General features: G+C 51.3%; 2 protein-coding genes and 2 long non-coding RNA genes across 4 annotated transcripts; 1 reads left to right on the forward strand and 3 right to left on the reverse strand.

Annotated features, from left to right (window-relative positions):
• The first annotated feature begins 6,657 nt into the window (after nt 1-6,657).
• Nucleotides 6,658-78,222, forward strand: LOC149995124 (myosin-14-like). The gene is made up of 39 exons (XM_090260512.1): nt 6,658-6,790; nt 9,927-10,337; nt 16,943-17,099; nt 18,989-19,016; nt 19,160-19,262; nt 19,929-19,952; nt 21,174-21,266; nt 21,577-21,640; nt 24,274-24,378; nt 25,268-25,408; nt 34,795-34,890; nt 35,702-35,820; nt 37,030-37,182; nt 37,469-37,642; nt 37,970-38,143; nt 39,726-39,840; nt 43,660-43,847; nt 46,716-46,837; nt 50,392-50,461; nt 50,597-50,757; nt 51,725-51,833; nt 52,707-52,823; nt 53,599-53,844; nt 55,778-55,915; nt 57,813-57,936; nt 58,498-58,669; nt 60,255-60,467; nt 60,996-61,140; nt 61,758-61,964; nt 63,989-64,093; nt 64,174-64,326; nt 65,553-65,801; nt 69,304-69,516; nt 71,207-71,419; nt 72,173-72,334; nt 74,077-74,205; nt 74,811-74,899; nt 74,987-75,110; nt 77,988-78,222. Exons 2-39 carry the CDS (start codon nt 9,930-9,932, stop codon nt 78,198-78,200), a joined length of 5,616 nt encoding a protein of 1,871 aa, XP_090116638.1. The 5' UTR covers nt 6,658-6,790; nt 9,927-9,929; the 3' UTR covers nt 78,201-78,222.
• A 2,834-nt stretch (nt 78,223-81,056) lies between these two features.
• LOC149995125 (myosin-11-like) lies at nt 81,057-83,180 on the reverse strand. Its single transcript, XM_090259127.1, has 4 exons — nt 83,115-83,180; nt 82,655-82,828; nt 82,154-82,327; nt 81,057-81,062 (listed from the first exon to the last, which is right to left on the reverse strand). Exons 2-4 carry the CDS (start codon nt 82,757-82,759, stop codon nt 81,057-81,059), a joined length of 285 nt encoding a protein of 94 aa, XP_090115253.1. The 5' UTR covers nt 82,760-82,828; nt 83,115-83,180.
• A 61-nt stretch (nt 83,181-83,241) lies between these two features.
• Nucleotides 83,242-85,496, reverse strand: LOC149995126 (uncharacterized). Its single transcript, XR_016507909.1, has 3 exons — nt 85,407-85,496; nt 84,477-84,595; nt 83,242-83,267 (listed from the first exon to the last, which is right to left on the reverse strand). It is a non-coding gene; the product is annotated as an uncharacterized LOC149995126 (long non-coding RNA).
• Nucleotides 85,497-126,342: 40,846 nt separating this feature from the next.
• LOC149995127 (uncharacterized) lies at nt 126,343-129,028 on the reverse strand. The gene is made up of 3 exons (XR_016507721.1): nt 128,712-129,028; nt 127,882-128,008; nt 126,343-127,160 (listed from the first exon to the last, which is right to left on the reverse strand). It is a non-coding gene; the product is annotated as an uncharacterized LOC149995127 (long non-coding RNA).
• Between the last annotated feature and the right edge of the window lie 12,552 nt (nt 129,029-141,580).

Consider the following 141,580-nt stretch of genomic DNA (forward strand, 5'->3'; position numbering starts at 1 on the left):
ATAACAAACACAGTAGCCCTGGCTGCTGTGGCTCAGTGGACTAAACGCCGGCCTGCAAACCAAAGGATTACTGGTTCGATTCCCAGCCAGGGTACATGCCTGGGTTGCAGGCCACCTTCCGGGTTAAGGGGGTTGGGGCGTGTGAGAGGCAACCACACATTGATGCTTCTCTCCCTCTCTTTCTCCCTCCCTTCCCCTCTCTCTAAAAACAAGTAAATAAAATCTTTAAAAAAAAAAATGAACACAGTAGATAAGTAGATGATGTTCCTCTCCCTCTTTCACCGCCCCCTTCCCTTCTCTCTAAAAATACATACAATTAAAAAAAATCTTTTTAAAAAAATAAGAAACACAGCAAATAAGTGAATGATATACTATGCTGGCAGATTAGAAGTGCTAGAGGAAACAGATACAGGAGAGTCGGTGTGGTCGGAGCAGAGTAATCAAGAGGAAGAGGTTTGGGAAGTGAGGGCAGACAGGGGACAAAGGGTGAGGACTTTCCTTTGACTCTGAGCAGGCCCGGATCCGGATCCGGGGGTGGACTTCCCTTAGGTGTGAATGGGTTCCTTCTGCTTGGTGTGAGGGCTGGTCTTGTCTTTGTTCCTTCCGCCTCCTCAGCCTTGGGAATGGATACACCTCCTGTTTGCGCAAAGTTTTATTGGAACACAACCACGCCCATTCGCTTACATAGTATCTATTGCTGCTTACCTGCTACAAAGGCAAACAGTAGTTAAGACAGAGACCATCTTATCTTGCCTTCTAAGCTGAGGTATAGACTGTCTGGCCTTTTACAGAAAATATTTGCTGACCCCTGGTCTAGAACAAAGCCTGGCATGTAGTGGGCACTCAATACATGTTCGTCATGGCAGAAAGGAGCCCATCACTCATCTGTGACCCACACGAGGTCACCAGCTTGCTCTTGTCTCAGAGCCAGTTCCAGCTCTGAGTCACACGCAGGAAAACATCAGCCCAGTGGCCAAAAATAAAATGCTGGAACCATTCGAATCTCTGCCACAGAGAAAATGCCCAGGCAGGATTATAGTCAGGACCCACAGCGACACTTAGCATGCTTCTTGTCCTTCTCTTTTTCTCTATTAAGACTCGAGCCCCCTTAACCCCCCCCAGGCGCAGAAGCTGCTCCCCCCAATCTTTTTCTTGTTCAAAAATCTCCCCAAACCCTCTTCCGCTGAGCAGCCCCTCCCTGGCTCTCCCATCTCCTCCTCTCTAAGCTTGAAAGTTTTATTCTTGTGCATGAACTTGGCTCTTCAGGGCTTTCCCCCCACACCTCTGCTGCCCATTACTCGGATTCTGCATAACAAGCAGTTATGACTTTAGAAAACAGGACCGTGCCAGCTGGCAGGAATCCCTCTCTTCCTCTGGGAACTCTGAATTCTCCCACATTCTCATTTCCTCCCTAGCCCTGCACACATCCATCCCAATCTTCCAGCCACCCCCACGTCTGAGTTTCAGAGCTTATGCTGTACCCTCGGGACCCACTGAGGACTCAGAGCTGGCCGCTGACAGCCAGGGGCTCACAGTTTCATGGGGGGGGCAGTCCCAGGGCCCAGGGAAGGACGTGGGTGCATCATCAAGGCACCCGCTCTCTGGGGCAGACTTAGATGGAGGACAGAGGGAAGGCTCTGAGTAGCCGAGGGCCTCCTTCTGACTCTGTTGCTTGGGTCTCAGCCTCTCTGGTGACTTCATATAGTGATCCACGACCCAAGCTCTGGTGGCAGACACCCAGGGTTCAAATTCAGACTCTGATGCTTTCTAGCTGTGCAGCCGTGGGCAGCTTTCCCTTGATGTACTCATCTGTAAATTGAATATTGACACTAGTGCCTACCACTTAGAGTTACTGGGAGGATTATGGGATTTGATACATATACAGGGCTTAGAATGGTGCCTGGTGCACACTAAGCAGTCAGTCACTAACAGCAACTATCAGAGCACTTAGCACAGGCATCCAGCTCATAGAATGCCCTCAGCTAAAGGAAGCTTAATATTAACATTCAGTGATGTCATAAATTACCCCAGAGACTGAGCAGCATTAATAATGTCTCCAGTGTAGACCCTTGGTGGGAATGATGACATCACTAGTTGCCAGGTAGATTTAACCCTAAATAGGGTTGATGACATCACCAGGTACCAGGCAGAATGGGGTTAGAGTGGGTGCCACAGTGTTCTCTCCTGTTGAAATGTTTCCTGGTGCCTTTGGGCACATGGAACTTTTATGGGTCTGAGGCTCATTCTTCTTTAAGTTAAATGGGGATAGTAAAAGTATCAATTTAAGAAGATTGTTGCAAAAATCCAATGAGTGAGTTAATACATACAAAGGACACAAAATCCATCACCCAGTCAGCACTCAATAAACAACAGCTCTGCCCTGGCCTGTGCATCTCAGGTGACGCATCATCCTGTACACTAAAAGGCTGGGGGTTCGATTCCTCGTCAGGGCGCATGCCTACGTTGGGGTTTGATCCCCGGTTGGGGTACATATGGGAGGCAACCAATAGGTGTTTCTCTTCTCTCACATTGATGTTTTTTTCTCTCTCTTTCTTTCTCTCGCTCTCTCCTTTCCTCTCTCTTTGAAATCAATAAACATTTTAAAATATATAAAAATAAATAAATAAACTGCAGCTCCTGTTATCCTCACAGCAGAAGACTTCCATAAAGGATCCTCTGCCAGGGTAACAGGTGCCCTCAGCTCAGTCTTGGTTAAGAGTACAGACTCAGGGGTCTGACTCACTGCAGTCTGAGCCCAGATCTGCCACCAGGAGCGGCCAGGAGAGCCTGGGCACATTGCTGGCCTATATAGTGGGGCAATGACAGTGCCATCCTCATAGGGCTGGCATGAGGGTGCACTGAGATGATGGCAGTCGTGTTCCCAGCACATAATCAGGCCTCATAAACACGAGCTGTGTTATCACTGAAGATGCCCTCAAGAAAGGTCCTCCACTCCCCAGAACTCAGTTTCCCCATTTGCAAAGAAGTGGGCAGGGCCATGGCAACGTCAATGCTTCTCGCCTCAAGGACTTGCCTTTTCCATTGCCAAGCAAATTAATTTGGAGTTGGGTGCTTGCACTCCTGCCTGCCCTCAACCCAATGCCAACGTCTCCTCCTGTTTCTTCATTCCTCATCTCTTACCTTCCAACCTTTTCCTTCCTCTGGCTCTTTCCCTTGTTCTGGACTTTCTCTCTTGTTTCTCTCCTGCATGCTGTCAGAACACTGTTTGTAGGGCAATGAACAACAATGGTAATAGTAATCATTATCTGTTTATTTTGCCTTTCCGCAATGCATCGACTCTTTGTATGCACTGACTTATTTAATTCACACAATGCAAAAACTTGTTGGCATTGATTCAAGAGCACCTGTTGAGTGCCTACTGTATGCAGGGCCCTGAAGATCCAGCACTCAACAAATGAAAGATCCTTGCCCTCATGGGACTTACAGTCTAGTGGGGAGACAGATGATAAACAGATAAACAAATCAACAAACTCTACCAGACTCATGAGCTAAAACAAAGCGTGGGGAGAGAGAGTGATGAGGAGACGTTTATACAGAATGGTCAGGAAAGGCCTCCTGAAGGAGGTTACATTAGAGCGGACCTGACAATGTCCGCCATTGGGATGCAGCCATACAAAACTTGGGGAAGAGCATTCCTGGTGGAAGGAAGGGCAAATGCAAAGTCCCTGAGGCAGGCCCATGCCTGGGGAGTGTTTGAGGAATTGAGGAAGGGCTAGAAGGCCAGTGTGGCTGGAGCCAAATGAAAGGGAGATGAGATCAGACAGGGCCCCTGGGGTGGGGGTAGGTGGGGACAGGGCACATTGTGCAGGGGTTTGTGGGCCCTGGTGTCGACACTGGCTTTTACTCTGAGATGGAGCCGTGAAAGGTTCTAAATAGAGGCGGGGAGCAGTCGGAATAAAGTTGAACAGGACCCCAGTGGCAGTAGAGTAGACAGCATGTGTGCTTGGAGGGTTGTCAGAGTGGAGGCAGAGAGGCCATCATCCTCGTTGTACAGATGCAGGAACAAATGGAACCTCAGAAAAAGCCAGCAACTGAACTGAGCCCACACAGCCGCTGGGCAGCAGAGCCTGGCTGGCAGGCTGGCTGGGGCTTGATTGACATGCAGCTCCCAGCTCCCACCCCAGCTGCTCGCTTCTCTTGGAGCCTCGGTGAACACCTGTAAAATGGGAACAAACAGCTCGGAGACCGGTGGTGCATGGCTCACCAGCAACCACATGGTCACCACCTCGGGGTTCAGCAGAGCCTTTTCTTGTGACTTTGGGAAGTCGCCTGTCTGTCCTGACCTTCAGTTTTTCCATTGTAAATTGGGAAGCATTAACCAACGTTTGGGTGTAGCATGGTGAATAAGAGCAGTTCTGGAGTCAGATTTAGCGGGATTCGAGTTCTTGCTCTGCCACTGGCCAGCTCTGTGACTTTCGGCAGTAAACACCTTCTTTCTAAGCTTCGGTTTACCTCATCTGGAAGATGAAGATCTTAATAACACCAATTCCAAACGGTAGTTGTAAGGATTAAATGAGACCATGTAGGTAAATCGCTTAGCACAGCTCCTGGCATACATCGGACACGCAATACTTGGTCATTCTTACTGACAGTGGCGCCCACAACTCCCCGGTGGGCGTGAGACTGGGGGAGTGCCTGGTACGAGGTCTGTGTTCGACAAAAGTGAATTCTCTCTCCCGTTTCTCCTGCCCGCCAGCTCCCGGGGGACCCAGGCATTTTGGCCTCCCTCCGGCCCCCCCCCCACGCGGGTCCTCACAAAGGTCCCCATTCATTCCTCGCGTACAAAGCGGCCCATTCACCCTGGTCTCTTGGGCCTCCCGCCCCAGGCCGCCCCCCGAGCCTCGCCGTTGGTCGAACCCACTGCCCGTCGGGCCTCGGGTCCCGCCCACAACCGCGCAGTCTTGCTCCGAGCTCCCGCGCGGTTCTTTTCCCACGGCTGGCACACTCCGATAACTTCTGATTGGCTTCTCCTGCCAGCAACTCGTCTTGATTGGTGGCACCTCCCCCCATGGGCGGGACCGTAGCTTGCCGCAGCGGGCGCCGATTGGTCTCTTGTGCGCTCGTGTGGGCGGAGCTTTCCTAAAAGACCCGCCCCTCTTTCTCCTCAGGCCGAAGCCTCGGGACGGCTCTGGAAGCCGGTGAGTGCACCGGGGCTCGCTGCCCGCCGGAGGTGGCGGAGCGGGACGGGGCCCTGGGAGGCTTGGGCCTCGGGGCTGCGAACGGGGCCCCGGGGCCTGCGCGAACGCAGGGGCAGGAGCGGTGACTGGGACAATCACCTTGGGCGTGCTGCGGAACAGCTACGGGGCGGCGGGGGGGGCGGGACGGAGCATCTATACTCCCCCCAACTCGAGTCCCTACTGTGTGCGAGGCCAGATCGGGGTCCTCGCTGGCGGCCCCTAGGCCTGTTCCGTAGGTGGGGAAACTGAGGCTCGCCTCGGGACCCTGCAAGCTTTAATACCTGAGTCATCGCCTTCAGTCCCCCGCCCCCAGAGAAGACAGCGTCTGTTTTCACTTGTAAAAAACTGCGGATCCGAGACAAGGGTCAGGCCCGGCGGAGGCAGAGGGGCGGGGAGCGACATGTTTCTGAGCACCGACACAGTACTTGGGCGCTTTTGTTTTTATAATTAAATAATGTCCTTTAATTACACGAGCTCGAAGTGGGCTCTGTTGTACCCGTTTTACAGGGAGGGGAAAGCCGAGGCGGGCAGAGTTGGCGCCTGCAGGGGGCGGAGCTGAGGCTCGCACTTGGGAGGCTGGCGCTGTGCGGGTCCCTGAACCGCTTTGATCCCGCAGTTGTCCACGGGGGAGACTGCGGTCCCTGCGGCTTAGACTGGGAAGCCGGCTCCAAGAGTTACCAAGTGAGAGGAGAAAGTTGACATCTTGGAGAACCTAATACAACACTTTCTCCCCCGAGCCCCCTCTGTACGATGGCAGAAAACCATCCGGGCTTGAGCCTAGCGCTCCCTCGTACCGACTGTGTGACCTTGAGCGCGTGACTTGGCCTCTCTGTGCCTCGATTTCCCATCGGAGAAATGGAGATGCTCATCGTCCCCATCTCATTTTTTTTAGGGGGGGGGTCATTTTATGAGCTAACACTCGGAGAGCTGTTCTCAGAGCAGAAAACACCAAGCACATAGTAGGTGCGCTTAGCACTATTTAGTCGTCATTTCACCCGTGAGGAGACTGAAGCTCCCGAGGCCGGAGTAGTGCTTTGCCGTCCTCTTTGGTGCTCCTAGTACCTTCTGTAGGTTGTACTGTCCCATTTCCAAGGGTGGGGACCCTGAGGCTCAGAGACAGTAAGTGAAATCGTGAGGCATTGCTTATTTAAGCCCCGCCCTGGGCTCTTTCTCCCACATTTTAAAATTTCTTTTACTGACCGAAATGCACAGAGGAAAGTTGAAGCCCAGAAAGCTTGAGCGGGATTCAAACCCCGGAGACCCCAGCCCTCTCCGCGGCGGGCGCCCGATCTTTACCCGCCAGAAGGAGGGGCTCCTGGCGCCGCCGCCGTCCCTGCCGCCCACCTGGCTGCCGGCTCATCCCCGCCTCCCCGCATCCTCCTGTCTTGAGCTCGCGGCTCCAGGGCCCGCCCCCTTCCCAAGCCGGGCAGGTGCTGGGTGACATCAGAGCCAGGCTCCCTCCTGGTGACGCGACGTGGCCCCGCCTCGCGCTGGACCGCGGAGGTAGCCGCACCTGAGAACTCTGAAGGGGACCGGGGATTCCTGTGCCCCCTCCCCAGCTTCCCGATTCCTGCGCCGCGCGGTGCGCCCAGGTAGTGCCGAGGATCTTCGGGAGAAGGGGGCGGCGACCCAAGCGCTTGGGTCTCGGGGGAATGTGGGTTGGGCGCTCGGATTCCTGGATCCGAGGAGGGGTTTGGGGGCCAGGAATCCCAGTCGGAGTAAGGACGGCGCTGGGAGCCGGAACTCCTAGGTCTGGAGGGAGAAAGGCACGCGGGCCAGGACTCGGTCTGGGGGCTGGACTCCTGGGTCTGTTGGAGGGGGCGGGGGTTGGAATCCTGGGGCTGGGGATCCGGAATCCTGGGGCTGCGGGTCCAGAATCCTGGGTTTGCGAGAGGAGCCTGGGGGCCTGGTTCCTGGGTCTGAGAAAGAGGAGCCTGGGGTTTTAGACTTCTGGGCCTGAGGGAGGAGGGGGCTGGGAGCGCACATTTCTGGGTCTGGGGATGGAGGGGACTCCTGAGTACTAGCACTCTGCTGAGGTCAGAGGGCTGGATTCCAAGGGCCCCAACCCTTGCCCCAGGGGCGGATCCCTGGCTCCTTTTCATTTTCTAGCCCAGCAGTCTCTGCCCCTCCCAGGGCAGGTGCTTTCACCTGCCCTGGTGACAGTAATGAGCCGAGGCAGAGGCGTTCCTGCTGGCTGAAGAGGGTGGGGCTGCCTGAGGGGCTGGCGGCTGAGGCCTGCAGTCTGCCTGGTCAGCGCTGTTGTCAGTCCTCAGAATCAGTCTCCAGGCATCCGCCCCTCTGGCCTGGCTGCAGTGAGGTGAGGGGGCCTGAGCTCAGGGGGCTAAGGGAGGAGGAAGGGGCTGAGGGTTCAGATTCCTTGGTCCTGGGGGCCTGGGCTCCTGAGTCTGGAGGAGGAGGGTGCTGGGGGCCTGGACTCCTGGCTCTAGGAAGGGGACGATATAGGACTGGGTGATTGCAAAAACTCCCAAACCCTTCCTGGTCAAAGGCCGAGGGCTGGAGAGGAAGTGGGTGGAGTAGGGAAGGGTGCAGCGGGGGTAAAGTCCTGGGGATGGGGCTGGGATCTGGGTGGATCGGGGCCACGCAGGAGGCCTTGGCAGTTAGTTTGTGGCCTGGGAGGTGGTGAAACACCATCCGCTGGGGGTAGGGTCCTGCCGTCTGAGGGCAGGGTTCAAGGCCCGAGAGCATCAGGAGCAAGCATCACTGTGGGCCAGGACTGCTGGCGCTGGGCTGTGAGGAGAGGGTCTAGGGGGCAGTGGGACGTGTGGCTTGGAGCCAGGTTTCCAGTGGGAAAGGCTTTGCAGGAAGGACAGGAGCCTGATGGGACCAGGTCTGAGGATGTCTCAAGAAGAGCTGGGTGTTTGGAGGGACTTCTCCAGGGGCATATTGGAGGTGCCGGGGGCCCCGAGGCCAGAGGCAGAAGCAGTAAGGTGGGGGAGACGGAAATGTTGGGGTGCTCCTGCACCGGTGTGGCCAGGCAGTGATGCGGGTGTCCGGGGCAGTGGAAAAGAATAGAGGAGCGGCCGTAAGGAGGGACAGGGAGAATGTCGTTCCTGATGGTGCTTAGGCTGTGGAGTTGCTGCGGTCTGTTCACTACTGGTCTGTGGCCCGCTGAGGGCGGGGAGGGGCTGAGTACCTTCTGGCTCGCCTGGTGCCTCCATTACAGCTCACAGCTCACACCGGGTTGTGACCATCTGAGAGCAGATCACTCCACACCTCCAGCTCCTCCAGGCGGGGCCCTGTCTGACTCATCTCAGGGCCCCCAGCCTCCACGGCCTCAGGGAAGGCTGACTGAATGGAGGAGTGAATGAATGTGGCCAGTCTCCCCATTATACAGAGAAGGAAGCCGGGTCACAGGGAAGGGAGGCACTGTTGACTGAGGCAGGAGATTTGAGTCTGTGCTGCAGGCATCGGGTAGACCTGGTGTAGTCTGGGTACCTGAGTGACACACATCAGATTGACGCCCTTTAGGGCTCCCATCTAAGGGGTCAACTTCCTCATCATGACCTACTCTGGCCCCCTTTGTCTCCAGTCTTACCTCGCCTGCCTCCTTCTCTCCTTCCATCACTAGAATCCAGCCTCCCTGGCCTCTCACAATGCCACAGACATACAGGAACACTCCTGCCTCAGTGCCTTTGCACTGGCTATTCTCCCAGCCTGAAATGCTTTTCCTCCCGATATTCCCATAGTTTGCTCCCTTAATTTCCCTCAGTTTTTTTTTTCAAATGCCACATCAGAGAGGCCTTTCCTGTCCACTCCAATTAAAACTGCAACACCACTCAATGCTAATATCCACTGTTCCCTGCCTTATTTTTCTCCTTGGCATTTCTCATCATTTAACATACTATATAATTATTTATCTTTTTATCTGTCTCCTGGGATTACAGCAGCACTAGGCAATAGAAACATAATGCAAGCCAAATGTATAATTTAAATTTTTCTAGTAGCCACATTAACATTTTTTAAAGTAAAAATTAATGTTAATGTTATATATTATTTAATTCAATATGTCCAGCATATTATTGCAATATGTCATCAAATAGAAATCTGGTGTGTATCTTAAACTTAGAACCCATCTTCATTTGAAGTCTTTATTTCAAGTGCCCAGTAGCTACATGAGGCTGTTTATATTTAAATTTAAAGTTGAATGCAATTAAAAATTTATTCCTTAGTCCTACTTGCCACATTTCTTTTTTTCTTTTTAATGTTCTTTTTATTGATTATAGAAAGAGAGCAAGGGAGGGAGAGAGAAAGGGAGAGAAACATCTTGCACGCACCCCAACCAAGACCGCACCCGCAACCTGGGCATGTGCCCTGACTGGGAATCAAACTCACGACCTTTCAGTTTTTGGAAGGATGCTCCAACCAACTCAGCCACACCGGTCAGGGCCCACTTGCCACGTTTCAAGTGCCCAGCAGCCACACGGTGCTGTGGCTTCGTATTGGACAGCGCAGGGGTCTTTTTCGGGCTTGTTCACGGCTGTATGACCAGAGCCTTGAACAGTGCCGGGCTCACAGCCTGGCTTACTACATACCTGTTGAATGAGTGGGTAGAGAGGCGAATGGATGAAATGAGAAAAGAGATCCCTGGACCCATTTTGCAGAACTATGAAAAGAGGTCTGGTGAAGAAAGACAAAGGGGACTGCCTGGGGGATTTGGGGTGGGAATGGAGCCCCGCTTGACCTCCATTCTCTTCTCTTCCCCTGCAGACCATGGCCGCAGTGACCATGACCATGCCCGGGAGGAAGGTGCCACCCAGGCCGGGCCCGGTGCCCGAGGCGGCCCAGCCGTTCCTGTTCGCACCGTTGGGGCCCGGCGCAGGTGCGGGGCCTGGGGGCTCCGGCACCTCCCCGCAGGTGGAGTGGACCGCTCGGCGCCTGGTGTGGGTGCCTTCGGAGCTGCACGGGTTCGAGGCGGCGGCGCTGCTAGATGAGGGCGAGGAGGAGGCGGAGGTGGAGCTGGCGGAGAGCGGGCGCCGGCTGCGCTTGCCCCGCGACCAGATCCAGCGCATGAACCCGCCCAAGTTCAGCAAGGCCGAGGACATGGCCGAGCTGACGTGCCTCAATGAGGCCTCGGTGCTGCACAACCTCCGTGAGCGCTACTACTCCGGCCTCATCTACGTGAGTGGCCTCCTGCCCGGGAGGGCATCGGCGATGGGGAGCGGGTGTCAGCATCCTGACTTGAAGGGGCTGTGTACTGTCTTTATCCCACCTCGTGTGACTATTCCCACACTTAGTCGCCAAGTTATATTTATTTATTTATTTTAATTGTATTTATTTATTTTTAGAGAGAAGGGAAGGGAGGGAGAAAGAGAGGGAGAGAGATCAATGTGTGGTTGCCTCTCCCATGCCCCCAACTGGGGGCCTGGCCCGCAACCCAGGCATGTGCCCTGACTGGGAATCGAACCGATGACCCTTTGGTTTGCAGGCCGGCGCTCAATCCACTGAGCCACACCAGCCAGGGCTGTTGCCAAATTATAAATTAATGGATTACCAGGACTACCTCAGACCCCATCGGGGGTGCCCCATAAAAGTACCTTATTATTTTCCTAAAGTATAAAAACATTCTGAATTCTTAACTATGATACATGGAGCATGTTTTGAGAAAGGGATCTGGGTCTGTAATAATAATTAGTGAGAACACTGAGTATGGAAAACCACAAGCTCTGGGATAAATGCCTTCCATGTATTAATTGATTTCCTCTTACCTTATACAAGTAGAGTCTATCATTATCCCCATTTTATCTAAAAGGAAACTGAGGCCCAGAGAGATTTAGTAACAATACAAACTAACATTTATTAAGCATATACTAGGCACTCTAAAATATATTGTCTCATGGGGGTGGGTGAAATAAAATGATTGTAGCAGATTATAATTAAGTAACACATTATTTCAAGGAGATAAAAAACGAATGAGAACACATCACTTACATAAAGACTATATATGGTCCTGGTACATCTGCACAATTATAAAGCATTTTATAGATAAAGAAACTGAGGCACAGAAAGGTCAAGTTCCTTGGCCAAGGTCACCCAGTTGGATGGGGCAGACCCTGGTCCAGCTCCGGGCTCTCCCATTTTGCTATGGTGCCTCTTAAGATTGAGATGGGATCGACGGTGGTGAGGTTGGCTGAGGTAGCCCGTCTCTTAAGCAGGCAGTATCTCTCACGTTACATAATCTTTACAGCAAACAGAAGAAATAGGATAGCGGTTCTAACCCCGCCTTCATGTTAGGATTATCTGGGGAGTTTTTTTAAAAATACCAACACCTGCGTTCCATGCCCGCACATATAAATCAGGCTCTCTGGGGTGTTACAGGGTATTTGTTTTGTTTTGTTTTGTTTTTTATCCTCACTGGAGGATAATTTTTTAAAGTGATTTGAGAGAGAGAGGAAGGGAGAGAGAGAAACATCGATGTTGGTGAGAAACATCGATCAGTTGCCATTTGTACAAGCCCCGACTGGGGATCGAACCCACGATCTTTTGGTGTATGGGACGGTGCTCCAACCAACTGAGCCACCCAGCCAGGGCGGGTATTTGGTATTTTTAATAAGCTTCCAGGGTGGTTCTAATGGGCAGCCAAAGCGTTATTAAGAGCAAACAGGATTAGAGATTGACAAGGAATGTCAGCAATAATAATGAAAAAATAATAACAGTGGGTGGCTGGCAAATATTTGTTGAGCACTTATGATGTTCCAAGTACTGTTCTAAGTGCTGCATGTGGGCTATCAGCTCACCTCCAGGCCAGGGACTGTTGTTATCACCTGATGTTCAGGAATGTTAAGTGACTTGGGTCCCAGGTCACAGGGACATGAAGGAGTCTGGCCAGGATTTGAATGCAGGCAGCTGGCCCCAGAGTTAGGCTCCAAACATCAGTTTGGAGCCTGGGGCCTCACTCATAAAAATACCTAACTAAAAGCCAAAAAAGCAAAGTTCTGGTTTTCTATTTAAAAAAACTACGAAACCTCAATGAGAGTAATAAAAACATTTCAATAAATGATGTGATATATAAAGAAATGAAAGTAAGTCAACTGGCCCCAATATTCAAATATTCAAATTTGTGACCCTGTTAAGGGTCACAAAGCACAAGATGTGAATATTTGTGTGAGTTCTGACCCCTGTTTGGGAAGGAGGAGGCAGGCTGTGAGAGGGCCAGTGGCCGGCTCAGGGCCCCTCGGCTAGTGGTGGCAGATGTGGGGTTTGACCCTGTCTGACCCTGGATGGGGTTGGCACCTCCTCCGGGCTACACAGGCCCCGTGGGTGTCTCAATCGCCTTTGTAAGTCCTGGGAAAGAGGCCATTCCTCTGGGCCTCACCAAAGGCAGGGAGATCGGAGGGACCCCTAAAACACTGAACTACTCTTTACCTTTTAACAAATACTCTGAACCCTCGCAGCAACCTTGCAAGGTGTCTGCCATTACCCCCATTCTTCAGGTGGGGAAGCTGAACCTCAGAGAGGGGCCAGGACTTGAGCAAGGCCCCAGAGCTAGGAACTGGCTAAGCTGGGATTTGAACCCAGATTATCTGATTCCAGACCCCACATCTTATCTCCTGCAATAGGAAGATAATTGGGAAAGTTCAGGGGAAAAAGTGGTGAGGCCTAAGCTAAGGCTGTGGCCCAGGAACCAGTGGCCTGACAAGTGGAAGTGAAATGGAAGATTCTGGAAACACAGATGGGAAGGGAATTGGCACTTAGTGAGGGCCTGATTTCTTATTGGGTTTCTTATTGGGTGCTGTTCTAAACTTCTTTCCAATGCGATCTTTTCTTTTTTTTTGTTTTTTAAAGATTTTATTTAGTTGTTTTTAGAGAGGGGAAGGGAGGGAGAAAGAGAGGGAGAGAAACATCAATGTGTGGTTGCCTCTTGCGCGCCCCCAACTAGGGGCCTGGCCCGCAACCCAGGCATGTGCCCTGACTGGGAATCGAACCTGCAACCCTCTGGTTTACAGGCCGGCGGCGCTCAATCCACTGACCCACACCAGCCAGGCCTCCAGTGTGATCATGTTGACCCACTTCTACATATGGCCGTGAGGTAGTTTGAGGAGGGGAAGTGTTGGTCCAGCATTAGTTAACAGCTAATGTATTATGTGCGCTTGGTGTTCCAGGGTCCATGCTGAGCCCTGTATGTGCAACATGAACTTGGGATAGCTTCTAGCATCTGCATGTGGGAGCACTGTTCCCATCCCCATTTGATGAGAAAACGAGACTCAGATAGGTTACAGTGCCTGCTGAAACCACCCAGCTAGATGTTATACGTGCGATTCAAGCTGTGCCCAGGGGCCCGTGATGGATACATATTTGTTTTGTTTTTGTTTTTTAAGATTTTATTTACTTATTTTTAGACAGAGGGGAAGGGAGGGAGAAAGAAAGGGAGAGAAACCTTGGTGTGTGAGAGATACATCAACTGGTTGCCTCTCACATGCCCCCAATGGGGGACCTGGCCTGCAACCCAGGTATACACTGTGACTGGGAATCAAACCGGCGACCTTTTGGTTCGCAGGCTGGCACTCAATCCACTGAGCCACACCAGGCATGGCCATATTTGTTGACTGATCACTGGTGATGGGAAGGCAGTGTTGTCCAGAGGCAAGTGGGGCTTCCAGGGCACCAGAAATCTGGTTTCTGCTATTTAATAAGCTATTAGGCCTTGAATCACTCTGAGTCACTGTCCTTCACTGAGAAGCTTGGGGCAGGGAGGAACCTGCTTTTATTTATTTATTTTTAAGATTTTATTTATCTGTTTTTAGAGAGGGGGAGGGAGAGAGAAAGAGGGAAAGAGAAACATCAGTGTGAGAGAGAAATGTTGATTGTTGCCTCTCGTACACCCCAACCCGGGATGGAACCCGAAACCCAGGCATGTACCCTGATTGGGAATCAAACCGGCGACCGTTTGCTTTGCAGGATGACGCCCAACCCACTGAGCCACTCCGGTCAGGGCAAGGCATCCAGTTGTTGAGCAGTTGTGATGCTCCCTGCTCTGGGGGACACGGGAGATGCACTGCGGGCCTTCACTTTTAGAATTCTTCTAGGGGATGATGTTAAAAGCCCCATTTTCCAGGGCTGGAGACTGAGGCTCAGACAGGACACATCCCTTGTGTGAAGTCACACAGCTAGAATCCCAGGCTGCCGTGGCTTTGAAGTCTGAGCAAGCTCTCAGCTCCCAGGTGGGATGGGTCCCTGGGAGTCTCAGGACCCATATTTAGAGCGCCTTTATGGGCCCCGCCTTGGGCTGGCTGGTTTTTATTCTTTATCTCCCTTAATCCCCACAGCTGCTGTAATGAAGTGGGGAGTGTCGTTCCCGGTTTCTCGAGGAGGAAACTGAGACTGGGGAGAGTCGCGGGGCTAAGTGGGGCCGCGTGGGTCTGCCTTTAGTGTCCCCAGTGCTGGAACAGCTACTCTGGACCCTTCCAACAGGTTTCCCCAGCTGTGCTCCGGGCACCCGGCTGTCCCCAACCCTCTCTGGGTGCACCAGCCTCTGCACGATGCCCCCTGGCCTTGGCAGCCAGCTCAGGTTCCTGCCGGGGTGTCGCCCAGGAGACGAGGTGTGGCTGGCAGGATGGGGCAGGGGCAGTGGGATCCTCCGCCCGCCCGCCGGGAGTGCGGGCCGGGGCGCCAGCAGCCATGAGATACCCTCCCAGGGAATGTGGTCCGGCTGCCCCGCCCTCTGAGAGCCGGGGGCGGAGCTCCCCGGAGCACCCAGCAAACCGGTTGCTCCGCTCCCTGCTGGCCACCCACCCTCCCACCGTTAAAAGGTTGGCACCTGGGAGCCCGGCAGCCCGTGGCGGTGGCCACACCCTGCTCTGCTCGGGAAGCACAAGCTGTCAGGGAGCCAAAAGCAGTCCTAACTGGTCACTGGCCGGGTGGCTAACCAGCTGAGTAGCTGGCTCGGTAGCTCACTGGTTTAATAGTTAACTCTCTAAGCCACTAAGCAGCTACCTCGCTGGCTAGTTGAGCCGGCTAACTGCAGCTAGTTAGCTCTCTGGGTTGGTTTAGCTAGGTAACCAGCTAGCAATCTAGTTGTCTAACTACCTCTGCCTGTCCTGAGTGTGTGTTGTCTGCCTGGTGCTCTGGATCAGCTGGAAGAGTTCTTAAATGGTCCCACCTTCCTGAAGCCAGGCCCAGCGGGTGTGTGGACAGATTCAGGAAGTCCATGAACTTGGACGCAAAGGCATATTACATCTTAAATTCCGCGTGCCTAGAACCTGCCATTGGGCATTTCCTCCAGGAAGAGCAGACCCCAACTGTGAGAACCAGTGGTATAATAGACCATCGACAATATGCCTGTTGTACGCAACAACATATTGAGATGTCATGTTTTTATATTCACATTCTAAATTTATATGTCATCAAAGATGGCACTTAGGGGCTTATGTGATCCAATTTGTCTCAGCAGTCCCTGCGAGTCTGCTATTAATAGACACCACGGAATATTCCTGTCGTGTTTCAGTTGCTGCTGGCACTGTGCGCGCTCTTCCCGGGATATTCCGTGGGCATCCGAGCGAGTATGTGGAAATATTCCTCTTCCGCCCCGTTCGATGCCAGCAGTTCTCGCCGGGTTTCCTGTCACTTGATAATGTTTTGGAGACCGTGCCCTACCCTTACACTGAGAGTGTCAGGAATCCACTTCAGGAACATGGGTTCGGTTCATTTCCAGTCCGTGCCCTTATAAAGAAAGCTGCAGCGATGAAGTGCTTCCCAGACAAGGTGAAGCTAAAGGAGTGCATCACCAAGCCCTTATTATATGAAATGTCAAAGGGGCTTGTTTAAGAAAAAAGATCAAAACTATGAACATTAAAATGACAACAAACTCACAACTATCAACAACTGAATCTAAAAAACAAAAACAAACTAAGCAAACAACCAGAATAGGAACAGAATCATAGGTATGGAGATCATTTGAAAGGCTATCAGCTGGGAGGGGAAAGGGGAGAAATGGGGAAATGGTGCAGGGTTGAGAAGCAGAAGTGGTGGGTACAAAATAGACAGGGGGATGTTAAGAATAGTATAGGAATTGAGCGCCGGTCTATGAACCAAATGGTTGCCGGTTCGATTCCCAGTCAGGGCACAGGCCTGAGTTGTGGGCCAGGTCCCCAGTTGGGGGCGCACAAGAGGCAACCACAGAACTGATGTTTCTCTCCCACTCTTCCTCCCTTCCTTACCCTTTTTCTAAAAATAAATAAATAAAATCATTTTAAAAAGGATAATTATCAATATAAAATAAAGAAAATAGTTTTTTTTAAAAGAAGAAGAATATAGGAAAGGAAGAAGTCAAAGAACTTATATGCATGACCCATGGGCATGAACTAAGGGGAGAATTGCTGGAGGGAAGGGGGGTACCAGGCGGAGGGGGGCAAAGGGAGGAAAGGGGGGAAAATGGGACAACTGTAATAGCATAATCAATAAAATAGACTTAAAAAAAAAAGAATCTGCAGTAGGTGTGTTGGCCCGTGGCCCTTCCGTGGTGAATGAGTCCAGGGCTGACAGGCTGTGACCCGAGTCTGCTGGTTCTCAGGGTGAACCCTGCCCCACACAGCACCTCTGAGCAGTTTGGAAGGATTCTTTCCTGCCATCAGCCTGAAAATGTTTGTAACGAATGTTGGAATCGACGTTGTCAGGCGTCCTCGGCAACCGTGGCGGACCTCCTCGTGCGGGGCACGAGCTGCCCAGCTGTGGACCCCCTCGGGCCGCAGGCCAGCGGGTGAGACCCTCCCCCTTCTTGTCCCCTGCAGACGTACTCGGGCCTTTTCTGTGTGGTCATCAACCCGTACAAGCAGCTCCCCATCTACACGGAGTCCATCGTGGAGATGTACCGGGGCAAGAAACGCCACGAAGTGCCTCCCCACGTGTATGCAGTGACGGAGGGCGCCTACCGAAGCATGCTCCAGGGTGAGTGCGGGGCGGGGGCTGCGGGGGGCGGCCCTTCGGGGGGCGGGGCTGGGGATCGGGGTCAGAGGACAGGTCCAGGATTTCAGACTCCAGGAGGCTTCTCTTGTGGGGCGGGAGGGAACGCAATGGCAGGCTCAGTGGATGAGGCTCCGGTCCTGCGTCAGGCCCCTTTCTATCTGCCTCTGTGTTCCCTCTTCTCTCAGCAAGGACCAGTTGGGAGCCAATGGGTGCCAGGCTTGTGCCAAAATTTCTCTTGAGACAGTGATTCTTAGAGTCTCCATTCATTCATTCAACATTTATGTTTTTGACACAATCTGCATTGTCATGGGGTGAATAGCAGCCCCTTGCGGGTGGGCAGATGGGGTTGCAGTGTCCAACTGGGCAGGTGGTGGCACTGTCTGTTAAAGGGGCCGCCATTCACGCCGTGACAACAGGAAGCAGTCCTGATGACGTTACTCACATGTAACATACATGATGCACTCGTTATATCTATTTTAATACATATTTTGTATATATTAAAATGTATGTTAAACAGCCCTGGCCGGGTGGCTCAGCTGGTTTGAGCATTGTCCCGTACACCAAAAGTTTGAGGCTCTGAACCTCGGTCAGGGCACACACCTAGGTTGTGGGTCCGATCACTGGTCTGGGCGTGCACAGGAGGCAACCGATTGACGTTTCTCTCTCACACCAGTGTTTCTCTCTCTGCCCTTCTCTCTGCCCCTCCCTCCCTCTCTCTCTCTCTCTCCCCCTCTCTCACTAAAATCAATAAATATATCTTCAGGTGAGGATTTTAAAAAATCAAATGTTTTAAAATGTACACCTTACTGTCATGTGACATAATAGTATGAGCAGTATATTTATATTGTACGTATTAAACTTATAGCATGTAATATATGCTACGTTTCTAAGGTATGCTATGATAATATATTTATATCGTATGATGGGGGGGCTCTCAGAGTGCGGCCCCCCAACCAGCAGCATTGGCGGCACCAGGGAACTTTCAGAAATTCACACTTGGGCCCCAGACCTGCTGAGCCAGAAACTCTGGGGGAGGCTCAGCAGTCGGTGGTCTCACAAGATCCCCTCCCCGCCCAGGTCCTTCTGTGAACCCTGATGCACACTTGCTGGTCTGATAGACAATCTATAACATATCTATTTTATGCAGCAGAACATATTTAGATGTCACATTTTTATATTCACATTATAAATTTATACTTAATCGTAGGTAACACTTATTTGGTTATATAATCTAGTTTGGGATACATTGATTTGTATAATTTTCAGTTGTTATTTATCCCAGTTATTATATCTTAAGAATAAAGGTACAATGAAGTAAGGGTGAGTGCCTACTCCACGCCAAGGGCTTTTTATGGATTACCATATTTAACCCTACAGCAACCCCATGAGGCAGGTGAGCTCATCTCCCTGGCTTCCAGATGGGGACACTGAGGCACGGAGCAGTGCAGGCAATACCCAAGGTCCCACTGGTGGGTGGGTGGCTGAAGTGGGATTTGAACCCAGAGTCCTTGACCGCTGCCTCCCTGCGGTCCAGGATCGTGCTCTCCTGTCTTTGGAGCTCATGCTCAGCACAGCGCAGTGGCTCCAACTGAAGCCTGATGAATGAATTTCATGCCATTTAGCTGAAGTTTATTGTTTTCTCAAGTGAGGAAACTGAGGCTCAGAGAGGGACAGCTGCTTTCCCAGGGTCACACAGCAAGCAGGAAGCCGAGTTGGGTTGGGTATTAGAATCCAGGAGGATCACGCATCAAAACCAAAGCTTTCCCTTAGCCCCTGGGGAATGATTTTGAAATGGGAGTAGCCAGCATAAGGAGCCAAGGTCCTTCAGAAGAGACCATCCCAGGTGACATGTTCCCTTCTGTCCCCTGCAGATCGTGAGGATCAGTCCATTCTCTGCACATGAGTAATCCTGAAGGGATTCCTGGTGGAGGTGGGGTCTGAGCTGGGTGTGGCTCTCCTTGGAATGGGCAGGGGTTTACCTGAAATCATTGCTAATCCCTCTTTGCTAACTCCTCTTACTTCCCCTTGTTCCCCCCCCATAGTGGGGAGTCTGGAGCCGGGAAAACAGAAAACACCAAGAAAGTCATCCAATACCTTGCCCATGTGGCATCATCACCGAAGGGCAGGAAGGAGCCGGGTGTACCGGTAAATGACCTGCCTTGCACATGCTCTAGACCCTGCCACCAGAAATGCCCCCTCCATCTCAGGCTCTGTATTCCCCATAACTCCCCGCCTCCCTCATGGGGGAACCTAGTTGTGGGTCTTCTCCTGGCTTCCCATGCTGCTTGTGCACCTATGTGCCTGATATAGTGCTAGAGGCAGTGATAGGTGGACAATAAATGCAAGGCCCAGTTCATGGCCTTGTTGCCCTTTGGAACAACACCAGGCACATAGTAGGTGCTTACATTCCTGAGCATCTACTATGTGTCAGGCCTGATTTAGGTACCTGCAATGCCCTGGTTGGCTTTATAAGTGGGCATTTATATAGTGCTTGCCCCTTTGCTCACATTGATTTAACACTCCAGTGAGGTGGGCATTGTTTTCCTATGTTAAAAAATAAACTGAAGGCACGGCTTGAGTGAGTTGATTTCAGATGTCATATGCCCAGCAAGGGGTAGAGTGGATTCAGACCCAGGCATTATGGTCCCCCCAGATCCCCCCACTCCACGTGCCTCGTCTCTCCTCGTCATCCCTACCCCTTCCCTGGCCACTACCCGAGACCACCAGTTCACCTGTGTGTCTGTCCATGTTTCATGTGCTGTGTCCTGGTCCATGTCCTGGTTCGTGTCTCGTGTCCCGTGATTTCCTCAGGCCTCCACCAGCGCCATGTCTTATGTGAGTAGCAGGGAATCACCCTAATGCCACCCAGATCACCCCAACTCATGGTCTTTCTGGCATACAGGGCCCAAGGCACTGGTGGGCACACCCGCCAGGGACCCACACTGACGCTTATGGTGGTCCTACTAAGTGTACACCAGACCCTGCACTGTCATTTAATGCAACCCTACTGTGTGTACACTGGGCTACCCACAGTTGTTTTTGGCAGCCCTGCTGCATACACACACCCAGGGTTTGTGCTGTCACTTAGTGTGGTCCTACTGTATGTATACAGATCCCAGTCTGCACTGCTACTTACATTAGCTTTACTGTGTGTGTGCAGACTGGCCATAGATACCAACATGAAATAACTCAGAGACCAAAAGTACCACTTATTGCTAATCTGCGAAATGTTTGTAGGTGGGGCCCATAGACCCCATGAATTCACACAACCCAGAGACCCACGCTGCCATTTACTTCAGGCCCTCAGCTCAGGCTAGTCTCTGAGGGCTTACAGAGAGATTTAAAAAATAGTCCATGCCTTAGAGAGCCTGGCTAGGAAGGAGGAAAAGAAAACTGCAATTTAGTGAGCACGTACTATGTTCCTGGCTCTGACACCAAGATGGCTGTGGGGAAGTTTAAAGTAAGATCCCTACCCATAGGGAAGGAAACTATCATTTCTTGAGTGCCTATAATGTGCCAGTTTGAAACACTTTATATAGGTGGTATAGATTTTTCCTTAATTCTGCAAGTAATGCATGAGTACATATTCACTGTAACAACAACAAAAATAATCAGATAAAGTGAAATTCCTTTCTCTCAGTGCTCCTTCATTGGAGTGCCTTATACTGTTGATATTTTGGTGTGTATCCTTGCAGAACTTCCTCTAAATGTTTACAAACACGTATAATATACCTATAGAAATGCACATCTTATTTGGTGGCGTTTTTTTCCTTGATGTATTTTTTTTGTCAATGGCATCACATTATAGGTATTATTCTGCAAAAAAAATTTTTGTTTGTTTTACTTTGTTTCCACTCAACATTTGAGCTTGGAGATGTTTCCTTGTTCCCTTCACAATAGACTGGCAGGCACCACCTGGATACAGGGAAGTAGGCACACACCCAGATAAACAAAGGTCCCTCGCACACACATTCAATCAGCTGTAACCAGACCCCAGCCTCCTGCCCATGTTCTCACTGAGGCGCCATCTCCTCCCCCCCAATCCCCCCCGCGCAGGGCGAATTGGAGCGGCAGCTTCTTCAAGCCAACCCCATCTTGGAGGCCTTCGGCAATGCCAAGACTGTGAAGAATGACAACTCCTCCCGATTTGTGAGTGCTGAGTGAGGGCAGAGCCCAGCTACATGGGGAGGGGGCAGGCAACATGCATGCGTCTACTGAGGGAGGAGGGGCCAGGGGGCTGGGGGCTTGGGTCCTGAGGAGAGAAGCCAAAGGGGCCTGGACCTTGGATTCCCCAGGGAGCCCCCTGCTGAGACCCCCGTGATTGGGGTGATGGGAAAGAGAAAGGCAAGAGGCAGTGCTGGCTCTGGGAGGGGTGAGTGGGGGAGTGAGTTGCTCTTCAAACCCTCTGGAGGAAGCGGACCCTCAGCTCAGCCCCCCACCCCACCCCCTTACCTCCCAGGGCAAATTCATCCGCATCAACTTTGACGTTGCTGGGTACATTGTGGGCGCCAACATCGAGACCTGTATCCTTCAGGGCCCTGACGCTGCCTGGGGGGACGAGGGGCAGCGGCCAAGGACGGAGGCTCTCGGGGGTCACGCTGCTTACAGGAAACAGGGGTCTGAACACACAGGGGACCCTGGCTCCTGCTGCTCAGGAACGGTGCCTCAGTTTCCCCTCCGTGGAAGGGGAAAGGTCACAGAACCTTGGGAAGAAAGGGACAGAGACAGCACCTGTACCTGGAAGGAAGAGGGCAGGGGCTTCTGCTACCTTTTTTTTTTTTTTTACAATTTTTAAAAAGATTTTAGTTATTTGTAGAGAGAGGGGAAGAGTGAGAGAAAGAGAGGGAGAGAAGCATCACTGTGTGGTTGCCTCTCACACGCCCCCAACTGGGGACCTGGCCCGCAACCCAGGCACGTGCCCTGACTGGGAATCGAACCAGCGACCCTTTGGTTCATAGGCTGGTGCTCAATCCACTGAGCCACACCAGCAGGGCTCCGCTACTTTTATCAGAAGGCCAGCACAGCCTTGCTAAGGGGCAGTGGGTCGGGGTTCCCTGGACCCTCCTCAGGTTCATTGATTCACTCAGAGGACTCACGGGCCTCACCTTATAGTCCTACTCACATCAGAATTCATCGCGTGAAAGGACACAGCACTGTCAGCAGAGGGGAGGCGCGTGGGCTCAAGTCCAGGGGAATCCAGCGCAGCGCCCAGAGCTCTCTCCCCGTGGAGTCACACGGGACACGCTAATGTTCCCGGCCAAGAGGTGTGACAACACATGGTGTGTTCCAGGGAAGCTCATCAGCGACTCGGCACCCAGGGTTTTTCCTGGGGGCTGGTCCCCAGTCAGCACCCCCTGCCTGGAACACACCAACACCCCAGGCTCCCCAAAGGAAAGCAGGTGTTCCGCAGAAGCCAGGTAATTTTGTACAGCGTAGGCTCAGGGAGCCCCTCCTGCAATGCAGGTCCCCAGAACTCAGCCCAGGGCAGGCTCAGGCCTGCTGCGCGCACACCGTTCTGCACAGGCGGCCTGCGAGCTCGGTAGGAACTTACAAGGGAGACGGCGGGAGCTCCCAGAGTGCAGAGCAGACAAATTGTGCAGACCTGGGCCCCAAGCCAGCTCAGCGCTTTGAGGCTGCTGGGACGATGGGCACGTGACGAGACCTCTCTGTGCCTCAGTCTCCTGCTCCGTGGAAGGGGAAGGACCACAGAACCCGCCCAAGAAGGAAGGGTTTAGAGGACAATGTGGGTCAAATTCTTAGCACGACCCGCACCACGTAGTACGCACTCAATAACAAGCTCTGGTTATTAAAAATTAATGATTGGACTGAATTAACCATGTCCTTACTGATGTTAATATTATTGATTAATAATTATTCGTCATAATGTTAACGATATTAATAAGAAACTATATCCCCATCCCTGAGGGTGTCTGGTAAACTCGCTGTGTTCTGAAGTCTGAGGAAGGTTGGGAGGCCCAGGGTCCCCTGCAGTCCCCACAGTCCCCGAGGCCCACGGCTTCGCTGCATCGTGGCTGCTGCGCACGTGGGTTCTGAGAGCTCAGCGCCCTTCCCACCCCACCTCCTCTTTTTATCTTCACACTTGTCTTCTCCACCTGCATGTGAACGTTTTCTCCCGTGCACGCCCCCTACACACCTCTATCTGCCCCCGCTGCGCACAGCTGTCTCTGCCTCCTGGCCTGGCACCCGGGGGTGGACGGGTGCTGCCCCCAGGCCAATCTGATAGGCCTCAGGCTCCACCAGAACACCCCCAGCACCCCACATGTCCTGAGGGTTTCCAGTGCACCTGGTGGGTCCTGGGACCGCTCAGCTCCTCCTCTGCGCCCACGAGGCAGGTGCCCTGGGTCGCACAGGTTGTGTGTGCTTTCCCCATCCCTCCCTGCCTGAGGGACCCTCTCCGCCTGCTCCGCATTTGCCCAGCAGGTTAGTGACCCCACGGCTTTAAGTCGATGGGCCTCAGTTTGCAGCCCATTGTGGGCCAGGCTCTGTGTTACGAGTGTCACGCAAAATTATGTCATGGAGGTGCAAAGGAGTTATTGGCCGTTTTGTTTACTCTGAAGTGTGTCGCCAATTTCAGCGCATGAACAAGTCATGTGACTTTCCTAGGAGGGAGGAGCCAATAGCCTCAATATCTATACAGGGAAACTGAGGCTGGGAGGGTAACTGACCGGTGGAGATATTGTTTTTTTTATTTTTATTTTAATATTTTATTTATTGATAGAGAGAGGGGAAGGGAGGGAGAAAGAGAGGGAGAGAAACATCCATCAGTTTCCTCTCGCACGTCCCCAACTGGGGACCTGGCGGGCAACCCAGGCATGTGCCCTAACTAGGAATTGAACCAGTGACCCCACTGAGCCACACCAGCCGGGGCAGGAGATATTCTTGCTATAGCTCACTTACCCCACAGCAACTCACTGATGGGTGTTGTGATCAGGCCCCTTGCACAGATGGGGAATCTGAGGCACAAGTGCTTAAGTGACATGCTCAAGGCCACTCCTCTGGTTAGTGGCAAGGTCACCGGGCTGGGCTGTGAAGGACTTCACTGCATTATGGGATAGCAGGGGGTCAGAATGAATCGAGGGGGTCAGGCGGGGTCCCGTCCCTCCCCTCTTCTGCACCTTGACTCACCTGCACCCAGACCTGCTGGAGAAGTCGCGGGCCATCCGCCAGGCCAAGGACGAGTGCAGCTTCCACATCTTCTACCAGCTGCTGGGCGGCGCCGGAGAGCAGCTCAAGGCTCAGTGTTGCTGCTGAGGGGCGCGGGGGGCACACGGACCTCTGGCTTCTCTGGGTCCCCAGGGGATGAAGTGGGAGGGGCTTGTATGTGTGAGGCTCCTGCTGGGTAGTGGATTCTGTAGCCTCCTGGATCCCGCTGCCCCTGGTTCCTGCCCCCTCACCACTTTTGCCAACAGGGAGTCTGGCCACCCACCCCGCCCCACCCCCGCTGCCCCCCGGCCTGTGCTGCTGGGTGGGTTCTGCTGCCCTCTGGTCCTGCTGCTGTCTCCTGGGTCTTGACCACACTGGCCATGTGGCCACGTGGCTCCTGTTCACGCTTCTGTCTCTTGTGCTCACTCCAGCGGGTGTGACTCCAGCGTCCGCTGCCTCGCGGGTCCCTGTGGTCCTGTCTGTGTGGCTTCGCGGCTCCCCTCCTGCCTGCTGGCTACGGACAGTGGCCCCGCTGCCCTGTGGCTCCCTCTCCTCTGGCTCCTGCCACCCTGTCACTTGGGCCTCCTCCTGGCCCCTCCTCACCCAGGGTCCTGCTCACGGTGGCTTCTGAGCCCGCGTGCCCTCTGCTGCTGGTCCCCGCTGTCCCACAGCTTCCGCTCACTCGGGCACCCTCGGGCCCGTGGCTTCTGCTGCAGCAGCTCCTGCCTGCTCTGGGCAATTCCAGGACTTGAGAATCTCTATGGAAGGAGGGAAGATCAAAGGCCTAATAAATGCTAATCACCCACTCCACGCCCAGCACTTCCACTGAGCCCATGAGGAAAGGATCCTCGCTCATTTAGCAGAGGAGGAGCCAGAGGTTCCCAGTGGGGATGTGACTCACCTGGGGTGGGCTCCGAGGAAGCCGGGATGTGAGTCTGACTCCACCGTTCACCCTTGACCATGGCCTCCGCCCTTTGCCCCTACAGCTGACCTCCTCCTGGAGCCGGGCTCCCACTACCGCTTCCTCACCAACGGGCCAGCGTCCTCCCCGGGCCAGGAGCGGGAGCTCTTCCAGGAGACCCTGGAGTCCCTGCGGGTCCTGGGATTCACCCACGAGGAGATCACCTGTGAGTGAGCCCTGCGCCCCGCGCAGCGTTGGGGTGGGCTCTGTGTGGGTAGGGCGGGGGACCAGGTCAGCTATACCCTACTTTATTTGCTCAGGCGTTTATTGGGCAAGTCCTGTGTGTGGACACGGGGGCCACAGCAGGAAATGACACCGGTAAGCGTCCCTGTCTGGGGGAGACTGACTAAATGAGCACCACGACCCAGATAGATAAGGAATTCTGTGGTCTGTGCAGAGGTGATGAATGTCGGGGAGAAAAATAGAATAAGGAATGGGGACGCGAAGGGTCAGCTTTAGGTAGGGAATCAGGAGGGGCCCACTGGGATGGTGATGTTTGAGCAAAGGCCTGGGGGAGCTCAGTGAGTGAGCACAGGTGATACAGGGGAAGGGCCTTTCAGGCAGGGGAACAGCCTGTGCAAAGGCCCTGAGGCAGGAAAGGCACAGCAGGTTTGAGGCATTGAACCTTTGGTCTAGTATGTGACAGAGGAGAGTGAGGGGTGAAGCTGCAGAGGCAGGCGGGGCCTCCAATTCCAGCCTGAGGGGCTGGGACTTTGTCCTGGGGGTGCTGGGAGCAGGGCAGGGGTGTGGCTCTGGGCCATGTGGAGGATGGACTGGCGGCCAGGAGGAGGCTGAGGTGAGGGTGCGGGGAGGAAGGTGTTGGTCTGGGCTGAGCGGCCCTGGTGTGAAATACCCAGATCCTCAGCCCGGGCTCTGTTGGTTTGCCTCTGACCTTGTCACCGCACAGGACGCTTTCACAATAGCCCTGGTGCAGAGCTCTGTTTGTTCGTTCACTAGGGCCAATGTCACAAGGCACCCCACGCCGAGCCCCTCGCATGGCAGGAAGTGACAATGGTCTCCCAGGTCTGGAGGCCCGCAGTCTGAGATCAGGGTGTGGGCAGGCGTGGCTGCTCCTGGGAGAATCTGTCCCCCTGCCTCTCCCCTGGCCTCTGGTGGTTTCCTGGCAACCCTCCCAGTTCCTGGCCGTGTAGACGCATCACCTGATCTCCACCTTCGTGTTCAGGTGGCGTTTGCACCGTGTGCACACCTGTGTGCCCAGTGTCCACCTGTGATAGTGACGCCCGTCATGCTTGGTTTGGGGCCACCAGTACAACCTCATCTTAACTAAAACGATTATGTCTGCCATGACCCACTGCCCACATAAGGTCACGTTTGGAGGGGTCCTGCGGTTAGGACTTCAACATATCTTTTTCTGGGGGAGGGGTGTGTGATTCAGCCTATAACAGGCGCACAGAGGTCGACCTCAGTCTGTTTTCTGGCGGCAGCCTGACGTTTTGTCGTTTGCGTGCACTGTGATTTTTCTCACTGGTCCCGTGGAGAAAGACCCGGATTTCCAGATCTGAGCAGGGCCAGGGCCGGTCTCGTTCTCTGGGCCCTGCCACTGCCAGAGGCCCTGGGAGCTGTTGCTGGTGGCTCCAGGGCCCACGTGGAAGGGCTGCAATCAGAGCGCCAGCTTGGCTGTCTACCCGGCCGCAAACTGGCGGCCTCCTTGGGCGTATTGACACAGGGTCCCAGGCCTCCCCTGCCGGGTTTCCCAACCACGGTTGCATAATCCCCACGCCTGCCTGTCGCAGCTCCGCTCCCTGGGCAGCTGGCAGACAAAGTCAGATGGTGAGGGGCTGGGCCTCGCAGCCTGGCCCCTCAGATTCCACCTGGCCTCCTGACACATGTCACCTTAAATAGCCCTCAGGCATAACGTATGACATGCAAACATGACCGAGGGTTGTCCTGGGAGAACCAAGTCTCCTAAAGCCCCACCCCCTCGAGCCCTAATTTCTCACTGTTAGGCTTCCTACATCACCTTTGAGAAATTTTAGACGAGATAGGAAAGATGCACATTATTATTGTTATTATTATTATTTTTTTTTATAAGGACAGGCATTTTCTAACTTCAGGGCTGATGCTTAGCTATCCTGGTGATTCAAATGTTAATATATTTCCTACTGATTTAAAATTCCCCGCACAGCAGCTGCTCCATGCAGGCTCTACCTCCTGACCTTCCTTCCAGCATCACCCACTCGCGAGTGAAGACCACCTGACACATCAGGCCCTGGGTTGGGTCCCAGGCGGCACTGCGGTTACTCAGCTCATCACCCAGTGCTCGAGAACTTTGTTCCCCACTTTCCCTACCAGACACTAGATTTTGGGCATCATTCTGTTTCAGTCTGTATAGATGAGCTTTAGTCTTTTTTGTGGCTGTGTGAGTTTTCATTGTTAGGTGAACTAGGAGTCTTGTTTCCAAACCCTGTTCCTTGCAGACAGACTCTTAGGGTGATTCCAGCCCCTTGCTATGGGAATGGCCAGAAAAATGCCTTGACTCTCCATGTACCCAGGTCTTTGTGCTCACGGGTGAACAGAACTGTGGGAGCAATTCTTAGAAAAGAAATGGTGGATCCAAAGAGAGGTGCAACTTCTGTATTTATCCAGCTTAAATTAACTGCCTTATTGAGATATAATTGAAACATCAAACCATTGACCTGTTTAAAGTGTACAAGTCAGTGGCTTTTAGCATATTTACAGAGTTGTGCATCCATCACCACCATCAATTTTATTTTATTTTTTTATATACAGTCTCTTTTTTTTAAAGAGATTTTATTTATTTATTTTTAGAGAGAGGGGAAGGGAGGGAGAAAGAGAGGGAGAGAAACATCAATGTGTGCTTGCCTCTCGTGCGCCCCCAACTGGAGACCTGGCTGGAGATGCGACCCACAACCCAGGCATGTGCCCTGACTGGGAATTGAACTGGCGAACCCTTTGGTTTGCAGGCCAGCGTTCAATCCACTGAGCCACACCAGCCAGGGCACCGCCATCAATTTGAGAACGCTATCAGTGGCCCAAGGAGAGAACGTGCACCCTTAGCTGTCACCCGTGGGTTTGCCCCGCCAGCCCCTGGCAGCCATTCATGGGCTTCTTGTCTCTATGGATTTGCCCATCTTGGACCTTCCCTATAAATGGAATCATATGAGAGGAAGGCCTTCGTGGCTGGCTTCTTTCACTCAGCCTGGTGTTTCATGCTTCATCCATGAGGTAGCATGTATCAGAGCTTCATTCCTTTTTATTGCTGAATCATTTTGATTTTTATCTTTTTATTACTGGAAACTTCAAACACATACGAAAGTAGAGAGTAGAGGGTAATGACCCCCTGGACACCTGATCCAACAATTAATTACCCACTCGTGGCTTTCTGGGTTTCACCTCTAATCCCACCCTCTACTCGCCCAAGCAAGCCCCACCCCCCTTGTGAATTTTAATTGTAGACGATCTACCTCGTCACCGTCCAGAAGGTGGCGCTAGTTTCCCGTCCCCTGAGCCTCTCTGTTTCCTCCACCTGCGCCTTCTTGGGAGCTTTTTGGCTTTTGCTGGTGTGATAGGTGGATCAAGTCATTATGGTTGATTTTGTGTTTCACTTTCAAGGAGTGGCGCCAGGAGGTCACCTTTTCATAGACTTTCCTTTTGACAAAAGGAGATGGAGGTTCAGGGAGGTGGGCACCTGCCGGGGACTCACCCCGACTGATCAGCAGGTACTGACTCCAAGGCTAGTCCTGGATTCTTCCCAGACAGGCAGGTGGGCACCTCTGGGTCACCCCTGGAAGCCAGGGCGGCAGGGCAGAGAGCGTTGGGGGCCAGCCCAGGCAGGACCTCCATTGTCCATCTGCCTGCATGGCGCCATAAATGCTACGTCAGAGGCTGAGCCGGAGCCTGACCTCCAGGGAAGCAGGTTTCCCCTCACCTGAGGCAGGAGCAGCTTTGCCAGCTCCAGGCCTCCACAGGCCGGGGCTTGCTTACCATCGGCTGGTCTGAAGTCAGCAGCGAGAGCCAACTGCCAACTCCTCAGGCATCAGGTTCATCTCGGTGCTTGGCACCAGCGCAGGCTCCTAAGCCAACTGTAAAAAGCTATTTTAAAGGCCACGGAGTGGGGGTGGTGAAGACAGGAGCTATGATGTCAGTGGAGATGGAGAGGAAAAATTAATATTTGTTTGCACACCCAGCTTGCCCTGCAAACTATACCAACTTTTTTTTTTAGATAGAATTTACATACCATAGAATTTGCTGTTTGTAAAGTGTACAGTTTAGTTTGTAGTATAGTTATAAGGTTGTGCACTACAGTCTCTCTAATTCCAGGAACTGTGTCCTGTTTTAACAGTGATTTTTTTTTTCTGTACTAGGCCTTACATTTCAAAAGGTATGAAACTGAAAAAGACGAAAAGGTGTATAATCATTCAAGTGTCCCCAGCTCCCAGGAGGCCACATCTGTTATCGGTTTCTTGTGTGTCCTTCAGAGCAAGGCCTGTCCAAGCCCTCAGGCCAGTGACATCCCCTTTTGTTTTCAGGGTATTTTTTAAAAAACTTTTTTATTTTGAATAATTTCAGGTTTACAGAAAAGAATGCAGGAACACACACTCTTCTCCCAGATTCCCCAGTTGCCACATGTGCTTTATCCTCTTTTCTTTCTAATTACTGAGCCGTGTGAAAATAGGGGCGTAGATGAGGTGCCCTTTTGCCTTTTGTATTAGCTTCCTAAAGCGGCTGCCACAAAGGACCATAAACTCAGTGGCTTGAAACAACACACGTTTATTCTCTTAGAGTTCTGAAGTTGAAATTCCAAAATCAGTCTTAGTAGACAAAAATCAGGGTTTTTTCTGGAGGGTCTGGTGAGAGTCCATTTTCTTGCCTTTTCCAGCTTCCAGAGGCTGCGCGAATTCCTTGGCATGTGGCGCCTTCCTCTGTCTTCAGAGAGAATCGCTAACCTCTGCTCACATGGCTTCTCCCTTTAAAAAAAAAAAAAAGATTTTATTTATTTTTAGAGGGGAAGGGAAGGAGAAAGAGAGGGGGAGAAACATCAATGTATGGTTGCCTCTCGCACGCCCCCAGCTGGGGACCCGGCCTGCAACCCGGGCATGTGCCCTGACCCAGAATCAAACTGGCGCGACCTTTTGCTCTGCCAGACAACACCTAACCCAATGAGCTACACCGGTCAGGGCGGCTCCTCGCTTTTGTAATGACCTTTATGATTACATTCAGCGCCCACCTCGATAATCTAGGCTAGTCTCCCACCTCACAATCCTTAATTTGGTTATGCCAGACAGTCCATTTTGCTCTGCAAGGTGACCCTCACAGGTTCCAGGAATTCAGATGTGGGCATCTTAGCATTATTCAGCTACCACCCCCCGAATCTGTCCGTGTGTATTTCCTAAGAACATTGGTACAGTCACAGCACAGTATTCTCATCAGGAAGTTAACATTGCCACGATTAGTACTATTTTCTAATCCCAAAACCACATTATCCCAATAATGTCTTTTATACAAAAAAAAAGTTTTTCACAGACCATATGCCAATATGGCATATATGCTTTCTAGCAAAGAAAAAACGTTTTTTTAAGTTATGTGTGTGCTCGCGCGTGCACACACACGCACGCACACACACATACACTTCCCCAGTCCGGGATCACAGGTTGAGTTTAGTCATCACATTTCCGTCTCTATCCGTCTGGCCCCGTTCCTGAGTCTGCCTTTATCGTTCATGACCTTGACACTTTTGAAGATTACAGACCAGTTGTTTTGTCTCAAACTTGGGTGTGTTTCCTCATGATTAGATTCGGTTACACATTTTTGGCAGGAGTATCCCGGGAGGGTACACCCCCCTCACCTCTGCGCCACCCTCTTTCTCTAAGTAAACTGCGTAGCAGGGTAGCGCAGGCACCAAAAATTGCGCCATAGACTCTAAGCGTCTAGCTCAGGACCTCGGCCAGGGAACGCCGGGTATAACCGGCCCCTTCCCATCACCGGCACCCCCTGAATGTAACCATTATTCTGGGGTCTGACAACATGGAGTTGTGTCGCCCGTTCTTGAATTTGGTACAGACAGACCCATACCGTATGCACACTGGTGTCTGGCTTCTTCCACGCAACCCTGTGATTGTGAAATTCATCCGAGTTCAGTGAGTGGCCAGCAGGGGGCGGCGAGGCGCTGGCTCCGAGCTGCCCTCGCTTTGTCAAGACTCCCTGAGCAGGAAGTGTTGGTTTGTGCGCTTCTGTGTGTGTGTGCTCTGTGTAGGTGTTTACATTAGAATTCTATGTTAAAGGGACGAGGCAAAGGGAACCACAGTCGTTAAGAATATAGACCCCAGAGTCAGGCTGCCCGGGTTCGAATCTCAGGCCTGCCGCTTATGAGCTCGAAGATCCTAGGCAAGTTCATGACCCCATGTGCCTTGGTTTCCCCATCTGTCAAGTGGGGGTTTTACTCAGTTTTCCATCTGTAAAATGCTATTGTAGGACTTGCCTCATTGAGTTCTTATGAAGCTTAAATCAGTTCTTTTGTGTTTGGAACAAGACCTGGCATGGAGAACGTAAAAAAGAAAAAAAAAGAAAAAAATCAGTGTCCGTTTCAATCCGTAAATCGTGAAGACTGCCCTAGAACTGGCGGCTGATGAGGCGCCTGGGTGCTTGCCCCATCTGTAGCACCCCCGTGAAAGCAGCGGACGCAAGCCCAGCCTGGTGTAGGCGTGTTACGCGGTCGACTCACGTGCCGCGCGCGGCTTGGCGGTGGGAAGCGAGAGGGTTCTGAAATGCTGACCGCATCTGAAGAAAATTCTGAACAAAACCAACACCAGTTTTTCCTCGGATTGCACAGTGGCTCCCGTCCTGGAAAATTCACTGTGTGTAAAAACCAAATCCTTTTGTGTTTACACGTAAAACAGTTGGGATTCGTGTCTGAGCATTAGAGACCATTATTTCACGATGTGACTGTGCAATGGGACGTTTAGGAGTCACACGGGATGTGGACAGTTCTTTGCGGTCCCGAGGAACGTCTGCTTCCTGTCCTCACTCCCGATGACATCCAGGAACACCCCACACGTTGCCTCAGTGACCCCCATCTTTATGTCAACCAAACGCTACACGTTTCTGAGACGTACACTAGGGGGCAGCATTGCCCCCTTCTGACACGCTTTCTAGAAGCTCTGCACAGACAAGGAAATACAGACAGATACTCTTAGACGCATGGATGTGCTGCTCACCTCCTGATGAGCCCACAGTAAGGTGAAAATGTCCTAAGTCGAAAATGCACTTAACACAGTGTGAACGTCATAGCGTAGCCTAGCCAACCTGAAAGGTGCTCAGGGCACCTGCATTAGCCTACAGTTGGGCCCAACCATCTAACACAAAGGCTATTTTGTAATCAAGTCTCGAACACTTCGTGTGATTTATGTAATTGTGGCTTGTTGCCTTCCTGCTGGACAGTGATCTTGAGTTTCATCTCAAGGGTAATTGCTTTCTCACCAGAAGCAGGAGATACAGGCAGGTGTTTGTAGACATGATGGGACAGGAAACCACAAAACACAGTACCCCCAAAATGCAGGCAACACAGCACCCTTAGACTATGGGCTGTTTACCCTTGTGATCAGGTGGCTCACTGGGAGCTGGTTCTTAGGAAAAAAAAAAATCAAAATTCAAAATTCGGAGTATGGTCTCTGCTGGAGGTGTATCTCTTTGGCACCATTGTAATTTTTTGTTTTTTAGATTTTATTTATTTATTTTTAGAGAGAGGGGAAGGGAAGGAGAAAGAGGGGGAGAGAAACAACAATGTGTGGTTGCCTCGCGCATGCCCCCAACTGGGGACCCGGCTCGCAACCCAGGCATGTGCCCTGACTGGGAATCGAACTGATGACCCTTTGGTTCACAGGTTGGCGCTCAATCCACTGAGCCACACCAGCTGGGGCACCATGATTGTAAATTTGAAAGATTTTAATTTGAACCATCATACGTTGGGGGACATCTGTACATCCTCATTCATGGTTTCTGTTCTTGGGAATTACCCCCCACCCACATTTATTTGTAACCCCAATACTCCTGCATTTGTGGTCATTGAGGTCATTCACAGAGCAGGGGGTGGGGGGTGGGGGGGGAGCTTGAGTTGCCCAGTGCACACTCACAGGGGTTGCCCAGCCGTCTAGTTTCAGCTCTCGTATTGTACACCAGTGTCCTTTGTGTGGTCGGTGGAGTTTTTCACGTTTTTGTGCTTTTTTTCATTGTGATGGTGAATTCTCTGTCTATAATGCCTTCCAAGCATAGCGCCGAAGTGCAGGGTAGCACTCCTAAGCACAGGGCGGCTGGACTGTGCCTTACGGAGAAAATACGCATGTTAGATGAGCTTCCTTCAGGCGGGCGTTACAGTGCTGCTGGCTATGAGTTCAATGTGAATGAAGCAACAGTGTACCCCCGGGGAGGGGCAGAAGCAGGTGTACAGCTGTGAGTACGCGCAACACGGACTTTATTCTTGTATTGTTTATTAATTATATTATTTTCCATATAAATAACTGTAAACATAATTTTGTCCCGCTCTGTCTATCAATGAGGTGTCTTTAAATGGAAACACACATTGCTCTGGCTGGTGTGGCTCAGTGAATTGAGCCCCGGCCTGCTAACTGAAAGGTTGCCGGTTCAATTCCTGGTCAGGGCACCTGCCTGGGTTGCCGGTCAGGTCCTCAGCTGGGGTCGTGGGAGAGACAGCCAGCTGATGTTTCTCTCCCTCTCTATCTCCCTCCCTTTTCCTCTCTCCAAAGTAAATAAACAAAATATTTTTAAAAAAATAAGAAGAAACACACGTAAAACAAAGTGATGTATTGATCAGTCGATGAAAACGTTGTGGCCAGAGGCTCACAGGAACCAAACCCTGTATGTCCCCTTAGGAGCACTCATTCGCAGTCACTACGTCAGTGTTCTTGGTGACTTTGTGGAACATTTCTGCAGATGACGAGAATCAACTGTCCTTCCTGTTTTCTGCCTTTTGTACACAGAGTACGCCATGAACACCCTTCTGCACCTCGCACCTTTCACTTGATAGTTTAGAAATCCTTCCATATCGCTCATCCATTCTCAAAGTTCTTCTAAGTCTTATCGGCATCATTTCATGAAACAGACAGTATGAGCAGACACTGAATGGTCATACCGTGAACCTCGAACACAAAATACAGGATTCACTTATCTGTTCATGTGTTTTAAGTCCTGCCCAGTGTCACATGTGAATTTTAAGCTCAGGATGGTGCTGTAAACTGACATAGGATTTTTTCTTTTCAATCCTCACCCGAGGATTGAGGGTATGTGTATTGATTTTAGGGAGAGAGAGAAGAGAGAGACATCGGTCAGTGGCCTCCCGTACATGCCCCGACCGGGGACCAAACCTAGGCACGGGCCCTGACCGGGAATCGAACCCGCAGCCTTCTGGTGTACAGGACAATGCTCCCACCAACTGCACACCCCAGCCAGGGCTGACATGGGATTTTTAAGCTAGATTTCTGAAGGGACAGTGAAGACCACACACAGTGTCTGGAGCCGTAGTGATCTCTCCACCCCCCCCCCCCTGCCGCCCCTTAGCCATGCTGCGGATGGTCTCTGCGGTCCTTCAGTTCGGCAACATCATCCTGAAGAGAGAACGAAACACCGACCAAGCCTCCATGCCAGACAACACAGGTGACACCCCCTGGCCTGCTGCCCAGCCCCGTGACCCTGCATCCCTTGCCCCACAGACAGAGCACCCCCTCCCGGCTGGGCCGCTCTGACTCCCTGCCCTTCGCTGAGTCTTCAGCATTTTCTCACCCTTCTTCTGTTATAAAAATATGTGATCCCTGCTGAAAGTCTGAACAACACCAGCCTGCCAAACAGGGGACAACAGGGTCCCCGGTCGTCCCAGCGCCTTGGAGAGACCTGCCATCAGTGCTGGGCACATCTCCTCCTGGCCTCTGTGCTTGCATATGTGTATATTTTTTCCTTTTCAAAAGCAGGATTATAGTTGATATTCTTTTTTTTTTAATCAAAATGGAAATAGTTCTGCTTCCTAATTATTATAAAATAATATGAGCTGGATGGGGAAAAATCTGACAGACAGAACAGTATAAAGACAGTCCGTTCTTTGATTCAAAGTGAAATACACGTATCATGAAATGCACGCCTCAGTTTAACATGTCATGAGTTTCCAACGTAATGAGGGTGGAACAGCCATTCAAATGGATGAACTCTGCTCCTCTAACCAATCCCCAAGTGCTGGACGTTCAGGTTATTTCCTGGTCATGTCCACTGTAAACAATGTGGTGATGAACATCCCCGTAGTCCAGTCTTGGCTCACCCGGGATTATTTTCGCCCACTGGGGGTCCCAGAGGAAACTTGCGGGCCAGAGGATGCGCACACTGGTAGGACCTGTGCAGCCTCTGGGGGGAAAGGCCGGGCAGCCGCGTCCTGGGACAGAACGCTGACCCCACCCACCTCGATGCCTGTCTTCCTCAGCCGCCCAGAAGCTCTGCCGCCTGCTGGGACTCGGGGTGACGGATTTCTCCCGCGCCCTGCTCACCCCCCGCATCAAAGTTGGCCGGGACTACGTGCAGAAAGCGCAGACCAAAGAGCAGGTGGGCGGTGTGGCGGGGGGTGGGGGGCAGGTATCGGGCTCCCGCCGCCCTCCAACTCCAGCGTCTAGGAAGTGGCTTATGCCGTTTTTCCTCGCTCGCTCACGCAGACCGGTGCTGGCTGCTCAGTTACCGGCTCCGGACTAGGCACCGGGAATAAAAGCAGCAATAGAAACGTGGAACTCAGGCTGTAGTAAGAAAACCTAATAAACGAAGATTAACAGGGTGCTTGTAGACAGGGGTCGACAGGGGTGCCGTCTGCCAAGGAGGGGGTTGGGGGGGGGTCTGGCAGGCCCTCTCCCAGCAGGTCACGTTCCAGCCAAGACCTAGACCGTTCAAAGTGGAGGGCATAGCCTATGTAAAGGCCCTGGGGTTGAAACAAGCTTGGCGAGATGGGAACACTAAGGAGGTGGGTGAGGCTGCAGGCGGAGAGGTTGGTAGGGGACAGATCACGCAGGGTCTTAGGGGCCACCCTAAGGAGGTGAGTTTTATTCAGGGTGCAGCAGGAGGCCAGCGAGGGTTTAGGCCAGGGAGCGATTTGATTCAGGTTGTTTTTTTATAAAAACCCCCTTGTCTTCTGCATGGAGGGTGGAGTCCCAGGGGCGCAGGTGGAAGCAGGGAGTTGGGAGGAGGCTGCCGCCATAATCCAAGCCAATGACAGTGTGGCTCAGACCAGCGGGCAGGGCTAGGGGTAGAAAGAAGTTAACATGGGCTAGTGGTTTTCAGGATCCAGCTCTTGGGCAGAGGCCTCTGCTGGGCCCCAGGCTGGGTGCTCGAGGCCCTGGGATGAAGAAGACACAATAGGGGAGGCAAGGACCAGAGACTGGAGGTCACACTGGCCGTGATTCTGCTCTCAGGGGAATTACTATTAGGATCCATTTTACAGATGAAGAAGTTGAGGCACAGAGAGGTTTATTCACAGCCTGAGGTAACACAGCCTCTAAGTGGCAGGAGCAGGATTCAAACTCAGGTTGTTGGCTCCAGAGTCCACCCTCTTCACTGTTATGTTAATTGTTCCAGGAAGTGGGGTCAGGAGGGCAGAGGATTAATGAACTAATGAGCCCTGAGGACTTCAGGCAGTGCCTGGAGCACAGTAGGGCTGAGGAATGGAGGGCTGCTGTTAATGTCATCTTGAACCATGGTGGGGGCCCGGACAGGCCGGGCCACTCATGTGCAGGCTGGACCCTCACTATGCATCCCATCTGCATGCAGGCTGACTTCGCCCTCGAAGCCCTGGCCAAGGCCACCTACGAGCGCCTCTTCCGCTGGCTTGTCCTGCGCCTCAACCGGGCTCTGGACCGCAGCCCCCGCCAGGGTACCTCCTTCCTGGGCATCCTGGACATCGCCGGCTTCGAGATCTTCCAGGTCTGTGCTGTGTGCCCCGCTGGGGCCTGAGGGCGCCATCACGCTGCCCTGTTCCCTCCCTCTGTGCCCCTGCCCTCCTCACCCCCTCCTTCTCAGCCTCTGTCCCCCTCCCTCTGGGTCCCTGCCCCACTTTCTCCAGGTCTCTGTCCCCTTGTCTCTGGGTCCCTGTCCCCCTCTCTCTGGGTCCCTGTGCCCCCCTCTTTGGGTCTCTGTCCCCTGTCTCTGGGTCTCTGCCCACCCCCCCAGGCCCCTGTCCCCTCTCTCACGCATCCCCTCCTCCCTGCAGCTGAACTCCTTCGAGCAGCTGTGCATCAACTACACCAACGAGAAGCTGCAGCAGCTCTTCAACCACACCATGTTCGTGCTGGAGCAGGAGGAGTACCAGCGCGAGGGCATCCCCTGGACCTTCCTTGACTTTGGCCTTGACCTGCAGCCCTGCATCGACCTCATTGAGCGGCCGGTGAGTGAGCCCGTGGCCACTCCCTCCTCGCAGCCCTCGTCATCTCACCCCGCCCCCTCCAGGCCAGGAGCCAGCCCCTCGCCCTGCTGGCCTCAGCCTCCGCATCAGTTACGTGGAGAAAACGACATAGGTCTGTGTGACCGGTAGCAGATCAGGCCCCGGGACACGCCCGCCACAGGGCCTGGCTCCAACCACGGGGCTAATCCTGGCTGTTACTAACTGTGGTTCTCCGTCCAAGTGTCGCTTACAAACACTAAAAACCAGCCGCAACCTAAGTGTCCAGTATTTGGGGATCTGACCTACTCTCCCCTTCCTGTCAACGGTCAGGCCAACCCCCCTGGACTCCTGGCCCTGCTGGACGAGGAGTGCTGGTTCCCGAAGGCCACGGACAGGTCCTTCGTAGAGAAGGTGGCCCAGGAGCAGGGCGGCCACCCCAAGTTCCAGCGGCCGAGGCATCTGCGGGACCAGGCCGACTTCAGCGTCTTGCACTATGCGGGCAAGGTAGGGGCGGGGCCCGCCTTGGGGCCTGCGGGTGGGAGTGGTGACAACCTGGCTGCAGATGTGGGGAAGGGTGCAGAGGGACGGCAGGGCCACCGGGTGTCCACTGGGACAGGACACAGCCAAGGCAGGGGCCAGGAAAGCCCAAGGAGGAGTGAGAACTATCTGACGAAGTCAACAAAGGCTTCCTCAAGGAGCGGGTATTTGCAGTACGCTTTGAGGGATGGAGAGGCGTTTGCCTGGAGGACAATTATGTGCATTTTATCCACTCATTCAGCAAACCCGTGCCTTCTTTTTTTTTTTTTTAATTTTTAAAGTTTTTATTTATTTATTTTTAGAGAGAGGGGAAGGGAGGGAGAAAGAGAAGGAGAGAAACATCAATGTGTGGTTGTCTCACTCACCCCCCAACTGGGGACCTGGCCCACAGCCCAGGCCTGTGCCCTGACTGGGAATCGAACCAGCGACCCTTTGGTTTGCAGGCCGGCTCTCAATCCACTGAGCCACACCAGCTGGGGCTAAACCTGTCTTTTGTGCACTCAGCCCTGTGCTGAGCAAAGTTGGGGACCCAGGTCGGACATGGTTTCTGTCCTTACAAAGTTCCTTATCTGGAAGGGAGGCAAATCCAGACAACCGGGATGTAAGGCCAACAAGCGCCTTCATAGGGGCAGCGAAGGGCAGCGTCAAAGCCGACGCCCAGAGGAGGGAGGAACACCGGGGAAGTGTCCCCAGGGGAGCGTAATGCTTGATCTGAAATCTAAACCAAGGGTCGGCAAACCTTTTTTGTAACTGCTTCCCGCTCTGCGGGCCAGACACTGCCTGTCACAGCTACTCAGTTGTGCCGTTGCAGCGTGAGGGAAGCCACAGGTAACACATAAATAGATATACTAACGGGGGCTGCATCCCAATAACCCTTTACTTACAAAAAGAGGTGGCTGTCTTGACTTGGCTTGGGGGCTCTATGGTGTGAACGATGTGTAACGGGTGCCGGAGAGGCCAGGTGAGGGCGCGAGGGACTCTGCGGGCCCAGGGGACGGTGCGCATCACGGCGAGGGGGCAGGAGCCCGGGTGTCCTGCGTGCGGCTCCAAGGTGCCCAAACATTTGCTGAGACCTGCTGGGGCCCAGGCCTGTGCTGACACGAGTCAGAGCCGGGCCCTGGCCTCAGGGAGCCCCTGTCTGGTGGGCGGGGGTTGTGGTCAAGGCCGTGACGGCGGAACTCTCAAAGCAAAACCCTGCATTCTCCCAAGCAGCCGTCCGTGGGAAAGCGCACAGAGAGGGAATCCCCGGCGGCGGGGACAGCTCGGGGGGAAAACCTGAGGTGGAAATGCGGTTGCACGTGTGAGGAGGGACAGTGGAGAAGCCAAGGTGTCTGGAGTAGAATGAAGAAGGGAGAAAGTGGTGATGGACGGGGTCAGCGGTGGGCAGGGAAGGAAAGGGAGAGGAGTCCCGCGGGCGGAGGGTGCAGTTCAAGGTATGGACACGAGGTGGCACCAACGTCCTCCCCCCGTGGTGAAGCCTGGAGCTGGAAAATCAGGGGAGCCCGTGAACCTCCAAGTTCACCACGCTCCAATGCCTGGTTTCATTCAGGTCGACTACAAGGCCAATGAGTGGCTGATGAAAAACATGGACCCTCTGAACGACAACGTTGCCGCCCTGCTGCACCAGAGCACGGATCGGTTAACGGCGGAGATCTGGAAAGATGGTGAGGACTGGCTTTCCCCCGGCCCTGTCCCTGGGGCTCTGGGCATCCCTGCTCCCAACCCACAGTGTGAGCACCTTTGTTTCGGGGGCTGAGTTGTCTGCTCTGACGCAGCACTTCTGCAGGCCAGCCAGTTAGTGTTCCCAGTTAGTGCTGATTGATGGATATCTCAAGCCAGCATCGTATTCAATGATAAGACACTCCTCCTTAAACAAGACAAGGATGCCCACTGTCAGCACTGCTGTGAAACACTGCTTTGGCAATACTAGCCTATGCAATCAGACCAGAAAAATAAATAAGCATGTGAGCATTGCAAAGAAAGCGATAACATTATTTGCAGGTGGCATGTGATCCCCTAAAAAGAGATTTGACTGGAAAAGAATTAATGACAAGACAACTCAGAAGGGTGCTGTTTTACAGGTTGGCCAACTTTCAGACTTTTCTTTCTTTGCTCTCTCACAAAGTTCCCCTTAGGGCCCCCAGGAAGAAGAAAGAAGCAATGGACTGAGATATAGTTTTGGAGTTGTCTTGCTCCAACAAGACCCATGTGAATTTTTCCCATCAGTCTTTTCAGAATGACACTTCTAAGAGGCATAAGCAGAAAAGCCAAATGCCTTTGTGGTAGAACCCCATACTTTCCAAGCTGCCCCCTATCCTTAGAGGGGGTTTGCGAGATGATTTTATACAGCTGGAAGCACCAACATCTTGTTTTTTTTCTGATTTCAGGTTTCTAGAATCTGTCAGTTTACTTTAATCTTTTGTAAAGATTTTATTTTATTTTTTTCAGAGAGAGGAGAAGGGAGAGAGAAAGAAAGGGAGGGAAACACCAATGTGTGGTTGCCTCTCGTGCGCCCTCAACTGGGGACCTGGCCCGCAACCCAGGCATGTGCCCTGACCGGGAATCAAACCTGCAACCTTTTGGTTTGCAGGCTGGTGCTCAGTCCACTGAGCCACACCAGCCAGAGCTTGCCTTACTCTTTGATGGGAGTGAAAAGCATAGTTGTAGATGTGCCAGCCCATGCAACTAGACAAGAGAACAAAATAAGCAAGATGAGTGGTTCCCAAAACCAACTCACAGAGCGAAAGGGCATTGGGTCCCTTGATCTTGTGAGCTGACTTAAGAAAGAAAAGTCTGATATTTGTGTCTCATGGAGTTTACACAGGAGGGATTGAAAAGCAGTGTTTGATGTTTAGCAACAAAACCGGATTCTGCTAGAAGCATCTCCTTCCGATTGAACGTCCCCCTGCCCACCCTGCTTGTTTAGAATCTGTGCTTCATTTACATGATGTCCCAGTGACCCCTCACACGTCCCACCCCGCATGTGGCTGACTCAAAGCGTTCCAAGAGGGAGAGTGGAAACGGCAAAGCCTCTTGAGTCCTAGACTGGAACGTGGCACAGTGATCCTTCTCCCACAGCCCTCCTGAACGCAGGAGCCCACACTCGAGGCGCTGCAGGTCCCACAGAGGGGTAGGGAGTCGGGGCTAGTTTTGCATCAGTCCCTGTGACAGCTGCCCTGAGCCCAGAGCGGGAAGCCCAGCATCCTGGCAGCCCAGGGGAAAAGGCAGATGAGGACAAGCCTCAGAGAGACCAATGCCACATGCCGGGCAGAAGCCACAAGGTTGTCCTCGAGCTTCCTGGCCGTCAGGGGGAAAAGATACCTAATAGGACATACAGACTCAACCTCGAGGGAGAGAGACCTTTTCCCTCTGGTACTAAGGCTCATGGAGGACATTTGTCCCTTCAGCTGACATTGATGCCCTCAGTGGGTAGGCACAAAGATGAACAGGACAGTCTCCCTGGTTTTAGATGTTTATGGCCAGTATTCAGGCTCTCCCTCCTGCTCTGGCCCGTGCTGTTGACTAATAACCCTCCTCTTTTTTTCCTTCCTGCCACCTCCTGTCCCTCTTCTCATACTGCTCCCTTTGCATCCCCCATCTTTTGCATCTCCCCACATCTGTCCTCTCCCCACATCTGTCCTCATTCCCCAGAACATGGGGGCTTCCAGCAGTTCTCTTTCCTTGGCTCCTTCCCACCGTCGTCCCCGGGATCTCCAGGGAGGCGCAGCTCTGCCATTTCTCCACCAGGGGGTGGGTGCTACTGTGCATCGATGGGTGAGATTTGCCAGACGAGGCGGGCGGGCCTGTTGGACCGGGAACCTGGTTTTGAACACCCGTCCCCTCTTTTCTCCATGAGGAGGTCTCTCATGCTTCTTCTTCCTCCTTGCCAGCTCTCCCAGCAGTTTCCAGACTCAGTGCTAACTAGACTCTTCTAACTAAACTGCATGCCAAAGTACAATGGGGCTACTACCAGCTGGCATTTATTGAGCACTTACTATGTGCCTTGCATTGTGCGAAGCCCTTTTATGATCATTAACACGTAGAATCCTCTGTATGACCCACTGAGGCAGGTGTTGGTACTAGTACCCCCCTTACACAGTTGAGGAAACCGAAGCACAGAGAGGTTAAGTCACCAATCCAAGATCACACAGCCACTAAGTGGCAGAGCTGAGATTTGAACCCAGGATTTTGAGTCCCAGAGCCTCAGCTCTTACCTGTTCTATAAGAGCGTAATAAATGGCAGTTATCATTTTGATAATAACTGTAAGGATGGTGGTGGGAGGGAGATGAAACCTGGGGAGGAAAATGCTATATCTGAGCCCCCACCATACACCAGGTCCTGCCTAAGTGCAGATGACCTGGTTGACCCATGATGACCCTCATCACTGAGGACATCAGATTCAGCCCCAGCTGTAGGATCCTGAGAAACCCGGCATGATTTGGTCATCGAATTCTAGAAAAAAGCTTACTGTGAAGGCAGATTGCCTTATTTCACAGATTGCACATAAAAGCCAGATCCTATTGCAGTTTTAAAAATCCTCACCTGAGAACATATTTATGGATTTTAGAACAAGAGGAAGAGAGAGAGAAAGAGAAACATCAATGTGAGAGTGAAACATTGATTGATTGTCTTCCGTACGCACCCCAGATGGGGATCAAACCTGCAACCTTTTGGTGCATGGACTGCAATCCAAACAATTGAGCCACCCAGCCATGGCAGAGACTATTACATTTTTTAAAACATAATTTATTTATTTCTAGAGTGAGGGGAAGGGAGGAGAAAGAGAGGGAGAGAAACATCAATGTGCGGTTGCCTCTTCTGCACCCCCAACTGGGGACCTGGCCCACAACCCAGGCACGTGCCCTGACTGGGAATCGAACCACAGACCCTTTGGTTCATGGGCTGGCGCTCAATCCACTGAGCCACACCAGCCAGCGCTCTATTACATTTTTAATGTGACTCTGTTTCATGTTCCTACAAATGCAGCTGTGCTTGTGATTACCCTTTTCCTTCTCTGTGCCTCGGTTTCCTCATCTGTAAAATGGGAGCGACTCTCACAGGCTTTTAAATCAGCCAGAGTATGTAAGTGCTTTGAACAGGGCCGGGCAGAGACTGCGGCTAAGTCAGCATTTGCTATTGTTGTCTTCACCTGTCGGTAAGGAGAACGGAGATCATGTCCTTGAGGAGGAGAGGGGTCAGCGATCAGCCTTCGAGAGGACTCACCCTGCCTGGGTTTAAATCCTGCATCTGCAGTTTCTAAGCTGTGAGGCTTTGGGCGCTGCCTTCCACTTTTCTGAGCCTCAGTTTGCCCCCCAGTACAATGGGGCTGGTACTACCTACCTTACCAGGCTGTGGGAGGCACTTTATATATAAGATGCCAAGCCCTGTAAATAGTAAAGCCCTTAACCTTTGGCCAACTCAGCCCCTCCAAACTGACCACTGAGTCCCTTCTCACCCTTCATCTGATTTCCTCTTCACGCAGTGGAGGGCATCGTGGGGCTGGAGCAAGTGAGCAGCCTCGGGGACGGCCCACCGGGTGGTCGCCCCCGCCGGGGCATGTTCCGGACAGTGGGGCAGCTCTACAAGGAGTCCCTGAGCCGCCTCATGGCCACACTCAGCAATACCAACCCCAGCTTCGTCCGCTGTATCGTCCCCAACCATGAGAAGAGGGTGAGTGACCTGGGCCGGGGAAGGGGAGCTCTGGCAGCTGGACTTGGCTGGAGCCACATCTGGGCCCAGCTCACCGCTGACCAGATGTGTGACCCCGAGGGACTTGCCTCCCTCCCCAAATGAGTGCTCTGTTAGGAAAATTTATTTGTTCATTGGACTTACATTTTATTGAGCACCTACTAAGTGCCAGGTACTAGGGATATATTAGATAGAAGCACAGACAACCCCTATCCTCACAGTCTAATACAGAACACATATGTTCAACTAATCACCCAAAATGAATGACTGGTTGAATTTGTAGGAGTGGTAAGTACCACGTAAGGTTTTATCTGCTCAGTGAAGTCAGGGAAGGACCCCTGGAGGAGGTGGCAACTGAGCTCTGAAGCATACATGGTATTCTGAGCAGAGAATAGTTTGTGCAAAGGTCCTGTGGTAGGTTAGAGCATGGAAGGCACAAGGGATAGAAAGAAGGCCACTGGGACTGGGGATGTCATGCAGGTTTGGGGAGACCATCTCTGGCCTCCCAGGGCACTAAAAAGTATTTTTGTGGGTAAAATCAAAGAATGGGCCTCGTAGAGAAGGGTCAACATGAGAGGAAAATGAGAGCACGAAGTTAGGGTGCTTGAGGCTTACACTGTCCTTGGAAAATAGCTGTAGTTATTGGGTTGGTGGATCTCTGTATGTGTGTGTCTCTTTCTCAGGTCTACAAACACCATATTTTATCAAATCTAAGACACATGTATTTCTGACACTTTAGCATTTCTGAACTTGGGATATGGCTTATAATCAATAGCTTGTCAGAGTTTAATTGACAGGAGTTTTGCTTTCTCGGTGACATATAAAATAGAAGTGTCTCACTATTGATGGGACTTACAGTTGATAAAATATGACATCCATAGACATCCACTTCTCCAAGAAGCCCTGGTTCTTTCTGGTGGAGAATGGTGCTTAGAGTCTAAGATCTGGGTGCTGGGTGTGCTCAGGGCTATCAGGGTGGCACTCCCAGGACCTCTCAGTAAGCAGAGCTATGTTTTTATACACAAATGTATATACAAGCACACACATAGGTTTACACATGCACACACATAAATGTATACACATGTTTACTTCTGTATTTATTTTTATAACTATCTTTATACTTTGCAAACCATGCGTTCACACTATGTCAAGTTGCAGTCCAATGCCATAGAGTTCATTGTAATTCTTTCCCCTGTACAAATTCGTAACTTTTTTTTAGCCACAGGGGAGACCTCGATCTTATAATATAGTACATATTTACCTGTTTTATTGGTCCCCTTTTATGAAATCAATCTCCTGGCCTTGCTGAGTGCTTACCCACTCAAGCCTGCCAAATATCTTGTCAAAGAGTGGGATGGAGGGAGAGAGTGGGAAAAAAGGAAGGAAGTTCTTATGAGACCGTCTTATTTATTATGTCCAATTTCCAGCTGTTTTCAGCTAATTCCTGCGGGCTCTTTCGGTGGTGAGAGAGTGCCAGCTAAGGCAGCCTAAGCGAAAGTGAGAATGTGTAGATTCACGTAATTGACAATTCCACTGTTGGGTTCAGATACAGCTGGATCCAGGTGCTCAACTGGTGGCATCAGGAACCTTTTTCCTTTGCTTGACACTGCTTTTCTGTGTGTTGCCTTCACTTTGAAGGAACCTCTCTGTGGGTCTCTTTCTCTCTCAGCACCCTCAGGGTGGCAAGGCAGCCCCCAGTGGGTCCAGCCTTCTATCTCCCAGTTCAGCAGCCCTAGGGAAAAGGGCATCTCTTGCCCCACAGCCCCAACAAAAGTCCCAGGGCAGGCTCTCATTGGCCCAGGATGGCTCTGTGCCCACCTCCGAACTGGTTACTCTGATTGGCCAGACCTGGGTCACATGACCATGCATGGAGCCAGGATGAGATTCCACCCGGTCACTCTGGACTGAGATCAGAGGGGAAGGCATGGCTCCCTCCCACAACATTGAAGCCTTATTGCCGGGACAGGGGAGTATTATATAGTCACAGACAAACAGAAACTCCCTTTTGCCAGAACACGAACAACCTGAAGTTAGGTGCTTTTATCTCCTTTTTCACTGCTCAGTCCCCAAAACCTAGAGCAGTGCGTGGCATGTGATGGATATTCGGTAAGTGTTTGATGGATGCATGGATATAAAATAATATGCCTAAATGGCTGTAGAAAAAGATCCAGCCCGGTGGTTTTCCTGAGTTAAATCCCACCGCCCAGCGGTCCCAATTCTGCCCTAGGCTAGGGCAGGAGCATTGGGTGTGGGGTTTTGTGTGTGTGTATGGGGGTGGTTTTTGTTGTCTTAATTGTTTTAAGCTTCCCATGGGCCCTAGAGTTTAGCCGGGGTTGGGGACAACTAATCTAGAAGGTTCCATAGGAAACGGGGGATTGTGTTGACTGCTCTGGCGACATGGGCAAGGCAAAAGGTCTCTCTTGGAATGTATCATTTAAATTCGTGTACTGTTTACCATTTTTGCCATTCTTACCAAAAATAGTGATTTATGGGCTTTGTTCACACCACACACCTTGACCGACCATCCTCTGCGCTAAGTCAGCGCTTCCCGCTCCTGTTCTGTTCTACTGCGCACTTACCGTTATTTCTTTCTTTCATTTATTAGTCACTTCTCCACCTCATTTGCTGTCAGTCTCTCCCACTGGACTGCGAAGTTCCCCAGGGCAGGGATTTCTGCCTGGCACGTAGTAGGTGCTCAGTAAATTATAGGTGGAACCATACGCAATGGCCAACCAGGGCTGACCTGCGAAAACGGCCGTTCCACGTGGTTTCCCCGGACGGCTGTCGTCCCGCGAGTGGCGCCCCCATGCGGGCGCCGCTGACCCTGCGTGTCCGTTCCACCGCCCACAGGCCGGGAAGCTGGAGCCGCGGCTGGTGCTGGATCAGCTGCGCTGTAACGGCGTCCTGGAGGGCATCCGCATCTGTCGCCAAGGCTTCCCCAACCGCATCCTCTTCCAGGAGTTCCGGCAGCGGTGAGCGGGGTCAGGGGCGGCGCGGGGCTCGGGTCTGGAAGACACCCTACCTGCATCCAAAGCCTCTCGCTGCTACTTCTGAGCCGGGACAGCGGGCAAGTTCCTGAGGTTTGCTGAGGCTCAGTCTTCCCCTCTGTGATGCGGGCCAGCAGTCACCCGCTCGTGCGCTCCGGAGAGAAAGGGCAGGGAGCATCATATTGCGATCAACGTGTTGCAATTGGCATTTCTTAAAAAAAATAGCAGTGGAATAGGCTAGAATAGAAAATATCAACTTAGAAAAAAAAGAAAGCAAATAATATGGTAAATATTACAATAAAAATTACGCTTCACACAAGCTGTATATATCAATGCTGTCCATTAGAAATAGAACATTAGACCTGTATACAATTAAAATTTTTGTAATAGCCATATTTTTTAAAGTAAAAAGAGGTAGGCAAAATTAATGTCGACAACATATTTTATTTAACTCACTACATCTAAGATATGGGGTAAATTGAACATGTAATCAGTATAAAAATTAGTGGTGAGACATTGTGCATACTTTTTTTCCTACCAAGTCTTAGAAATGTGGCGTGCCTTACACTATATTTCCATTGGTCAAAGTGAATTATAGTCCTATCAAGACAATGAAGTTGTGTTAAAGAAAAACATATTTTACACTGCTTCAGTTTTTACATTTAAAGTTCAGTTAGTGAAAAGTAAATACAGTTACAAATCCAGTTCAGCTCTTGCCGGTGTGGCTCAGTTGGTTGGAGTATCGTCTGGTGTGGCTCAGTTGGTTGGAGTATTGTCCCGTACACCAAAAGGTTGTGGGTTTCATCCCCAATCAGGGCGCTATAGGAGGCAACCAATCAATATTTCTCTCTCTCCCTCTCCCTGTCCCCCTTCCTCTTCCTCTAAAATCAATAAACAGCCCTAGCTCATGTGACTCAGTGAATTGAGCGCTGGCCTGTGAACCAAAGGCTGCCGGCTCGATTCCCAGTCAGGGCACATGCCTGGGTTGTGGGCCAGGTACTCAGTTGGGGGTGCATGAGAGGCAACCACATATTGATGTTTCTCTCCAAAAAAAAAAAAAAAAAGGAAAATCAATAAACATGTTTTTAAAAATTCAGTTCTGTTGCCCAGATGACATTACAAGGGCTTGGCAATCACACGTGGCCGGGAGCTGCTGTACTGGACAGTACAGGTCTGTAGTTTGCTACTCAAAGTGTGGTCCCCGGAGCAGCAACACCAGCAGCCAGCAGCTGGTCAATATGCAAATTTCAGACCCCGCCCAGGCTTACTGAACTAGGATCTGTATTTTAACAAGACCCCTGGGGGGGGGCAGGGTGCAGGGAAGCAAGAGGGGGAAAAAAAGTGAGACAACTGTAGTGGAAAAACAAACAAACAGAAAATTTTTTAGTGGGGGGGGAATAAAAATATAAAGAATAGAAATGCAAGTTCAGTGAATATTAGAAGGACAAGGATTTTCCTTCCGATAAGACAGTCCTACAGATTTAGAGACTTGTATGTGGGTTATGTTACATAAATTAACATGTGTTTTCTGTTTTCAAAGGGCATAAGCCTACAATCTCATTACCTGAGTGATTATCTGTATGCATAGGCCTCACTTAATCCTGTCTGCATTGCTGCCTCCTGAGACTCAATGGTTTGGCTGAACTAAGTGGCTGGGTTGGTGAAGAACGGGGTGGTCTGTGGGCTTCACTTTAAAACTGGTTTCTCTTTTATATCCTAATGGCTTGGACAGAAAAAGCCCAGAGGCCTGAGATGGGGGAAACCTAAAATATTTCCCTCAGTCCAAAATAAGTATAATGGGCAAAAGGGTTTTGGACAGGTGAGATGTACCTGGCACACCTTCCTCCAAAGAAGCCCTTCTTTTCCCTAATGTGGGACATTGAAAAATTAATACCTGTCTTTTGTCATCTAGTGGTTACGGATTAAATGATGTCCTTTAACCCTGTTGCCCCCAGAATACAACAAGGATGCCAGCCTGTCAAACCAAGCATGCCGTTGTCCAGAGACAGCCAACCAACCTGGAGTCTGCACGATCCTTCCCCTTGTGGGAAGGCCACCCTCCCCTCCACATCCCCACTCTTATTAGGGATTTCTTGACCCAAGGGTAGGTAGGACGACGACCATGTCCAGCTTGAAGCAGCTAGAGGAGCTCGAGACCTTCATCCATTGTCCTTTATAAGATTGTAAAGGGTCTTAAGTCTGAGAGGGAGGAATTGTTATTTTTTATTGTTAAAATATTTAACTAATTAATTAATTAATTTTAAAAAAGAAGAAGAAGAATATATGAAAGGGTGAGGCGGGAGAGCTTGTATGTACGACCCATGGGCATGGACTTGGAGAGGGGATTGTTGGGGAAGGGGGGTGCTGGGCGGAGGGGAGCAAAGGGGAAAAAAAAAACTGGAACTATTGTAACAATATAATCAATAAAATATACTTAAAAAAAAAAAAAAAAAAAAAAAAAAAAAAACAAGACCCCTGGTGATTGAGAAACCCTGATACACACACACACACACACACATACACACACATTCTCAAACACCAGTCTTAAAAATGTATATTATATATGACATATAAATGTGCATATATGTGTTTATAAATGGTATAGATAATATACATTATTTTATAGGAAATATTGAAATCTGGGGAGAGGGCACAGCAGGAGCAAGGCTCTGAGGACAGACCATGTATATGTTTATAAAATGTATTTTTTAAAGATTTTTTTATTTATTCATTTATTTTAGATGGGGGGGCGGGGAGAAAGAGGGAGAGAAACATCTAAATGTGTGAGAGACATCCATCAGTTGCATGCCCCCTACTGGGACCTGCAACCCAGGCAGGTGCCCCAACAGAGAATCAGACTGGCGACCTTTTGGCGCGCAGGCCAGCAATCAATCCAGTGAGCCACACTAGCTAGGGCTATAAAATGTTGTTGTTGTTGTTTTGACATTCTGAGTTCCACTCAGAAATTGGAAAGAAATTGATGTAGAGCAGCCCAGGGCCTGACCCATAAGAGATTCAAAACATCAACTGCTGTTTAAAAACATTTTTTAAATTGATTTTTAAAGAGAGAGAGGAAGGGAGAAAGAGAAAGAGAGGAACATTGAGTTGTTCTTCCACTTATTGATGCTTCTTGCATGTGCCCTGACCGGGGATTGAACCTGCAACCTTGATGTATCACGATGCTACTCTAACCAACTGAGCTGCCTGGTCAGAGCTCAGCTGCTGTTTTTGTTATTCTTACATGCCCATTCTGAGACCCTCCGTTATTTTCTGTCTCAGTGAAAAGTGGTGGCGAGGTAATAAACGCTCATAGTCAGCACGAGGTAGGTATCCATGGAGCCGGGTCTGCTATTATCGAAGTTGGCGGCGGTGGTGCTAGTGCTCTTAGCTCAGGGTGTGGCTGAGGTCGAACGTCCACTTTTCTTACTGTTCTCGTTATTGTCATTGGTTATTGCTAGCTGTCACTCTGATCCCAGTGTCCGGCCATGGTGACAGTTTGCTGTAACTCTCGACTCCCCACCCCTGCCCGTCCCCTGCAGGTATGAGATCCTGACACCCAATGCCATCCCCAAGGGCTTTATGGACGGGAAGCAGGCCTGTGAAAAGATGGTAAGTGTGTGTGTATGTGCACGTGTGTGTGTGCGCGTGTGTGTGCGCGCGCGCGCACAACCCCAGGAGGGAGGAGAGGGGCTGGGACCTCCCCTCTCACAGTCCCTTCTTCTTATCATCCCCGATCCCTCACAGATCCAGGCCCTAGAACTGGATCCCAACCTCTACCGCGTGGGACAGAGTAAGATTTTCTTCCGGGCGGGGGTCCTGGCCCAGCTGGAAGAGGAGCGGGACCTGAAGGTCACAGACATCATCGTGTCTTTCCAAGCAGCTGCCCGGGGATTCCTGGCTCGCAAGTGAGGCACCACACTGTCTTCTGGGGTCCCACTGACTAAGGAGGGGCACGCACATGCAGGGAGGGGTTGACCAGATGGCCCCAGATGGCCCCAGATGTCAAGACCTCCAAAATGGTAGAAAGGCTGAGAGGCAAAGGGAGGGAGCCACCAGGTGCCCACACCTCTTGGCTCTAAGGCCCCTGGGGCCCCTGTGAGCTAGGCCCAGTGCAAGGCGACACTAGAGACTCGCAGAGCTAGACTCTGTCACAGGGGGACCAACCCTCCCTGTTTGCCTGGGACTGCAGGTTTCCCAGGATGCATGATTTTCAGTGCTAACAGAGAAAGCCCCAAGTCCACTAGGTCGGGGTGGTCACCCTACTGGCCAGTCCCTCGAGGGACTTCAGTCTGGAGGGGGAGACAACAGAGGCACAAAGCAACATAGTCTGGGGCAAGATGTGCTTTGATGGGGGCCGTACAAGTGCATCAGGAGGCCCCGCAGAACAGGGCGCCCCCCCAGGTCACACTTGATGCCCAGGGGGACCAAGCAGGGTGGGAAAGACGCTCTGGGCTGCAGGAATGCAGGAAGTTTGCAGGAGCATCTCCTTCTTGGAACTGGCCCGGAGGAAGGATCAGCAGATAAAAGACCCCCAAATACAAGGCTGAGGGGCGGGGGCCTTGCTTGGGGTGCTAGGGAGCCTCAGGAGTGGGTGGAGAAAGACCGCTCTGGAGGCTGGGGGCCTGGGGAAGGGGCTAGGTGAGGGTGCAGGTGGTGAAGGTGAGGCTGCGGGGCTGAGGAGGGTCAAGGCCGAGAGGGTCGAGGGCGCAGAACTGATGAACTGTCCACAAGATTTACCAGGAGTAGAACGGTGCTTGAGCACAGTAGGCACTTAATAACAGTTGACGCAGTGAAGGGAGCTCTCTGTTGCTAAGGGGGCAGGGCCTGGGGGGCTGAGCGCCCACTCTCCCACGTGCCCGTCTCCCCGCCCAGGGCCTTCCAGAAGCGGCAGCAGCAGCAGAGCGCGCTCAGGGTGATGCAGCGGAACTGCGCGGCTTACCTCAAGCTGCGACACTGGCAGTGGTGGCGGCTGTTCATCAAGGTGAGGCCGCCTGAGCAGCAAGGAGGTGGGGGCCTTGTGGGCAGGTCTGCTGGGGCAAGTGACCTCCTCTGTTTGGGCCTCAGTTTGCTGCATCTGTAAAATGGGACCAATCAGCCAGACCTTTGTTCATCGGGATTCTTTAGGTAGCAAGTGACCCAAATATCCCATTTCAACCAACATGGAAAAAAGAAGTAGGACAGCTTCAGGTGCAGCTGGATCCAGAAGACCCCTTCAGAGTCAACGATCCACAGGAAGGCCTCACAGAAATCAGAAACACTGTTATACTCATGGTTGCAATTTATTACGGTGAAAGGACACAGATTAAAATCAGTAAAGAGAAAAGGCACACAGGCCAGAGTTCAGGGGCCCACGCAAGCTTCCGTGTGTCTCTTCCAGTGGCGTCATGTAGACAGCTCCTAACCTTCCAGGCATGACGTGTGACCACACATATGGGATGCTGCCTGCTGGGGAGCCTCACCCAAGCCTCAGTGTCCAGGGTTGTCATTGGATCTGTCACATAGGGGTGGCTGAGCCCCGTGTGGATGACCTCTGTTACTCGGTCTCCAGCCCCTCCAGAGGTCAGCTGATACCATCCCTCAGATAAACCAAGTCATCCATCAGGCAGATATTCAAAGGGCTTAGCGGCTGCCTCTAGGACCCAGGCAAGGGCCCGTCCTTTCTTTGGAATGAGCAGGGTTTGGGCAGCCCAGGCCAGCTGAGCTAACCCTTTTCTGCACCGAAAGGGCCCGAAGAGTGAGGTCGGTTATCCCGCATTCTTTGGGACCCAGGAAACCGGCCGTATGCTCAGTGTGAACGCTTAGCTCCTGGGCCCAGCCGCCTCCCAGCCATTTCACCACCTTGACCTGCCCCTAGGTGAAGCCACTGCTGCAGGTGACACGGCAGGATGAGGTGCTGCAGGCGCGGGCTCAGGAGCTGCAGAAAGTGCAGGAGCTCCAGCAACAGAGCGCCCGCGAGGTGGGCGTGACACAGGTGAGGGGGCGGGGCTGAGGGTGGGGGCGGGGCTGGGGTGGAGCCAAATTATAAGGGGCGGGGCTTCCGGCCGAGTCCCAGGTTCCCCGGGCAGGGCTATGGCGAGAAGGGGTAGGATAGGTCAGACCCAAGGTGCACTGGGGCTGAATAGGAGTTGAAACTCTGGTGTGACTGAGCCGTGGTGTGCAGGAGGCAGGACCCTGGGGTGTAGCCAGGGTCTTGGGTAGGGGACTGGTTCCTGCCAAGCCAAGATGCTCCAGGCGTAGGGCTCCAGGATGGGGCAGAGCACGGGAACAGCTCTGTAGCAGGGTTAGGGTATACAGGTGGTCGGCTTCTCACTGAGAATTTTTCCGTTTGCTTTTCCTAAATCATGTCCTTTGGTTAAATTGCTGGGCGGGCGTAGGAGTGTTAAATGAAATGTAAGATGGTGGAAAGGCCTCTCTGGGAATGTCTGTAGGGTGGACTGGAGAGGGGGAGACTGGAGGCCCCGAGGCTGCGGAGAGTGTCCATTGGGGGAGAACAGGCCTGAGCATGTTGGGGCTATGAGGACAGAGAGGAGGGGACAAGGCAGAGGGAGTCGGGGAAAGAAGGACAGGGCCGGGGACTGATGGAGTAGTGAGGGACAGGGCGGCACCCAGGGCTGTGACTCAGTGACCAGGGGAATGTGGGGTCATCCTGAGATGGGGACCTGGCGGAGGAATGGGTTCCAGGGCTGTACCTCAAAGAGCCAAGCAAGTCAGGGGACAGGAGGAACCTGGTGTCCACTGACTGGGAGCACCGCCTGCTAACCGCTGCCCTCCCACCCCACCCCCAGCTGGAAGAGGAGCGTGCTCGCCTGGCAGAGCAACTTCGAGCAGAGACAGAGCTGTGCGCTGAGGCCGAGGAGACCAGGGGGCGGCTGGCAGCCCGCAAGCAGGAGCTGGAGCTGGTGGTGTCGGAGCTGGAGGCCCGCGTGGGTGAGGAGGAGGAGTGCAGCCGCCAGCTGCAGAACGAGAAGAAGAGGCTGCAGCAACATATACAGGTCTGGTCCCCCTGAACCCATGGGCCACCGCCCCCTCCCTTCTGTCTACCCTGCCTACCTTTGCTTTTCTCCAAACAATGTTGCTTTTGGCCATGAATTTGCAGAGAACAGCTCAAAGTGGGTTAAGCAGAAAGAACACTTTTTTGGTTCAAAGAATGGGAGACTCCAGAATGTGTAAGCTTCAGGCATGGCTGGATCCAGGTGCTGAAGTGACTTCCTCAGTACTCTGCCTCTCCCCATCTCCTGGCTCCATTTGCCTCTGTGCTGCTGCATTCACAGGCAGGCTGCTCTAGCGGGGTTGCCCTTCAAAATCTGGTGTATATTTTACATTTAAGACTCATCTCAATTTAGAGGCTGAGTTTCCATTTGGCAATACTTATATTTCATAACTTCTGTTGAAAAAGTCGATTTACATACCCAAGTTGTTCCAAACATACTTAAAAGTATCCCACAGATTAACTGGATGTCTTATTTGAAATTTAAAGTCGTCGGCAGCCATCCATCTCGAGAGACGATGGTGTAGCTTCTTAAGAGTCTATCTGCACCGCTGAGAATGGCTGTGCAGTCCGACTCGGGAGTGACACGGTATCTGTCTCCTCCCGTGTTGAATCAAGTGCGATGACGCTGAAGCTACAGAGCCTGGGCAGGGTAATATGGAGGGTCTGCTGTTGCCCATGCAGCAGACCCCCCCTCTCTTCGCAGCTGAAGGGTCCAAGGGAAAGACGGAGTCAATACAGCTTGGCTTCAGGGGTGCTGCAGGAGTTGCCGGTGTTGACTACAATGTCAAACCGCCTTAGGGACTCCGGCTCCGGATTTTCTGTCGGGGTTTACTCCCTTAGCCTTTCCCCTGAAGAGGTATGCCGCAAGGCAGCGGAGGTTTTTTGGAGTCAGAGTTTTCCTTCTCTGATGTGCCCTGACTGGAAGATCGAACCAGCGACACTTAGCTCGCAGGCCGACGCTCAATCCACTGAGCTAAACCAGCCAGGGCCCTGAAATTTAAAATAAATAAAATAAAATAAAGCAGGACACGTAATTGCTCATTCACACTGCCCACATTTCAGGAGCTCTGGAATGTTTTCATTGCCTCCTCTTTAGCTGGTGGGGGAGGATGGGATCCTCCCCTTCAGTTACGGAGACAGCCTGACACACCGCACCCGACCCTGGGCAGATGAGATAGACAGCAGTTTACGGGTCAGGAATACTCACAAGCAGAATGAAGCAGATACCATGCCCCAGGGAGCCGCCGGGGGGCGCACTCAGGAATAGTGTGAACAACTGTGGCTGTGGGAGGCAGGCTTCGTAGTGACAAGAAGGGGAGGTGACCCTGGTTCCTGCAGGAAGATGCGATGGTTGGTTTGACTCATTCCCAATGGCAAGCCACTGACTTCCCCTCTGCAGGGACAGGCAGGCACGGTGCCTGGTCCCTGCGGTACAGAGGGCTCCTTGGCTCGGGGACCTTGTCCATGGAGCAGAGCGGGTAGGAGGGCTTATGGCCAGGATGCTATAGTTCCCCCCAATTTTACCAGATGTCAAGGCAGCTCATAATGTTGAATCGTAATTTCTGGGTTCACACCTAAGTCTCCACATGCCATAGGGGACAGTGCCCACCTACATGACATGTTTATTTATCATGTTTATGTTGATCTAAATCTTCATGCACGCACGAGAATGTAGTTTCCACAAGGACAACAGTGTTTGTCCTCGGTGCCTAGAACAGTGCCTGGCACACACTAGACACTCAGTAAATGCCTGTTGAGCTGGTGAGTGGAACAGAAAGACCAGAAAGGGTTTTATCCTCCCCAGCCTTGCCCAGAGTGTGGACCCATCTGAGTCCCGAGCCCCAGGGGTCCGTGGACCGTCACCTCCACCCCATCCTCCCCATCACACCCCGGCCCCAGCCCTGGGGCCTCACTCGCCCTCCTCCCCATGGCAGGAGCTGGAGTCTCACCTCGAGGCAGAGGAGGCTGCCCGGCAGAAGCTTCAGCTGGAGAAGGTGACGACGGAGGCAAAGCTGAAGAAATTTGAGGAAGATCTGCTGCTCCTGGAAGACCAGAACGCCAAGCTGGGCAAGGTCAGTGGCCGTGACCCCGCGGGCAGGGGGCGTGGGCATGTTGGTGGGTGTGTGGGTCCCTCTGCCTGTCTGCCCCCAGTTCACCCTGCCACAGGGTCTGTGTCCCTCGCAGTCTGGGCTGTGTTTCCCTTGATCCCTGTCTCTCTCCTTGTCTCCCTCTGTCACATGGTCACTCAAGCAGGTGCTGACTGAGCAATGACTGTGTGACTGTGTGTCGTTACCTGTCACTCTATCACAAGACACCCCAGAGCCGCACAGCTGCAAACAGCCACCGTTTCATTCTGTCCCATCGTTCTGCAGCTCGGCCTGTGGCCCTCTCAGGCGGTCACCTCTCAGGTGGCCGGGGCTGGGTGTCTGGTGTCTCCGTGCCCCTCTGTGTGGCCTGTCTCCCCACGAGAGAGCCTGGATGCCTGGCACAGCTGCTCAGGGCCCCAGGGCAGGGAAGCAGAAGCAGTCAGCATCACCTCCATTGAATTCTGTCCATCAGGTGTTGGCGAACATTTGCTCTGGAAGGCCAGACAGTGAACATCTGTAGGCCACTTCGTGTCTGTCACGGCTGCTCAATTCTGCCATCATGGCTGAGAGCAGCTCCAGACAGTTCACAATCAGACAGGCATGGCTGTGTCCCCATAAAACTTTACCTGTAGAAACAGGCGGCGGCCTGGGTTTGCCCTGCAGACCGTGCTGTGCAGACCACCAAGCTTAAAGCAGTCACGGATTCGGAGGCAGGGAATTAGACTCCACCCCAGGATGAGGGCATGGTGAAGGGCCTGCCGCCGTCTCGAACCAACCACGGCCAGGGCTGCGTTCGGCACAGGGGACGAAAGCCACCCATGCCCTCCCAGGGGAAAGGGATGCTACATGAGTCACCACAGGAAATAAGCATAATCACACTGTGTGACTTAGTTATAATTACTGTGGCAGGAAAGAACAGAAAACTGTGGAGAGGGGTGGCCTGATCTCTTCTGGGGGTGGTCAGGGTGGCCTCAGGCTTTCTGGAGGACCCATGCCTGAGCAGAGCTCAAGGATGCACAGGAGTTTTCTGGAACCTTCCTGTGGTGCTGTGGCTATTCTATCGTACTCTGTTCCATTTCCTTCTTTAAAAAGAAAAGATTTTATTTATTTATTTATTTATTTATTTATTTATAGAAAGAGGGGACAGGAGGGGGGAAAGAGAGGGAGAGAAACATCAATGTGTGGTTGCCCCTCGCACACCCCCAACCGGGGACCTGGCCCACAACCCAGGCATGTGCCCTGACTGGGAATCGAACCGGTGATCCTTTGGTTTGCAGACCAGAGCTCAGTCCACTGAGCCGCACCAGCCAGGGCCCATTTCCTTCTTTTTAAGGGTCGTGCTGACCCACTGCATGGATTTCTAAAACTGCTCTCAGTTTGGAAAGCTCTGCTCTGGGCTGGTGCCTCGCAAACGCTCACGAGCACAGACCCGTGCACCTGGGGAGCCTGTGCAGCAGGCCCGGTATGCGACCGAGACCCGGCTTCTCCAACAAGCTCCCGTTTGAGGCTGACGCTGCCGGTCCACGAGCCACACTTGGGGCAGCAGCGAGGGTCCAGCACTCACACACGATGCCGCAGGCGTGGGTTGCAGTGTCATTTACAAGAGCAAATGATTAGAATCACCCTCTGGGCTCATCCGGGGTTGGTGGTCAGTGAGTGGTGCTGTATTTCCAATAACGCGAGTCTGCACCGCAGTTAACAGGCATGACCGGGCGGGCTGGGATGGGTGTACAGACCCTAGACTAGAACGGAAGGGAGGAAGGGATTGGGGGCAGGAGGGTCGGAGGGAATGGAGACAAGCAGACACCCCAAAGAGAACGATGCCTGAGATGGGGGTCAGACAAGGGCTGCCCCTGACGGCCCCACCTCCCACGGCCCTCAGGAGCGGAAGTTGCTGGAGGAGCGTCTGGCCGAGTTCTCGTCCCAGGCCGCCGAGGAGGAGGAGAAGATCAAGAGCCTCAATAAGCTCCGACTGAAATATGAGGCCACGATGGCAGACATGGAGGGTGAGTGCCCTCCCGCAGTGGGCAGCCGTGGGGGGGCTGTGCATGCTCCCTGGGGACCCCTGGGGCCAGCCTCCGGTGCCACACGGAGCCTCAGTGGTCGTATCTGCTAAATGGGGGTAAGAAGGCTTGAGACAGTGGGTGTCCTCTTAGCTCTTACGTTGTTTCTGTCTCTCGGTGCCATTTTCTTGTCTTGGGTCTCTCCCTCTCTCTGACTGTCCCACTCACTGCTTCAGATGCTTTTTTGGTCCCTCTGCCTCTCTGTCTTTTGCTATGGACTCAGAAGCAGAAGCAGAAGGGATCAAGCGCCGGAGGCCGGTGGCCGGGAAGACAGGGAGGAGAGGGCAGGGCAGAGAGGCAGTAAGCAGGAGCAGAGGCCATCCTTGGGGGCAAGGAGAAGGGGGCAATGTCTGAGGGTCTGGCCGGGAAGCTGGAAAGAGGAGGGAGATGCTGAGCCGAGTCTGACACCTGGCAAGTGCCGGGCCGTGGGTCTCCGCGGGAGCTGCCAGGCGTGGGGCATGTGGGTGTGGCGCCCGTGTGCATGGCCCCCACTCCCGTTTCCAGACCGCCTACGGAAGGAGGAGAAGGGCCGCCAGGAGCTGGAGAAGCTGAAGCGGCGGCTGGACGGGGAGAGCTCCGAGCTGCAGGAGCAGATGGTGGAACAGCAGCAGCGCGTGGAGGAGCTGCGGGCCCAGCTGGGCCGCAAGGAGGAGGAGCTGCAGGCCGCCCTGGCCAGGTGCGGGGTCGGGGTGGGAGGTCGGCGGGGTACGGAGCACTGCACCTGGCCTGCCAGCACGGGGGCTCACCCCAGCGACGCCCTCCCGGGGCGGGGCTGCTCACTGGCTGTGCACCCGCCACCCCCTCTCTGAGCCTCAGTGTCCCCTGTGTGAACTGGCCTTGACGAGAGCTCCAAGCCCACCTGCTTAAGGGAACGATGAAACTAGGCCCTGGTGTCTAGTAACTTGCATGGTTCTGGGTTCAGAACTGGGGCAAGAAAATGGGATTTCTCCCTCCCCTGCTCAGCCTCCCCTCACCGAGCAGCCCAGGTTCAGCGTGACTTGAGAAGCAGTCAGACCATCTTAGGCACCAGAATCATTATAATGACACATTCATGATTATTGAACACCTCCCATGTCCTAGATGTGGTGCTGGGCTTTTCAAATGCTTTTGATCCACGGCACTTTATGCAAACCGAGACACCCTTGACTGTAGGAAAAATGTGCTTCTTAGAACTACTGGTCCAGGGAGAGTGTGTGTGTGTGTGTAAGGACACGCACCCTGAGTCTGACTTCTGGGTTCAAATCCTGGCTCCTCCCCTTTCTGGTCATGTGACCTCACCCAAATGACATCACCACTGTAGCTTCAGTTTCTTCCTCTATAAAGTGGGGGTTAATGTAGGAATTAAATAAGAAGGTGCTCATAAAATGCTTGGCACACCCTGAGCCCTCAGTAACTGCTGGGTGTGTCTGTTACCACTTTTCATTACTTTATTGCTTTGTTCTTGTTATATTTTTAATAGACTTTATTTTTAGAGAGAGGAGAAGGGAGGGAGGCAGAGTGGGAGAGAAACATTGATGTGAGAGAGAAACATTGATCGGTTGCCTCTCCCACGATCGGGGAAGGAACCTGCAACCCAGGCATGTGCCCTGACTGGGAATTGAACCAGCAACCTTTGCAGGATGATGCCCAACTAAGCCACACCAGTCAGGGCAGACTTTCCTATTCTCGATAAGGGGGATCATACAGCATTCTTATTAATTTTATTGCCATTCTCACGGCAGCCCGTGAAGTAGGGTGTTCATGCCTCTCACAGACCAGGAGCCTGCTGTTTAGAGAGGTTGTCACTTGCCAGGCAGGTGACCCAGCAGCGGATACAAACCCCTGTCAGCGCAACCCCCCGTCAGAGCTGCCCCTCCATTCCACTTCTCTTTGCAAGAGGCTGTGTTCTATAGAGGTTATGGGGCGGGTCTCCGGGATCAGCTCTGCCACTTGCTGACCGTGTGCCGTGGGCACATGCTTTCCCTGCTCTGCGCCTCGGTTTCCTCGTCTGGCATAAGCGTTACCATAGAGCAAAGGGCTTGCACATGGCAGGGTCTTACTTAGCAAGTGTCCCTGGGATTAGTTAGTGTTGCTCCACTTTTACAGCTCAGAAATTGAGGCTCTGAATCCTGGAGGCACATGCCCAGGGGCAGAGCTGTGTGTGAACCCAGCACAGGTCCCCCCAAAGAGGCCACATCTGGCCTCTTCGCCCCCAGAAGAGGAGGCCTTCCCTGCCCCTTGCCTGCCTCTGTAACTAACTCCAAGGTCCTGTCTGCCCCCAGGGTAGAGGAGGAGGGCGGGTCACGGGCCCAGCTGCTCAAATCCCTTCGGGAGGCGCAGGCAGGACTGGCCGAGGCCCAGGAAGACCTGGAGGCCGAGCGTGCGGCCAGGGCCAAGGCAGAGAAGCAGCGGCGGGACCTAGGCGAGGAGCTGGAGGCCCTGCGGGGCGAGCTGGAAGATACGCTGGACTCGACCAACGCTCAGCAGGAGCTCCGGTGAGGCCCGGCTGCCCGGCACCGGCACAGCCTGGGCACGTGCAGGGGCGGGGGAGGGAAGAAGGCCTTGGGTGCGAATTCTCCATCTCTACAGAGGGTTCGTCATTCAACAGTTGTTTACTGAGTACTAGCTCTGGACCAGCTGGGGACAGAGATGAGTCAGACCCAGGCATGGCCCCCAGGAACTCCCAGTCTGGGGGGAGGCAGATTTGGGCAAAGAGCAGACCCGGTCCAGAAGAAAGTGGGCTTTGATGGAGTCATGTAGCATGGTAAGAGAAGGCCCCTAAGCCGCCTCCACGGGAGGAAGTTCAGGAAGTCATCCCTGGGAAGGGGCCTTTTGAACAGGGTTTTGAAAGATGAGTAGGAGTTCACCCCTAAAGCCACATTCCCCCCTCGGCGTACACTGAGGTCCCATTCTTGGACAGATACAATAAACGGAAGCCCAACCAGTTGTTGGGGGGCTCCCCCATAGTCCCTGCCTTCCCCTGTTCTGAAATTCTGTTCCCTGCCCCTGTCCCCCAATCAAAGGTCCAAGAGGGAACAGGAGGTGACGGAGTTGAAGAAGACTCTGGAGGAGGAGACACGCATTCACGAGGTGGCAGTGCAGGAGCTGAGGCAGCGCCACACTCAGGCGCTGGGAGAGCTGGCGGAACAGCTGGAACAGGCCCGGAGGGTGGGTTACGGCAGGAGTGGGGGTGGGGCCCAGGGAGGGAGGGCAGGATGCTGGGTTGGAGGAGGTGTCCTTGGCAGGTTCCAGGCCAGCCCATCTGCCTGGGGTTCCTTCCTCACACATCCACGTCCTCGTTCCATCTTCATTCAGCATTCGCTGGGTGCGCACCAGCCGTGAACAAAACCACCAACGAACCTTTCCCTGCGGAGCTCCTGTTTTAGCAGGAAAGGCAGAGTGTAGACAATGTAAACATATTCATAATTGATACTGGGGTAATGAGTGCTACAGGGAAATGATGAACAGGAAAGGGGGATCAGGTGCTAAGTCAGGGGCTTGTGACTTTAAATAGAGGCCATGGAGGGGCTCTGTGAGAAGTGACATCTGAGTTAAAAAACTGAGGGAGCTGAGGGTTGAGCCATCCCAGCATCAGTGGGGAGGTGAGTTCCAGGCAGGGGGCATAACCAGTGCACAGGCCTTGAGGCAGGAATGTGCCTTGTTGTTTAAGGAACAGTGAGGACTTCCAGCGGGAATAGCCAGTGCAAAGGCCCTGAGGCAAGAACGTGCCTGACCTGGTTGGTGGGGGGAATCATAAATCTTTGCTTGTTTCTCTTCCCTGCCAGGGCAAAGGTGCATGGGAGAAGACCCGGTTGGCTCTGGAGACCGAGGTGGCTGAGCTCCGGGCAGAGCTGAGTACCTTGCAGACCATGCGTCAAGAGGGCGAGCAGCGGAGGCGCCGCCTGGAGTCACAGCTGCAGGAGGTGCAGGGCCGGGCTAGTGACGGGGAGCGGGCACGAGTGGAGGCTGCCGAGAAGCTGCAGCGAGCCCAGGTGAGTGGGGCAGGCGTGGTCTCTGCTGTGTGGCCTTGAGGGAGACGCCTGCTCTCTCTGGGCTTCTGTTTGGTCCCTTCCAACCTTTCTAACATAATCACACATGGCTAGCTAGTACTTGGTGAGTGGTTATTGTATACCAAGCATCCTGTGCATTTCACTGGGTCCCCCTGACTCTCCTTTGATGGCAGTGCTAATATTGTTCCCACTTTACACACGAGGAAGCTGAGGCCCAGGGAGGTGAAGCTGATTGTCTAACGTCACTCAGAGCCAAAACTCGAACCCTGGCCTGCCTGGCCCTGTAGCTCCTCACCCTGCCAGGCTTCTCGTCTGGCTTTCGGTAATCTGTGGTCTGATCGTCGGCGGCGGCGGCAGCCGTCCGTCTCGAGAGACGATGGTGTAGCTTCTTAAGAGTCTTATCTGCACCGCCGAGAATGGCTGTGCAGTCCAACTCTGGAGTGACACGCTATCTGTCTCCTCCCGTGTTGAATCGACATCTTGTGATGACGCTGGAGTGTCCTCTCCAGTGAAGCTGAAGCTACAGAGCCTGGGCAGGTTGATATGGAGGGTCTGATCAGAAAAACGCAGAGTGAATGCCTGGAACCGGGTGAGAACAACGTCATTCTGTGACTCTGCGAACAGTGGGTTCGATGTTGTTGTTTTTGACTAAATGACCCAACACATGTTCATTATTGAGAATACAAACAGCAAAAAGAACAGAGGGAAGAATGCCTTCAATTCCCCAGCCCCAACAGGGGAAAAGAGATGAAGAGCGTGTATGTACTCATTAAAGGTTAGGCTGCTGCAACAGAAGAGACCCCAGCATTCATCATTTTAAATAAAATGCACGTGTCTTTCCCTCCCAATGAACATGCTCAAGGTAAGCATTTCAGGCTAGCAGGACACTATACTTGCTCCATGAGGTGGCCCAAGAGCCAGGGTCCTCGGCCTTATTGTTCCACAGTCCCAGTGGGCATCGACCTCATCTTCAGAGTGGAATCTGGGGTTGTGGGCACAACCGGGCTCCAGTTTAGGAAGGGATATAATTTGCATATATCACTTTGCTTGCATTCCATTGGCCATACTATAATCACATGACCATAGTTCCCTGCAAGGGAGGCTGGGAAATGTAGTTTCTAGTGGGCGGCCAGGGGCCCAGTTAATAACCTGTCACAGCGGGACCAAGGGAGAATGGATTTGGAGGGACGCTAGGGTCTGCCCTAAATGGAACCATGCTGTGCAGTCGTCACGGTGCTAATAAGCACTTTACACGTTACAAAAGTAAAAGTGTCACCGAAAGGAGAGCTTGATGGCTGATAGCGGAAGTTCTAGGCCGCACCTCCCAGCAGAAGTTTCCCCAGCATTGGAAATGTTCTGTATTTGTGCTATCCACTCGGCTAGCGAGCACTTGAACTGCGGCAAGTACAACCAGGGAACTGGGTTTTTACTTCTATTTAATTTTACTTTACGTGACCCCATACGGCTAGGGGCCGCCATTTTGGACAGTACAGCTCCGGAGCCATTCTGCCTGCGCTCAAATCTCAGTTCCACCACTTGCGGCTGTGTGCTCCTAAGCACATTTCCTAGCTTCTCTGTGCCTCCGTTTTCCTTCATGTCAACTGGGAATGATAGTGGTGTCTCCCTCAGAGGGTTGGTGTGTGGACCCAGGGAGCCAAAAGTTGCCAAGTGCCTGGAATAGTTCCTGGGCACTTTCTGTTTATCCACTCATCAGCCGATGGGGATTTGAGTTGTTTCTGCCTGTGAGTAATGCTGCTGTGAAGGTCCCGGTACATGTTGTGTATGGACATGTTTTCATTTCTCTTGGGTACACACCTAGGAGCGGAATTGCTAGGCAGTATGGAAACTTGTGTTTCACCCTTTAAGGAACTGCCAGACTGTTTTCCACAGAGGCTGTACCATTCGCAGCCCCACTGGCTGTGTGGTAGAGGCTGCAGGTGGAGGTGGAGGAGCAGATGGGCTGGGCTGGGTGGAAGCCGCTGCTGGAAGGTGCCCCTTTCCCACAGGCCGAACTGGAGAATGTGTCTGGGGCTCTGAGTGAGGCCGAGTCCCGAGCCATCCGGCTGAGCAAGGAGCTGAGCAGCACAGAGGCCCAGCTGCACGACACCCAGGTGACCGCAGCCCCCAACCCCACCCAGCCCCTCCCACCCTTGTGCGCACACCTGACATCCATTCTCTCCTCCCTCTACAGGAGCTACTGCAGGAGGAGACCAGGGCGAAGCTGGCCTTGGGGTCCCGGGTACGCGCCTTGGAGGCTGAGATGGCGGGGCTGCGGGAGCAGCTGGAAGAGGAGGCAGCCGCCAGGGAGCGGGCGGGCCGTGAGCTGCAGACCTCCCAGGTCCAGGTGAGTGGCGCTGGAGGGAGACCTCAAGGGAACACTTAGTGCCCCGACCTGTTCCTCCTGGCTCCCTGGCTCAGAGATGGCCCCACTGCCCAACCAGCCACAGCCCAACCTTCTGGGTGCCAGTCCCACCTCCGACTGTCCCTCGGCCCCCACGGCCTGTCAGTGCAGAGTCCTGACTTTCTGACTTAGCCCCTACTTTCCGTCCGCACAGCCCCAGCCCTGCTCAGGCCTCCTCCTCTGCCACCTGGATCCTCATCTCCGCCTCCCTTCAAGCCTCCCAGCCTCCTGTCTCTCCTCTTCTGGCTCATCCTCCACGCGGTCTCTCTACCCGCAGAGCTGACCCTGCCCTTCCCTGGCTCACAGCCCTCCCATGGCTTCCCGGCTCCTCCCTGAACAAAGCTATGGCTCTCTCCTGGGAGGCCCTACATTCTCTGGTCCCTCCTCTCTCTCTAGCTGTGTTCACCTCTCCCGTTGCCTTCCCCATTTCACTTGGGAAGCGCTTTTCATGCTTCAGGACTTGCTATTGTGGAAAGTCTCTGGCCACCTCCTTGTCCATCCCCCCCCCCCCCCACCCGCTGAGCTCCCACGACCCTTCTTTCTCCCCTGTCCCTACTCCAGTCATCCTGGGCTGGAACAGTCTCTGCCCATGAGTCCCCCCACCAAATGGAGAGCTCCTTTAAAGCAGGACTTTGAGGTAGATCTGGTCACAACATAGGCCAGCCTAGAGCCTGACTTATGGGGGGCCTTGAGAAATGCCTGTTGAGTGAATGAATAATGAATGCATGCCTGCAAATACCCTTCTTCAACTGGCAAACTCCTATGCATACCTTAAGTTCCATCTCCAATGCTGCCTCCTCCAGGAAGTCTCCCTTAAATGTTCTAAACAGAGTCTAAGCCCCTCCTGGGGACTCCCATGGCCCCCACACTTCTACCTTAGCCTCCATCACCCTGGCTGTGACACTTAGTCCTCTCCATCAGATTGGGGGTTCCCCAGGGCAGAGCTGGGGTCTGATTCATCTTCTGGGTCGCAGCGGGAATAATTTTAATCTCGTGGAGAAGCTTATAGAACTCACCACCTCAACCCCACTCCGAGGCAGAAGAGCCCAATCCAGTGAGTCACTTCCCTCTTCAGGCCTCAGTCTCCTCATCTGGGGAACGGGGTGCTGCCAGCTCACACCTTGGTCACAGCCATGACTGCCACCCACCCTCTCTGTGCTCCCCCTCAGCTCTCGGAGTGGCGGCGACGCCAGGAGGAGGAGGCGGGGGCGCTGGAGGCAGGGGAAGAGGCCCGGCGCCGGGCCGTCCGCGAGGCCGAGGCCCTGACGCAGCGCCTGGTGGAGAAGACGGAGGCGGTGGAGCGGCTGGAGAGGGGCCGCCGGCAGCTGCAGCAGGAGCTGGACGACGTCACCATGGACCTGGAGCAGCAGCGACAGCTCGTGAGCGCGCTGGAGAAGAAGCAGCGCAAATTCGACCAGGTGGGCCGCCTCTGGGACCCCGCTGGGACGCAGGGGTGCTAGTCCGTGCCTCGCGTCGTCACTGTGGGCAACCGGGACCAGAGGGCCAGACGCTTCTTCCCTCTGAGTCTGTGAGCCAGCCTGGCCATGTCTCTTGTCCCAGAATAACTACTGTTAGCACCCCTTTTACTCCCAGACGTGTCCTCAGGGTGCACCAAAGGGGGCTGGCGAGGATGAAATGAAATAACACATCTTGCTTCTCCTGCTGGCTCCCTGTGCCTCGGGCAAGCTGGTTTGTCCATTTCAGCCTCAGTGTGCCCATCTAGGAAATGGGGATACTATTAAGCACCTGGAAATCTGAGGGTGAAATGAAGATCTCAGCACCCCAGAGCATTCACCTCAGGCAACCCAGCCCTGGTCAGTGTGGTTCAGTTGGTTGGAGGGTCATCCCATAAACCAAAAGGTTGCAGGTTCGATTCCCAGTCAGGGCACATGCCTAGGTTGACGGTTTGGTCCCAGCTGGGGTGCGTATGAGAGGAAACTGATTGATGTGTCTCTCTCACATCGATGTTTCTCTCCCTCTCTTTCTCCCTCCCTTCCCCTCTCTAAAATCAATAAACATGTTCTCAGGTGAAGATTAAAAACAAAGAAGAGATTAGGCAACCTGAGTTTCAGCCCCTTCCTGACTGTGTGGTTTAGGAAAATTGCACCGCCCTCTCTGTGCCTCATTTTTTTAATCTAGAAAATGGAGGCATCATTGTTCTACCTTCACTTTTGAAAGGTATTTTCACTGGATAGAGAATGCTAGGTAACCAGTTTTATTCTCTCAGCGCTTAGGAGCCACCATTCCATGGTCTCTGGCCTCCCCTGTTTCAGAGGAAAAGTTAGCAGACATTGAAATTATTGTCTCCCTGTGGGTCACGGGATGTGTTTTTCTAGATGGTTTAAGTTTTTTCTCTTTATCTTTGGTTTTTAGCAGTTTGATTATATGTGCATCTGTGGGTCTTGTATGTGTCCTGCTTTGGGTTTGCCAGGCTTCCTGGGTTATTGTTTTTGATCAACAGTGGACATTTTTAGCATTATTTCTTCACATATTTTTATGCCACTTCTTCCCTCTTTCCCTTTCTTCTCAGGCTCCACATACTTGTATGTGTGACTGCTTAATGCTCTCCCAAAGATCAGCATGACTCTTTATAGCTCCACTTTTTTGTATTCTAGGATTTTATATGAATTCTTTTAACAGAAACCTCTTTTTTGGTGGGCATCTTTCACTCCCAATATTTTGAGAGTCATCCATGTTTTTGCATGTAACAATAATCCATTCTTTTTCTTTCCTTTCACTTTTTTTTTTCTGCTGAGTATTGTTCCTGTATAGATAAATCACATTTTGTATCTCTATTAACTACCTATTGATGAACCTTTGGGGAGTTTCTAGTTTGGGCTCTTATAAATAAAGCCTTAGTCTTTCTAATAGCATGTAGGGGTTTTAATCCACATTTCCCGAATGAACTACGGTGTTGAGCATCTCACTGCTTATTGCCATCCACACATCTTTGGTGAAGTGTCTATTCAAGTCTTTGCCTTTATTTTTTAAAAATTGGATTATTTCTTATTATTGAATTTGGAAAGTTTATTTTATATTCTGGATACAAGGTCTTTATCAGATATATAGCTTTGCAGATAGCTTTATCCAGTCTTACACTCTCTTAACAGAGTCTTTCTAAGAGCAAAACTTTTTAATTTTGATGAAGTCCAATTTATTTTTTTATTTGATTGATTTTATTGATTATACTATTACAGTTGTCCTGATTTTCCCCCCTGAAGTCCAGTTTATTAATGCGTTGTTTTATGGGTTATGATTTTGGTGTTGTGTTTGAGAGAAATCTTTGCCTAGCTCAAGGTCACAAAGATGCCTCCTCTGTTTACTCCCTTGAAGTTTCCTGGCTTTAGGTTTTACATTTAGGTCTATGATCAACTCTGAGTCCTTTTTCATATTACCATGGCTCCAGGTTATTTTTTTAATGTATATGGATATCCAATGGCTCAAACACTACATGTTGAAAAGGCTCCACCCACTTGCTTCTGCGTAGATACTGAGAACCGGGTAGTGTTAGTTCTCTACTTTTTTCTTCTTTTTTGAAGTTGTTTTGCCTCTTCCAGGTCCTCTGCATTTCCCTATGTATTTTAGAATCAGTTTGTCCATTTCTACACCACAGAAATCCTCCTGATTTGAGATTGTGTAGAACCTATGGGTCAATTCGGGAAGAATTGACATCTTAATAATACTGAGTTTTCTAGCCCAGGAACATGATCTGTTTATTTAGATCTTCTTTAACTTATTCTCAGGCATGTTTTCTGGTTTTTGGTTACATTTTTCACATCTTTTGTCAGATTTATATCTAAGCATTTCATATTTTTGATGCTATTTTAAATGCTATTGTTTTTCTTTCAATTTCTGATTGCTAAGGAATAGAAATGCAATCAATTTTTATATATTGATACTGTTTCTTACAGTCTAGCTAAACTCACTTATTAGTGCTGGTAGTTTTTTTTATAGATCCCATTGGGTTTTCTTCCGGTTCCTCTGGGACTCCAAACACATGTCTGCTTGACTGCCTGGTGCTGTCTCGTGGGTGGTTAAAGCTCTGTTCATTTTGCTCTTCCTTCGCTCTGTTAGGGAATTTCTATTGACCTGTTTTCAAGTGTATGAATTCTTCTGCGTCCAGTCTGCCCTCCGTTTCATCCAGTGACTTTCTGGATTCACTTATTTTATTTTTCAGTTCTGTCTGGTTCTGTTTTATGGTTTCAAATCCCTCCTGAGATAACCCAGTCTCTTCACTCATAGTCTCCATCTTGCCCTGAAACTTATCATAGTCCTTCTGCGATAGTATCTAGGCCGTCTGTGGATCTGTTTTCATGGACTGATTTTTCTCTTGACTGAGTCCCACTCTCTTCCCTTCTTTGCCTGCATTGTAAGTTTTATTGTTTTCAATGATCTTGTCTTACTATTTTTTAAAGATTTTATTTATTTATTTTTAGAGAAAGGGGAAAGGAGGGAGAAAAAGAAGGAGAGAAACATCAATGTGTGGTTGCCTCTCATGCACCCCCCAGCTGGGGACCTGACCCACAACCCAGGCTTGTGCCCTGACTGGGAATCAAACTGGCGACCCTTTGGTTCTTAGGCTGGCACTCAGTCCACTGAGCCACACCAGCCAGGGCTCAATGACTGTGTCTTAAAACAGTAAAGGTTGAAGTACACTTTTAAAATATAGGTGTATTTTTTTTCTACCACTACCCCAAGAAGAAGAAACACCCTTTCCTCTTTCTGTATCTAGAGTGAGGGGCTGATGAGCTTGATCTATTCAAGAGCTGAGCTGGTGTGAGACACGTTGCAGCTTGAATCCTCTGCGTCCCTCCATGTCTCTGCCTCTGTCTGTCTGTCTCTGTCCCTGGCTGCCCCATCCCCTTGTACACTCCTTTCAGCTAATCTATTTCCCTCACCCCATCTCCCTCAACCCGGAAGCTCCTGGCAGAGGAGAAGGCCGCTGTGCTGCGGGCAGTGGAGGACCGCGAGCGGGTGGAGGCCGAGGGCCGGGAGCGTGAGGCTCGGGCCCTGTCATTGGCCCGGGCGCTGGAGGAGGAGCAGGAAGCGCGTGAGGAGCTGGAGCGACAGAACCGGGCCCTACGGGCTGAGATGGAGGCCCTGCTGAGCAGCAAGGATGACGTCGGCAAGAGCGTGAGCGGGGGTCCCCTTTCCCTGAGAGACCCATGTGACAGCTGTGTGCACACTTGTGCTGTCACATGCAGAACATGAATAGACCCACTCATCCAAGTGTGTGTTCATGCACAAGCACAGAACAGGGGCAGAGATGCTGACCAAACACATGTGTTCACCTACACATACCATGAGAATCTTCCATCAAACACATATGTTCACACACAAAGCATGAGGTCTGCTCACCAAACATACATGTTCCCATGTAAATGTAGAGCATGGGAATCACATCACATATATGTGTGAATACTCAAGAGACAGAAAACATGAAGAAAATTTCCTGCAACATAGAAGCTGAGAACCACTCCCCAAACATGAGTATGTACGTGCGCGCGTGCGCACACACACACACACACAATGTGAGGAGACCTGCTGCGTCACCCCCAAGCCACACAGGTCTCTGTCTTCCCCCGACGCATCCGTCCCTCCAGGGCCCGTGAGGGGTACCCCAGGCCTGTTCCCGGGCCCCCTCACTCAGCCAGTGCCCCAGCCTTCTGAAAGGTCCACCCTCCACTTCATGCTTCCTTCATTTACCCAGTAAATATGTCTGTGGGGCACCAGCCATGACGGGCCTACAGACAGAGGCCACCTGACTGATGACTGGAGGCACTGGCACATACGTGTTTAGTTGAGCACCTGGCCTCTGGCATTGATGCAATAGAGCTTTTAACCAGGCCTGGAGAGAACCCCCAGACTTGGCCTGAACCCCCAGGGATACTGGAGCCCAAATCCAACTCATACTCCAACTACTAAGGCCTCTTCTTTGTAGTGACCTTTTTGGGGAATAAGATATTGATGAGACAAAGTTTGATTCCTTCAAGCAAACAAAGTGGATTGGCAGGTGCCAAATAGGAGGGCAGACCAGTGGTCCCTTGCAAGGGCTAAAAGTCAACCCTGTCACTGAGCAGTGGTCGCTGAGCAGTGGTCCTGCTCAGAAACAGTCCCTGCCCCGTGGAGCCTCAGTCCCGTGTGGGAGGCCGGTGTCGCACAAAAGGACAGTCAAGCACATGTGACATGACCAAGTGACTACAGCTGAGGTGAAAGGGACTCAGTGCCAGGAGCATGGGCAGCAGGGAGGCCCTGACCGGCCGAGGGACGTGTCTCTGAGGAGGTGACAGAGAGGGGGGCGGGGGTGGGGGAGAGAGTATCTGAGAATTTGTGAGCCCAGATCTGTTCCACAGGGCATATGGGATTTTTAAATAATTTATACCTCCCTGAAAAGTCTGGGTACCCCCCAAGCTGGAAAAAAATAGGAGAGAGTGGAGACGGTCTGGTAGAAACAAACCCTGACAGCTCTGGGGTCACACCTTCGGCCCATTTCCACGCAGCATTCCCAAAGGGGAAGTCCCAGGGAAGTGAGCTCACTATCCAAAACAGTCCACCATGTGTGAGAGTCAGCTGACCTAAGACTTGAACTGGACTCTCAAGAGCTCCCGATAGTAGAATTATCGTGCTTAGGTTCTTAACAAAACATTGTACATGATTCGGAACGAGACGTAGTAAGTGGGTGCCCAGGAAATGTTGAATGAGTGAATGAATGAACGAACTAGGATGGGCCCATTGACTTGGGGTCCCCTCACTCTCTCCTAGGACAGATCAGGGTCTGTCCGAGGGACCCTGCTGCCCCGTGCTCACTCTCCTCCTCCACCAGGTGCATGAGCTGGAGCGAGCCCGCCGGGTGGCAGAACAGGCAGCCAGTGACCTGCGAACGCAGGTGACGGAGCTGGAGGATGAGCTGACAGCCGCCGAAGATGCCAAGCTGCGCCTGGAAGTGACTGTGCAGGCTCTGAAGGCACAGCACGAGCGGGACCTGCAGGGCCGAGACGAGGCCGGGGAGGAGAGGCGGCGGCAGCTGGCCAAGCAGGTACCAGCAGGCCACGCGGGAGGCCGTAGGGCACCGTCCAGCTGGCTGGGCCTTGGGGGTTACCGGCAGCAGGAGGGCCGGAGGTCCCACCTGCTCCCTGGTGTTTCTCCTCAAGTCCCATCTGCTGGCCACCAGCCTCTTGCTCCCCAGCCCATTCCCCATGGTGACCGCAGCCCACAGCGCCCCCACATCCCCGTGCGTTCATCACGGGCTCGCTGACCCGCTGGGCCACCTGCACATTGATTCATTTCTCTTCAGTCCTAGGGGCTGCAGCGGGCAAGACCCTAGGGTGCTGCACATGGGAGGGGCAGGTCAGCTCTGAGAGTCAGAAAGACCCCTCCGGGGCCACGTGGGCAGCGGACTGCAGGGGGAGAGACTGGAGCTGGGAGGCCTGCAAGGAGAAATGGAACCTGTGACCCAGGCTGGGGTCTCTGGGTGTTTTTTTATCTCCCCTGATCCAGCCATGGGTGCAGGGCCAAGACTTTGCCCCCTGCTTGGGGGGTGGGGCACCGGGGAGCCACAGGAGGGCCATGAGCAGGCGAAGGGCAAGTTCAACTCTGATGTAGAGAGACCCTTCTGGAGCAGGGAGATGGGAGCAGAGGCGGGGGCTTGGGGTGGGGAGAGGCAGGGGCAGGAGGAACCGGGCTGCAGGCCTGGGCAGGGGCTGGAGCGTGGACACGCTGTCCCGAACGCGTAGAGGGAACCTGGGGCTCCTGTGCCCTGAACTCACCGGCCCGCCCTCGCCCACCCTAGCTGCGGGATGCAGAGGTGGAGCGGGACGAGGAACGCAAGCAGCGCACTCTGGCGGTGGCCGCCCGCAAGAAGCTGGAGGCGGAGCTGGAGGAGCTGAAGGCCCAGATCTCGGCCGCGGGGCAGGGCAAGGAGGAGGCGGTGAAGCAGCTTCGCAGGATGCAGGTAAGGGGCGGGGCTGAAGCGCGGGGATGGGCGGCCCCACCGCGCGGGGGTGACCGGCCGGAGCCCCTCCCTCTGCACCCCACCAGCAGCACCCAGAGGAGTCATCATCCTTATAAACACCCATGCCCCAAAGGCTCACTTGGTTCTTTTTATATTTTTATTGCCTTTATTCAAAGTGTTTAATTTTTAAGTCCAGTTCTCCCATCTTATTTAATTTTTGAAAGGGAAATACCTCCGCATCGCCCCCCGTTATGAAAGATTATGAAAGTTATGCTTGTTTTAGAAAAAAATATTAGATAATGATGTATTAAGGTAGTTCATCAATTGTAACAAATGTCTGGCTCTGTATGTGGGAAACCTCTATACCCTTCTGCCCAATATTTCTGTGAACCTGAAAGTGCTCTAAAGAGCCAAGTCTTAAGAAAAAAAAAAAGTGTAGAACTGGGCTGTCCAATACAGTGGGTACCAGCGCGGTGTGGCTATTGGGCAAGTATAATGTGGGCAGGTATAACTGCATACTGAATCTGAAGACTTAGTACAAAATAAATAAATAAATAAATAAAAACAGCTCAATATTTTTTATTATAAATGGAAATAACATTTTGGATGTATTAGGCTAAGGTAGTGTTCAAACTAATGTCACCTCTTTTTTTTTACTTTTTCACGTGGCTGCTGGACAGTGTAAACAGCATTGTCCTTGCAATATGTTTCCACTGGGCAGCAGTGGGATAGAAAGATCCCTCCCAGAAAGTCAGAGCTGCCTCTCTGTCATCACTGAGAGAAAAACCCCTACACAGAAAAGCTATTATTATCAAGCACATAACTTTTTAAAGTTTTTATTTCTTTATTTTTAGAGGGGAAGGGAGGGAGAAAGAGAGGGAGAGATACATCAATCGGTTGTCTCTCGTGCGCCCCCAACTGGGGACCTGACCTGCAACCCAGGCACGTGCCCTGACTGGGAATCGAACTGGCAGCCTTTCGTTTGCAGGCCTGCACTCAACCCACTGAGCCACACCAGCCAGGGCTCAAGCACGTAATAATAATAACAGTGATCATTGTCCTACTGCTCTCAAGCCCACTGCAGTCCCCACTATAGTTATTAACAGCTATGCACTATTCTGTTGTAAAGACACAGTGGGTTTTTAAATGGTGGTTTGAGTTTTATGTTTCTTTATTTTAAGCACCCTCGAAGAGAAATCCCTATGCTGGCATTTTTACACATTCTAAGTAGGATAGCCAGGTAGCAAAGCAGCTAGAAGGGTACGCCCTGGAACCAGGTAGCCTGGGTTCATGTCCTGGCTCTGCCATTTACCACCCTGGCCGTTTGTAAACCTCTCTGTGCCTGAGTTCCTCCATCTGCCACCCAGGGAAGAAAACAGTTCCCCCCTTAACTGGCATTGTGAGGATTAAGGAGCCAGTATGTATATAAAACAGGGCCTGGCCCGAGGTAAATATCAGCGAGTATTTGGCATCATTATTATTTCTGCACAGTCCAAATATTATAACTATTTTAGGCTTACTTTAATGTTAAGGGACTTCTTTTTTTAAAGAGGAGGCAGCTGAGGCCCATAGAGGGAGAGCTCTGGTTCAAGGTCACACAGCAAGCCGCTGTGGGCAGGTGGGGAAGTCCAGGTCTGCAGTGATCTAGGGGAGCTGAGGAGCCCCCACAGGGCTGCTGCAAGGGGGGGTGTTCCCTGTGAGTGAGAACCTGGCGGACCCACCCACCCGCTCCTCCTGCCCAGGCCCAGATGAAGGAGCTGTGGCAAGAAGTGGAGGAATCGCGCAATTCGCGGGAGGAGGCCTTTGCCCAGAACCGGGAGAGTGACAAGCGTCTTAAAGGGCTGGAGGCGGAGGTGCTGCGGCTGCAGGAGGTGAAGCCAGGAGGGGCGGTCCGGGTGGAAAGTGGGGGTGAGGGTGGGCGGAGCCCCGGGGTGGGTGCGGGCGGGGTCCACCCACACCCGGCCTGGGAACATTAGGGAGCCCTGGGAGAGCGCTGAGCAGGAGACAGGCAGGGTCTGCTCTGGGGCCTTATGGAGGGTGGGCAGCAGTGAGGGAGCTGGAGGCAGGGAGGCCGGGAAGAGAGGATGAGCCCGAAGTCCAGCTGTGGGAACATGGAGGAAGGACCGAGGCAGAGAGTGAAGGGACAGGATGCACATGGCTGTGGGTAGTAAGGGGTCAGAGGAGGTGAGAACAGACCTGGAGGTCTAGCCACGGTGACTGGGGGCACCCATAGGGGGAGCAGTTTTGAAAGGAGACACTGGAGCTCAGTGAGGAGGGTGAAGGGCCTAGGGGGCCAATTTAGGAGGCTTCTGTCTGTAGGTTGAAGTTCACGCCAAAGTCACCCAGGGACGGCATGTTCATGTGCAGTGAAAAAAAAAAAAGGCCGAGAGACTTGAGGTGTGAGAAGCAGTGAGGCTGGTGCCCAGCAGCCCCCCGCTCACCCCCACTTACCACCCCTGCCGTGTCTGCGTTGCAGGAACTGGCCGCTTCAGACCGCGCCCGGCGGCAGGCCCAGCAGGAACGGGACGAGATGGCAGATGAAGTGGCCAACGGCAGCCTTAGCAAGTGAGTGGCCCACGGGAATGTGGGGCAGGGTGCCCTCCTCTGGCCATCCTGCCATCTCACCCCCCACCCACGGTCACGTTCTCGTAGGGCAGCCATTCTGGAAGAGAAGCGTCAGCTGGAGGGGCGCCTGGGGCAGATGGAAGAGGAGCTGGAGGAGGAGCAGAGCAATGCAGAGCTGCTCAGTGACCGCTACCGGAAGCTGCTCCTGCAGGTGAGCACCTCCCCGTCACCCCTGCCAGCCCAGGTCCCCACCAACCTGGGACCGTACCTTTAATCAACAGACATAGGAAAAGAGAATGTTTGAGTTGGGTTTTGAAGGCTGAATAGAAGTTCTCAAGGAAGGGGGGAGGTATTGATGCCTCCATTTACTTGTATTTATGAGGCTTCTCAAGGGTGGAATCCAGAGGTGAACTATGGAGGGTCTCTGTCCTGCAGAATTCCCTGGGGAAACAGACATGGAACTACATGGTGACATTTATAGTGGCATGTGTGACAATAGACGTATTCTGGGTGTGAGGGAGGTAGAGTAGGTGAGAGAGAGAGAGACAGAAAGGGAAAGGTCTCCACAAGAATCACAAGAAAGCATTTGGAATTTGGAAGAAAGGAAATTTGGCTTTTTTTTTCTTGTAATGCATTCATTGGTTGCTTCTTGTATGTGTCCTGACCAGGGAGAGAATCCACAACTGTGGCCTGTCAGGATGATGCTCTAACCAACTGAGCCTCCTGGCTAGGGAGGGGCCGGCTGGGGTTTTCAAGCATAAGTAAGAGCTAGGCAGACAGAGAAAAGTGTATTTTCATTTGTGTATTTATTTATAAAATATTTTCTGAGGCTTCTAGAGGCCCCGGTCCTATTCTGGGTGATGCTGGGGACCTGGAGATGGGTCATTTCGGGTCCCTGTGCTTAAGGACATCCTTGTGTCATGGAGGAGACAGGGTACCCCAACAGAGAAATACTAACGAACATGGAGGAAGCACAAGACACTGAGAGAACTTAGATGGGACACTGACCCAGCCTGGAGCCTGGGGACCATCAGGAAAGACTTCCCGATGCAGGTGATGCCTGAGGAGGTCTTATAAGAAGTTAAGAGTTTGCCAGACAGACCACAGAGGGCTGGGATTTCCAAAGAGAGACCTATGTTTCCATTATTTCATTAATTTTTAAAGACACATTTTGAGCCCTGGCTGGTGCGGCTCAGTGGATTGAGTGCCGGCCTGCGAACCAAAGGGTCACTAGTTTGACTCCCAGTCAGGGCACTTGCCTGGGTTGTGGGCCAGGTCCCCAGTTGGGGGTGTGTGAGAGGCAACCACACATGGATGCTTCTCTCCCTCTCTTCCCCTCTTTCTAAAATAAATAAATAAATAAAATCTTAAAAAAGAGAGAGAGAAAGAGTTCAAAGACATACATATACTTGCCCTGACCAGGTAGCTTAGAGCATCGTCCCAATACACCAAGGTTGCAGGTTTAATCCTCAGTCAGGGCACATATAAGAATCAAGCAGTGAATCCATCAATAAGTGGAGCAGATCGATGTTTCTCTCTGTCTCTCCCTCCCCCCCCAAATAAATAAATATATTTTCAAAAGTAATAAAAGACATACATATAATTTTTTAATTGGTGGGATTCAACTAGAAGATCTAGGGATGAACCTTTGAGTAATAAAACTCAGGAAAGAGGCGAGGAAGTGATTACCCTGAAAGCCAGGAAAGTGTGCTATTTTAGGGGGGTGGGGGTGGCTGTTATTGGGGTGGGTACAGGTGGGGACTTCTGGAGTTGCCAACTTCTGTTTCTTGACCTGAGAGGGGATGGCAGTGGTGTTTTCCTTTTGTTAACTCATAAAGTCATGTATTTGATCAGTTTTTGACTATCACAGTTTTACTTTCCAATTAAGAGCATTTTATTTTATGATTTCATTTATTTACTTTTAGAGAGAGGGGAAGGGAGGGAGAAAGAGAGGGAGAGAAACATCAGTGTGTGGTTGCCTCTCGCATACCCCCAAACTAGAGACCTGGCCCACAACCCAGGCGTGTGCCCTCACTGGGAATCAAACCGGGGACCCTTTGGTTCACAGTCCGGCATTCAACCCACTGGGCAACACCAGCCAGGGCCAATTAAGAGCTTTTAAAAAAAAGAAAGAAAAGAAAATGCTGATCACCACATTGATGAGTTCCTGTGAGGCTGATATAAAGTATGAATCAGACTGGATCTGACTCATGTCTGTGTTCCCGGCACAGGGCCTCACTGGAGTATGAGCTGAATAAATAAACAGGGGCTCTTGTTGCAGGTGTGTTTACATGTTCTCCATGTAGTAGCTACTGTTCATTGAGGCAGCATTTCTCAAAATGATCCTGCATGTCACTCAGAACCCCCTGAGGTGCTTGTTCAAAAAGGGCCTTCATGGACTGCACTCCAGACCTGCTGTAGCAGAATCTCTGGAGGATGGGGCTGCTCGGTCTGCATTTTTTTCACAAGTTTCCCAGATGACCCTGTTGCCAAAAAAAGTGTGATAACCCTTCAAATAGACTCATTCACAGTCAGAAGTAGACTTTATAGCATTTAAACAAGTCTGTGATAGTCCTGTGGACTTACTAAAATAGCAAAAATCTATCCAAAAGGTTAAAACCCAGGGCTGGGAACTGACTGGTGTGGCTCAATTGGTTGGACCATCATCCCACAAAGCAAAAGGTCGCAGGTTCGATTCCTGGTCAGGGCACATGCCTGGGTTTTGGGTTCAGTCCCCATTCGGGGCATGTACGAGAGGGGCAGCCGATCGATGTTTCTCTCCCTCTCTTTCGCCCTCTCTTTCCCTCTCTCTAAAAGTAAATAAAGAAAATATTTTTCAAAAAATGGTCCCGGTTGTCAGGACTATAATTTAAAAAAACAAAAATGAAATTCTGGGGCTGGTGCCCCTCCTGGCTAGTAAGTCAGACTGGAAAAATGCACACTCCCAGCCTGTGTTGACTGTCGAGTCCGTGTCAGGCTCTGTGCTCTGCACTTAACAATCATCAGCCCACTTCATTGCAGGTGCCTGAATTTACCTGCCTCCTCCCCTCTGAGGCCCTACCGTGACATCCTGCTGTCACTGTTGCAGGTGGAGTCGCTGACCTCAGAGCTGTCCGCTGAGCGCAGCTTCTCAGCCAAGGCAGAGAGCGGGCGGCAGCAGCTGGAGCGGCAGGTCCAGGAGCTCCGGGAGCGCCTGGGCGAGGAGGACGCCGGGGCCCGAGCCCGCCAGAAGATGACCATCGCCAGCCTGGAGTCTAAGCTGGCCCAGGCTGAGGAGCAGCTGGAGCAGGAGACCAGGTAGGTGGGGGAGGGGTGCACAGCTGGAGGGTGACCCCCACATCTGGCCAATGGGATGAAGGGGAGTTGTATCACAAACACCTGGCTTAGAAACATCTCGCAGACTTCCTAATGTTAATGGTTGCTGAGTTCCTTTATCACTTAAGATGCTTTGGGCTGTAAGTACCTGCCTTTTCACCACAAGTACGATTTAAACAGTTGCCCAGCGGTTAGAGTATCTATTGCTGCATAACACACCCTCCTAGAACTTAGTGGGTTAAAACAACAACAGCTACCCTGAAGCCTATGTAATTTTATTAACCAATATCACCCCAATGAAGTCCATTAAAAATTAGCATTTACAACATGCAGAATAAGATTGAACACATTTTCATATGCTGACTGGCATTTTGGATACCCTCTTTCATGAAATAAATGCCGGCTTAAGTCTTTTGCTCTATTAAAAAAACAGTTTGTTGTCTTTTTTTTATAGATATTTTAAATAATTCTCACCTGGGGATATGTTCATTGAGTGTAGAAGAGAGGAAGGGGACAGGGAGCGAGTGAGAGAGAGAAAGATTAGTTGGTTGCCTCCCATATGCACCCTGACTAGGTTTGAACCTGCAACCTTTTGGTCTACGGGGTGATCCTGCAACCAGCTGAGCCGCCTGGCCAGGACAACAGCTGTGTGTTATTGGTCATGAGTCTTTGGACTGGCTGGTGGTGTGTGCTGACCTGAGCCTAGCGGGTCTCACTCATGCACCTTTGCTCACCTGAGGGTCAGCTGGATTGGCCTGCTGGTCTTGGCCAGGCTCTCCTATGTCTCAGATCTCGCCTAGGACAACTAGGCTAACTTGTCTCTGCTCCCGGCTGGCCCAGCATTGTTCACGTGGCAGAGTCACACTTGCAAGAGTGAGGGAAAGTGTTAAAGGCCTAGCCTCAGAACTGCTATAATGTCACTTCTGCTGCATCCTGTTGCTGAAGCATGTCACACGGCCAGCACATGGCCAGCTCAGATTTAACCAGCTCAGATTTAGGAGAATGGAGAAATGGACTCCACCTCTTTTTTTTTTTTTTTTAAGATTTTTAGAGAGACGGGTAGGGAGAGTTTTAGAAAGAGAGAAAGAGAAAGAGGTGTGGTTGTCTCTCGTCTCTCACACGCCCCCAACCAGGGACCTGGCCCACAATCCAGGCATGCGCCCTGACTGGGAATCGAACCTGCAACTCTTTGGTTCACAGGCCGGCACTCAATCCACTGAGCCACACCAGCCAGGACAGGAGCTTTCTTTACTGATAAGTCTTTGTACATCCCTCCTTTTGATCCCAGGGCTGTCCCCTGACCCTAAAAGACCTATGAAATGGACAGGGCGACAAGAAGAGATCCTACGAACTAGTAGGGCTGGGGGAGCATAGTTGAAGGAGAAGCTGGGTCAGCTGGAGAAGGGCTGATGTTGAAAGGCTTCCTGAAGGAGGAGGCATTCGAGCTGGGCTGGACAGGAATGGGGCGTTTCCAGGGCATGGAGTCCCCTGCAGAGCGGCAGCTTTCGGGGAGCATGTGAGGGGCATTGGGAGGAGTTGTGTTTGGTCCTAGGAGTCTGCAACTGAGGACAGGGTTCAGGGAGCAAGAGCCTCGAATGCCAGGCTGAGGAACTCTGTCCTTGGGGTGATGGGGAGCCACAGGGGGGCTGGGAACTGTGGAGGGACAGGGCCAGTGCTAGGTATAGACAGACCTCTGGAGCCAAGTTGTGCACAGACAGAGAGTCTGGGAGCTGGGAGGCCAGGGAGAAGGCTGGATGATGTCCAAGCTGGGGCTGGGGCCATGGGAATGGACAAGAAGGATGAAGAAGAGAAAGTCAGGGGCAGAAGGGATGGATGGAGCTGGGGGCTGATGGGCTGGGGAGTTGCAGTAGGAGGAGGACAGTGTTTGGGATTCAGGCCTGGTGACTGGGGAAATATTGGATGTTGGGGGAAGATGCTGAACTCATTGGGGATCATGATGAGAGTGAGGGGTCTCAGGCACAGACCGAAGGAACTGGCCCCAAGAGTTCATGGAAAAGGTGGTTCTGGGCCATGGGGCTGGCCAAGGACCCAGGGCCTCATGGGAATTGTAGTTAGAGGTCTCTGGGGAGGCTTTCCAGAGGCTAGTGGCCCCTACCCCCATTATACAGACAAAGAAACCGAGGCTCAGAGGGTGTTAGTGATCTGCTACAAGTCCCCCTGGCAGCCAGGCATGGCCAGCTGACCAGTAGCTAAAGGGGTCTCTCCTCCTGGCATCCCTTTCCATGGCTCGGTGCCCTTTCACTTTCCCCGTCCCTGTGCCTGCCTCTCAGCACATCTGGGCTGCTGTGCCCATTGCTAGGACTTCACCCTGGATGTGGTGGCCCCTTCGGGAGAGGACCGGTGAGCCGGGGCCTTGGGGATGGAGAAATCTGAGACAGGAGAGAACGGATCTGAGAGGAGAGAGCAGGTGAGCATGGCTCCGGGTATCTGGCCTGCAGATCTAGGTGGATCCCAGGGAACCGGAAAGAGGAGCAGGTCTGGGAGAAAGTGCTGAGCCCAGCGGGGAACAGGAGGGCTGTGCGGGACCTGGTGGACCACTGAGGCCAGGGCCTGAACCACGGCGGAGCTCAGGAGGCAGATTTAGCAGACGGCAGCCTGAGGATGATCGTGGGAACGTGGGGCAAGGGAGTTTGTCCGAGGAAAGCATGTGAGTGAGAAGAGGAGAAGAGAAGGGAGAGGGGGGAGCTTCGCACTTCCAGAGTGTCGCAAGGACGTGGACACTCAGGGAAAAAATTGAGAAACAAAATACAGAGGGAGAAAGAAAATCCCCAGCCAGGTGGAGGGAAGGTTAGGTGGGAGAGGACGGGGCCGGAGCTGGGGGCTAGGGCTGTGAGGACAGAGACGAGGGGACAGGACAGAAGTCAGGGGACAATGGGACAGGGTTCGGGTACTGACAGGCCAGGGGGAGGGGTGGCAAAGGAGAGACAAGGAACCTGGATGGTGCCCAGCGGTCTCACACCGTAGAGCCCCCAAGCCAAGTCAAGACAGCCACCTCTTTTTGTAAGTAAAGGGTTATTGGGATGCAGCCCCCGTTAGTATATCTATTTATGTGTTACCTGTGGCTTCCCTCACGCTGCAACGGCACAACTGAGTAGCTGTGACAGGCAGTGTCTGGCCCGCAGAGCGGGAAGCAGTTACAAAAAAGGTTTGCCGACCCTTGGTTTAGATTTCAGATCAAGCATTACGCTCCCCTGGGGACACTTCCCCGGTGTTCCTCCCTCCTCTGGGCGTCGGCTTTGACGCTGCCCTTCGCTGCCCCTATGAAGGCGCTTGTTGGCCTTACATCCCGGTTGTCTGGATTTGCCTCCCTTCCAGATAAGGAACTTTGTAAGGACAGAAACCATGTCCGACCTGGGTCCCCAACTTTGCTCAGCACAGGGCTGAGTGCACAAAAGACAGGTTTAGCCCCAGCTGGTGTGGCTCAGTGGATTGAGAGCCGGCCTGCAAACCAAAGGGTCGCTGGTTCGATTCCCAGTCAGGGCACAGGCCTGGGCTGTGGGCCAGGTCCCCAGTTGGGGGGTGAGTGAGACAACCACACACTGATATTTCTCTCCCTCTCTTTCTCCCTGCCTTCCCCTCTCTCTAAAAATAAATAAATAAAAACTTTAAAAATTAAAAAAAAAAAAAAAGAAGGCACGGGTTTGCTGAATGAGTGGATAAAATGCACATAATTCTCCTCCAGGCAAACGCCTCTCCATCCCTCAAAGCGTACTGCAAATACCCGCTCCTTGAGGAAGCCTTTGTTGACTTCGTCAGATAGTTCTCACTCTTCCTTGGGCTTTCCTGGCCCCTGCCTTGGCTGTGTCCTGTCCCAGTGGACACCCGGTGGCCCTGCCGTCCCTCTGCACCCTTCCCCACATCTGCAGCCAGGTTGTCACCACTCCCACCCGCAGGCCCCAAGGCGGGCCCCGCCCCTACCTTGCCCGCATAGTGCAAGACGCTGAAGTCGGCCTGGTCCCGCAGATGCCTCGGCCGCTGGAACTTGGGGTGGCCGCCCTGCTCCTGGGCCACCTTCTCTACGAAGGACCTGTCCGTGGCCTTCGGGAACCAGCACTCCTCGTCCAGCAGGGCCAGGAGTCCAGGGGGGTTGGCCTGACCGTTGACAGGAAGGGGAGAGTAGGTCAGATCCCCAAATACTGGACACTTAGGTTGCGGCTGGTTTTTAGTGTTTGTAAGCGACACTTGGACGGAGAACCACAGTTAGTAACAGCCAGGATTAGCCCCGTGGTTGGAGCCAGGCCCTGTGGCGGGCGTGTCCCGGGGCCTGATCTGCTACCAGTCACACAGACCTACGTCGTTTTCTCCACGTAACTGATGCGGAGGCTGAGGCCAGCTGGGCGAGGGGCTGGCTCCTGGCCTGGAGGGGGCGGGGTGAGATGGCGAGGGCTGCGAGGAGGGAGTGGCCACGGGCTCACTCACCGGCCGCTCAATGAGGTCGATGCAGGGCTGCAGGTCAAGGCCAAAGTCAAGGAAGGTCCAGGGGATGCCCTCGCGCTGGTACTCCTCCTGCTCCAGCACGAACATGGTGTGGTTGAAGAGCTGCTGCAGCTTCTCGTTGGTGTAGTTGATGCACAGCTGCTCGAAGGAGTTCAGCTGCAGGGAGGAGGGGATGCGTGAGAGAGGGGACAGGGGCCTGGGGGGGTGGGCAGAGACCCAGAGACAGGGGACAGAGACCCAAAGAGGGGGGCACAGGGACCCAGAGAGAGGGGGACAGGGACCCAGAGACAAGGGGACAGAGACCTGGAGAAAGTGGGGCAGGGACCCAGAGGGAGGGGGACAGAGGCTGAGAGGGAGGGGGTGAGGAGGGCAGGGGCACAGAGGGAGGGAACAGGGCAGCGTGATGGCGCCCTCAGGCCCCAGCGGGGCACACAGCACAGACCTGGAAGATCTCGAAGCCGGCGATGTCCAGGATGCCCAGGAAGGAGGCACCCTGGCGGGGGCTGCGGTCCAGAGCCCAGTTGAGGCGCAGGACAAGCCAGCGGAAGAGGCGCTCGTAGGTGGCCTTGGCCAGGGCTTCGAGGGCGAAGTCAGCCTGCATGCAGATGGGATGCATAGTGAGGGTCCAGCCTGCACATGAGTGGCCCGGCCTGTCCGGGCCCCCACCATGGTTCAAGATGACATTAACAGCAGCCCTCCATTCCTCAGCCCTACTGTGCTCCAGGCACTGCCTGAAGTCCTCAGGGCTCATTAGTTCATTAATCCTCTGCCCTCCTGACCCCACTTCCTGGAACAATTAACATAACAGTTAAGAGGGTGGACTCTGGACCCAACAACCTGAGTTTGAATCCTGCTCCTGCCACTTAGAGGCTGTGTTACCTCAGGCTGTGAATAAACCTCTCTGTGCCTCAACTTCTTCATCTGTAAAATGGATCCTAATAGTAATTCCCCTGAGAGCAGAATCACGGCCAGTGTGACCTCCAGTCTCTGGTCCTTGCCTCCCCTATTGTGTCTTCTTCATCCCAGGGCCTCGAGCACCCAGCTTGGGGCCCAGCAGAGGCCTCTGCCCAAGAGCTGGATCCTGAAAACCACTAGCCCATGTTAACTTCTTTCTACCCCTAGCCCTGCCCGCTGGTCTGAGCCACACTGTCATTGGCTTGGATTATGGCGGCAGCCTCCTCCCAACTCCCTGCTTCCACCTGCGCCCCTGGGACTCCACGCTCCATGCAGAAGACAAGGGGGTTTTTATAAAAAAACAACCTGAATCAAATCGCTCCCTGGCCTAAACCCTCGCTGGCCTCCTGCTGCACCCTGAATAAAACTCACCTCCTTAGGGTGGCCCCTAAGACCCTGCGTGATCTGTCCCCTACCAACCTCTCCGCCTGCAGCCTCACCCACCTCCTTAGTGTTCCCATCTCGCCAAGCTTGTTTCAACCCCAGGGCCTTTACATAGGCTATGCCCTCCACTTTGGACGGTCTAGGTCTTGGCTGGAACGTGACCTGCTGGGAGAGGGCCTGCCAGACCCCCCCCCAACCCCCTCCTTGGCAGACGGCACCCCTGTCGACCCCTGTCTACAAGCATCCTGTTAATCTTCGTTTATTAGGTTTTCTTACTACAGCCTGAGTTCCACGTTTCTATTGCTGCTTTTATTCCCGGTGCCTAGTCCGGAGCCGGTAACTGAGCAGCCAGCACCAGTCTACGTGAGCGAGCGAGGAAAAACGGCATAAGCCACTTCCTAGACGCCGGAGTCGGAGGGCGGCGGGAGCCCGATACCTGCCCCCCACCCCCCGCCACACCGCCCACCTGCTCTTTGGTCTGCGCTTTCTGCACGTAGTCCCGGCCAACTTTGATGCGGGGGGTGAGCAGGGCGCGGGAGAAATCCGTCACCCCGAGTCCCAGCAGGCGGCAGAGCTTCTGGGCGGCTGAGGAAGACAGGCATCGAGGTGGGTGGGGTCAGCGTTCTGTCCCAGGACGCGGCTGCCCGGCCTTTCCCCCCGGAGGCTGCACAGGTCCTACCAGTGTGCGCATCCTCTGGCCCGCAAGTCTCCTCTGGGACCCCCAGTGGGCGAAAATAATCCCGGGTGAGCCAAAACTGGACTACGGGGATGTTCATCACCGCATTGTTTACAGTGGACATGACCAGGAAATAACCTGAACGTCCAGCACTTGGGGATTGGTTAGAGGAGCAGAGTTCATCCATTTGAATGGCTGTTCCACCCTCATTACGTTGGAAACTCATGACATGTTAAACTGAGGCATGCATTTCATGATACGTGTATTTCACTTTGAATCAAAGAACGGACTGTCTTTATACTGTTCTGTCTGTCAGATTTTTCCCCATCCAGCTCATATTATTTTATAATAATTAGGAAGCAGAACTATTTCCATTTTGATTAAAAAAAAAAGAATATCAACTATAATCCTGCTTTTGAAAAGGAAAAAATATACACATATGCAAGCACAGAGGCCAGGAGGAGATGTGCCCAGCACTGATGGCAGGTCTCTCCAAGGCGCTGGGACGACCGGGGACCCTGTTGTCCCCTGTTTGGCAGGCTGGTGTTGTTCAGACTTTCAGCAGGGATCACATATTTTTATAACAGAAGAAGGGTGAGAAAATGCTGAAGACTCAGCGAAGGGCAGGGAGTCAGAGCGGCCCGGCCGGGAGGGGGTGCTCTGTCTGTGGGGCAAGGGATGCAGGGTCACGGGGCTGGGCAGCAGGCCAGGGGGTGTCACCTGTGTTGTCTGGCATGGAGGCTTGGTCGGTGTTTCGTTCTCTCTTCAGGATGATGTTGCCGAACTGAAGGACCGCAGAGACCATCCGCAGCATGGCTAAGGGGCGGCAGAGGGGGGGGGGGGGTGGAGAGATCACTACGGCTCCAGACACTGTGTGTGGTCTTCACTGTCCCTTCAGAAATCTAGCTTAAAAATCCCATGTCAGCCCTGGCTGGGGTGTGCAGTTGGTGGGAGCATTGTCCTGTACACCAGAAGGCTGCGGGTTCGATTCCCGGTCAGGGCCCGTGCCTAGGTTTGGTCCCCGGTCGGGGCATGTATGGGAGGCCACTGACCGATGTCTCTCTATTCTCTCTCTCCCTAAAATCAATACACATACCCTCAATCCTCGGGTGAGGATTGAAAAGAAAAAATCCTATGTCAGTTTACAGCACCATCCTGAGCTTAAAATTCACATGTGACACTGGGCAGGACTTAAAACACATGAACAGATAAGTGAATCCTGTATTTTGTGTTCGAGGTTCACGGTATGACCATTCAGTGTCTGCTCATACTGTCTGTTTCATGAAATGATGCCGATAAGACTTAGAAGAACTTTGAGAATGGATGAGCGGTATGGAAGGATTTCTGAACTATCAAGTGAAAGGTGCGAGGTGCAGAAGGGTGTTCATGGCGTACTCTGTGTACAAAAGGCAGAAAACAGGAAGGACAGTTGATTCTCGTCATCTGCAGAAATGTTCCACAAAGTCACCAAGAACACTGACGTAGTGACTGCGAATGAGTGCTCCTAAGGGGACATACAGGGTTTGGTTCCTGTGAGCCTCTGGCCACAACGTTTTCATCGACTGATCAATACATCACTTTGTTTTACGTGTGTTTCTGCTTATTTTTTAAAAAATATTTTGTTTATTTACTTTGGAGAGAGGAAAAGGGAGGGAGATAGAGAGGGAGAGAAACATCAGCTGGCTGTCTCTCCCACGACCCCAGCTGAGGACCTGACCGGCAACCCAGGCAGGTGCCCTGACCAGGAATTGAACCGGCAACCTTTCAGTTAGCAGGCCGGGGCTCAATTCACTGAGCCACACCAGCCAGAGCAATGTGTGTTTCCATTTAAAGACACCTCATTGATAGACAGAGCGGGACAAAATTATGTTTACAGTTATTTATATGGAAAATAATATAATTAATAAACAATACAAGAATAAAGTCCGTGTTGCGCGTACTCACAGCTGTACACCTGCTTCTGCCCCTCCCCGGGGGTACACTGTTGCTTCATTCACATTGAACTCATAGCCAGCAGCACTGTAACGCCCGCCTGAAGGAAGCTCATCTAACATGCGTATTTTCTCCGTAAGGCACAGTCCAGCCGCCCTGTGCTTAGGAGTGCTACCCTGCACTTCGGCGCTATGCTTGGAAGGCATTATAGACAGAGAATTCACCATCACAATGAAAAAAAGCACAAAAACGTGAAAAACTCCACCGACCACACAAAGGACACTGGTGTACAATACGAGAGCTGAAACAAGACGGCTGGGCAACCCCTGTGAGTGTGCACTGGGCAACTCAAGCTCCCCCCCCACCCCCCACCCCCCGCTCTGTGAATGACCTCAATGACCACAAATGCAGGAGTATTGGGGTTACAAATAAATGTGGGTGGGGGGTAATTCCCAAGAACAGAAACCATGAATGAGGATGTACAGATGTCCCCCAACGTATGATGGTTCAAATTAAAATCTTTCAAATTTACAATCATGGTGCCCCAGCTGGTGTGGCTCAGTGGATTGAGCGCCAACCTGTGAACCAAAGGGTCATCAGTTCGATTCCCAGTCAGGGCACATACCTGGGTTGCGAGCCGGGTCCCCAGTTGGGGGCATGCGCGAGGCAACCACACATTGTTGTTTCTCTCCCCCTCTTTCTCCTTCCCTTCCCCTCTCTCTAAAAATAAATAAATAAAATCTAAAAAAAAAAAAATTACAATGGTGCCAAAGAGATACACCTCCAGCAGAGACCATACTCCGAATTTTGAATTTTGATTTTTTTTCCCCTAAGAACCAGCTCCCAGTGAGCCACCTGATCACAAGGGTAAACAGCCCATAGTCTAAGGGTGCTGTGTTGCCTGCATTTTGGGGGTACTGTGTTTTGTGGTTTCCTGTCCCATCATGTCTACAAACACCTGCCTGTGTCTCCTGCTTCTGGTGAGAAAGCAATTACCCTTGAGATGAAACTCAAGATCACTGTCCAGCAGGAAGGCAACAAGCCACAATTACATAAATCACACGAAGTGTTCGAGACTTGATTACAAAATAGCCTTTGTGTTAGATGGTTGGGCCCAACTGTAGGCTAATGCAGGTGCCCTGAGCACCTTTCAGGTTGGCTAGGCTACGCTATGACGTTCACACTGTGTTAAGTGCATTTTCGACTTAGGACATTCTCACCTTACTGTGGGCTCATCAGGAGGTGAGCAGCACATCCATGCGTCTAAGAGTCGTCGTCGTCGGCAGCCGTCCGTCTCGAGAGACGATGGTGTAGCTTCCTAAGAGTCTATCTGCACCGCCGAGAATGGCTGTGCAGTCCGACTCGGGAGTGACACGGTATCTGTCTCCTCCCGTGTTGAAGCTACAGAGCCTGGGCAGGGTGATATGGAGGGTCTGCTGTTGCCCATGCAGCAGACCCCCCCTCTCTTCGCAGCTGAAGGATCCAAGGGAAAGACGGAGTCAATACAGCTTGGCTTCAGGTGCGCCGCAGGAGTTGCCGGTGTTGACTACAACGTCAAACCGCCTTAGGGACTCCGGCTCCGGATTTTCTGTCGGGGTTTACTCCCTTAGCCTTTCCCCTGAAGAGGTATGCCGCAAGGCAGCGGAGGTTTTTTGGAGTCAGAGTTTTCCTTCTCTGATGTGCCCTGACTGGAAGATCGAACCAGCGACACTTAGCTCGCAGGCCGACGCTCAATCCACTGAGCTAAACCAGCCAGGGCCATGTATCTATTACATGTTGTATATCTAAACATACATAACACATATATCATACGTGCGTGTTTGTGTTCTTGGACCTCTAATCTACAGAAAGAGCCGTGTACAGCAGGAGGCGGGGACAAAGCTGCACACTTCCCAGTAACAGTGGGCGGGACAAGGGAGCACGGAGAGGACACCAGGTGGCAATTTGAATTCACAGAAAGAAAGAAAACAAAATTCTTAAATAAAGGGATTAATACAACAAACTCCATAAAAGTACTTGCTCTTCTCTATTCTCTCAGCTTCACTAAAATACACAGAACTATAAAAAGTCATAATTATAACAATGTACTGATGGGCATGGGCATGCAGCATAAACATTATACATCTACATATACATGTACCAACAGCACAAAACACAGTGAGTAGGGACTAGAATTGTACAGGTGCAACATTTCTACATTTTGCTGGAACTGAGATACTATAAATCTGAAGTAGAGTCTGGTAAAATCTATAATGGAGACCTAGAGAAGCTACTAAGAAGCTGTCTCAAAAAATATAGATTAAAAAAACCAGTAAAAGAATTAACATAGCACAATAAAAATATCTGCTTAATGAAAAAGAAAGCAGTAAAGAAGAAAGGAAGAAAAATGATATGAGACATGGAAACCAAAATATCAGACATAAACTCTATCAATAAGCGTACCATGTGTGAAAGGATTAAACAGTCCAATCAAAGGAGAGAAAGACTGGATAAAAAACAAGACCTAACTGTATGCTGACTAAAGGAGCTACATTTTAGACCCAAAGGTACAAACAGGTTTAAAGTAAAAAGAGGAAAAAGATATACCGCGCAAAGAGCAACCACAAGAGCACGGCAACGGCTGTACTAATAACAAACATACTTTAAAGCAAAGTGCTACACATTATAATGGAACTTATTATAATGAAAAGGTCAATCCAACAAGAAGATATAACCATTATAAATATATAATGAACCTAACAGAGGATCATAACACATGAAGCAAAAATTGACAACACTAAAAAAAAAAATACACAATTCAACAATAATTATCGGAGACTTCAATATTCCTCTTTCAATAAAGAGGAAAAATGAGAAGATGCGCAAGGATATAGAAGACCTGAAAAACATTATAAACCAAACAGACCTAACAGACAGGCACAGAGAGGTGTTCAGCAGGCAGAATACATCTTCTCAAATGCACATTCCCCCGTTCTCAAATGGAAAATTCCCCAGGATAAGCCATTTGGTAGGCCATAAGGCAAGCTACATTAAATTTTAAATAACTGAAGTCCTATAAAGCACATTTCTGACTACTAGGGAATTAAATTAGAAATTAATAACAGAAGGAAAGCTGGAAAATTCTCAAATAACTGAAAAATAAACAACACACTCTTAAATCACCAATGGGTCAAAAACATCATAAGAGAAACTGAAAGCACTTTGAGACAGACGAAAACAGAAACACAGCACACCAAAACTTACGGGATGAACAGCTAAAGCAGAGCTTGGAAGGAAGTTATGACTGTAAATGCTTATGTTAATTTAAATTCTTTCTCTAATTCTCCACCTCGAAAAGCAGAAAAAGAAGAGCAAAGTAAACCCAAAGCGAGCAGAAACAAGGATGTATAAGGATTAGAGTAGAAATAAATAGGAGTAGAAAAAACAATAGAGAAAATCAGTGAAAGCAAAAGATGGTCCTTTGAAAGCTCGACATTCACAAATCTTTAGCCAGATGAACTAAGCATAAAGGAGGGGAAAACACTTGAACTACTTAAGTCAGAAGTAAAAGAAATAACATCGCCAATGCCATTGCCAAAATAAAAAGAAGTATAAATGAGTACTATGAACAACCATACGCCAACAAATTACGTAATTTAGATGAAATAGGCAAATTTCTATAAAATTGATGCAAGAAGAAACAGTAAATATGAATAGGCCTATCTAAAGAAAAGCTCAGGGATATTAGTGGAATGAACATAAAGTTGGGCCAGGTGGATCAGGCCGACTTTATTAATTTAGGACCACTAAGCAGAGATTCTGGACCTGACGTTGTAGCTCGAGGGGTTAGAAAGCATTCTCAGTTAGTTTGGTCCGTTGGACCAAAAGGGGATGCACACTAAGTGAAGGTGAAACATCGAGGGAAATTAGCCTGTTAGAGTGGGTTTGTCATGTAGGACCTGCCCACCCATGCCAGGAGGACCCAAAGGACGCACTTCTCACAACTGGGAAAAATACATGTGTGAGGGGAGCTCCAGGGTCCTTGAATAGCCCTGGGGCTCCTCTTTTCTGTAGTGAGAAGTTACAGTGAAAGCTGGGGCCACTGAACTGGGATCCTTCATCGCAGGAGGGCTAATTGCGTCTTGGAATGGCAGGGGCCAAATAATGGTCCTCACCGGTCAAAGACAGAGGGTGGCGGAGCCAAACGCATCACCAGGACAATCTCATTCACAGACGCCTTTGGCTCTGGCTAGTGGATCATGGTGCTCCTGGAAGAGAAGCAGATGAGCTGTCTGTTTGGTTCTTTTGAAGATTTTCATTTATTTGTTTTTAAAGAGTGGAGAAAGGAGGGAGAAAGAGAGGGGAAAAAGATGTGAGGGAGATACATCCATCAGTTGTCTCTCACACACACACCCCAGCCAGGGACCTGGCCTGCAACCCAGGCACATGCCCTGACCAGGAATTGAACCAGCAACATTTTGGTTCACAGGATGACACTCAGCCCACTGAACCACACCAGTCAGGCCTAACATGGGCAGTCTATTAAACTCCTACTTAATCTATATAAGCAGAAGAGTCCTAGGTCAAGTAAGCAGAAATATCAATTGAATCACCAACACAAAGAGTCATGGCTCCTTAACTGTGTTCCTCACTGAGCCAGTCGGCAGACCCCTTGAGGAAGGACCCCAGTACACTACCCAAACTGTATACTGTTAATTTTTCTCCTGACTCTCCCCCAAGGCACCTACAGTCTTTCACCCATGTAACCCTGCCGTGGGGAAAGGAAAATAATCAGACTCGGGAAATTCCTGGCCCCTGCCATTCCAAGACGCAATTGGCCCTCCTGCAATGAAGGATCCCAGTTCGGTGGCCCCAGTTTTCACTGTAACTTCTCACTACAGAAAAGCGGAGCCACAGGGCTATTCAAGGACCCTGGAGCTCCCCTCACACATGTATCTTTCCCACTTGTGACAAGTGTGTGGTCGGCGCGGCTGCTCGGCGAGGCCCGACGGCCCGGTCCGGCGCGCTGCGCGGCGGCCGGCGGCGGCACCATCCACGGCGGGCTCGGGAGACGGAGGCCGGGCTCAGCGCGGGCTCCCCGGCATGCCCCGGCCGGCCGCCGCCTCAGAGCCGGGCCGCGTACGCAGGGTGGCTCCGCAAGCGCCGGGATGCGGGCCGGGCCTTCCCTCGCACCACGGTGCTCCGCTGCACCGCGCGCCCGGGCACCTCCGCCCCGTGCCCCGCGCCCCCAACAGAGCGCGCGGTCCCTGCCGCCCGGCCGTCGCGGGCCCATGGACGCGGCCTCCTGGGCCCGCTGCCTACCTGCGCTCGGGCCCGCCTCTCAGGTGCCGGGCCGCTTCGGGTCCCTGCGGTCGGGGCGCCACCAGTGTCCCGGGCGCCCCGCGGCCGCAGCAGATGCTACTGGAGCCTCTACGCACTCCCGGGGCGGGGCAGTCTGGTGGGCGGGCGCAGGGGAGGAGGAAGCCAGAGGGGCAGTGATCGGCGGCCCTGTCGGCCAATGGCAGCGCCGATCTTCGCCTACCAAAGGAAGCCCTCGGCCAGTGGCAGCCAGGGGCGGGGACAAAGGGCAGGGCGTAAGGTCACTTGCGTACGGTGGGGCGCGGGGATGGGGCCTTCAGGTTGGGTGGGCTGGTGTGGGGCCAGCAGAGTACTCCCAGCAGCGACGGTGGCGGAGGCGGTGGGTGGCAGCGGCCGGAGCGGGAGCGGTGGCGGAGACGGCCCCAGCGGCGGCGGAGGTAGGAGAGGCCGTCGGAGGGGCGGTGGGAGCGGGGTCGGTGGCGCCGCCTGTCGGATCAGCGGCGGCGTCTTTGACAGAAGCGGGGACGGCGGCGGAGGTGCTATCGGCGGGAGGGCCCGGAGCGGCGGCGGAGGAGGCGGGAGCGGGGGCGGCGGGAGAGGCGGTGGCTGATAGCACCTCCGCCGATGCCACAGGTCCTGCCGACGCCCCAGCTACCGCCGCCGCTCGCGCCGCCGCCTCCGGCCCCCGTCCCACCGCCGCCGCCCCGGGTCCCACCGCCGCCGCCCCCGGTCCCAGCGGCGGCAGAGGTCGGAGAGGCCGTCTGAGGGTCGGCGGGGGCGGGGGCGGCGGCGATGGATCGGTGGGGCGGTCGCGGTGGGACCCGGGGTTGGCCGCGGTGGGTCCCGGAGGGCGGCGGCGGCGGGACCCGGTGGCGGCGGCGGAGGTGCTATCGGCGGGAGGGCCCGGAGCGGCGGCGCTGGGACACGGGGCGGCGGCGCTAGGATGGGGTCGGGGGGCCGCGGCGGCGGGAGTGGGGGCGACGGCGGTGGGACCAGGGCCGGAGGCGGCGGCGCAAGCGGCGGCGGGAGCTGGGGCGGCGGTGTGAGCTGGGGCGGCGGCAGGACCTGGGGCGTCGGCGGTGGTGCTATCGGCCACCGCCGCTCCCGCTCCGGGCCCTCCCGCCGATAGCACCTCCGCCGTCACCCCAGCTCCAGCTCCCGCCGCTCCCGCCGACGCCGGCCCCGATTCCACTGCCGCAGCCCCCGTTCTCGCCACCGCCGGCCACGGTCCCACAGCCGCCACCCCCGCTCCAGGCGCCGCCGACCCCGGCCCCAGTGGCGGCAGAGGTAGGAGAGGCCGTCGGAGGGGCGGTGGGAGCGGGGACGGCCGGCGGAGGTGTTATCGGTGGCAGCGGCCGGAGCGGCGGCGGCGGCGGCGGAGGCGATGGGAGCGGGGGCGGCCGGAGAGGCGGTGGTCGATAGCACCGCCGCCGCCGCCCCAGCTCCCGCTCCCGGCGCCGCCGTCCCCGCTCTCCCACCGCGGACGGCGCCGCTCCGGGCGCTGACACCGACCGCCTCCGCCACCGTCGCTGCTGGGAGTACTCTGCTGGCCCCACACCAGCCCACCCAACCTGAAGGCCCCATCCCCGCGCCCCACCGTACGCAAGTGACCTTACGCCCTGCCCTTTGTCCCCGCCCCTGGCTGCCACTGGCCGAGGGCTTCCTTTGGTAGGCGAAGATCGGCGCTGCCATTGGCCGACAGGGCCGCCGATCACTGCCCCTCTGGCTTCCTCCTCCCCTGCGCCCGCCCACCAGACTGCCCCGCCCCGGGAGTGCGTAGAGGCTCCAGTAGCATCTGCTGCGGCCGCGGGGCGCCCGGGACACTGGTGGCGCCCCGACCGCAGGGACCCGAAGCGGCCCGGCACCTGAGAGGCGGGCCCGAGCGCAGGTAGGCAGCGGGCCCAGGAGGCCGCGTCCATGGGCCCGCGACGGCCGGGCGGCAGGGACCGCGCGCTCTGTTGGGGGCGCGGGGCACGGGGCGGAGGTGCCCGGGCGCGCGGTGCAGCGGAGCACCGTGGTGCGAGGGAAGGCCCGGCCCGCATCCCGGCGCTTGCGGAGCCACCCTGCGTACGCGGCCCGGCTCTGAGGCGGCGGCCGGCCGGGGCATGCCGGGGAGCCCGCGCTGAGCCCGGCCTCCGTCTCCCGAGCCCGCCGTGGATGGTGCCGCCGCCGGCCGCCGCGCAGCGCGCCGGACCGGGCCGTCGGGCCTCGCCGAGCAGCCGCGCCGACCACACACTTGTCACAAGTGGGAAAGATACATGTGTGAGGGGAGCTCCAGGGTCCTTGAATAGCCCTGTGGCTCCGCTTTTCTGTAGTGAGAAGTTACAGTGAAAACTGGGGCCACCGAACTGGGATCCTTCATTGCAGGAGGGCCAATTGCGTCTTGGAATGGCAGGGGCCAGGAATTTCCCGAGTCTGATTATTTTCCTTTCCCCACGGCAGGGTTACATGGGTGAAAGACTGTAGGTGCCTTGGGGGAGAGTCAGGAGAAAAATTAACAGTATACAGTTTGGGTAGTGTACTGGGGTCCTTCCTCAAGGGGTCTGCCGACTGGCTCAGTGAGGAACACAGTTAAGGAGCCATGACTCTTTGTGTTGGTGATTCAATTGATATTTCTGCTTACTTGACCTAGGACTCTTCTGCTTATATAGATTAAGTAGGAGTTTAATAGACTGCCCATGTTAGGCCTGACTGGTGTGGTTCAGTGGGCTGAGTGTCATCCTGTGAACCAAAATGTTGCTGGTTCAATTCCTGGTCAGGGCATGTGCCTGGGTTGCAGGCCAGGTCCCTGGCTGGGGTGTGTGTGTGAGAGACAACTGATGGATGTATCTCCCTCACATCTTTTTCCCCTCTCTTTCTCCCTCCTTTCTCCACTCTTTAAAAACAAATAAATGAAAATCTTCAAAAGAACCAAACAGACAGCTCATCTGCTTCTCTTCCAGGAGCACCATGATCCACTAGCCAGAGCCAAAGGCGTCTGTGAATGAGATTGTCCTGGTGATGCGTTTGGCTCCGCCACCCTCTGTCTTTGACCGGTGAGGACCATTATTTGGCCCCTGCCATTCCAAGACGCAATTAGCCCTCCTGCGATGAAGGATCCCAGTTCAGTGGCCCCAGCTTTCACTGTAACTTCTCACTACAGAAAAGAGGAGCCCCAGGGCTATTCAAGGACCCTGGAGCTCCCCTCACACATGTATTTTTCCCAGTTGTGAGAAGTGCGTCCTTTGGGTCCTCCTGGCATGGGTGGGCAGGTCCTACATGACAAACCCACTCTAACAGGCTAATTTCCCTCGATGTTTCACCTTCACTTAGTGTGCATCCCCTTTTGGTCCAACGGACCAAACTAACTGAGAATGCTTTCTAACCCCTCGAGCTACAACGTCAGGTCCAGAATCTCTGCTTAGTGGTCCTAAATTAATAAAGTCGGCCTGATCCACCTGGCCCAACTTTATGTTCATTCCACTAATATCCCTGAGCTTTTCTTTAGATAGGCCTATTCATATTTACTGTTTCTTCTTGCATCAATTTTATAGAAATTTGCCTATTTCATCTAAATTACGTAATTTGTTGGCGTATGGTTGTTCATAGTACTCATTTATACTTCTTTTTATTTTGGCAATGGCATTGGCGATGTTATTTCTTTTACTTCTGACTTAAGTAGTTCAAGTGTTTTCCCCTCCTTTATGCTTAGTTCATCTGGCTAAAGATTTGTGAATGTCGAGCTTTCAAAGGACCATCTTTTGCTTTCACTGATTTTCTCTATTGTTTTTTCTACTCCTATTTATTTCTACTCTAATCCTTATACATCCTTGTTTCTGCTCGCTTTGGGTTTACTTTGCTCTTCTTTTTCTGCTTTTCGAGGTGGAGAATTAGAGAAAGAATTTAAATTAACATAAGCATTTACAGTCATAACTTCCTTCCAAGCTCTGCTTTAGCTGTTCATCCCGTAAGTTTTGGTGTGCTGTGTTTCTGTTTTCGTCTGTCTCAAAGTGCTTTCAGTTTCTCTTATGATGTTTTTGACCCATTGGTGATTTAAGAGTGTGTTGTTTATTTTTCAGTTATTTGAGAATTTTCCAGCTTTCCTTCTGTTATTAATTTCTAATTTAATTCCCTAGTAGTCAGAAATGTGCTTTATAGGACTTCAGTTATTTAAAATTTAATGTAGCTTGCCTTATGGCCTACCAAATGGCTTATCCTGGGGAATTTTCCATTTGAGAACGGGGGAATGTGCATTTGAGAAGATGTATTCTGCCTGCTGAACACCTCTCTGTGCCTGTCTGTTAGGTCTGTTTGGTTTATAATGTTTTTCAGGTCTTCTATATCCTTGCGCATCTTCTCATTTTTCCCCTTTATTGAAAGAGGAATATTGAAGTCTCCGATAATTGTTGAATTGTGTATTTTTTTTTTAGTGTTGTCAATTTTTGCTTCATGTGTTATGATCCTCTGTTAGGTTCATTATATATTTATAATGGTTATATCTTCTTGTTGGATTGACCTTTTCATTATAATAAGTTCCATTATAATGTGTAGCACTTTGCTTTAAAGTATGTTTGTTATTAGTACAGCCGTTGCCGTGCTCTTGTGGTTGCTCTTTGCGCGGTATATCTTTTTCCTCTTTTTACTTTAAACCTGTTTGTACCTTTGGGTCTAAAATGTAGCTCCTTTAGTCAGCATACAGTTAGGTCTTGTTTTTTATCCAGTCTTTCTCTCCTTTGATTGGACTGTTTAATCCTTTCACACATGGTACGCTTATTGATAGAGTTTATGTCTGATATTTTGGTTTCCATGTCTCATATCATTTTTCTTCCTTTCTTCTTTACTGCTTTCTTTTTCATTAAGCAGATATTTTTATTGTGCTATGTTAATTCTTTTACTGGTTTTTTTAATCTATATTTTTTGAGACAGCTTCTTAGTAGCTTCTCTAGGTCTCCATTATAGATTTTACCAGACTCTACTTCAGATTTATAGTATCTCAGTTCCAGCAAAATGTAGAAATGTTGCACCTGTACAATTCTAGTCCCTACTCACTGTGTTTTGTGCTGTTGGTACATGTATATGTAGATGTATAATGTTTATGCTGCATGCCCATGCCCATCAGTACATTGTTATAATTATGACTTTTTATAGTTCTGTGTATTTTAGTGAAGCTGAGAGAATAGAGAAGAGCAAGTACTTTTATGGAGTTTGTTGTATTAATCCCTTTATTTAAGAATTTTGTTTTCTTTCTTTCTGTGAATTCAAATTGCCACCTGGTGTCCTCTCCGTGCTCCCTTGTCCCGCCCACTGTTACTGGGAAGTGTGCAGCTTTGTCCCCGCCTCCTGCTGTACACGGCTCTTTCTGTAGATTAGAGGTCCAAGAACACAAACACGCACGTATGATATATGTGTTATGTATGTTTAGATATACAACATGTAATAGATACATGGCCCTGGCTGGTTTAGCTCAGTGGATTGAGCGTCGGCCTGCGAGCTAAGTGTCGCTGGTTCGATCTTCCAGTCAGGGCACATCAGAGAAGGAAAACTCTGACTCCAAAAAACCTCCGCTGCCTTGCGGCATACCTCTTCAGGGGAAAGGCTAAGGGAGTAAACCCCGACAGAAAATCCGGAGCCGGAGTCCCTAAGGCGGTTTGACGTTGTAGTCAACACCGGCAACTCCTGCGGCGCACCTGAAGCCAAGCTGTATTGACTCCGTCTTTCCCTTGGATCCTTCAGCTGCGAAGAGAGGGGGGGTCTGCTGCATGGGCAACAGCAGACCCTCCATATCACCCTGCCCAGGCTCTGTAGCTTCAACACGGGAGGAGACAGATACCGTGTCACTCCCGAGTCGGACTGCACAGCCATTCTCGGCGGTGCAGATAGACTCTTAGGAAGCTACACCATCGTCTCTCGAGACGGACGGCTGCCGACGATGAATAGATACATGTTTAGATATATATATATAATTTATATCTTCACATGTGTTTAGATATCTACAGGATGGGGTAAAAGTAGGTTTACAGTTGTTTGTGTGGAAAATAATAGAATAATTAGTAAGTGATAATATGAGAATAAACTCTGTTTCATGTACTCAGAACTGTAAATGTACTTTTGCCCTATCCTGTATATCAGTAATTGTTTTTAAGTCAGTTAAGAGAAGAAAGGACAAATGTGCATTAATATGGTATTTTGTAATTACATATGAAATTATTTTCATCAGAGCTCTTTGTTTTCTCTTGTGAATTGAACTACTGTATGGTGCCATTTGCTGATAGTTCGAAGAACTTCCTTCACAATTTCTTGTTCACTGGGTCTGCTAGAAGTTTCTGTTTGCCTTGTAATGTCCTAGTTTCTCCATTGATTTTGAAACATAGTTTTGCCGGATGTAATATTTTTAGCTGACAGCTTCTTTATTCAGCACTTTGAATATGGCCATCCCACTCCTTTGTGGTCACCATTGTTTCTGACTGGAAGTCAGTTTTTAAACTTATTGGGGTTCCCTTGTGTGCAAGGAATTATTTCTCTTTTGCTGCTTTCAAAATTTTCTCTTTCAACATTTTGACTATGATACATCTGAAGGTGAATTTCTTTGTGTTTTATCTTCTCTGGACTGACCTTGGTGAGCTTCTTGAATGTATAGACTAATGTTATAAAAAACATTTTGGGGAATGTATTCCGAGGCTCTGCCCAACTCATTATATGTTTATAATGGTTATATCTTCTGATCGGATTGACCTTTCTATTATAATATGTTTTATTTGATCTCTAGTAACATTTTTAAAAGTTCATTTTGTTTATTATTAGCATAGCCCCTGCAGCTCTCTTGTGTTTGTTATTTGCATAGTATATCTTTGTATTTGTATAGCATATAGATTGATGGGTGGTCGCATTTCTTCAGATACTTTTTCTTGTCCCTTCTCTCTCCTTCATCTGATGTTACCATTAAGCATAATGGTGGCTCATATTTCTCAGAGGCTCCGTTTATATTTTTCTCTTCCTCTTTTTCTCTCTGTTGGCTGATTCTGTCTTCTGCCAGCTGAAATCTGCTTTTGCGCCCCTCTAGTAAATTTTTCGTTTTGTTTATTTTGCTTTTCAACTCCAAACTTTTCATTTGGTCCTTTTAAATAATTTCTACCTCTATTGATATTTTCTATTTAATGTGACACTGCCATCATACCTTCCTTTGATTCTTTAAATGTTATATCCTTTTGTTAGTTTAACACATTTGTAATAATTATTTTTAAGTTTCTGTCCAGTCAACATCTGGCTGTCCTCAAAGGCAGTTTCTTTTGTCTGCTTTTATTCCTGTGTATAAATTACACTTTCACATTTCTGTGCATATCTTGCAAATTTTTTGCCGAAACTGGGCATTTATGACAACATAGAATTTTCTGCATTGCTTTTGAGTGTATATTGCTCCACAATTTGATCAGATTAAAGTCAGGCCTTTTGCAGAGGCAAGTTGCTGAAGCCAGTCTTTGAAGCTTGTTTCAAGCCCACGACAGTTCTGACCTGTCTCCCTGTCTTCCTTGAGTCTCTTTACTGAACTTCTAACTGATCCACCATTTTGCTCACTGCTATTCCAACGCTACACATCTTCTCTAACTGCCTCACAACAAAATCTTTACTGTCTATCAAAATGCTTTTTAGCTTGAACTTTTCCACTCTCTGTTGCAAGTAAAGTCAGACTTTTTAGGGAGATAAATGGAGCTCAGCTCTCCGTTCCTACAGCCTGCCTCCCCACTGAGCAGAACTTCTGCACTGCTGCTCTGGAGCTGGGGCCGGGGACAATGGCCCACTGCCCTTGGAGCGGTATCCTTGCTCCATGAGCACAACTCTGAGCATAGTGGCAATCTCTGGTTTTCTTGCCTTACTTCTTCAACCACAGAGCCTCCACCCTACAAGTGAGCTAGGGTCAGGGTGACCTGGGCCAAGTATTATTGGCCTGCTATGTCTAGGGTAGATTTTGCACCTTATGAGTGTGGGGGAGGCCCAGACCTCTGGGTTTGGGGGACACGAACTGCTGACAAGCTGCTCCTCCCAAGGGGTAACTATATCCCTAGACTGAAAATGGGGTGAGAGTGAGCCCTGTCTTCCCGGCAACATCTGCCCACAGTAGAACTTCTTTCACACTGTGCTGGTGGATGGACAGGGTGGAGAGAGCCAGGTAAGGAGTAGGTTGTGACTCAAATACCACTGGCTTACTGAGATTTAGTAGGTTTTCGTGAACAAATGTTTCTCCATTTGCTGTATGCCTTTAGAAAAATTCCCAGAGACTTTATTTTTTTTTTTTTTTTTTTTTTTTTTTTGGTTTTTCAATTACAGTTGTCCCCTTTTCCCCCAATTTCTCTCCCCCACCCAGCCCACCCCCTCTCCCGCAATCATATCCCTCCCTGTTGTCTATGTCCATGAGTCTTTTATACAGGCTCTTTAATTAAACCCTTCCCCTACTTATCCCCCTTCTCTCCCTCTCCCCTCCCCCCTATTGACTGCTATTCTGCTCTTTGTTCTATTTAGTTCCTTTGTTTGTGTTGTTCTTTAGTTTCCTGTATTAGGTGATATCATATGGTATTTTTCTTTCTTTGCCTGGCTTATTTCACTAAGCATAATTCTCTCTAGTTCCATCCATGTTGTTGCAAATGGTAGGAGTTCCTTCTTTCTTTCTGCTACATAGTATTCCATTGTGTAAATGTACCACAGTTTTTTGATCCACTCATCTACAGATGGGCACTTAGGTTGTTTCCAGCACTTAGCTATTGTAAACAGTGCTGCTATGAACATAGGGGTGCATAAGTTCTTTTGAATTGGTGTTTCAAGATTCTTCGGGTATAATCCTAGTAGTGGAGTCACTGGTTCAAAAGGCAGTTCCATTTTTAATCTTTTGAGGTAATTCCATACTGTTCTCCATAGTGGCTGCACCAGTCTGCATTCCCACCAACAGTGCAGTAGGGTTCCCGTTTCTCCACATCCTCGCCAGCACTTGTTGCTTGTTGATTTGTTGATGATGGCCATTCTGACTGGTGTAAGGTGGTATCTCATTGTGGTTTTTATTTGCATCTCCCTGATGGCTAATGATGTTGAGCATTTTTTCATGTGTCTATGGACCTTCTGTATGTCCTCTTCGGAGAAGTGTTTGTTCAGGTCCCTTGCCCATTTTTTAATTGGGTTGTTTGTTTTCTTGATGTTGAGTCGTATCAGCTCTTTATATATTTTGGAAATCAGTCCCCTGTCTGTGATGTCATTGGCAAATATGTTTTCCCATATGGTTGGTTTCCTTTACAATTTGCTGTTGTTTTCTTTTGCTGAGCAGAAACTCTTCAGTTTGATGTAATCCCATTTATTTATTTTTTCCTTTATTTCTCTTGCTTTAGGAGATGTATCCGTGAAGAGATTGTTACGTGAGATATCTGATATTTTCTTGCCTATGTTTTCCTCTAGGACTTTTATGGTGTCACGGCTTACATTTAAGTCTTTGATCCATCTTGAGTTTATTCTCGTGTGTGGTGTAAGTTGGTGGTCTAGTTTCATTTTTTTGCAGGTCCCTATCCAGTTCTCCCAGCACCATTTGTTAAAAGGCTCTTCTCACTCCATTTTATGTTCCTTCCTCCTTTATCAAAGATTAGTTGACCATAGAGGCCTGGGTTTATTTCTGGACTCTCTATTCTGTTCCACTGATCTATATGTCTGTTCTTATGCCAGTACCATACTGTTTTGATTACAGTGGCTTTGTAGTATTGTTTGATATCTGGTGTTGTGATTCCTCCTGCTGTGTTCTTCTGTCTCAAGATTGCCTTTGCTATTCGGGGTCTTTTTTGGTTCCATATGAATTTATGGAGTATTTGTTCTAGGTCTGTGAAATATGTCATTGGTATTTTAATAGGGATTGCATTGAATTTGTAAATTGCTTTGGGTAGTATGGCCATTTTGATGATGTTGATTCTTCCCATCCAAGAACATGGTATTTGCTTCCATTTATTTGTTTCTTCCTTAATTTCTTTCTTCAATGTTATGTAATTTTCAGAGTACAGGTCTTTTATCTCTTTGGTTAAGTTTACTCCTAGGTACTTTATTTTTCTTGTTGCTATAGTAAATGGTATTTTCTTTTTTGTCTCTGTCTCTGCTATTTTATTGTTGGTGTACAGAAATGCCTTGGATTTCTGTATATTTATTTTGTACCCTGCGATTTTGCCAAATTCACTTATTATATTGAGTAGTCTTTTAGTGGAGTTTATAGGATTTTCTAGGTATACTATCATATCATCTGCATATAATGAAAGTTTCACTTCCTCTTTCCCAATTTGGATTCCTTTTATTTCTTTTTCTTGTCTGATTGCTGTGGCTAGGACTTCCAACACTATGTTGAAAAGGAGTGGAGAGAGTGGACAACCTTGTCTCGTTCCTGAGTTCAGGGGGAATGCTTTCAGTTTTTGTCCATTGGGTATGATGTTGGCTTCAGGCTTCTCATATATAGCCTTAATTATGTTAAGATATGCTCCCTTTATTCCCATTTTGCTGAGTGTTTTCATCATAAATGGGTGTTGAACTTTATCAAATGCTTTTTCTGCATCTATTGATATGATCATGTGATTTTTGTCTTTCATTCTGTTTAGGTGATGTATTATATTTATTGATTTGCGAATATTAAACCATCCTTGCATCCCTGGAATGAAGCCCACTTGATCATGATGTATGATCTTTTTGATGTGTTGCTGGATCCTGTTTGCCAATATTTTATTGAGGATTTTAGCATCGATGTTCATCAGTGATATTGGCCTGTAGTTTTCTTTCTTTGTTGTGTCTTGACCTGGTTTGGGGATTAGGATAATACTGGCTTCATAGAAAGAGTTTGGGATTTTCCCTTCTTCTTGGATTTTTTGGAACAGTTTGAGGAGGATAGGAGTTAGTTCTTCCCTGAATGTTTTGTAGAATTCGCCTGTGAAGCCATCCGGTCCAGGGCTTTTGTGTGCCGGGAGATTTTGGATTACTGTTTCAATTTCCTTCTTTGTTATTGGTCTGTTGAGACTTTCCACTTCTTCTTGATTCAGTTTTGGAAGGTTGTATGTTTCTAGAAATTTGTCCATTTCTTCTAGATTGTCAAATTTCTTGTCATACAGTTGTCTGAAGTAATTTCTAACTATCATTTGTATTTCTGAGGTATCAGTCGTGATTTCTCCTCTTTCATTTCTGATTTTGTTTATTTGTGTCTTCTCTCTTTTTTTCTTGATTAGACTGGCTAGAGGCTTGTCGATTTTGTTGATTTTTTCGAAGAACCAGCTCCTAGTTTCGTTGATCTTTTGGATTGTTTGTTTAGTCTCTATGTCATTTAGTTCTGCTCTGATCTTGATGATTTCATTCCTTCTTCTTGCCCTAGGCTTTGTTTGTTGTTGTTGTTCTAGTTCTTGTAGCATTGTGGTTAGGTTTTTTATTTGAGATTCTTCTAGCCTTTTCAGATATGCCTGTATTGCTATAAACTTCCCTCTCAGGACTGCTTTTGCTGTGTCCCACAGGTTTTGGGTTGTTGTGTGCTCATTATCATTAGTTTCTAGAAATTTCTTGATTGCTTCTTTGATGTCATTGTTAACCCATTCATTATTTAATAGCATGTTATTCAATCTCCATGAGTTTGGGTGTCTTTGATTTTTTCCTCTGAGGTTGATTTCTAGTTTCAAGGCATTGTGATCTGAAAAGATGCTTGATATGATTTCAATTTTCTTGAATTTGTTGAGGCTTGTTTTGTGACCTATCATGTGGTCTATCTTTGAAAATGTCCCATGTGCACTTGAAAAGAATGTATATTTTGCTTCTTTGGGGTGAAAAGTTCTATATATATCAGTTAGATCCATGTGGTTTAGTGTGTTGTTCAATGCCTGTATATCCTTGGTGTTTCTTTGCTTTGATGATCTGTCTATTGTTGATAATGGAGTGTTGAAGTCCCCTACTATGAGTGTGTTGTTGTTGATATCCTTTTTGTGGTCTTCTAGTATTTGCTTTATGTATTTGGGTGCTCCTATGTTGGGTGCATATATGTTTATCAAAGTCATATCTTCTTGATGGATTGTTCCTTTAAGTATTATGAAATGTCCTTCTTTGTCTCTTTTTATTGTCCTTGCTTTGAAATCCATTTTGTCTGATATGAGAACTGCTACCCCGGCTTTTTTTTCCGGTCCGTTTGCTTGGAATATTTTTTTATATCCCTTTACTTTCAGTCTGTGTAAATCTTTTGTTTTGAGGTGTGTTTCTTGTAGACAGCAAATATGTGGGTCCTGTTTTCTTATCCATTCCGTTACCCTATGTCTTTTAATTGGAGCATTTAATCCATTTACATTTAAGGTTATTATTGACGTGTATTTATTCATTTCCCTTTGTACCTCTGTTCCTCTCCTCTCTTGTTTTTTCCTAGAACAGTCCCTTTAGCATCTCTTGCAATGCTGGTTTGGTGGAGATGTATTCTTTCAGTCTTCCTTTGTCTGAGAAACTCCTTATTTCACCTTCTATTTTGAATGAGAGCCTTGCTGGGTAGAGTATTCTTGGTTGTAGGCCTTTGTTTTTCATTGCTTGAAATATTTTTGACCATTCCCTTCTGGCTTGTAATGTTTCTGTTGAGAAATCAGTTGATAGCCTTATCGGAGCTCCCTTGTATGTTATTTGCTGCTTTTCTCTTGCTGCTTTTAGGATTCTCTCTTTGTCTTGGAATGTTGCCATTTTAACTAAGATGTGCCTTGGAGTGGGTTTTTGGGGGTTCCTCTTGATTGGAACTCTCAGTGCTTCTTGGACTTGCATAGCTTTTCCTCTCATCAGGTTCGGAAAACCCAGAGACTTTAGATTACTGTGTTTATAAATTTCACCGATAATGGTTATTCCCCTGGCGAGAGTGCTATGAGCTGAATCTGTCTCCTCCAAATCTATATACACTGAATCTTATCTCCCAAACACAGTGTTGTTAGTAGGTGGGGCCTTTGGGAGGTGACTGGGCGGAGCCCTGGGGGATGAGATGACTGCTCTATGAAAGGAGCCCCAGAGATACCCTTCAGCAAGCCCCCCACACCATGTGAGGGTACAACAAGAAGTCTGGGACCTGGTAGAGGTCCCTCATGACTATGCTGACAGCACAATCTTAGACTTCAGCCTTTCCAACTACGAGCAATAAATTTCTGTTGTTTTAAAGCTACCCAGTCAGTCGTATTTTGTTACAGCAGCCTGAACAGACTAAGACAGAGGAGGCGTGTGGAACTTCCCAAGCTGCCATTCTAGGAGTGCTGCTTGAATACTGCTGTGTTTCTGTGTTGACCTCCTGTCTAGGAATCTTGCTGAACCATCTCATTCATTCATTCATTTATTCATTCATTCATCTACTCATCAACTTAAATATTTGTTAGTTTAATTTCCTTTAGCTTTCTGTATAAATGAGCAGTGTCTCTCCAAAGCATAGCAACTCTTTCTGTTTTTTCAATCTTTGGCCTTCTTTAAAAAGATTTTATTTATTCTAAGAGGAGAAGGAAGAGAGGGAGACAGAAAAACATTGACATGAAAGAGAAACATCGATCAGTTGCCTCTCGCATGCTCCCCGACTGGGGACCAGGCCTGCAACCTAGGCATGTGCCCTGACCGGGAATCAAACCAACTGGTGGCCGTTCACCTTGTGGGACGATGCCCAACCAACTGACCAAAACTGGTCAGGACAATCTTTTGCTTTTTTTTAAAAATCTTAGTGAATTGGGTAAGACCTTCCAAACTGTGGTCAACAGTAGTGGTTAAAATGTGTATCTTTGCTTTATTCCCTACCTTCTAAAATGTCTTCATTATGTAGTTTGTTTGCTATAGGTTTTTGAAAGATAAACTTCATATCCCTATCCTCTGAAGTTTTACTAAGAATGTGCTGACTTAAATAAAGTGATTTCTCATTATTTATTGAGATAACCATGACTTTTCTGTTTTAAATTTTGAAGTGGATTGATAGATGTTATAATGTTTAATAATCCTCCAATATCTGGGGTGAACTATTATGATGACTTATTTTTAAATATATGTTACATTCTGTTAGTCAGTGTTTTATATTTCTTTTCTTTACTTTTTTTTTGTATTTCTAAGTGAAATGGACCTACAATATTCTCTCCTTGTATTGTCCCAGTTTTGTTTTGACATCTAGATTATACATTTTTCCTTCTTCAACATTATTTTTTAAACTTTTTTATTGACTTTATTGAAGTGACATTGGTCGATAAAAGTACACAGCTTTCAGGTATACAGTTCTGTAATACATCATCTGTATATGTGTTATGGCTTCACCACCCCAAGTCAAGTAAACAACCTTTTTATTATTATTTCTTATTAGGCAACTTGTATAATATAAGGGTTATTTGTTGTTTGAAGTTTTGATAATACACACCTGTAAGTCCCTCTGTGCCTGGCTTTTGTGTCTGGGTGTGAGTTTGGGGAGAAGGCTTTTTATTATGTTCTCGTTTTCTTAAATATTATTTGTCTGAATAAGTTTTCCATTCTTTCACATTAAAATTTTTTCATTTTTATACTTTTAAAACAACATACCCATTGCTTCTGGATTCTGACGTTTTCTGGTGTTTGTTCACTCATAATATTTCCTTAAAATTATTAAAACATCTCCTATGTCTGTAGTTATTTTTCCCTTTCTACTTACTGTAGTGTTTATTTACATCTTCTCTTTTCTCTTGAACATTCTTCCCAAAGTGCTATCTTAAGACCATTTTCTATGAGCCAACTTTTGGTTAGTTAACCGTCTATCCTTTTTGATTGCTTGTTTTGACCCTTATTTTATGATTTCCACTCTCTTTATTTCTAAAAAGTCCTCCATAATTCAGCCTCAACACTGATGAGTTCATTAGACTCTTTCATATGTAAACAGCTTCTGAGAAATGCTCCATGTTGAAGAAAAACACAAATGTTTTAAAATATGGAATGATAATAGTCCTTAGAGATCATCTCTTTCATTGAAGGCAGATATTTGATGTGCTTATTTTGAAAGCATTTTACCACGTTCAACTTCCCCCCACGGAGGCTGAAGTATCCCCAGCACTCCCACCACGGCTCTCCTCGCAGGCTCTACCAATGGACGGCGGGTACAAGGAAAGGGAGCCCTGCCGTCCGGGATTGTTTTCGTACTTAAAGTGAGGTTCTCGGGTCAACAGCATGAAAATCACCTGAGTTTGTTAGAGACGTGGAGCCTTGGGCCCCCTCCAGTGTTCTGATACTAAATCAGAATCTGTATTCTAACAGCATCCTCAGAGGCATCACTTGCACATTCAAGTTTGACAAGCACTTGGTCTTACACTTTCATGTTACAAGTGAGAAAGTGAAGGGCTTGAGAGGTAAAGTCATTTACTCCAGATTATGCACAAGAAGAGGAGTTTCATAGGATAATGAGGGGGAGAGAGAGAGAGAGAGAGGAAACCAAGAGTGTGGGAAATGAGAAAGAAAAGCAAGAAGAGACGGGAAGGCAGTGCCCACCCACGCACAGTTCATCTAAGGCCGACCTTTGCGCTTGTGGAAGAGCGGGGAGACGTTGTAGCCACAATAGCAGAAGTTTGTCTAGTGCGCTTGGTGACAGATTCGAACGGCTGTAAGAAAACACACTCAGGATTCAGTGACCCTCAGGGTCTTTTCCTGGCTGTAAGAGTAGCAGTAGAAACGCTAGAAAATGGAAAGGTGTCCTGTGGCCCTGGGGTGCCCAGGTGTCCCACAGCCCTGGGACCAGCCGTCCTTTCATCGTGGTGCTGCCTCGGACCTCCCGCCGTCCGCGGGCCCCTGCGCTGGCTGTGCGAGCCGCGGCCTGGGGGACGCGCTCATAAATCTGCAGTGACCCTACGCTGTCCGCACACACAGCTCCTTTCCAGGAACATGCGGGGTTATTTATGGCCGCCCATAGACTTCTCTGTAAGGTTTCAGCCCAGATGCAGGAGATGCATGTTCTATTTCTGTTTGACATCCCATGTCAGGAGTGAGCCCTGGGAGAGGCGTAAGTAATTCAGCATTGTATACAGAGGGTGAAGTTACGTGGTTATATATCAACACCAGGCACTGGAAGTCCTTGGAAATCAGGAGAGTATAATTTTAGAATGAATGTAATGAAAATGTAAAAAAGCGATCCATTTTTCTCTTCTGCTTCTAAGATGTGCCAAAAAGTAATTGGAAGAATTTTTCCAGTGTGGATGAGTGCCTCATGCTGGAGCCACTCCTGCAGAGGATGCCGAGGTGGGACAGATGCATCCATCTCACCAGCCTTAACCTCTCTGCTGTTCCAAGACCAGACTTCTAGCTGCTTCTCAGGCGTCTTCCCAGGAAAGTCCTGCCAATAGCACCTCCGGTTCACCATGTTTGAAACTGACCTCATTATTTTCCTTCCGAGTTCCTCCTCCTCCTCTATTTCCTATCTAGGCTCCTGGCACATTCAGCTACCTGTTGCCCAGCCTCTAAGAAGGTGTCACCCTTGACTTCTCTCTTTCCTCCACTCCTTCTAGCCAAAGAGTGGCTAGTTCCCGACAATGCTGCCTCCAGACAGGTTTTCAGATCCACGCTCTTTCCGTTCCAGCCACAGCTCTCCTAATCCAGGCCTTCATCTTTCACGTGAATCACAGCAGTGACCTCCAAAGAGACTCCAGTCTCTGTCCATGCCGTTGCCAGGGTTATCTTCTGCAATTACCCAACAGACTGTATCTCTGCCTCGTCAGAGAGCTGCGTCTCCAGCAGAATGAAGGACACACTTCAGAGCATGGAAAACAGGCTTCCCTGTGAGCTGGCCCCACCTCCCTTGTTCACGCCCTCTGCTTTGGCCGCCTCAACCCACCTGCTCTTCCTCAGACTCTCACCCCTTTAACACCGCTGGGCACCCTGTTTCCCGGGTCTGAATGCCTTTTCGTCTTCCTACATATTAAAAAACTATTATTTTAACAATTCTGTTCTTCCCCCCCTCAGCTGCCAGGCGATTGTTCTTCACACTTCGAGAGAGTCCTGGGGAGCCAACAGAGTCAGCTAGCTCATTCTTAACAATTAAATAGTTCTCCTGTCATTTTTAGCTTCAAGAATAGCCTCATTTTAGTAATGAATATATCTAGTTCATGCACATTAATATATTCGTGTGCACATTGGGTGGGGAGTGAGTGGGAAGCTTCTGTTCAGTTTTACACCTTGTTTCTCTCTGCCTCCTGTCCTGCCCCCAGCTTACTAGATGAGGCTTCTGACCCTCCAGGTCTGAACAGAGGAGGGAGGAGAGGTGAGGGACAGGAAAGGGCTGGTGTGCCCGGTGTTCATGGAATCAAGTGTTGACTACTTTGGACTACAGCAAGTTAGTAGATGAGCAAAACTGACTTCACTTATTGGGGTACATTTGTGGGTTTCTCTGGGTCTGTACTGGGAATATTACATTTTCTCTGAGTGCCAGTTCTGTTTTTCTCCCTCTGCTCTTAGGAATCTAGGTCTGGCCACTCACCGCTGGTTGGGGTCATCAGGCCTCCTGGGGCAGATCTATCTCTTGGGCAGAATTTAAGCAGTTCTGCAAAGGGCCTTCCTCTCCTGTGGCTCATGTCTGATTCATTGGACACACTCATGCACGTTTGCCCTGGACAGAAGAGGACATGTCTACGTCTCTGGCGCAGACCATAGCAGCTCCTGTTTAGGAAGAGGCACCATTAGAGGGAGGTTGAAAGTTCTTGGTGTCCTTCAAACTCCAGGTAACGCAAGGGAAGGACTCCATATGGTTCCTTGATGTCCCGTCACTGGGCTTAGATGAAGACAGAATACATCTCCAGCACAGGGCTGGGAAGGGTGCTCACTGCTCATTAAATACTCTTACAAAGACAACTTTTCTCTGATTTCCAACTTCAATTCTTTTTAGCTGTTAGGTAGGTCAAGGTGAGCTATGGGTCACAGAATCATTCAGTTATATCCCGTGCAAGTCCGGCAGAGTCGGCCGAACCCCTGACTTTGAAGCGTGGAAGGACTTGCTTCCAGTTACCATGGGCATCTGCTGGAATGCCAGCTCTTGGACCTCCAGCCACAGGACCATCAGTGTTTTTGCCCCGGAGTTGTTCCTCAGAGCAGTGAGGCTTCCATCCTTCCTAAGTGGAAATGATGCTGGTGGGGGGTTTCCTGGCGTGAACCGAAGTTTCTTGTACCCTAAAAGGACCTGGGAACTGCAGAGCACAGCTTTGGACTGGCTTAAGTACACAGCCTGTCTTTTTAGATTATTCAGCAGTGCCCAGAAAAATACAGATGTGCCAGGTTTGCCCACCCATGAATGGTCTACCTCCCACAAGGTTGCCACCTGGAATATCAAAGCAGAAGTGGAGACTTGTTTGAGATTTGAGGCCTAAGTGGGTGCAACAGAGAGCCAGGTGACAACGACACACCCCGTCATTCCACAGCTGGTTTGGGCAGTGAAGGGCCATGCTCCGGGCTAAGCATTGAGGACACGATGATTAGCAGAAAACATAAAGACAGAACTAGCTCTTCTACATTCAAGAAAGGTGTGAGTTCCCCACCGCAACAATGAAAAGCTGCTATGATTTCTAGTATTTTCCAAACCAGAGCCAGTTAGTGATTGAGAGGCCAATCCAGGTATTAATATGCTTTTTGGATCTACATGATATTATAAGATAAACTGAATTAGTTGGTGATCTTTAGTAATTGAGCGCTTTTATGTAAAAATCTGTTTGGCTGGGTTCTCTTGCAAATCAGCAGGTCTGGCAAGACTGGGTCCTCAGTCCCTCAGAGCTACAGCTCACTGGGGCCCTGTGGTAGCTGCTCCATGGAGGGCGTATAGACCCTCCAGTCGGCCACAGTCCCCACCACCCCCTTTTATATATTCGCCAGCCTGCTTAACACATGTAGGTTTTCTCTCTGCCTCTGTAGAGGCTAAAATTTGGGCTCTACCTCTCAACTAGTCATTTTAAAATTGTTTTTAGTAAGAAGATGGTTTTTTTTTTGGTCTTAGAAAAAGAGCAATGAGCCTTGTACAAACCTTAGGATACAAACCACTGAAAGTCAGAGATGCTTTGGGTGAAGACAGAGTCGCGCAGAGTCTCATAGACCCACCCCTTCACGTCCTCTGTGGGAACTTGGGAGCTCTGCAGGATGGCGTCTGAAAAGCCCCACCCCACACCCGGGGAGCCCGTCTCAACTCTGGCCCTGCGACTGCCTGCTGGTTCTGGCCCCATGCTGTAGCCCTGAGCAGCAGCCAGCTAGCCCTGTGACCCGCCCTGTTCCTTCTCCGGCCCTGCCCAGCCCTGTCTGGTGCTCGGCGCTCTCCTCGCTCTGGCCCTGAGCCCGGGGCGGAGTGGCCTCACGGCTGCTGTGGTCGGTGAAGAACTTGCAGAGAGACCTTTTCACAGAATGCTCTTCGGGTTTCCTGTCGCTTTTCATAGCACTATTGGATTTCACGGGACTTCGGTCACTGCCTAAATGAATCTAGGCGAATGAGGCAAATAGGAATCAAATACTCACATGAAATGGAAACAATTCAGGAGGAGGGCCCTTGGTCTACATACGGAATAGTCCCATCCTCCAGTTTCTTAAATATTTTCAATTCTGTATCCCAAAGGGTGAGCACGTGGATAAAGAATGCAAGCTTGGAAGGTAAAAAAAAAATTGTCTCTCTTGTTCTTCAGATGTTTGGGGCCGAGGCCAACGTGAGGCCTCGTGTGTGGCTTGGGTTCAGATGGGGGCGCTAGTTTGCTCTGTACCTCAGTTCCGCGTCTGTCTTCCTCAGGGTCTGTCTCGGGAGGAACGGTTGCTTTTTTGTGCAAGATGACACCGTATGTGTGACTCCTCAGGTGGCCTGAGGCTAGCTCAGTGATCCCCGCCCCCCATCTTCATCATCCTCCCAGTTTGGCTTAAAGGCTGCAGGAGGGCAAAATTGTACGACTGCTTTGAAAAAGAGCCTGGAGTTTCTTATAAACATTCACCTACCCTATGAACAGCTGTTTACCCAAGTGAAAGAAAACCTAAGTCCATTCAAGGACCTGTCACAGCAGCCTTATGCAGAATGGCCCCAAACTGCAAATCACCCAAGTGTTCGCATGTAGCTGGGTTAACCGATGTGGTGTATCTATACCATGGAATACCGCTCAGCAGTGGAAACAGACAAACTGCAGACATGTGCAAGAACACGAGTGAATCAAAATCATTAGTCTAACCCAAAAGCCAGACCCAAAGACCAAATATTGTGCGATTCCATTTCACATAGCTTCTTTAAAGAAAAGCAAAACGAGAGGACAGAAGGCAAGGGGAGAGTGGGGAGGGGAGAGCTGACTGCACCGGGGTGTGGGAGAGCATTATGGGATGAAGTTCTGTAACGTTAACTTTCTCATTTTGGTCTGTGGTCCATTAAGAGTAAAATTTTGTGTATGGTGTGAGGTAAAGCTTGAATTTTTTTTTTTTTTTTTTTTTTTGCATGTCCAGTTGTTCCAGCATCACTTATGGAAAATTCTCATTTCCCCGTCAAATTCCATTTGCACCTTTATAAAAAAATCAACCGACCATATGTATATTTCTGTGGTGGTGATTATTTTAAAAATAATATATTTTAATCTAAGTTTGTAATTTGAAAAATTCTGAGTCTTTTTTCCTAGTTTCAGCCTCTGCCTTTTACATCACTGCTTCCTAGTCGTAATAACTAGTAATGGTGACTAGCTAATGCATATTAAACAGACCTGGCACCATTCTGAAGCTTTTATGTATAGGAACTAATATAATCCTCACTACTACCCTGTCAGGAATGTTTTGTGCTCTCCATTGTATAGATGAGGACCCTGAAGCTCCGTGACGTTCAATAATTTGCCCATGTTCCAAAACTAAAACACAAGAGCTGGGATTTGGTTCCTGGCAGCCACTCGAGTCTATGCTGCTGAAATCCCACATGCCACCGCCTGTCTCTTCCCAGCTCCTGGCATATAGGAAGTACTTAACAAATACTACTTTGATGGAATTAGTGAATATAATTATAGTTACACCACTGCATTTTGATTGTTTACTGGTTTGTCATTACTACCTGATCATATGCTCCTCTTTTAGGGAAGAAAATGTGTCATTTAATTCTAAAACGTATGTAAGGCTTACCATTACTGTAAACGCTGTTCCGGATGGGAGGAATGCAAAGATCAGCGAACAGAAGAAGGGTGAGATGAATGAACACATTGGTTTCAACTGGGAGGTTTCATTCCCAGAATGGTTGACTTTACTCATAAAATCAGTCCTGTGATGTAGAGTCCCAAAGGGAATCCCACTGCTTGCTGTGTTTCCTGCTTTTCTGACTTCTTATTTGATCATCCATCACATGGGGCTAATAAAACCTGCCCTGTGCATTTCTTAGGCTTATTGAGAGGCCAAATTAATGCTGCCTATGAAAGAACTGAGGGAAATGCACAGAGCTAAGCAGATGCCAGAAGCTATTACCTTGACCTGAAACTTGGCCCAGATGGTGTGAGGCCAGCAGTGTGCTCTGCTCATGTGTCGTGGTCAGTGGCTCCTGTTTGGAGGTGTGGGGGCTGGAGAGCAAGACTAGGGATGGGGCACAGGCGCCGAAAGGGCAAAGGAATCTGGCCTGGAAAGTGGCCCAGTGGTTTTTTGCTGGCCACCTGAGCAGTGGCAGCTCATCAGCACACTTCGGTTCGTGGTCTGAATATAATGCCCACAGGTTGTAGTACTAGATGAAGATACGCATCAGGTGTCTCAGCGCCTGGTACGGCAATGGACAGACAAACGGCTTCAAAGCCTCCAATGGAAGACTGAACGGAGGCTTTAAAGTCCTTTGGGCTTTGGGGATAGGCATCAACTGTGTCACTACCGGCACGTTTTGATTAGAAATAATGTTAAAAAATGTTTATCTAAAGCCAAGAATACTCAACGGGGAAAGAATAGTTTCTTCAACAGATGGTGCTGGAAAACTAGACAGCCACATGTGCAAAAATGAAATTGTACCCCTGTCTTACACCACTCACAAAAATTAACTTGAAACACATTGAAGGCTTAAACTAAGATCTGATACCATAAAACTCCTAGAAGAAAACATAGAGGAAAGAAGCTCTTTGACACTGATTCTGCCAATGATTTTTTTGGACATGACACCAAAACCATAAGCAACCAAAGCAAAAATCAGCAAGTGTGACTCCATCAAACTAAAAAGATTCTGCACAGCAGAAGAAACCATCGACAAAATGAAAAGGCAACCTATGGAATAGGCAAAAATACTTGAAAACCATATACTGCGTAAGGGGTTAATAACCAAAAATATATAAAGAACACATACAATAACAACAAACACAAACATTTCAATTAAAAAATAGGCAGAGGATCTGAACAGACATTTTTCCAAAGAAGACATACAGATGGCTAACTGGTATGTGAAAAGATGCTCAACATCCCGAGTTATCAGGAAAGTGCAAATCAAGACCACAATGAGATGTCACCTCACACCTGTCAGAATGGCCATCACCAAAAAGAAAATAAATAAATGGTGGTAAGGATGTGGGGATAAGTGTTGGTAAGGATAAGTCTTGTTTTAGGGTGGGAATGTAAATTTATATAGCCACTGTCAAAAATGCTACTGAAGTTGCTCAAAAAATTCAAAATACAACTACAGTATTCCCTTCCTTATTGCAGGTATTATGTTCTAGACCCCCCCGCCCCCGCGAAGTAGGAACCTTACATTTATTCTACACTCTTAAACCTATGTAACTTTAACAGCATATATATACACCACTGCAAAATCCCATGATATAGGAAAAAATCCGCGATAAATAATTAAAAATAATATTTTTAAAAATCTCGCGATACAGTGAACCACAATATAGAGAGGGACTACGGTATATGAATTAGCAACTCATTTCTGGGGACATATTTGAAGAAAATAAAACCACTACCTTGAAGAGGTATCTGTAGCCCATGTTCATTGCAGCATTCTTTGGAAGCAACCTGAGTGTTCTTTAATGCATAAATTGATAAGGAATATATGGTGTATATCTATGCAATGGAATATTATTCAGCTACAAGAAGGAAGAAAATACTGACATTTGCAACAGCATGGATGAACCCTCAAGGACATTACGCTAAGTGAGATGAGCCAGACAGAGAAAGAAAAATACCGAGTGGCGTCACTAATATGTGGGATCTAAAAACGTCAAACTTGTTGCAACAGAAAGTAGAACAGTGGTTCCCAGGGGCTGGGGGATGGGAAGATTGGGGAGATGTTGGTCAAAGGGCGCAGATTTGTGTGTAGAAGACGAATAGGTTCCGGACACCTAAGGCACAGCATAGTGATGATAATCAATAATATTGTATTATATACTTCAAAGTTGCTAGGAGACTAGATCTTAAATGTTAAATGTTCTCACGACAAGAAAGAAATGATAATTATGTGATGAGATAGAAATGTTAGCTAATGCTGTAGTGGTAATCATATTACAATATAGAAATAGAGCAATGTACACCTTAAACTTATATAATGTTGCATATCAATTATATCTCTAGATAAGGATCCATATTAATACAATTCTATTCCATAAATGTTTAGTGGACACCTACTATGTGCTTGACATTGTATTAAGTAGTACGGGGACCATAAAGATGGGCAAGACCCCAAGCATGTCCATCTGTAACAGGTGTGCCCCCTCCCCGTTAACTGAGGCTCAGGGGAACATGACTTCTAAAGAAGCGTGCCCCACTGAAGCTCATCCTCCAGGTCTCCATGGGCTCACCCAGTTTTTAGCTGCTTCTTGACCTTCACTTAAACCCCATCCTCTTCCTTGGCCTCCGAGGAAAACTTGACACAGTAAATGTGCACCAGCTAAGCATTCGTAAACAAGTTCGGTGCTCTACTGAGGGTTTGTGAGGTCGTGGTGGAGAGAGCACGCTCTTCGGCACGTCTGTCTAAAACATTCCTGCCTGACGGGTTCCTCCCAGCCCCAGCCAGGGGGCCTCTCCGCTTTACCCTTAACCCCACAGTGCTCTTCTCAGCTCCTTCCTTTCCCCCTGGGAGGGATTTCTTTCCTTGCACCGGAGCCCTGGGTCCCAGGCAGGCTGGGGGACGCATTCCTCCTCCCACAGCTCACTCGTCATAGCAAGGGTCTCCTCGAGTGAGGAGGGTCCTTAGAGCAGCACTCTGAAAATGCACACATCTGTAGGATTTAGTAGGTGTTCTTTTTTATTGTGGTAAATACTATAACATAGCACTCATCATTTTAACCATTTAAAATGTACAATGCAGTGATTTTAGCTCACTCACAATGTTGTACAACCACCATCACTATCTAATTCTAGAAGTTTTCATCACCTCAGAAGGAAACTCATTAATGAGTCTCTCTCCCCATTTTTCCCTCTAGGACTTGCTTTTCTCGCTGACAGGAATCCAGAGACATCCGCTGAGTCCGAAGCTCCCGTCCTTTGACGGAACCGCGATACGGTCACAGCGTCTGCCTGGACCGCGATCGATCCCGCCGGCGCCTGCTCGCTCCTCCCGGGTTTCTGCCGCTGCTCGCTCCTGAAGGCTGAGCTCTCAGGTGAACCCGCGTTGTCAAAGGCTGTATGTATTTTTCAATTTAATAGATATCAGCATATGACTTTCCAAATAAAAAAAAAAAAGCAATTATTTTTGTATCAGGTGACATTTTATTTCCTCTTCCAAATACTGCACACCGCTTGTGTAGTTTTGCACATTTTTGAGGTCTCAGTGGCAAATGTTAAGTCTTCATTTCCACGTGTTTGCGCAGATCGGGTCTGGGGAATGAAGCGGACAGGGGGGTTTGCCCCTGGGCTCCGGGTCCCTCTGCTCCCTCTCCTGAGGCAGACGTGGTTGGCAACGACCGTCTGTCCACCTCATTCTCATCGGCTTTGACTGTGGAGGTCCTTCCTGTTCCTGTGTTTTCAATAACTCTTTCATGCAGAGCAGTTTTAGATTTACAGGAAAGTTGTAAAGACAACACGGAGGATCCCCGTGTCCCTTGCACCCAGTCTCCCCTCCATACCGCCTCACGCTGCGTGGCCCATTTGGTGCAATTCATGAACCAACGCTGACTCTCACCAGGAGGGAAACTGCAAACCTTGTCCTTATGTGACTCCTGCTTCTGCCCCAGGCCCCACCCCGGCCCCCACGGGACACTGAGCTGCCGTGTCCCCCTGGTTTCCTCTCGGCTGCGATGGTCTCTCAGACTTGCTTGCCTTGGAGGACCTTTGTGTTCACTTCAAGGGAGACTAGTTTTCTATCTTTTCCGAAATAACATGGAGACCAGAGAGAGACGGCTTCTGCCTGAAACAAGCGAGAGGCCTTCCTGGAGACTGTGGTGGTGAGCCTGCGGGATGGCTTGGCAGGCGGGGGTGGGACGAGAGCGTCCAGGCAGAAGGGACTGTGTGCGGGAAGGCCTGGGGGCGAGTGTGTGCCAAGCGAGGCGACGGGTCCAGCAGGGGTGGGGCTGGGGGCCGACGAGGAGGCCTTCAGTGCAGTAAGTGGGTCTTTCAGGGCACACGGGCACGGCTGATTTAGAGGGCTCTCCCCCACATCCCCCACTTTCTGCTCATCGTTTTCTTCTGGCGTGGCAAAGGAAGTGGCTAGTCAGGGAGAGAGCCCACTGCTCCGCATGGCCTGAGAGCAGTGTTTTGGTGGAGCGGTGGGGGGGCTTCCTACCCGGATGCACTCTGCTCTTGCCCGCCTCATAATGAAGAACCCACTCTGTTTCTCTCTTGTTTGCAGAGATCTGTGGCCCCTGTGGGGTTAATAAGGGGCACAACTTTTAAACTGTATTAGGGGTTACTTTAAAAAGTCATAAAAATGCACAATTTTACTAACATTATATTGCAGCTGCTAAAAATATCACATGACCATTGGTTAGCTCTGAGCAATAGATATCCCACAGACTAATTTAATCACTGGCAGAAGGCCATGCAGTCAGTCTCCAGACAGGATCAGAATCAAACTGGGGGCTGCTAAATATAGAAATATAAATTTGGGTTTGTTTAGAATCATTTGAAAATTGGAAGAACACATAAGCCAGGACGCAAGCGTGGTGGACTCTTCCCAAGGTGCAGCTCGCAGTCTCCCTTCACCACCTTGTGTTTGGGGCTGTTCTGTACCCCAACCCTGCTCTCAGCATCTCAAAGGAAATATGAGACAAGTCTCCTTGCTTGACAGTCACAGTAGACTTTTGAAGTAGCCCAGGCTGGACATCCCTCTTCTAGATGTAATACAGGTGGATTTCAAAGATGACTGCCATGATCCTTGTAGACCTCACGCTCTTTGACATCAGTTCTTTGCACTTTTTTTCCATCCTGATGTGAGAATGAGTGTCCAAAGGTTCTCCTTGGAGTTTTGTCCGGGACCGGGGGAATAACGGGTCTTGTAGGGCACCATTGCATGGGGACAGGGCTAAAGGAAAAAGGTTCCGTTGCAATCACTGTACCCTACACATCCCTCTTGTTCCATACTTATTGCAATAAGGTACCTCAATGCAAAAATACACTTACCCAGAGAAGCTTTGCTTAGGTCGGGATTCAGGTGAACATAAATCAGGTGTGGAAAGGAGAGTGGGGCGGCTCACTCATGCTACTGTTTGGGACATTGCCTCTAAAAACCTTGAGGAGGCCCTGGCTGGTGTGGCTCAGGGGCTTGAGTGCTGGCCTGTGAACCAAAGGGTCACCAGTTCGATTCCCAGTCAGGGTACATGCCTGAGTTGGGGGCCAGGTTCCCAGTTGGGGGCATGTGACAGGCAACCACACACTGATATTTCTCTCACTCTTTCTCCCTCCCTGCCCCTCTCTCTAAAAATAAAGAAATAAAATATTTTAAAAAACCCCAAAACCCTGAGAAAATCAGGGAGAGGTAAAGGGCTCTTGAGTACACACCAGGACGACTGGCCAGTTTAACCAGTCCAAGTACTTTCAAGGCCTTACAAATCGGTCCTCTGGCTGCCTCGCTCCTATCGCATGTGACTGCTCCCCTCCTGGCCCACGATGCTCCCATCACACCAGCCCCTTAGCTGTCTTTCAGCTATGCTGGATCCTTCCATCTCCAGGCCTTTGCCTTCCTACCCCGCCCAGGAAGCTCTTCCACCAGATCCTCTCCTGGCCTCCGAATGTCATCTGCTCAGGGAAGCCTTACTGAAGCCACAGAAAAAAGCAACTCTTTCATACCCACCCTCTCCCTGCTGTATCCTCTTTGCTATAACTAATTGCTACTTATTTTAGATCACGTAATATCATAGCAAGCATATCCTCTTCATTTATTATCTGCCTCCCCCACTTCAATGCTTATTACATCAAGAGGCTAAAAAATATTTGTTGAATGAATAATGGGTTACAGTACTGTTCATTCCTTACAGCTGGAGAACTCTGTTCTGCACATTGACCCACGTGTGCATGATAATTCCATTAAGAATTCACACTCATTATTTTAGTACACTCTTTATCCCTCTCATTGTATGGTAACCACACTTGCGAATGTGTATTATGGATGGAGACACAAGCTCTGAAGGAGGGCAGTCAAGACCTAGAGAAGAAGGCCACCCAGAGGAAGAAACCCTTGAGCTGGGAACTGTAGAGCAAGAGGAGTTGACTCCGTGAAGGGGAGGGAGATAACACTCCTCATGGTTTCATTTTTTAAAAAATTCTCACCCAAGCATATGTTTACTGATTTTAAACAGAACGGAAGGGGGGGGGGGGGAGAGAGAAACGGGGAAAAAAAGGAAATCTTTCCTATTGTGACAGCATGGATGGACCTGGAGAGCATTATGCTGAGTGAAATAAGCCAGTCATTAAAGACAAATACCATATGATGCCACTGATATGTGGACTCTAATGAACAAAAGCAAACAAAATAGAAACAGACTCATAGATACAGAGAACGGACAGAACTCTCAGGAAGGAGGCAGGTTGGGAGGCTGGGTTCAAAAGGAGAAGGGATTAATTAAGCAAGAACAAACAAACAGAAGGGCACAGACAACAGAATGGTGATGCCGGAGGGAAGGGGGGGTGGGGAGGCGGAGAAGGGCAAGAGGGGACCCACGGGGGTGAGAGGAGTCCTGACTTCCGGTGGTGAGCACAGAACAGGCAGTGCAGATGAGGTATTATGGAGCTGTGCACTTGAAACCTGTACGGTTTCATTAACCAATGTCATCCCAATAAATTCAATTTTCCTGAAAAAAGGAACAAAAGGGAAAAAGAAAAAAGGAACGTGCGGCATACAAACTTCACATCTGAGATGACGGGATCTTTGTATCTGTCACATTCCAACACGTATCTTTTAGACACTGGAAATGTCAACTAGGTCACTCTCTAGGTCCAAAGAACATTCATTTGCCTTTCTGTCGTGGGACAGTTAAGGAAAACGAGCAGACAGTTCAGACTGTCCGAGACGCAGCGCACCGGGCCGGTTCTGAGTAGCAGGCTTCCCAGCTCACACGGCACGCTGAGTTGCAGGTCTGACCCAGACGGAGCCGCGTAAGGGCTGCCTGTGCCTGCCCCGCTTCACTGCTGTTGCCCTGGGAATCAGCACCGTGCCTGGCACACAGAACACGCACACACTTGAATAACGTGAATGAGTCTTAGCATATGTTTTAGAAATATTTATTCAAAAACAGGTCACAGAATAGTAAAGAAATACATTCAATAGTACTTAAAAGACATCACTACAAAACACATCACTTCATTAAGGTGCAATTAAAATATTCCAAACGGCACATATCTCTATTATTTCAAGCCAGTATAACAGGTTTTACATTTTTTAAACCTAGCTTACTTAAGTCTTTAACAAGTCCAAAGGTTTTTCTCTTTGCGATTATTTGCTTTAGCCCATATCTACATTTTTAGCTTTTCAAGTTAGGGATACTCCATGGACTTGTATGATCGATTTACTACATTGTGGCCTTAATATCCTTACTTTAGTTTTCCAAGTTTTACTTTCCCCAGGTGTAAACTGAAATAACGCTGCTAATCTTGCAAAAGATGCTGCATATAACGCACATCAGGTACTCAGCATACAACAGATATTCTGTAACTAATGTTTTATAAACCTAAGCACTGCTCATCTGTTCTCGGTAAATTCCTGTGCTATTTATTTCTAGACAGTGTTCCAGCTTGTCAAAATCTTTTAGAATTCTAATTTCCTTACCTATAATTCCCCTACTTCTGTTATCTGTATATTGGGTAAACTTTTCAAAGCCATTAGTAAGAATATTTGAACGGGACAGAAGCCTCATAGTACACTATTAAAGGCTGAAGAGTCAGTTCACGATGTTATTCAAAGCTCTTTGGATACATTTATTAGCAAGAATTAGTTACAAATTCATTTACCTATACTATCATCTAACTGATCACTTTTTATTCATTCATGAAGATTTCAAGGCTTTCTTAACTAAAGACATTCGAAATTGCATACATTCCTTTGATTTACTAATCTTTGGTATATAATGGTAGTTTTATGACCAGTGAAGTCAGCCTAGAAGAAGAAGATACACCGAGATGAGTTTGCAAGTGGAAAGGAAAAATAATATTAAGAACAGCGCTCCAGAAACCAAACCAAGAAATTTATAGTCTACAAAGTGCTAGAGATTGTTTGAGGGGGGGAGGAAGATGGGGAGCTAAGAGCTGAGTGAGTGCTTGCTATTGGCAAGAGACAGAAACGCTAACCCTTCAAAAGAGAAACAACTATTTACATAAACTGGTTACCTAAACAATACGAGGAAAGTTCAACCACCCGTTTCTTAATCTCTGCAGCAGAAACGAACACCTTCCTAAGGGTGGAAGAGGAATTCTATTCACCAATAGGTAAGTCAGTAGTTTTACTTGTTATCTGATGACAGTATGGAGACAGGAAAGTGTCCCATTTCTAGCTGTGGAGCAAACTCGATAGCTCAACTCTTCCTCTGCAACAAAACACAGAAATGCTGAAGAAGATGTAAGAAACAATCTATTACATGAAGAGGAGAACTTACAAGAAAGTAAGGGGACATCCTGAGGGCCAAAATGGAAGGAAACTGAAAAGTAAACACATAAGCTGTGAGCTGACATTCTGGCTCTCCTAGCTGGCCTGGCACAATTTGCCCATCTCATCACCAACCTGTGGGTTTCAGCTTGAACAAGCTATAAGGGAACTCATGGAACCTTGGCCTTGCAAAAGGCAGCAGGTAGGAATTAAATGCCCCTCCCCCGAAGCCCTCCATAAACAGGAGGCAAATCGCGGATGACCCCTCAGTGAGAGGGAAGTCAAGAGAACACTCTGCCACTAGGACAGGCAGGTGAAGAGGAAAAGTGTCTGTCCTGGCCTGGGGGGGCCTTCACATTCCTCGAGGTCTGGAAACTCTGAAGCTGAGAAATTAAAATAATAGCGGTCCTTTGTCGGTAACAGCCCTGGGAATAGGACATAAGGAGACACGAAACTTATCCAGAAGGCACTATTCTTCACACGTCACTCAAGAGTAGTACAGAGAAAGCCCTGCTGAAAATGAGCTCCTCTTTCAAAACTACAAAATACCTGCGTAAACAGTCTACCAGATATGAGAATCAACACATACAGACAACAGGAAATTGTTTTAATAGAACCATTAGGGACACTATAAAATGAGCATGTATAAAGTGACCACTGACGTAAAAGGAACTGAAAAGTTAAGAGAACAACTAGGCACCCTGAAACAACAGGCAGATCTGAAGAATGATACGCAGCTAGAAATTAACAGCAACCCAATGAATAATTTTAGGAGGTTATATGAACAGCTGACAAGCTAATTCATGACTAGAAAACAGAGAAAAAGGCATCACCCAAAGAGAAGTAATAGGAAACACAGAGAGCTTCAAAGATAAAGAGAAAAGAATGAGTAGGTCCAAGATACATTTTTTAAAACTAGTAACCATACTATATCTGTGTCTCTGAAATGTGTTCTCCACAATATAACAACTCTTTATCCAGTAACCTTGCATGATTTTGCTATTGAAAATCCAAAAATACTTCTTAAACACTAACTTGTTTTCAACATTGCTTATTTTTAAGGTAGTTTGACCATGCTATATAGAGGTAGTTACTATTTTGAAGGGGCTTTCTTCCTTTTACATACGAATATTGAATATCTTTCATTCACACGTAAAATCGGGGAAGCAGGTTGTAAGGAAAGGCCACCTCAAAACCAGCAGGACATTTGCTGTACTCATCCTGGAGGAAAAGCTGCCAGTGACGCTCTTGCTTTCCTGCCGCCTCTGTTTCAGCTGAAGCGTCAAGTTAGAGATTCTACTGAAAATGATACAGCGTGTACTTGAGAAGAAAAACAAATAGCTGTTTAGCCAAGAAACGGAGCATGAATGACAATTATGTCTGAAGGGCGCAAGAAGAGATGTTCCTTGAGACCCTCAAAGCATGTCTAAGTGACCCAAGTGAGAAGTTCACATTTTTTTAAAAAAACACAGTAGCTAGGTTGCTTAGTTAAGGAGTAATACTATATATTCAACGTTATGTGCGTGGGTTCGAGATAAGGCCAGTGTATAATTTCCAAAGCTTGAATTCAAGAGTGATTCATATGCTGAATATCACACGCAAGTTTTCCACCCTGGGAAAGGTCGGCGGAGGTCTTGGGGGTCCATGGCCTCTTGTAGGAGTAAACTGGCTCGTCCACCCACACTGAGCACAGCTCCTTCCTCCACTCCTTTGAGCTTCTCTTGTATTCTCATCAAGAGATCCTCAGGAACTTTGTTGAAACTCTGGCCAATTTCACTAATGACAAGAACACAAAGGCATTAATGAGGCAGATCACTTCAAAGGGCCTCGGGAATAGGAAAATCTGAACAACTGACGGCTCTTCCTAAAACACTGCTCACCGGAGACTGTTTGCGTTCCTGGTCGTCCGCATGCAGAGTGAAGTGGAGCTCAGTTTCATCCCCAGCCCCTGCTGTGAATACAAAGCTTTCGAAGGGTTCATGGTCCAGTCACACAGAGGAGCGTACGGGAGGACCTAGAAAGGAGAACATACGTGTTAGAAGAACAAAATGCACCTTGATGGCGTATTTAGCAACAGCAGGAACAGTGTTATAAAACTAGCAGAGGCCAGGCACGTGGTCGGTGACTGGGGGAGGGACACACTCACTGCGCGCACAGGCTTCTTGTTTCTTTGTGGAGGGACCTACAGTCGTACGGGGCTCCGGGCTTCTCACCCCATTCTGAATGAATTCCTTCCCGGGCCACTGTTCGGGGCAGTGACATCCCTCGACTCGTGTTTCCTCATGTGGTGAAACTGATCTATTAAAAGGAGATAAGCACCAGTCACTTTCTTTCTCCTCTCTCCCTGTGCTGGGTGAGGGCGTTTACATTGCAGGCCCAATTCTCACGCACGACGCTAGGCCAGGCTACGAGTGTGACAGCACTGGCAACCCTGCTGACCTCACTCCTGAGTCTTGTTCTCCAAGAGTTTTCATAGCAGCAACCTGACATTTTGATCTCTATCCTATTCCCATTCCCAAGGCTCTTCTGTGGTTTTTTTTTTCCCCCCCTCTCTTTTTTTCCCCTCAATTAGTTCCAACTTTGAGTGAAGAGAAAAAGGTCTAACTTATTGAAAGCTCCTCAAAACACAAGATCTAGTGCTGTGGTTGGCATCTTAAGTTATACATGGAGAAACATTTTAATACCAAAATAACTGGTATGGCCAGAGCAAGTGGCTTGACATCACAAATTTTAGTAAGAGAGGTCGTGAGGGATGGATGACCTTGACAATTCAGAACAGCTAACTGCCCCTGCTGTTTATAGGCACCAACAGTTTTTAAAACGTGTCTTAGCAAGTGCTTACCACACAGGTCTTAATAAAAACTGAAGACTCAATTCTAGGTATGAGGGACGTTGCAGGATACTCCGGCATTATAAAGTTAAGAACGCTTTTTTTACTGATGGCTTTACTGCGTTTCCCAGCAGGTCTTCGGGCTGAGACTGGACAATGTATTGAGCATTACATGTTTAATGCACTGAATCAGCAGTACCAAAATCTGGTGTCTGTTTATGCGGTTCTGAGCGTCCTCCAGGCCCATTAAAAAGTGTGGCGGGATCGACTGTGAATATAAGTGGTTTGTCCACAAGTTCAGGGCCCCTATGTGATTTCAAGTAGAGCACTGACATGGCTTCAGATTTCAGAGATCCAAACCAGTTTCACCGCCAAAGGAAGGACTCTTTTACTAATCAACTAATGAAAAGGAATGAAGGCCTCAATTATAAAGAGACTCTATGGTCTTCTTGGGTTGGAGTAGAGAAACAACGCAAAGTATTTCCAACCCAAGGACGTGCGTTAGGAATCACATATGCAAACTCTAAAATCAAGAAGGAAGTGATTTAAAAAACATACCGCAGTCTTACCTGTTAGAACAGAAGCGGCTGAGAGAAGACAACGCGGGAAGAGAGGCCGACTAAGCTGGGGCGGGGTGTCTCAGTCCCGGCGCTGTGCACCTTTTGGGGCTGGACTGTAGGGCGCGGTGAAAGCTGAAGTTCCAAAAGGAAGGCCGGCTCGCTTGGCCGGGATCAGGGATTTGCAAGGTCTTGTCTGGCCGAATACGAGGGCTGGAGCCGCGCCGGCTGGCAGCAGCAGCAGCAGGGGACATCCTGACTACTAGGTTAGAGCAGGAGCTACTTGCCACTAGATGATGGTCAATCTAGTACGGTATGTAAATGTCGGATCCTTACGTCGCCCAGCACCTGAAAGTAATGTAAGATGCTATGTCAACTATACATTAATTAAAATATCTGCAAATATAATGATACAATAGTACAACATATTTCTTTCAGTCACTCATGATGGTAATTATTAGTTTACTTTGACTAGACTCTGCCCCATTAAAAGCTGAGTATAGAGACCTATGGTGGGAAAGCTACAGGGAACTGCACATTTCTTGTAGCAGACATTCGAGGTGGACCGTAAGCTCCTTTGGGAAGGCATATGAGCCCGACTGTGAGCGCCCGATAGGAGTTTCAGCAGTAAAAAAGAAGAGTTAGCTAGAACAGAGGTATTAAAGGCAAAGGTGGGAGGCTTCCGGAAGAAGTTGGGAAAGACAGTCCATAGGATATACTGGAAGAGGTCCCAGGTTATCTGAAAGAAGGGGAAATGATAATGATTTTCACCCAGGGTCTGGCCCTTAGTACTGGCAAAGCACTGAGATGTAATTCTAGCAATGAATTCTATAACCTATAGAAATCGACTATCCAAATAATCGTGGCGTCAAAAATCATCGTCTTTACCTTACGTTCCATCACTTACCTTCCGAAGATGCCTTCAACACCAGTAATGCCCATCCCATCCACGATGTCTCTGGCGAGTCTAAAAGGGCTGTTCCGGGAGCAAGAAGGAGTTTACCTGGTTCAAAAGCAACTTCTAAGTGAAAATTACAGTGAGGTTCGGAGGCTCCACAGCTAACTGACTTTCTTCCCAACTGGCACATAAACTTTGCAGAGGCACCAAATGACTCGTCGCCCGATCCCCTCAGTACTACAGCGCACACTAGTTTATTCTCTTTCTGCTCTGCCTGACTTCCTCATCCCTACCACTGTTTAGAAGGTCCACCTCCAATAAAACACACATGAACTACTTCTGGACAGAATTAGAGAAATCTTGATTAAAAGGTGATTTCAAAAATGAAGTAGTTGCAGGTAGAATTTAAAATGCAGAGGACCGATATATAAAGTCATTTTATATTCATAATATCCTTCATCTCTTTCCAAGGTAATTCCATTTTACTCTCTTTCAGTAAACCATTTATGCGGATTATACTGTATAGTTTCTAATTTCCGAAAACTACACCTGCTTAGAAATCTTAAGTTCCACATTCTAATCAAACCTCTTCTCCCGCACACTTATTAAACAGTCTTCAGGCTCATCGAGAGTTTGAGTCTATTGGCCTCGCCTCCTTCTCTGCTCAGCTCAGAGCACAGACGGCACGGCTGACTGCTCTCACTGTACCTGAGAAAGCCATGCCCCACCGCACCTCTCATTTCAAACTCAAACTTAGACTACTTATGTCTTTTGTATTTAAAATACAGAGGTTTCAGTGACAACCAAAAACGGAGGACTAGCACTGAACTACAGCCCCATTCAGCAGATGCCACACCCCCGACCTGCCGCTGCTCCGTGGCTCAGGCCCTGGCTTAGAAACGAAGACCCCGGGGCTCAGGACCCGACGCAGCTCAGGGTCAGAGCAGGCGATGGTCAGCACGGCTCACGGCGCGTCTGCAGGTGACCTGCCCCTGCTCGGTGGCCGCATTCCGTCTGAGGGCCGGGCTGAGCACCGTAAGGTAATTACATGCTTAAAAAAAAAAATTACATTAGATGATGACATAATATACTCCTGCCACATTACTATTTAAAAGGAAATAAAGGGCTTGATGATACTTTTTGTTTGCTTAGAGGAACACAACGAGAAGTCTCATTCTTATCTCAAAGTAGTAAGGATTTAAAGGGGAAGCTCTGATTCTGAACAGAAAAAGCAATATCATTATTAAAGCATGGGGAGAAAGATACTGATAAGTGAGGGCATATAACCAAAAACGACAGCAGCTTATAGCCATCGTACAGACCCAGCAAGAAGAGGGATGGATTACGGGCAAGGCATTCTATGGAGGAAATGGAAGCCTTTTCACTTTTCACTCCAAGGGCACAGTGAGTAACTAACACCATTCTAAAACACTTTTGACCCTAAAAACTCTCAGCTACTCAGTTAAAGGACTTGCTTCTCTACAATTCTCTGCAACAGACGATTACCCAGAGAAATCAAATAATGAAGTCAGTGCAGTCATTTATTATCAGTCGCACCAAAGGATATCAAGTGGAAAAGTGGACGGGGTTGAAGCTATTAGATAAAAATTAAGTTTTCCATCATGTGTGAATTGTGATCATCAGGACCTTCATATCTGTAATTACTGTACTGCTAGTGATCTTAGAGAGATTAACATATGGATTCCAAAATTAACATATCCCCACAGAAAGTAACATAGCCAGAAGTGAACACTCATTCTTTAGATACATACCACTCTGAGTCTTCCACTGAGTGGCATCAAAGTTTGCTAAGATCATAGAAGCATCACAAAGGGCCTTAATACTTCTGAACAGCTGAGGCCTCCTACTCCGGATGGTACGTATTATTTTGTTTGCAGTCTAGATGCGAACCAAATAATAAAAATCAAAAGAGAAAGCAATGCATGAAAACAAACTAAACTTCAAATTTTCAGTTATAATAAAAAAAGAAATAAAAAAAGTGTATGTACACATGTAGACAACAAAGCACTATAATCCCTCGGATCCAAACAAAACAGTCCCCTTAGGAATGAAGTATATAAAGATGTAATAATTTGGAAATGGCTGTATTTTAAGTCTATTTTTTATTTGTTCAGTGCTTTGAGGAAAAACAATGTGAAATATCATTGGTATCTCCTTTGCATTTATTGAGACTGAATGTAATGTATTCCAATGGGGAGAAATTTATTTTTTCATTTACAAAAGAAATTCACTGTAAAAATTCCAGAAAAGCACAAAGCAGAAGAAGGCCCGGGGGGGGCGGGAAGCCACCTGTGATCACATCTTTTTAACTGTTTTTCGAATCCCCCGATCTAGCATTTTGGGTACTTGCCAACGGCAACGGCAAAGAAATAGGAAAAGACTGACCAGAATTCTCTCCTCAGAAAACGGCATCATTAAAGCTATCTAAGAAAAACTATGTGTACATGAACCTATGTGAACTAGGAGCACTGAGCCAAGAGCTAGGAGTATAAAGAAGTATACGTGACCCATGACACGGACAGATTTGTGTCAAAGTTTTGAAAGCACAGGGCAGAATATTGGGTTGAAATAGCCAACTTGCCTTCATCAGGCCATTGACTTCAGAAACACCAGAACTTTCAAGCCAGAGGGAACAAGGATGAAATGTCCCCATAGCATGCCCGTCTTCACTTCACAGGCATTGATGTCAGTTTCAAGTGCTTTACATGAGAACCGACACGACCTTCTTGCAGTGCACAAAGAGCACACCCATCCAGCTCCAGCTCTCGTGGAACATTGGCTGCGTATTTTGCATTGAATAATTACAGAAAAACAGAAAAGCCATCAGATGGTATAGCAGTAAAAAATCATACTTGATATATACAACATAAATTAAAAAGGCAGAAAAAGGCGACATTCTAAAGATTATAAAAAAAAGGAACTTACTTTTTTTGGATGTTATTTGTTGTGTTTATTGTTTTACTTTTTGTCTTGAAATGAGTTTGCGCAGCCCTGACGAACCGGTGCGGCGAGTCGGCTGGGCATCGTCCCGCAAAGTGAAAGGTCATCCGTTCGATTCCCGGTCAGGTTCAGTCCCCAGGCGGGCTGCATTCCAGATGTTCCCCATGATCCCCAGCCTGGCCCACCTGCACCCAGCCCTCGCTCTCCCTCCCCTGGCCTACCCCACACTATTTCCTGTGATGAACTGGGCCCATCGCTGCTTCCTCCATCATCACTTACAGCCGGTGCCACCACCTTCGGGAAAATGCAGTCATGTATGTCATATTTACAGATTCTAGAGGCATCTAATCACTCAGGTCAAAGGATGTCTCACTCATTATCGGGACTATACAAAAGACTCCTAGGGCAATGAAGCAGGTTCCACTCGGTGGCATAAAAGTTTGCTAAGATCATAGAAGCATCACAAAGTACCTCAATCCTTCTGACCGGCTGAGGTCTTCTGCTCCCGTCGGTGTGTATTACTTTGCTTGCAGTTTCTCCGTCTCCGGCTGGGGCACGGGCAGGCGCATGCGAACGTGGCTTCTGTCCAAGACTCCGCCGCTGATCCGACAGGCGGGGCCACCGACCCTGCACCGGCCGCCCCGGGCTCTCCGACGGCTCTCCGACGGCCTCTCCTACCTCTGCTGGCGGTAGCGGGATCGGGTCCGGCAGGAGCGGTGCGTGGCAGCGGCTGGAGTGGTAGCGGCGGCGGCGGTCCCAGTGGCAGAGGAGGTAGGAGAGGACGTCGGAGAGCCGGGGGCGGCAGGTGCAGGGTCGGTGGCCACGCCTGTCGGATCAGCGGCGGAGTCTTGGACAGAAGTGGGGACGGCGGCGGAGGTGCTATCGGCGGGAAGGCCCGGAGCGGCGGCGGCGGGAGGGGCGGTGGCCGATAGCACTTCCACCGACGCCACGGGTCCTGCTGCCGTCCCAGCCCCGGAAGCCGCCCCAGCTCCCCCCGCCGCCGCCGGCCCCCCGCCCCCGTCCCGCCGCCGGCGCCCCGCCCCCCTCCCGCCGCCGCCGCCGGGCCCCGCCCCCCTCCCGCCGCCGCCGCCGCCGGCCCCCCGCCCCCCCTCCCGCCACCCGCCGCCGCCGGACCCCGCCCCCCTCCCGCCGCCGCCGCCGCCGCCGCCGCCGCCGCCGCCGCCGGACCCCGCCCCACCCCCGCCGCCGCCGGCCCCCCGCCCCCACCCCCGCCGCCGCCGGACCCCCGCTCCCCCCCCAGCCGCCGCCGCCGCGGCCGGCCCCCCGCCCCCATCCCGGCGCCGCCGCCGGCCCTGCGCCCCCGTCCCGCCGCCGCCGCCGCCGGCCCCCCCGCCCCCGTCCCGCCGCCGTCGCCGCCGCCGGCCCCCCGCTCCCCCCCCAGCCGCCGTCGCCGCCGCCGGCCCCCCGCCCCCATCCCGCCGCCGCCGCCGCCGGCCCTGCGCCCCCGTCCCGCCGCCGCCGCCGCCGGCCCCCCGCCCCCGTCCCGCCGCCGTCGCCGGGTCCCAACGCGGCGCCCCGATTCCGACCGCCGCCGCCGCCGGATCCAATCGCCGCCGCCCGGGTCCCACCGCCGCCACCGCCGGGCCCCGCCGGGTCTCCTCGCCGCCGCCGCCGCCGCCGCCGGGTCCCGCCGTGTCACATCGCCGCCGCCGCCGACTCCAGCCGGGTCTCATCGCAGCCGCCGCCGGGTCCCACTGCCGCCCCCACGGGTCCCACCGCCGCCCCACGGGTCTCACCACCGCCACCGGGATCCCACCGCCGCCACCGGGATCCCACCGCCGCCCACGCCGGGTCCCGCCGTGTCTCACCGCCGCCGCTGCCGCCGTGTCCGCCGGGTCTCATTGCCGCCGACGCCGCCTCCGGGTCCCGACGGGTCTCACCGCCGCCGTGTCACGCCGGGTCTCATCGTCGCCGCCTCCGGGTCCCGACGGGTCTCACCGCCGCCGTGTCCGCCGGGTCTCATCGTCGCCGCCGTCGCCTCCCGTTCGCGCCGGGTCTCATGGACGCCGCCGCCGGGTCCCACCGGCGCCCCCGTGTCCCACCGCCGCCGCCCCGGGTCTCATTGCCGCCGCCGCCGGGTCCCAACGCCGCCGCCCCGGGTCTCATCGCCGCCGCCGCCGGGTCCCAACGCCGCCGCCCCGGGTCTCATCTCCGCCGCCGCCCACGCCGGGTCCCGCCGTGTCTCACCGCCGCCGCTGCCGCCGTGTCCGCCGGGTCTCATTGCCGCCGACGCCGCCTCCGGATCCCGACGGGTCTCACCGCCGCCGTGTCACGCCGGGTCTCATCGTCGCCGCCGCCGGGTCCCACCGCCACCGCCGCCGGGTCCCGCCGCCGCCCCCCAGGTCCCACTGCCACCGCCGCCGGGTCCAAACGTCGCCCACGGGTCCCACCGCCGCCGCACCGGGTCTCATCGCTGCCGCCGCCGCCCCGGGTCTCATCGTCGCCGCCGCCAGGTCCCACCGCCACCGCCGGGTCCCGCCGCCGCCCCCCAGGTCCCACTGCCACCGCCGCCGGGTCCAAACGTCGCCCACGGGTCCCACCGCCGCCGCACCGGGTCTCATCGCCGCCGCCGCCGCCGACGGGTCCAACCGCCGCCCCACGGGTCTCACCGCCGCCACCGGGATCCCACCGCCGCCCACGCCGGGTCCCGCCGTGTCTCACCGCCGCCGCTGCCGCCGTGTCCGCCGGGTCTCATTGCCGCCGACGCCGCCTCCGGGTCCCGACGGGTCTCACCGCCGCCGTGTCCGCCGGGTCTCATCGTCGCCGCCGCCGCCTCCCGTTCGCGCCGGGTCTCATGGACGCCGCCGCCGGGTCCCACCGCCGGCCCCCAGGTCACACCGCCAACGCCGCCGCCCCGGGTCTCATCGCCGCCGCCGCCGGGTCCCACCGCCACCGCCGCCGGGTCCCGCCGCCGGCCCCCAGGTCACACCGCCAACGCCGCCGGGTCCAAACGTCGCCCACGGGTCCCACCGCCGCCGCACCGGGTCTCATCGCCGCCGCCGCCGCCGACGGGTCCAACCGCCGTCCCCCGGGTCCCACCGACGCCGCCGCCGCCCCCGGGTCCCGCCGGGTCTCATCGCCGCCGCCGCCTCCGGGTCGCGACGAGTCTCATCGCCGCCGCCGCCGGGTCCCACCTCCGCCCCCGCCGGGTCCAAACGCCGCCGCCCGGGTCCCACCGCCGCCACCGCCGGGCCCCGCCGGGTCTCATCGCCGCCGCCGCCGCCTCCCGTTCGCGCCGGGTCTCATGGACGCCGCCGCCGGGTCCCACCGCCGCCCCCCAGGTCCCACCGCCAACGCCGCCGGGTCCAACCGCCGCCCCCGTGTCCCAACGCCGCCGCACCGGGTCTCATCGCCGCCGCCGCCGCCGGGTCCCACCTCCGCCCCGGCCAGGTACAACCGCCGCCGCCGCCGCCGCCAGGTCCCAACGCCGCCCCCCAGGTCCCACTGCCACCGCCGCCGGGTCCAAACGTCGCCCACGGGTCCCACCGCCGCCGCACCGGGTCTCATCGCCGCCGCCGCCGCCGACGGGTCCAACCGCCGCCCCACGGGTCTCACCGCCGCCACCGGGATCCCACCGCCGCCCACGCCGGGTCCCGCCGTGTCTCACCGCCGCCGCTGCCGCCGTGTCCGCCGGGTCTCATTGCCGCCGACGCCGCCTCCGGGTCCCGACGGGTCTCACCGCCGCCGTGTCACGCCGGGTCTCATCGTCGCCGCCTCCGGGTCCCGACGGGTCTCACCGCCGCCGTGTCCGCCGGGTCTCATCGTCGCCGCCGCCGCCTCCCGTTCGCGCCGGGTCTCATGGACGCCGCCGCCGGGTCCCACCGCCGGCCCCCAGGTCACACCGCCAACGCCGCCGCCCCGGGTCTCATCGCCGCCGCCGCCGGGTCCCACCGCCACCGCCGCCGGGTCCCGCCGCCGCCCCCCAGGTCCCACTGCCACCGCCGCCGGGTCCAAACGTCGCCCACGGGTCCCACCGCCGCCGCACCGGGTCTCATCGCCGCCGCCGCCGCCGACGGGTCCAACCGCCGTCCCCCGGGTCCCACCGACGCCGCCGCCGCCCCCGGGTCCCGCCGGGTCTCATCGCCGCCGCCGCCTCCGGGTCGCGACGAGTCTCATCGCCGCCGCCGCCGGGTCCCACCTCCGCCCCCGCCGGGTCCAAACGCCGCCGCCCGGGTCCCACCGCCGCCACCGCCGGGCCCCGCCGGGTCTCATCGCCGCCGCCGCCGCCACCCGTTCGCGCCGGGTCTCCTGGACGCCGCCGCCGCCGCCTCCCGTTCGCGCCGGGTCTCATCGCCGCCGCCGCCGCCGGGTCCCACCGCCGCCCCCCAGGTCCCACCGCCAACGCCGCCGTGTCCCAACGCCGCCGCCGCCGGGTCTCATCGCCGCCGCCGCGGCCGGGTCCCAACGCCGCCGCCGCCGCCGGGTCTCAACGCCGCCGCCTCCGGGTCCCGACCGATCCCACCGCCGCCGCCGCCGGGTCCCACCTCCGCCCCGGCCAGGTACAACCGCCGCCGCCGCCGCCGCCAGGTCCCAACGCCGCCCACCGGGTCCACAGCCGCCCCCCGGGACCCACCGCCACCGCCGCCGCCGCCGGGTCCAAACGCCGCATCCCGGGTCCCATCGCCGCCGCCCCCGGGTCTCATCGCCTTCCCCCGGATCCCACCGCCGCCGCCTCCGGGACACACCGCCGTCGCACCGGGTCCCGCCGCCGCCGCACCGGGTCCAACCGCCGCCCCCGACGGGTCCCACAGCCGCCGCCGCCGCCGGGTCCCGCCGCGTCTCATCGCCGCCGCCGCCGCGTCCCACTGCCGCCCCACGGGTCCCACCGCCGCCCCACGGGTCTCACCGCCGCCACCGGGATCCCACCGCCGCCGGGTCCCACCTCCGCCCCCGCCGGGTACAACCGCCGCCGCCGCCGCCACCGCCGGGTCCAACAGCCGCCCCCCGGGTCGCCGCCGCCGCCACCGCCGGGTCCAACAGCCGCCCCCCGGGTCCCACCGCCGCCACCGGGATACCACCGCCGCCCCCGCGGGCCCAGCCGTGTCACAACGCCGCCGCCGCCGCCGGGTCCCGCCGGGTCTCATCGCCGCCGCCGCCGCACCGGGTCCCACCGCCGCCTCTCCCGCTCCCGCCGACCCTCCGACGGCCTCTCCTACCTCCGCCGCCACTGGAACCACCGCCGTCGCTGTCGCCGCCGCTCCCGCTCCGGCCGCTGTCACACACCGCCTCGCCACAGCCGCCACCGCAGCTGTAAGTACTCTGCCTCTGCCGCCGGCGACACCAGCCCACCAAACCTGAAGGTCCCATACCCGCGGCCCACCTTCCTTGCTCACACAAGTGACCTGCCCTTTGCCCCCACCCCTGGCTCCCATTGGCCGAGGGCTTTGCTCGCTGAAGCTCTGGGCTGCCATTGGCCGACAGGGCCGCCCATCCCGGCCTCGCGCTGCCCCGCTGGCTTTCTCCATCCCCGCGCCCGCCCACCCGCCTGCCCGGCCCCGGGAGTGCGTGAGGCTCCGGTACCATTGCTGCGGGCGCCCAGCTGCAGGCGCCCGGCGTCGGGGGCACTGGTGGCGGGCCCAGGAGGCCGCGTCCATGGGCGGGGCGGAGGTCCCCGGGGGCGCGCGGTGCATCCGGGTACCGTGGTGCGAGGAAAGGCCTGGCTCGCAACCCGGGGGACTGCATTCCAGAGGCAAGGGTAGTTGTTCCTCTCCCTTTCTCCTTCCCTTCGTCTCTCTGTAAAAATAAATGAAAGTCTTTACAAACCAAGTGTGTGCATTTCAAAAGCTTTCCTAGGCAACCCAAGACAAAGTAGACTACCTGAGGCATTTAGTTCACTTTATTCCCTACTTACACTAAAATAAACAGACCAAAGGCAGGCCTGAATAAAAGACTTCATCCTATCAATTATGTTGCTTAACAGAGTTATATTAATTATGACTCTTTCATATTGAATTCCAACACCTATCCCTTTTCATCTCCCATACCAACAAATCAGAAAAGCAAAACACAACAAAGAGATAACACCCATAGAGTCTACAATGAGCTTAGGACTTTTAATACTTTAAAAGTCTTTAGAGACTTTTAAAGAACTTTAAAGACTTTTAATAAAGAACGCAGCAGTTCTGCAGCCTGTCAGGAACAATCTCCAAGAAGAGTATAAAATGGAAATCATTTCTACTAAACAGTAATTGTTTTTAAACAACTCTATTTTGTTAGAACTTTATAAATGGTCGAAGGTTCACAGCAATCAAGCAAACAATGAATTTTTAAAAAGGCTACTGGAAAACGGTAGGAAAGCTTCGTGGCGGTTTTCCTTGCCCTTGTGCCACTCCTTCCCCAGCTTGGCTGTGGGCATGGAAACTGCATCCCCCAGTTCCCAGGGCGGGATCCTGGTCCTTAGGTCTGGAGAAAGCAGAGCAAGACCTCTTTGCTAATGATCGTGTAGGTCTGTTCTAAAGCTGCCTGCCCAGCTTGGCTGTGGGCATGAAAACTGCATCCCCCAGTTCCCAGGGTGGGACCCTGGTCCTTAGGTCTGGAGAAAGCAGAGCAAGACCTCTTTGCTAATGATCGTGTAGGCAGGTCTGTTCTAAAGCTGTCTGAGAGCTCCCTGAAGGCTGGAAAAGCTACGGGCATTGCTGGAAGCCATTAAGCTGGCCAACAACCCGTAGCTGCCGGGACCAAAAGATCCTGGTGGAGGCATAATACCACAGGTGGCAAAATGCCTATGGGTGGAAATTGGGGAGAGAGCTTTTATTGGGAAATTAGAGCACTCAAAATCACCCATGTATTTGGGGAATTCAGAAAGCCACATGCATGCGTCGGGGAAGAGGCTTGCTCAAAAATTACCTTGGAAGAAATAAGCTTTCACTTTGGGCTGGTCCCTGGGCTCAGTGCAAACCCGGCTGAGTGCTGAGGGACAGCCCTAACAGCCAATCTTCAAAGACTGAAAAAAAGTTTACTCTCTCATTTTCTGGCTCCTGGTATTCAAGGAGATCTCTGTCCAAACACTACCCGAACATACGCTGAGGAGCAGTCTTCAGTGACCACGCATAGCAACAAATACATCCTCTGTAAAAAGAGTTCAGTAAACCCCTGAAAAATGGACTACTATAACCTTCGACCATCACAAAAAAATAAGTCAAACCCTGGACAAGGGGAAGATCTGACTTCCAAAGTTACAGCATAAGAGTAAGACACGCCATTTTCAAGAAGAAAATCACAAGGCATTAGCAAATTTAAAAAGTATGGCCCATTCAGGAATAAATATACTGACTGAAACAATTCCTGAGAAAGTTCAGGAAACAGACTAGTCAAAGACTTTAAACAACTCTTTGAAATACACTGGAAGAGCTTAGAGACCACAAAAAATTAAGACACAGCATACCTAAACTAATGGGATGAAGAAAAAGCACTTATGAGAAATAATGTGCGCCAGTAAACACCTACACTAAGAAACAAAAAAAACAAAACAAAACAAAAAAACTTGAACTCTGGCTGCGGTGGCTCAGTTGGCTGGAGCATCATCCCATAACTGAAAGGTCATGAGTTTGATTCCTGGTCAAGGCACACACCTAGGTTGTGGGTCCATTTCTTGGTCAATGCACGTACAAAATGTCAACCAATGGATGCTTCTCCCTCTCTCTCCCTTCCTGTCTTTCTCTAAAAAGCAATAAAACAATCATCAAGGGAGGATAGAAAAAAACAGAAAGAAAGAATAAAAGACTTGAAGAACACTATTAAACACTGAAGAAGAAGTAACCTTGACATCTTTCAAATTCTTCCAAAACAGAAAAGAAGGGAACTCTTCCTAACTCATTCGATGAGATCACCAGTTCTTTTTCCTACCAAGGCCAGATAAAGACATGCCCCCCCCCCAAATTATAACGGCCAGGATACATTTTAATGAGCATAGATGAAAAACTTCTCAACAAGATACTAACAAACTGAATCTGAAGCATGTACAAAGGTTTATATACCGTGAGCAAGCAGGACTTATCCTAGGAATGCAAAGAAGGTCAGTATAAGAAAATCAATCCATACAATAGACACTAATGGAATGAAATTAATTACTGACCACCTCAATAGACACAGAAAAGGCATTTAACAAAATCTAATGCTCTTTCATGATTGAAAAAATAAAAGTGAGAAAACCATAAGTAGATTAAAAAACACAAACAAAACAAAACACTGAGGAAACCATGAACAGACAGGAACTTCCTCAACATAATAAAGGTGACCTATGAAAACCCCACAGAAAACAACAAAATCAATATTGAAGGGCTGAAAGCTTTCCCACCAGGATCAGGAACAAAACAAAGGTTCCTGTTTTCACCACTGCTATTCATTACTACACTGAACTTCTAGCCAGAGCAAGTAGACAGGGAAGAGAAACAAAAGGCATCCAAATCGGAAAGGAAGAAGTAAAATTATGTCACTGATGGTATGATTCCATATATCTATATCTATATATCGATATATAATATATATATATATATATAAAATCTTTCAAAGAATCTACCACAGATCTACCTGTGGCAACAGCAAATGAAATGAGCAAATTTGCAGGTCATAAGATCAACATACAAAAATCTGTGTGTTTCTATACACCAACAGTGACAATCCATGAAGAAAATTAAAGAGCAATTCCATTTCAATGGCATCTCAAAGAACTAAATACTGGAAATAAGCTTAACCAAGGAGATGAAAGTCTTGTACATTGAAAACTATAAAGAATGCAGGAAATCAATTTAAAATGTCCAAATAAATAGAACGGTATTCCGTGTTCATGGGTCAGAAGACAAATGATCGAGATAGCAATACTATGAGGACACATTCGATGCGATTTCAATCACAATGTCATCCCCCTTTTTACATAAATAGAAAAGCTGGTCATCCAATTCACATGGAATTGCAAGGAGCCCAAAATAGCCAAAGCAAAGTCAAAAAACAACAAAATTAAAGGGCTCCCACTTGTGATAAATATGTGCCCAGAATATGTGAAAAACCTTTCAATTAAAACAACAACAACAAGACAAAAACCGCCCATTTAAGTGAGAAAGACGCCTGAAGATTCTGCCCCAAAGAAAACCTGTGCGTGCTAATAAGCATAGGAAAAGAAAATCCTCATTCATCACTAGGAAGCTACAAATCCATACCCCAAGGAGATACCAGTGGTTACCTATTAGAAGAGTTGGCATAAAAAACAAATGTTGACACTTGTCAGACCTTTCACGGCACGTGAATAAACAAACTGTGGTACAGCCATGCGACGAAATACAGGTCAACAAGAAAAGGTAACACACTGCTGATTTAAACAGGAATGAATCTTAAATGAATCATTCTGAGTTCTTCTAAAATATCAATTCTAAACAAGTAATTGGGGCCCTGCAGCCCTACCAGAAGCAGAGGCGGATTGAAGGGTGGGCGCAGCGGGCGCGCACCCTGGGCCCCGACTTCTGAAGGGCCCCGCAAAACCCCAACTTGACACTTTCCTCTAATGACACCAAGTTTGCTTTCATTACTACGCTGCATAAAATATGGGAAATGCGGGTGTTTCTTTTCCCTGGCTCTCTCCTTGTTTTTAAGGGGCCCAACCAATATCTACTTCCCCATCGGGGGCCTCCACCCGCCTTAATCCGCCTCTGACCAGAAGTCAGGAACTGCAGTGCTGAAGAGGGGAGGAGGCCGTCAGGCTGAAGGCCACTCCGGGGAGCAGGGGTCCTGGCCCGGCTGCCAAACCCAAGGGGCACCTTTGGCATCAGCACCTGGGAGACTGTGCTCTACTTTTTTGTCCCTTCAAGTCATACAACATGACATAATGTAAGAGGAGAAAGTCGGCCATCACGGGGACGCAGATCCTTACCGTTTGTGCTCCTCTTCTTTGGTTTCTCCCGCTGCCAGCTTCCTCCTTTCCCAGAAAGCCCACAAGGATTCCTCCTTCTTAACAGCCTGCACCGCGCCTTCATTTCCAACCTCCTGTTCTCTATGCAGCCTCTCTGACCCCAGCGAAGATCTGAGAATTATAACTCCCTCTCCTTCATCGTCTGGCCACTGAACGAAGCCTGTGCTGTGACGCTCTCTTGGGTTTCCTGGTTGTCTTTGTTGCGACAGCTCGCAGACAAAAGAGCCTGCGTTGGAGCTCAGAGTTGGGTTGACGGCCCCGTGGTTTTCTGGCAACGCGATGGTGGGGCCCTGACAGCAAGGCTTTTCCCACTAGAGCCAGAGAGGGGTCCCAGAGAGGAGAGCTAGGGAGCTGGGGTGGTGTCCATGGGGATCACCCCGCTGTCAGAGGCTGGCCTGGCAGCCAAGCCTGCAGATGTGCCCGCACCGACTGCCCCAGGGATTGGTAGGCTGGTGGTCTTCTGAGTTGTTGCCGTGTGCCCAGCAGAGGCAGGGCCCCTGGGGGTGGAGGCTGAGAGGGACACCACGGTAGAGGCCACCGTGCTGGTGGTGGTGGTGGTGCCCAGCCCTTGGCTGGAAGCATGGGAGCTCTGCTTGGGTGCAGGTCCGTGGGTGGGCACGACGGCGGGCGCAGCAGCGCCTCCGAGTGTAGGCTTTTTCCCAGCGCTGGCGCCAGGGGTCGTGACCAGGGTGCCCTGGCGAGTTCGCTTCCGCGTGTTCTGTGCGGAGCTTCCCCCAGGGCGCTGGGTGGCCATGCCAGACGGGCCTGGAGCCGATGACGAGGCGGCCAAGGCAGGCCTGGGGCCGGCGTGCGTTCCCGGGGGGGCCCGGGCGATGCTGCCCAGGGCTGGCTGGCCTACAGTGGAGACTGGGGCCTGGGCTGGGCCTGAGGCTGCCCGTTTTCTGCCTCGAGAGCTGGGTGGAGCCCCCGAGGGAAGTGCATAGGGAGCGGGGCTGGTGTCCATGGGGGTCACCCCGCTGTCAGAGGCTGGCCTGGGAGGTGGGCTGGTGTCCATGGGGGTCACCCCGCTGTCAGAGGCTGGCCTGGGAGGTGGGCTGGTGTCCATGGGGGTCACCCCGCTGTCAGAGGCTGGCCTGGGAGGTGGGCTGGTGTCCATGGGGGTCACCCCGCTGTCAGAGGCTGGCCTGGCAGCCAAGCCTGCAGATGTGCAGGCCGAGGGGCTGGCGCTCAGCACAGAGGTGACTGGAGCACCGGCGGACACAGGGGCACTGAGGGCAGGCACAGGCTGCGGGCAGGAAGGCACAGGCTCTGGAGCCCCGCAGCCCGAGAGGGCCCACGCCTCACCAAGCAGAGCCCTGAGGATCCGCCACCGCGCTTCTCGGTCTCTGTCCAAATCTTCTGGGGTCACCCTGTACCCGGGGTCGGGACCTGGTGGCAGGCTTAGAGGGGGCCCTCGCCTGCGCGGGAGCAGGCAGACCTTCCTTTTGCGGCGCCTGGAGGGTGTTGTGTCCCCTCTGGTGGCACCCTGGCCCTGCTCAGGCTGGCTCAGCCTCCGTGGCAGGGCGTCAGCTGAGGAGGGAGCCCCAGGGCGCTGCTGCCTCAGCGTCTTCCCGGCCCTCTGGGGCGGCCCGGCGTGGCAAGGGGCGGCACGCCTCCCCCTCTCCACCGGAGGGCAGCCTCGGGTGGAGCTATAGGAGCTGGTGATGGGGTTCCTCTTCCTGCAAAGGCAGGGGGAGCCCCTCACGGAGGCCTGGGCCTTACCGCGCCTTCCGTCTTCCCGGCCCTGCACCTGGAGGGTGCCCTGCAGGGGCCCAGGCCTGAGCACCGAGGCACGGAGGCCTCCCTGGGCCCCCGGGAGCCTGCAGGTAGGCGGGGCTCCCTCACAGCCCTCAGCCTCACTCTCTGGCACAGTGGGCTGCCCCCCCTCCTCACCTACCTCCTCCCCGTGCCCCCCACAGGCCCACTGGTAAAGGGACCTCAGGATCCCGAGCAAACGCCACAGGCTCTGGGGGATCCTCACACAGACACTCACGAAGGCTGCAACACCGCATGTGAGCAGGTGCTGGCGGGCTGGCCCTGCAGGAGGTGGAGGAGCAGGGACAACTGGGTGCCGCTGGCGGACCAAGGGAAACTGGCCACCTGGGGGAGCTCTGAGCTGGCCCCCTGGTCCCCAGGGCGGGGGGTGGGGGCAGAGTGCACTCAGGCAGTTGCCCATTGGGCGCGTCTGGGAGCTCTGGCCGGGAGCACAGAAACCGTCCTCAGCAGCCAGAGAGAGCTCGCCAAGAAGTATCTGTTGGTCTGTTGCCTGGATACACTTGGAACTCCCGGGGGGGGGGGGGGGGCGCGGGGAGGGGGGCCACGTGGAGGGCCGGCAGGAGGAAGGCGCGCGCTCCAGCTGGCCCAGATTCTGTGGGAAGGGCGCGCCCAGACGCCTCTTGAGGTCAGTTCGGGGCTTCCCCATCTCGGGCTGGGGGAGGGGCAGGTGCACACGTACGGCTTCTGCCAATTACGCAGCCACTGCTCCTGCACCGGCCGCCCAGGCCCTCCTGTTACAGAAACAGGAGAGTCCAAAAACAAACCGCAGAGTTTGCGGCTGGGAGATAGGCAGCAGGAAGCAGCTTTCAGGA

Source organism: Furipterus horrens, unplaced genomic scaffold, assembly GCF_987537825.1.
Source record: "Furipterus horrens unplaced genomic scaffold, mFurHor1.1.pri manual_scaffold_13, whole genome shotgun sequence".
NCBI lineage: Eukaryota > Metazoa > Chordata > Mammalia > Chiroptera > Furipteridae > Furipterus > Furipterus horrens.

Coding starts and splice junctions, on each gene's coding strand:
- LOC149995124 (XM_090260512.1), top strand. CDS start 9,930: ATGGCCGCAGTGACCATGACCATGCCCGGGAGGAAGGTGCCACCCAGG. Junction 37,183..37,468: donor CCGGCTTCGAGATCTTCCAG/GTCTGTGCTGTG, acceptor TCCTCCCTGCAG/CTGAACTCCTTCGAGCAGCT. Junction 61,965..63,988: donor AGAAGCTGCAGCGAGCCCAG/GTGAGTGGGGCA, acceptor CCTTTCCCACAG/GCCGAACTGGAGAATGTGTC.
- LOC149995125 (XM_090259127.1), bottom strand. CDS start 82,759: ATGTTCGTGCTGGAGCAGGAGGAGTACCAGCGCGAGGGCATCCCCTGG. Junction 82,328..82,654: donor TCGACCTCATTGAGCGGCCG/GTGAGTGAGCCC, acceptor GTCAACGGTCAG/GCCAACCCCCCTGGACTCCT.